The 117,939-nt window shown below is 34.7% G+C and overlaps 3 protein-coding genes and 1 long non-coding RNA gene across 8 annotated transcripts; 2 read left to right on the forward strand and 2 right to left on the reverse strand.

Annotated features, from left to right (window-relative positions):
- Positions 1-2,745: 2,745 nt before the first annotated feature.
- CCDC127 (coiled-coil domain containing 127) lies at positions 2,746-14,557 on the reverse strand. 4 transcript variants are annotated; one of them, XM_031946070.1, is made up of 5 exons: positions 14,345-14,557; positions 10,809-10,911; positions 9,222-9,388; positions 8,665-8,795; positions 2,746-6,188 (listed from the first exon to the last, which is right to left on the reverse strand). In XM_031946070.1, exons 4-5 carry the CDS (start codon positions 8,783-8,785, stop codon positions 5,527-5,529), a joined length of 783 nt encoding a protein of 260 aa, XP_031801930.1. In that variant the 5' UTR covers positions 8,786-8,795; positions 9,222-9,388; positions 10,809-10,911; positions 14,345-14,557; the 3' UTR covers positions 2,746-5,526. The 4 variants fall into 4 exon arrangements, with proteins under 4 accessions (XP_031801930.1, XP_031801931.1, XP_031801932.1 ...); XM_031946071.1 differs by lacking the exon at positions 10,809-10,911; XM_031946072.1 differs by lacking the exon at positions 9,222-9,388.
- Positions 14,558-14,630: 73 nt separating this feature from the next.
- On the forward strand, positions 14,631-60,253 carry SDHA (succinate dehydrogenase complex flavoprotein subunit A). The gene is made up of 15 exons (XM_031946068.1): positions 14,631-14,772; positions 22,446-22,535; positions 23,697-23,858; positions 24,244-24,387; positions 24,777-24,941; positions 30,268-30,416; positions 30,666-30,790; positions 33,630-33,798; positions 35,711-35,906; positions 39,681-39,852; positions 40,865-40,983; positions 43,233-43,344; positions 43,875-44,005; positions 57,897-58,010; positions 59,926-60,253. The coding sequence occupies exons 1-15, from the start codon at positions 14,710-14,712 to the stop codon at positions 60,010-60,012; spliced, it is 1,998 nt and encodes a 665-aa protein (XP_031801928.1). The 5' UTR covers positions 14,631-14,709; the 3' UTR covers positions 60,013-60,253.
- Positions 60,099-63,370, reverse strand: LOC116420533. The gene is made up of 2 exons (XR_004230876.1): positions 63,282-63,370; positions 60,099-62,995 (listed from the first exon to the last, which is right to left on the reverse strand). It is a non-coding gene; the product is annotated as an uncharacterized LOC116420533 (long non-coding RNA).
- Positions 63,371-63,900: 530 nt separating this feature from the next.
- Positions 63,901-91,612, forward strand: PDCD6 (programmed cell death 6). 2 transcript variants are annotated; one of them, XM_003759569.4, is made up of 6 exons: positions 63,901-64,094; positions 65,841-65,902; positions 79,457-79,501; positions 81,127-81,285; positions 85,862-85,971; positions 91,016-91,612. In XM_003759569.4, exons 1-6 carry the CDS (start codon positions 63,988-63,990, stop codon positions 91,112-91,114), a joined length of 582 nt encoding a protein of 193 aa, XP_003759617.2. In that variant the 5' UTR covers positions 63,901-63,987; the 3' UTR covers positions 91,115-91,612. The 2 variants fall into 2 exon arrangements, with proteins under 2 accessions (XP_003759617.2, XP_012396629.2); XM_012541175.3 differs by having other exon boundaries at positions 81,127-81,279.
- Positions 91,613-117,939: the final 26,327 nt, after the last annotated feature.

Here is a 117,939-nt window from a genome sequence, read left to right on the forward strand (position 1 = left end):
ACTTCCCTGAGTTGTTCACAGGCTTAAATCTAACTATCACACAAAACAGTGCCAACTCCATGATTCTGAACTCTGAAATTCTATGATCTCTCTCTCTGCCTCCTAAACATGTTCTATAGTGCCACTTATTCTGGGTCTCCCATATTTTTTACTTTCTTTCCTTTTTCTTGGCTTTTTCAGCAATGGGTTGTTCACCCTTAAATACCTTACTTACTTATCCTACTTTTTAACAAGAAATTTTTATGTGACCCAGTAACAGGCATATAAAATAGGTATACAAATTAAACATTTACTGATAATAACTTTGTGACCCCCATACACACATATGAGGCCCCATATGGAGTAACAAACCATAATTTAAGAAGTTGGACATTTCTGTATCCAATGAGCAAACAAGCCCATTTTTCCTCCCCAGTCCACTCAAGGCAATAAATGAACTTGAAGGGCTTTTATTGTTAAAAGGGGGTAGGGGAAAAAAAAAGAGTAACACAATGACCGTTCCCAATTTCAAAGGTCTTGTGATTAAATATACTATCCAACTGCCAACAGAGATGATTGACATAGACTACAAATTGAGACCGAAAGAAAGAATGAGTTCATTGAAAAAATGAAAATAAGATTTTAAAAAGAGGGTATAGTTTGGAGTTTAAAAGGAAAAGTCAACTAGGAAAACATCTTTGCAATAAGTTTCTCTGATAAAGTCTCAATTCCAAGAGATATATACAGATACAGATATAGAAATATATGGAACTTATTCAAGTTTATAAAAATAAGAGCCATTTCCCAAAAAATAAATTGTCAAAACATGAAAAAGAAGTTTTCAAAGGTAGAAAACTAAACTATCACTAGCAATATGAAAAAAATCCTTCAAAACACTAAGAAAAAGGCAAATTAAAATAATTCCAAGTTTCTACCCCATGTTCCTCAGACTGGCAAAACTGACAAAAAAATAGAATGACAAATGTTAGAAGAATTGTAGGAAAAGAAGTACACTAGGTACACTGATAGTGGAGCTGTGAATTGATCCAACCATGCTGGACAAAAAAAAAAAAAAAAAAAAAAAAAAACTATCCAAAAAGTTATCAAACTATGTCTATCCTCTGACACAGAATACCTCTATTGGGCCTGTGCCTCCAAAACCAAAAGGAACACACGCGTATAAAAATATTTGTAACTGCTTAATATACAGATAAAAAACAGGTATCTGTTAAGGAATGGCTGAACAATTTATAGCATATGAATTAATGGGAAATACTATTTTGCTGAAATTATAAAAATAGTTTCAGAGAAATCTGTGAAAACTTATTGAAACTGATATAGTATGAAGTGAACAGAACCAGAATTTATACAACTTATAAAAATAATACATTATATGTTTATATATATTATAAAGTAATTTACAATAATTTTAACAATATTATAGGCAAAACAATTTTGAAATATTGAAGAATTCTATAATGATCAGTTATAATTATAGCAAATCAGCAAATGAAGAATACTAATCATCTGTTAATGGGAAGTAGACTCAAGATTAAGAGTTAAGCATTTTTATATAACCATTATAAAGTTTTATTTGACTATGCATATTTCTTTCAAAGTTTTCTTAATTGGGGCTGGAGAGAGAAATGTTAAGTTACAATTGTACATATATATGTACACATATATTTTAAAGACTTGAGAAAGTAACTATCATTTATATGGTGCTTTAAGCTTTATAGAGCTTTTCAAACTGCCTCATTTTATTCTCACAATAATCCTTTTTTGTGTGTGGCAATTGGGGTTAATTGACTTGCCCAGGATCTTATAGCTAGGAAGTGTTGCACCTGAGGCTGGATTTCTACCTGCCCTGACAATCCCATTTTATAAATGAAGGAACTGAGACAGGTTAAAAGGCTTGCCCAGGATCACACTGCTAGTAAGTAATAACACAGGTAATCCTGATTCTAGTACCAGTAGCTTCTTAAACTTTTTCTACTTGCGACCCCTTTTTACCCAAGAAATTTTTATGTGACCCAGTAACAGGCATATAAAATAGGTATAAAAATTAAACATTTACTGATAATAACTTTGTGACCGCCATACACACATATGAGGCCCCATATGGAGTAACAAAACATAATTTAAGAAGTTGGACATTTCTGTATCCAATGAGCAAACAAGCCCATTTTTCCTCCCCAGTCCACTCAAGGCAGTAAATGAACTTGAAGGGCTTTTATTGTTAAAAAGTAGGATAAGTAAGTAAGGTATTTAAGGGTGAACAATCCATTGCTGAAAAAGCCAAGAAAAAGGAAAGAAAGTAAAAAATATGGGAGACCCAGAATAAGTGGCACTATAGAACATGTTTAGGAGGCAGAGAGAGAGATCATAGAATTTCAGAGTTCAGAATCATGGAGTTGGCACTGTTTTGTGTGATAGTTAGATTTAAGCCTGTGAACAACTCAGGGAAGTATAGCTAGGATGGAGATTTTTGAATGAGAGCCAGAGTCCAATTTGGAAATTACCACAATAATCTATGTAAGAAGTAATGAGAAACTGAATTATGATAATAGTAGCAGTATCAAGAAGGCAGACTCAGTAAACATTTATCATAGAAGTAAATTTCAAAGCAATGGCAACCAAAATATTTGTAGAGTTGGAAAAAACACTTTCACCTTTATCTTTTCAACTGATTCTTAGTTTACCTTAATAGATTATCTTAGTACTAAGCAATCAAAAAAGCAAACACAAAATGAAAATAACAAAGAATAAAGATAACAGATGTTTTAATTAGCCACTTCTTGAAAAAAAAATACAAGTGCCTTAAGACTATAACAAATGTTCTTATGAATATTTTCCTCTACAATATATGACATCAGAGGCTAAAATATTTGCAGTTGTTCCACTTTTAATGACATTTTCATTTGAATAGTGTATTAACCATTCTTAACCGAAAAGGAATTTAGAAAAAAAAATTCCAAGACAAAAAATTTTATTTGAGAGAAAACATTATATAACTGCACAATTATCTACTTTTATTTTTGCTAACACCCGGAGGTTAGTTCTGGTACTCAGTCCTTTTATATCATAAAATTGGCCTGAATTGGACACTTATATAATGGGGAAAGCTAAAAAACCAGTCTGAACCACAAAGAAACATACCATCACCCTATATTATCCCCAAACCTCTTGACTTAAAAAACTACATGCTGTGTTATTGTTTCTTCTCTCCCATTACCATTAAAGGATATTTTGCATGGTCTTCATTTTGATAATGTATCATCCTATAATCTGTAGCACTCCAGCAAGTCCACCTCAAAAGTTTTGAGTCATCACTGGCTCCATTTTCCTCTCCTGAGCTACAAAAGGGCTTTTTTCTTCTTTTTTTTTTCCTGCTAAATTTTTCTATATTATACTTCCCTGCTCACTGTCTCAACTCTCAGGATCAAATTCAAAGTTTTAAAGGATAGCTCTTCTATTACCACTTGCTATTATTTGATCCACTGTTATATTCTTCCTTACTAATAAAAATGCTCATATCACATGCTTATTTTTAATGGATCATATAAATATCTCCTCATTATAAATGTTCTCTTTGGAGGATAATAAAACATTGCCAGTTCTCAATTAATCATGCTATTAGAGGGCCGACAGGGCAAGGAAAATCCAAGTTATTTCTACCTGACTCTGTAAAACACTTTTGTAGTTATTTTTTGTAGAAGCACACAATCATACTAATTTGTAATTACTGTTATTCTGAATTGTTTTATTTGGGCTCCTATCTAAATTAGTATGCACTCCATTAGCACATAGCTAATTTGGGGAAGAGAATAACTAAATGAAGATGGCATAGGATTAAAAAAAATCATACTGGATCATCTAACAAAGTGATAAGCTAAAAACTGTCTAATTTTTTTTCATTTATTGAAGAAAACTAGATTGAGGACAAATTGATAAAATGGAATGAACTAGATGACTCTAAGGTACCTTCCAACACAAAAAGTGAGATTCTAATTGACTTGTTTCAAGATTAAGACTAGTCAATGGAATTATTAACTAGAAAACCTCAGATACAAAACTTTGGGAATAGAGATTACAACGTGAAATTCTTGGGCACATCTACTTAAAGATATCAGCATTATGCTAAGTGATACAACACAGTAATAAGTAAATGAGATTATGAACACTCAGGAAAACAAAAAACACTAAGTCATTTGAAAAGCTATTATTTTCTAAAGCAAATTTTAATTCAATGCTTACCCAGAGTTCTATATATCATTCTAGAAATGCGCATGGTGAAAAACTTTCATAATGTTATTTCTCGTCCCTTATACTAAAACCTGATGCCCTTTCTAAAAACAAAATAAAGCATGAAATCAGAGGAAGCTGATGATAATGGTTTAATACAGTTTGATACTGAACGAAAGAAAATAACAAGTCAAACCAAGTCATTCTATGATTATGTCACAGTTGTAGAATACCTTAATAGCCTTTTTGTTGCTCTTCAGGGAAGCATTACCCTAAATATGAATTTAAATAATAAAGCACATATTTCTTATAGTTTCTCTTATTTACCACATTTGGATATGAAATATCCAAGTGGAAGAATACCAACCAGATCGCTGGCGTGGCTATTTACTAGCCATGCTATCTGAAATTCAATAACCTTTCAGAGACTATTTCCTCATATATAAATTGAGAATTATATCTGTCCTTATAGAGTTGTTATAACGATATTACATAAATATCAGAAGGATGTTTTATAAAGTATAAAGTGCTCTCTATATAAAGTATGATTAAGATTCTTAAGGAACTATTTTTTGATAGTTCATGCTAGCACTAATTTTCATGTAACACTAATGACAACTAAAATCTGCTTACTGAATACAAACAATTCAAATCTCATTAAACAGTGAATAAATGTGGATACTGGAAGCATTGGAAAGTTTAAGAAACCTGATATAACTGTGTTAATATGACAAATACTACTATTTTGCATTGTCAATTGCAGTATCATTCTACATAAAACCTGACAATTTTTAGATTTCATATTGGGAGAAAATATGCTATGAGAATAAATGGTTTAAGGGAAACCATAATTTTTAAGAGAATGACAAAAATAGACTAACATTATTTATATTTAAAGTAAGGTAGTACTTAAGCACTAACAATTTTATCATTCTTTCCCAAAGCTAATCTGGTGGTAGGATAAAATAATGGTGTTCTATTATTTAATATTATCAATGGCACTGAACAAACTTCAGAGGATCTACAGCTTTTTAACAGCTGAAAGTCAAGTATTTTAGGGAGATAATTTGTTGCCTCCTCAGAAAAGGAAAGGTAAAATCGAACTACCTTAAAAAGTTGGCAACCTTTAGAAGCATGCCAGCTAATCCACAAATACAGAGACATTCTGCTTTAATGGCAGTATATGTGGTAACAGCAGTAGTGAAAAAAGAAAGATATTGGGAAAACCAGAACCCCAGAATTCCAGTCTTGTTTTACACTCCATTCATGGTCAATAAGAAGTCTTCCTTTTCTATGTGTTTTTTATTTTTCTAATATGCATTTCTCCACTCTCTTAAATTTGTTTAATTCAACAGTTAATTCCCAATATTTGAGATAGAGCCACATGAGCCTTCCATTATGACGTTTGTTGGAATTCCACATATCTCCACAATATGTGTCATGCTTAAATATATCTGTTAAACCAGATACCATTTCTAGATCAGCAGCAACTGGATCAATGGATGCTCGAACCAATAGGGTTTTCTCGATTTCTAGGCGCTTGGTCCGAGGAAGGACCAGACTACAGTAGATATTTTGTCGTTCAATGAGTGCTTCTTCAAATTCTTTCAGCAAAAAGGCAGCCCTTTTTTGCCAGTTTTCTTCCTTTTCTAGGCAGTGCTGATAAACACTTTTCAAAGGTTGTAGCTGCTGCTTTTCTTGCATCACCTGTGCACGTTCCTGTTCCAGAAGTTTCCTTTCTTCTACTAATTTTCGACCCTGAGAGATGAGGGCTTCACGATAACTAGTTGTTCTGTTATGTTCCTTTTCAAGCTCCACAGACAAATGAGCTAATGCACGACGGTTTTCTGATATAATATCTCGATATTTAGCTTCAAGTTCCTGTTGGAAAGCAATTGTTTTTTGTTTGTATGCTTTTCTTTCTTTTTCTATTTCTTTTTGAGACTCTCTAGACCAAATCCAACCTAATATTAAAAAAAAAAGACAAAAGCAACAATAAAAAGAAAAATTAGTGCTAAAGCTGCTTTATTTTTCCTTAAATAACATTCATCAAAAAAGCAGAACTTCATGGCATATTTCATCAAAAGCTGAAGATTTTACTCTTTTTTGCTTCAGATTCTACTACCACTTGGTAAACATTGACTCCAACATAAAACAAACAAGATTAAACTATATATATAGCCAGATTATTACCGATTTCTGTTCATGGTCAGCTTATTACTATCTAAATTCAAATTTATCCTATCCCAAGCAACCCAGCTGAGGTCACCAAAGCCAAAGCAAAGTTCTGGATGATTTTACTCTGAGATAAGAATATCTCATAGGATCAGATGGCAATACAGATCAGAATCATCTGGACCTCAGAAACCATCAAGGCCCTAAGAAGTTAACTAACTTGCCCAATGTAACCTAGGTAATTAAAATATCAGAGACAGAATTTGGATCTGGGATTTCAGAGCCACAAACTATCACAAAACATTACTAACATCAAGATACAAATTTCTCTTCATTTCTTCCTTTTATAAATATTATGGCAAGAGGACATAATCCTACCAATTGTCAGCTTTACTAAGTTATGAGAAACAAATTATCATAAAAAAAAAAAAAAAAAAAAAAGCAGCTAGGAGCCCTGATTTAAAATGAAAGAACCCGATTCAAATGTTGATTCTGGTACTATTATCTTTCTACTCAGAAGTCTTGACATGCTATTCCTTCTCTTCATTTATAAGATGAAAGAGACTAAATGACATCAAATGTCCTTCTAGCTCTAAATCTTAGGGACCCTATGATTGTTCAATGTAGGATATATCATTAGTCACACTAATTTCATGATTCTAATTTTGTTCTAAACAGGGGAGACTTGGACTTAATATCCTGAGGAATAAACAGAAATGTAGCTTCTATAAATGCATCCATATGTTGTGCCACAGTTCTCTTTTAATGACCTGACCCAGTTTCCCTAATTGTCCTATTCAGTTACTCTGCCTCAGGTTATAACCCTCTTATGTTAGGATAAAGGTCTTATATCTTAGATCTTAGGCTACAATCATTCCCTCTTAATGTTTGATAGGATAAAGGTCTTTACATCCTCAGCAAATCATTTCCAATGGAGCAGTAATGAACTGAACCAGCTACACCCAAAGAACTCTGGGAGATGACTAAAAACCATTACATTGAATTCCCAATCCCTATATTTATGCCCACCTGCATTTTTGATTTCATTCACAAGCTAACTGTACAATATTTCAGAGTCTGATTCTTTTTGTACAGCAAAATAACGTTTTGGTCATGTATACTTATTGTGTATCTAATTTATATTTTAATGTATTTAACATCTACTGGTCATCCTGCCATCTGGGGGAGGGGGTGGGGGGTAAGAGGTGAAAAATTGGAACAAGAGGTTTGGCAATTATTAACGCTGTAAAGTTACCCATGCATATAACCTGTAAATAAAAGGCTATTAAAAAAAAAAAAGGATAAAGGTCTTTATCTATTTTAAATAATATTAGAACTTCAGGAGCCTCTCCAGTACCTCCCTCCATAAGGTCATCCTAGGTGCCTACTCCCCATTAGGTCATCCCCATCCAGGTACTTCCCCCATTATGTCACTGTTCTTGTTCCCTCTAAAAGAATCTTGTATCTGACATTCACTGCTGGATTCTTTGAGATGATAGCCTAGTTCAGCCCCGGAATGAAACCATGGATCCATTTGGTCCCAGTAAATCTCTCCCATTTAAATAAATTATTAAATACTCTCTAATCTTTGTATTGCTCAGTTTCTCAGGCATTACACACAGAAAACACAAGTCTTACCTATTAGGTAAAAATGCAAGTCATTTTTCCTCTAAAGATCTAAAAAGGATCAGGATTCAAATTTTCAGTACTATGAGATCAGCCTTGCTATCTACAAGTGGCACTTACTATCCTTTGTTATTATTCATTTATCTAGGACATCCCAACTTTTATATTCAAACAGATTCCTCAAACTCAACATGCCCAAAGCTGAACTTGTTCACTTTCTACAAAAAATGACTCCTCTGACTTCACTATCTCTGGGACTGTTACCACCATTCATTTAGTCTACCATATTGGAAAGCTCAAGAGTTCTATTCTTATTCCCTAGTTACTAGTGTCCTCCTCTTGAAAACTATCTTTTGACATATTTTATATTTACTTTTCTGTGCATGTATTTTTCTTCCCAATAGAATGTAAGCTCCTTGAAGAAAGGAACTATTCCATGAAGTTGCTACTCTTTAGCTAGGTCATCAACAGATCAGATTTTACTAAATTCAAAAGTTCATGGTCCATGCATTTCTAGACTTTCAATTTCACTTGCTTTTACATCAGGACTAACGAGGAGCTGAAAAACAAAACAATCTCACTGAAGCAGTGCACAAAACTTTCAGACCAGAAATCCAAAACCTGAAAAATATAACTTACGAAAAGCTGCCAATCCCAGCATAGGAACCAGTAATGCATAATTCCATCTGCTTCCATCACCACCCTCTGCCCTGGAATTAGGCCGGATATTCCAATGTGGAGGGTCATTTAAGTTATTCATGGAGATATACCTTTAAAAAAAAATAACATTATTGTTGCAAGAGAAATTCACAGAATTTCATAGTTAGAAGGGACTTCATTATTATCTTGTTGCCTACAATATCACTCATAAGTGATCATCCAGACTTTGCTTGAATATTTCCAATAATGGGGAATCAATCCTTTCCCTCTTGAAGCATCTATTCTGCTTTTGAAATACTTTTCTAATGGTTGAAGATTTTTTCCCTTTTATCAAATCTAAATTTATTTATGCAATTCCCATCCAATTGTTTCAGTTCTACCTTCTGGGGATAAATCACAAAAATTTAATTCCTTTTTCACATGACAGCACTTCAAATACTTGAAATACTATGTCTTCTTCTCTGGGATAAGCAATTTCTCTTCTGAAAAGTAGCCAGAATGTTTTTTTACTAAAAGGATAACAAAAAAGATAATACCCTTGTCCTGATGCCGTCTGTTAGGAAATTAGATGCTTTGAGGAGTAGCAGAAAGTCCTTTTGGCCAGCACCTTCCTCTTGTTCCCAAGCAAGGAGTTTGGACTAGGCTAGTTTTGACCAGAATAGGAGAACCTGGAAGGTTCTCCTGATGCTTTAGTCTTGCAGATCTAAAGCAAAAAAATCCTTGAAAGTAAGTTGAAATGCAAGAGGACTTCTTACCTGGTATTACTGCCTCAAGTTTCATCTTTTCATCTAGACCATGTGTCCTCCCTTTTCCCACATTCTTCCTATTTCTTCATTTCAAAGAAATTCTTACATTGATTGGAAAGCAGTCCCAGTTGTGAAATTCAATTTCCTGGTAAATATTCATATAATACATTCTTAACTCTAAGCTGAATCTTCTTTAACCTCTATGTGAGGGGTCCCTCTCAGTACAAATTCTGAATACTGGGCAAAGTAATACTGCTCTCCCTGTTCATCTTAGGGTCTCAAACACTTAAGTACTTACTTTGTGGGGTAAATACAAATATAAAAGTGAAAATCTCTTCAAGGACTTTATTTTCTATTGGTGATATGGGGTAGCCAAAGGGAATGGGATAAACCATGTTCACAGATAATATAGGATGTATTTTCCAATTATCCCTCAAATCTAGGGTCTTCACTCTATCAAATATTTTCAATTATCAGTTTGTCTGACGCAACTATCCACTCAGTAATTAAGGCTAGGTAAGAAAGTCCTAATAGTGTATTGCCATATCAAAGTGTATACAGTTTTATAACTCTTTGGGCATGGTTTACAGGTTGCTCTCCAAAAATAGTTGAATCTCACAGTGTATTAGTGTTCCAATTTTTTCATATCCTCTCAAACATGTCATTTTTCTTTTCTATCATTTCATTCAATCTGATAGGTGTGAAATGGTATATAAAAGTTCTTTTAATTTGCATTTCTCTAATCAATAATGATTTATAGCATTTTTTTCATTTGTATATATATCCCTACATATTTGAGATACGAGACCTTTGCCCAAGAAACTATATATAAAGCTATCCCTTCCTCCCCAATTTTTTGCTTTTCTTCTAATCTATGCTGGTTTTATTTCTTCTTCTCCCTGATATCATGGTCCTCTTCAAAAACCAAGGACAAATAACAACAAATTATGATAATTATTTTCAATTTTTCTTTATATAACTTATTTGTCCAGAATGGTTTGGAGGTAATCTCCTTTATTAAGTTGTTGGTTCCCTGACTTTTTAAACTTCCTTTTTATCCCTAGTGTTTGCTTAGCGCAGTGCCTGGCACACATTACAAGCTAAGTAAATATTTATTGACAGACTATATAAAATAAATACAAAGTAATAGAGGGGTGGGGTGGGTAGAGGGAGACCCCAGAAATAATTTGGGGGACTCAAGAAAGGCTTCCCTGAAGGAGGCTGCAACTTGAGCTGAATCTTAAACAGAATTAGGGGTTCCCAAATAGAGATAAGAACATTCAAGTCATGAGAGAAAGCCAATGCAAAAGTACACAGAGAGACTGGAAACAGAATGTCATGTGAAAAACATAAATTAGAGTAGTCTAGACAGAGTACCTGAGGTGTAAAAATGTGTTGAGGTTCTGATGCCATTTGAGGCTTTCTTGGCAATGATATTGATTTGTATTTCCTTCTCCAGATCATTTAATAGATGAGGATGCTGTAGCAAACAAGGAAAAGTGATTTGCCAAAGGGTCAACACAGCTAATAAATGTCTGAGGCCAGAGTGGAATTCAGAAAGTTTTTTTTTTTTTTTTTTTTTGACTCCAAGTCTGGCACTCTATTCACCATGTCACTTAGCTGCCCAGGGACTATTCCGAGTCCTAGGCAACTGATGACCCAATTCATAGATTGGGGACAAAAAAAAATGAAATACTGAAAAAAAGGCTCTTTATTGTTAAATTCTCCTTTACCTTTTTAACTAAAAACAATACTCTAAGATTCCTAAATATAAAATATATCTAGCAGTTCAGCAAACAGTTATATCTTGTTTCTCCACTAATAACAGATCCCTCAAATTATAAGGAATATCCTTATCACATACCAAATATAACTTTTTCTGCATAAAAGGAAAAAGCTGGAAAGTCATCTTAAGTGAGTTGCCCCATGTGTCCCTTCAAATTGCACTGGACAAAAACTTTATGAGTGGCAGTACATCCTGTAGCCTCCATCATCTAAATATTATGAAGAAAATCTTTCATAATTTTACATAAATCTTCTGGGTTTTCTCTTCCCTAGCTAATCTCTTATCTGAAGATGTTATGTGTTAAATACAAAAAGGAAAATGATTGGGAGAGCTTGATCAACTGCTCCTTTGATTACAAGAAAAACTTAGCAAACTCACAGAATAATACTTTAAATTAATGGAGCCTTTTTAATTGAGCCAGGTAATTAACTTGGTATGAGTGGAGAGAAGATGACTGAGAAAGACTTTGAGGATAAAGAACCAATACATTTTGATAACTGACTGAACATGATGGGGCAGAAGGGGAGAGTATGATAAATAAAAGTAAAAAATGAAGGATAACTCCAGAATTGCCAAAGTGAGTGTCAAAAAGAACGGTAGTGTGCTGGAACAGAAATAAGGAAGTTAGGAGAAAGAGTGTATTTGGGGAGAAAAAATAATGAATTGTTTTGGACATTTTGAGTAAGATACTGCTGAAATAATTGAAATGTTGGAAATATAGATTTGGGAGTGATCTGCATAAAAGACAGGTCAAAATATGAAGCTGTGAGATAAAACCAAAAGTATAGAGACAGACACGGAGATGGCCTAGAGCAGAATTTTGGATTATACTTGTGAACTGGAAGATAATAAGGAAGGAAAAAACTATGTATGATGACCCTGTGAAGGGAATTGGAGGGGTTATGAATAGAGAAGCAGAATAGAGCTGTGTCATAAAAACTCAGGATATGAATTCTCCTCTGGCTAAATAAAGAAACATTCACTGTGAAGAATACCATCATTTTTCCAGTCATTAGAGCCAACAATTTTCCTATCATTCCAAATATCCAATCCATTGAAGTCCTTTCTTTGACTTTAACAACCTGGCCCTTTTCAACTTTTCCAATGTTCTTCCACTTTACTCCCTAATACATACTCCAAGATCCAGCTTTATTGGCCACAGTGTCCTCCTGCACATAATGCACTCCATTTTCTGTTTCTGTGCTATTTCACTTGCTGTCTCCCAAGCCTGGAATGTTTTTCCTACTAATCCCTGCCTCTCAGTTTTCCTGGACTCTTTCAACTTAGCTTAAATTTCAACTATTCTATCACAATGCTCCATAGACACCTAAAACTCAAATATTCAAGAGAACTCATTCTCTTCTTCCTACGACTCATCTGTCATTCTGACTTTCCATTACTATTGAGGGTACCACCATGCTGCCATCAAGTCAGATTTGCCCACTTCAACGGCATTACCATTAAAATACAATATCTAACAGTTGCTAAATTTCATTAATTCTATTTCTACTACTTTTTTGTCCATCCTCTTTATATATATATATTTTATATATATATATATAAAATATATATTTATATATAAATATATTATATATATATAAAATATATATTTATATATAAATATATTATATATATAAAATATATATTTATATATAAATATATTATATATAATAATTATATATAATTATTATAATAATTATATATATATATATATTATATATATAAATATATATCATTTATATATAAATATATATTATATATAATATATATATTATTATATATATTTATAAATATATATGTATAAATATATATTATAATATATTTATATATAAATCTATATTTATATATATATAAAATATATACTTATATATATTAAATATATATTTTTTATATATAAGTATATATTTTATATATATATATATATTATATATATTTTTTGTCATCCTATTTATATAGCCCTCATTACTTTCCTACACAAATAGTGTAGGAAACCAATTTCCTACACTATATATAGACTACACTATATATAGACAAATAGTCTCCAGACCAGCCTTTTTGATTTTAATTCATTATCTACATAGCAAAGAACCGACTTAAGTTTTTGACCTTCTTTGTAATCTCAGCAGTACCTGACTTAGTGATTAATAATTTTGTTTACTCACTTTTCCCATAAATTTTCAGCCCTTTCAAATGGCTACAGACCATGGTGTAGGATGAAAGAAAGATTTGGCATGAAAAGGCTCATGTTCAAATCCTAACTGCCACTAAAGTCTCCACAAACTGGCCTCTCTCCAGCAGTCTTTATTTATATGCAGCTGGGTGCCTTTATTTATGGGTCCTCTCTCAGCTTTTCAGCTAGCGGTATTTCTTTGCAGATTTCCTTCAAAGCCCTGACCACGTGCTGCTATGACTTCATTAACACCTCTCGGCCAGGATCAGCGCACTTACAAGCCCAGCCAGAGTGCGCAAGGAGTCAGGCTAACTTCCTGGTCCATTAAAGCTTTGGGCGACGGTAACCCCTGCACACTAAGGAGTTCTGGGCAGGAATTTTTGACAGCTTTAGTTTTGCGCCCTCCAGGAAAAGGATCTTCCTAAAACTCATCACACACCTGTAGGCCAGTAAAAAATACTGAATATACACTCTCCTCCCATGAGTCAGTCTCATAATTATTAACATTGATTAGTGTTCTGCAACCCCAGATGTTCCCTCAGGGCTTCCCGAGCCATGGAAGGAGTAACTTGCCTCGCCTAGAAATGTGATTCACGCGGATGGCACAGATGGCACTCCCCACCGCACCTCCATCTCCGCGAGGGCCCCATAAAATGAGGGTTTAATTGCTTTAAATGGCTGTAGAAATGAACTGGCACCAACGTGAAAATGCTCCGCCTAAAGACAAAAGTGGGAGCAATAAGCCCACTCTTGCTCCGTGTGGATTTTAAGGCGGGGATAGTACTGCTAAAGGTGTCATTTTAATCCCTTCAAATCAGCCCTGGGAGGGCAGCACGTGGCGAGGTCAAAGGGGACGCGAGGGCAAGGCCTAGGCCCGCCGGGCAGCTTTGGGGGTCGGGGCAGCCTGGGCGGAGGGGAAAGGGGGAATGGAGTTGCCCGGGCTGCGGGCGGACTCACCGGGGCAGGAAGAATCCCGGATCGCGACGCCTCGTTCGCCGCCACCGCGGTCGCTCACCCCCCTAAACAAGGTCGCGCGCAAAACCGTCCCCGGTGGGGTCTTGGCGGCTGCTGAGAGGAGGCACGCGAACGACTCTCGCGAGGAGAAGCCGCGAGAGTTTGGGTCCCGTCACTATCTAATCTTCCACCTCCCTCGGCGGCTTTGCTGGCTTACACTTACTTAGTCGCCGAGTTCGGGTGGGTGCTCCCTCGGGGAGGCCCCTCCCTCGCGGAGGCGGAGCCTCGGCGCGCAGGCGCACTGGCGAGTGGTGTTGAGGGGTCGGGAAGCGTTCCACACCGGGTGTTTCGCGTTCCTGAAAGGAGACATGTCGGGGATTAGCGTAGCTGCGCGGCTGCTGTTTGGCCGGCGACTAGCTCAGACCCGAGCGGTGAGTCCGCGGCGAGAGCCCGGGGGACGGAAGGCCACGGGAGAGACCCGGCAGGGCCAAAGGCTCACGGGATCGCCCACCCCCATAGACTAGACTGGGATGGAGCCGGCACCGCCTGCAGGCCCTGATGGGCAGCATCCCGAGGGGAAGCCCGAAGGCCGGCGGGGGAGGGGGTATGAGAGTGCGGAGGGGGCCCAGAGCCGGCCTCTACGGCCCTGCGGGGGAGGCGGTCTGAACTGGGGAGACCCGACGCTGAAGTCGTGGTGAAGGTCAAGGAGGGCAAGCGGGAGGCGCCGCCCCCGTGGAGGTCAGGCCTGCCCCTGGGGCGGGGACAATCGGAGTCCGCGAGGAAAAGCGGAGGTAGAGTTGGGCTGAGCTCTATCTGGCGCCGAGCTCTGGGCCGCGGGGCGCAGAGCCTCCCGGAACACCTGGACATCCCACTTTGACCCCTCCTCATCCGGATCCTGAAGCCTTGGGAAGGAGGGGACCTGCTGCGTCCGTGCAGCAGCCCCGCGGCCATCCCGTACCCAGGCAGCCCGCGGGCGGAGAGCTCTGCTGGCTCTCGAGCCGGCCTTCCTGGCCATTCACGACATTTCTGTGCCCATAGGGAAAATGACAACGCGCATTTATCATTGGGAGAGAAAGCTTCCCTTTGATAATGCTAACAAGGAACCAGATAAAAGATGTCCCAGAAATCTTGGTGCGGTTTTGAGCTTTAATAATCAAAAGTTGCACTGAGGCTTTGGGAATTCTTGTATAGTGAATAAGCACTTATAATTTAAATGTCAGCAATGAAGAGGAAAACTCGATGGTGCGCTGGACCTAAAGTCAGGAACTTCCTGAATTCAATTCTTGACTCACATGCTTAGAGCTGTGTGATCCTAACAAGTCATTTAGCCTTATTTACTTTAGTTTTTCTTCTGTGAAATGAGCTTGAGAAGGAAATGGCAAACTGCTCCAGTATCTTTGTAAGAAAATCCCAAGTTGGGTCAGAAACAGAGTCAGAAACAACTGAACTTTGCCCTCTTACACTTGAACAACTGAACTTAAAATCCAAAGTCTTAATGCAGTTTTAAGCCTAAAGGTGAGCAAGACTTTTGAAGTACTTTGCATAGTCAGTAAGCATTTATTATTCAAGTGTCTGTTACGGGCCAGGAACTCTTAAGCATTGTGGATACAAAGAAAAGCAAGACAAAACAATCTTTATTCAAAAGGATTTCACAATCTAATGGGAATAAATTACAGCGATATATAAATATAAACAAATACATATAAAATAGAAATCTTATTGTGAAAGATCCATCAAACTCAGAAATACTGGTGTTCTTGAAAGAGCTGGTCAGATCTAGATCAAAAATTCCAAGCTAGGTGAATTTAGAATTTATTGAATCACCAAACCTCTAATAACTTGGTAATTATTTGGAAGGAGATTTTTAGTGAAGTGGCCAGGGATCTCTCTTGTGCTGTTTAATATTTTTCTTATGACTTGGAGAAAATGTTGGGAGGAAAAGTTAACATTCTGTAAGGCAGGGTAAGATTTCAAAAAGAGCTTGGCAAACTAGAACTGTAGGTCTAATCTAATAAAATATAATTCGATATTTATGTTGAATTTTTATTGTGGGTTCCAAAAAAAGATCACATTTGAATCTACAAGATTGGGAAATGTAGCTGGCCAGTAATTCATTTGAAAATGATCCAGGTGCTTTGGTGAATTAACATTATGTGACAATATATAATCTTTAATTAAAGTGCATTAAGAGCCATAATTCTAAGTTTAGAGAAATGAACAGGCCCCATTGCAATTAGCTCTACCCTGGTTCAGCCTAATTATCTGAACAGCATATTTTAGAAAGGAGTCTTTCTAAGATAATAATAATTGATATAATATAATGATGAGATAATGAGAATGAGAAAAGACCGCAGACAAACCATGCAGATTACCAATCATCAGGGATTTAACCAAACACAATCCTAGGAATAAAAATAAAAATTTAAGTACCTGGCCTCAAGGAGCTTTCATTCTGTTGCTACAGATACTTTATACATATTTATATGCATACATAAAACATGACTTTTTTAATATTAGCAACTGAGATCAGGAGAGACCTCACATGAGGCAACAATATTTGAGGTGGTGGTGAGAAGGGAATACGTTCAAAAGATGAGTGCTACCTATATAAAAGCTATAACATTTGGGAGGAATGGGAAAGCCAGTTTGGGTGGAAACAGCTGGGTGGAAGTGTATGAAGAGAAGTGATGTATTTTAATGAATATTTAAAGATTGGTTAGAACCAGGTGTTGAAGAACTTTTAAATATCAAACAGTAGTTTGTGTTTGATGCCAAAAATGATGGGGAGCTAATGAAGTTTATTGAACAGTTGTTTGTCCTTCATTTTTGAAGAGGAACATGACATCAGAAAGATGATACCATAACAAGCAAGTGTATTGGATTTAAGTGAGGGATGCCTTTGCAAGGTCACTTTTTTCTTGTAAAGTCATCTGGGTCCAATGGCCAGATCTACATAAGGATGACTAGAGATGATACTGGGTGCACTGGAAGACATTGGCTTTCTAAACTTCTAAAGTCTTTAATAGGTATTGACTGAGCAGAGTAGTGACATCAGGAATATTCTTTTGGTAGCTGGGTGGCAATAAAGGACTTGGAATTCATATCATATAAAGATTGGTTGAAAAAATTATTAATATTTAGCCCAACATAGAGGAGACTTAAAGAGACATTATTGATACCTCTTTCTAAGTCATTGGCTTTCACTTAGAAAAAGATTTAGTAACAAAAATCTGAATTTGGACTAAATCTAAGGAAAAATTTACCAAGAATTATAGCTCTACAATGGCCTACTCATTATACAGGAGATTTTTGTTCAAGTACAGGTTGGGCTAAATGATGCTGAGATTCATTTCTATTTAATAAATAATAAATTTAAGTGCCTACTACATGTCTGGTATTGTATTGAGTAGATTGAGATAGAAACAAGAGAAAGACCATTTCTGCCCATAAGGAACTAGCAGTCTAATGGGAGAAATAATACACAAAAGGAAAAGAAAATGGGCTACCAAGAAATACTCAATCCAGGGGCATTTTGTTCTGCAGAGCTGCATAGATGCAAAGTAGAGTAAATTGAGTGAAGTTCTCTTTAACTCTCAAATATATGGTTCTAAAATAGTTTCTGAAGGTAAAGAATCCTTGGTAGCTACTACACTTTAGGGGAATCTTAGGGTTAAGATGCTATTTTGAAGAAAGATAACAGATGGAAGACAAGAAGATAGTGTCTGTTTCCCTTCCCCTGCCCCCCCCCTCCAATTCAGAACTGTTCTAACAAATTTATCCTTGTTATCACAAAGAGCATATTGCATATGGAACCCACTCTTTCAAGTACGTTCCCACTAAAAAGCCTAAAATTCTTCTCATGATTTAAAAACTCTTCACTAAAATCTACCAAAGTGTTTACTGCCCCACAATTGCTAGCTCTGAGGGCCGCTTACTCAAAGGTCTTTTATCTTCTTGTCCTCAATCTGTTATCTTTCTTCAGAATAGTCAGTTCATGTAAGTCTCGCCAAGCCTCTGTATTCATCCTGCTGGTCATTTCTTACAGAACAATAATATTCCATAACATTCATATACCACAATTTACCCAACCATTCTCCAATTGATGGGCATCCATTCATTTTCCAGTTTCTAGCCACTACAAAAAGGGAAGCCACAAACATTTTGGCACATACAGGTCCCTTTCCCTTCTTTATTTCTCTTTGAGATATAAGCCCCGTAGTAGCACTGCTGGATCAAAGGGTATGCACGAGTTTGATAACTTTTGGGCATAATTCCAGATTGCTCTCCAGAATGGTTGAATTCGTTCATAGCTCCATCAACATTATGCATCAGTGTCCCAGTTTTCCCGCATTCCCTCTAACATTCATCATTTTTTTCCTGTCATGGTTAAATAAATGGTGTTGCATATAATAGAATTTTACTTTGCTAACAACAATGAAAATGAATAAGAAAAATGAAAAGAAGCTTGAAAAAGCTAATGTTAATTGATGCAAAATATAATGGGCAGAACCAGGAAGTAGGTTGGCAAATCTTCAACTTCAACTGCATCTTGTTGTTTTTGCCTCTACAACACTAACCCTACATCTATCCCCTTCTAGCCAATCTCATGGTTCCAGCCCTATTTGAATCTCATATCTTGATATCCCTACATTAGCTTTCTTCCTTCTCACTCCATCTTTCACATAGTATCTGACATGTAATAGGTGCTTAATAAATATTTATTGATTGACACAAATAGCAAAGTGTTTCCTTTCTTAAGTGCAGGTCTTCTTAAAGTGCAGGTCTGACCATTTTTATTTCATATTTCCAATTAAAATTTCTTGTTCATATATTTTATAATGTACATTATAACACTATAATAGTCCAGTAATACATCTATTAATTTATCAAACATGTAAATGTACACATCAAGGTGCTTGATCGCAAAGATTTTATTGGCAAGAGAAGTGGGACCAAAAGAGGCTGCAGGGCCTCTGGCTTCACTTTAAAACAGTACTATTAGGCTCTTTTAAGAAGAGGTGTCAAGCAGTGTGTAGCACATACCTTGGAGTCTGGAAGACCTAAGTTTAAATCTAGTTTCAGAAACTTGATACTGATGAGAGTAAAACTCTGTATGACCTAAGTGAGCTCTGTAAAATCATGTAATTTTACAAATGTAAATTTACAAAAAATGTCTCCTTTGATCTACAAACCCAAATAGTCTTGTGTCCTCTCTGAGCAAAATAAGGTTTCTTGGGGGGAAGTCACAACTCCAGGCAAGATTTCACATTCACCTGAGACTTCCCTTAGACTCATGCATAAAATGGATCTTCAGAATAATTACTCTATGCAGATCACTTCTTTCTTGAGGATGATATTCCCACCAAGAGAATCCCACTTGGTGTTTTTAAAAAATAGTTTACCATAGCCTTTGTGTTTAGCAGCTCCTGAACTCTGGGCCTTAGAGAATGGACCTTACCCATTCCTGCCTAACCTCTACATCTGTACCCTTATCCCTCATTACTAGCTGAATGACCCTGGGCAAGTCAGTTAAAACCTCAATTGTTAGTCACCAAAAAAAAAATACAATGAGGTAAAAAATACAATGGTTACAGATTGAGAAGTGGAAAAGGACTTGAGACCATCTAGTCCAATCTCTTCATTTTACAGATGAGGATATTGAAGGCCAGAGAGTGAGGTACTTTACCTAATTATTAATAATAACAGCAAATAGGTAGTTGAATAGATAATTCAGATCCTGTGATTCCAAATCCATTATCCTTTCCCCTGTGCTGGACGGTTATTTATTATACATGTTATGTATGTATTATACATGTTATGGATTATACATGTTGTGTATGTATTAAATGTTATGTATTAGCATATGCATCAATTGGACACAGAAGCAAGTTAAATTGAGTTTTTGGCCACTTTGGCCACTTTGGCCATTTTAAATGACTTCAAAGTTATAGAAACCCTGCCTATCCTTAACAGGGGAAAGGAATGAGCATTTATTATGTTCCTACTGTCTGCTAGAAACTATGGCCATCAGGGAGATGATGCCATGACATGCAGATATATTAGATTTCAAATGAGGGAGGGCTGTGCAAAATCATTTGCCTCACTTTCTCTTCCCAAGCCATCTGGGCCTAGTGTCTGTCTACAGTGGGAGCCCTTGGCCTTATATAAGGTTATATAAGGTCTTATATAACCCTTCTCTCCCTTTTTCTCAGGCTACTGTATAGTCAGCCAGAGAGAAACACACACACACACACACACACAAGAGAGACAGAGAGAGATTTTTCAAACTTCTTGATATATTCTAAACCTGCAACAGAGGCTTAATTCATATCTTTTGCAAACTTGCTAACTTTTAACAGACACACATGGAGCTCCATTTTACTAATCACAGTTGCAACGGTGTACTTAGAATTTTTTCAACCAACAGAACAAGACAAATCACACAGAACATAGAACACATTTACAACATTAAACATATAACACATACCCAAAGGATATTCCCCAGCATCCCAGAAAATACGTTTCAGAACTTTACCCAGAACAGAACCAGAATAACCAGAACCAGAACCAGATGGGTACGCCAAAAGGCACTCAGACTTACTCTCCCAAATGCCCAATCAGTCTTTGTCCTCTGTAGGCCTGATTGAAGCTGAAGAACCGCTTCCTTCAAGTCAGCGGAGCTAAAGGCTCTCACTTGGGGAAGCTGAAGAAAAGCCATTGAAGCTTTGGGAGGAGGGTCATACAGAATCCTTTTCATTGTTTTTGGAGCCTAATTTGAGCCCAGAATTGGTGTGCTTAAGGGCACCTTTTAAGAAAGAGGCATTGTCCTGAATTACTTTGTTAACATAAAAATCATTAAAGCAATCTCCAACTCTTTTTCACCTTTTCTCATCAATGGTTCCTTCCTGGAACCATGGGCAGACATCTTCTAAAAGCTTAAAAATTTTACAAACTCATTTTTTCTTAACCTTTACTCTACGCGTCCTTAATAAATCCTCGAAATCCTCAACAAATCTATCATATACACTAATTTCTTCTCTCTATTGGTATCGAAACCTCTTACCACACCCAGGTCTCTGTTCTTCGGGGCAGGTGGACCCATGGCGACCTTATTTTCTAAATTCTCCGGGACTGCGCAGTCTTCTTATTGAGAAATTCGATCTAGCAATGGCTACTCCTTTCTCCAAAATCTTCCGGGCCCCACGTATGGGCGCCATTTGCCTCGGCCGATGAGGCAGAGTGTGTGGACTCTGGGAGAAAAGAGAAGGGCAAGTCAAATCCATCTGATCTAGCCTCATTTTAATGGGTGCAATAGTACAGATATATATAGCAGTAGAAAAGAAGGCAGGGTTGTTCAAACACAGTACAGGGTGGGGGTCCTAGACAAAGGGTTGGTATCCCGCCCAAGGATGAGCTGCTCAGATGTTTCTGGTGGCAGGAAGCTCTATGATGTGATTAGGGGATGCCTAGATATCTGCCTATTCAAAGTTAGGATGTGATTAGGAGATTCCTATTCAGGAAGTCTTTGGTATAATGTGATTAGGAGATTCAACCTATTCAAGGTTGGCCTTATGTGGCTGTAGATTAGTGCCGGCTCCCCACAAGAACTTTTCTCAGCAATGGCAAAAGACATTAAGAAATTAGAATTAAGTTACTTGTATTTTTGTTTCTTTGGTCTTTTAAAGTTTTTTTTTGTTTGTTTGTTTGTTTTTTTGCTGAGGCAATTGAAGTTAAGTGACTTGCTCAGGGCCACACAGCTAGGACATGTTAAGTGTCTGAGACCAAATTTGAACTGGGGTCCTCCTGAATTTAGGGCTGGTGCTCTATGCACTGCACTACCTAGCTGCCCCTTGTGCCACCTAACTGCCCCTAAAGTGATTTCAAAGATGAAACCCTGCTACTTCCAAAGTCTCTTACGCATTCAGTTGTAATAGGAAGGATGAAATACTAGAGGAGAATGAGTGAGAAGTGGAAAAGTTATCTAGTTGGCTTAAAGTAGACAATTTAGGATAATTTAGAATCTTTTCTCTGCAGCTTTTAAAATTGTTTATTAACAGTGTCTATGCCTTTTGAACTCTTTAATATTTTCACATTTGTATTTCAGCAATGGCCAGCAACTTTGCAGTCTAGCACACGAAAATTTCACTTTACTGTCAGTGGAGAAAAAAAGTCTTCAGCTAAGATTTCAAATTCAGTAAGTTCACTTATTTTGTATTATTGATGTATTGTAACATTGCTCTGGAATTAGATTTTATCATAGTATTGATAATGTATTCATGGTGCATGTATACATTTGAGGTAATGGATGTTGTATACAGATCAAAACTGAAGTGTCACAGAAATAATTAGCACATGAAGAGTAACAAGTAAAACTGCTTAGAGCTACTTTTACTTTTATAATTCAAATTGCTGCTTGCATTTAATAAGTTTTCAAATGCCACAAAGAATAAGTTATTTAATAGTTATTTTCATAGTTACATGCAAGTATCATTAATTTCTACAATGTGATAATAGATGAATTCAGTTGACTAAAAGTTACTTTTCAATTGTTTGGCAAAATTGATGCCCCAAGGGCTGGTCTTTGGAGATTCTTAAAGATATACTAATATGACTTTAGGGTGAATCGTTTAATAGACTCTAAGATAGGTTGACTATGGTGCAATCTCATTGTACTTCCTTCAAACTGGATTGGGTTTTGTAGTAATCAGAATTTTATAGACTTACAAAAAGAATAGTTTTGTTGATAGTTTTCTTTTGACGAGAAAGGACAGTGGGGGAGTTCATGTAATGATTTTAACAAGTACTAGACAATAGTCCATTAAATTGCTTTAAGTAAATACTTTTAAAAATATTTAATATTTCCCACAAAAATTAAAATCCCAAGATTAAAGTTTTTGTATGCAAATTTTAGATTACTCTAAGGATTTATCTCTCTGCCCCTGAAAAGTTTCCTAGTTCCCTAGAATAGCTCTTTTCCTAATGTGGGAGAGAGGGTAATAGTGTCTTTCTCAGTGGAGTGCTGGGGAGGGGTTGCTAGGGGTGGTGTGGTGGTGGTTATTTTTCATTGCCCAAATACTTATCACATCCATGATAGTACTTTGTTATCCTGAAAGTATTTAGTATGTTTACGGATTTTGTTGATTATTAATAACAACAATTCACATTTTATGTAGCAGTTTTAAGTTTTAGAAAGTTTTGTTCATATCAATCCTGTTGAAGTAGTTTATAAAATTCAGTTTTGCTTTTTTAGTTTCTTAAAGGCTTTTAATACAGATAGTCACTGAAATGCAGTAATAATTAAAACCTCAACACCATAATGAATCTAATACTTAATAAGTTAACTTTTCTTATCTAGATTTCCACAGAATATCCTGTAGTAGACCACGAATTTGATGCAGTGGTAGTGGGCGCTGGAGGGGCAGGTTTACGAGCTGCTTTTGGACTTTCTGAAGCTGGGTTCAATACAGCATGTGTTACAAAGCTTTTCCCCACCAGATCACATACTGTTGCAGCACAGGTAAGGAAAATTAGATAGCTAGATTTTAAAATCTTAATTTAGGAGAATGAATTTTGAACTTAAAAATCATAGATAAAATTACAAGGAAAGATTAAAGCACTGTAACTAGCCAGGTATTCATTTTTTTATGATTACCTGGTATTAAATGTACTTAAACCATGTATTTTTTTGTGTAAACAATATACCATAAGGAGTATTTTGCCATAAACTGGGGGAAAAAAATACTAAGATATGCATGATACCAGGAAGAATATTTTTAAATGTCATAAAGATAAAATTTTAGACTTTGCAAATTAATTATCTGTTGGAAGAATAAAAGAATGTTACAGTAAAATTGCATTTGTAGATATTGTGAATGACTTGAGAAAAATGCCTTTGTTTTCAGGGAGGAATTAATGCTGCTTTGGGAAACATGGAAGAAGACAACTGGAGATGGCATTTCTATGACACTGTAAAAGGTTCTGATTGGTTGGGTGATCAGGACGCAATTCATTACATGACAGAGCAAGCACCTGCTTCAGTAGTTGAGGTAAGACCAAAGTTTATGCTGTTATATTAGTACTGTGTTGTATTCTCATCTAGTATGCTATTAGCTTTCACTGATTTAAAACAGAAGAATATTTGTTAAATATTTAAGATATAAAAAGATGATTAGTCAGGGATGAAATAATGAACTCTCCATTATCTTGACAATTTATTTATTGTCTTACATTGAGTTCTATAAAAGATCTCATTTAAAGCTTTTTAACCTCACTCTCGATATTGACTAAAACGTTAACATTGGAGTGATTTTATCTGTTCTTTTCCTAGATTGCTACTTAAATTGCTTAAATTTGCTTCCATTACAGATTATCTATGGATTTTATTTAATAGTAAAACTGAAGGTAATGTTTTTGGAAATATTCTTACATTTAACAGTTGGAAAATTATGGCATGCCATTTAGTAGAACAGAAGAAGGAAAGATTTATCAGCGAGCATTTGGTGGACAGAGCCTAAAATTTGGGAAAGGGGGACAAGCTCATCGATGCTGTTGTGTGGCAGACAGGACCGGCCATTCTTTATTGCACACTCTGTATGGAAGGGTAAGAGAACCCCTGAAATGAGAGCCAGCCATTCCACAAATGAAAGAGTCCTTAGACTTCACCACACTGCCAGAGGGTTAACAAATGTTAAGAATTCTTGTATTGGAGGCATAAGGCGGCAAGGGTAAAAATTCATGAGTGATTTAGTATAAAATTGCAAAAGTCTATTAGAAACTTAAAATTGAAACATAGTTTACTAATTTTGAAATGATAAAGTGGTTCCCAAGCTTTTCAGTGACATACCTTTTAGAAAAAAATGTTTTGAGCATATATCCTCAGTATATATTTATGAATTAAATACATATAGTATTCTAATATGGACATAACAAAACAGACACAAGAATCAATTTAAAAATTTGCAGATATGTTTTTTCTCACTATAGTACTATTATGGGTTAATTTATTGAGCTCAATGAGATCAAATATGCTTCATTACTTTTTAAAATTTTGGTTTAATACTTTGTGATAGTGATCAAATGGCCTGGTTTTAAGTTCATTTTATTTTGATACTTGATTTTAATGTTTATCAGCTGAGAAAACTGCTTCCATGCTTTCTTTGCCCACTGAAGTATGATACTAATTTCTCAATTCCCTCTACCAATGATGCAATTGAAATGCAGTTATGCAATTGAAAACGTGTGAATTTTCCCTGGTGTTAATTAGGGAAACTTGATGTCAGTAGTTGTTGGAAACTATTCAGAATATATATCTTTAATTTATTTTTTCTTACATTTCTTTGTGAATCATGTTGGGAGAGAAAAATCAAAACAAAAGGGAAAAACCACTAAAGGGAGGGAAAAATAAAAAAATAAAAAAACTAAACATCCTATGTGTTGATTTACATTCAGTCTCCACAAATCTCTTTCTGGATGCAGATAGCATTTTCTATCCAAAGTTTATTGGTATTGCTTTTGATCATTGAACCACTGAGAAAAACAAAGTCTTGGTTGATCATTGCACAATCTTGCTGTTATTATGTACAATCTGTTCCTGGTTCTGTTTGTTGTTATTCATAGCTTTTTATCTTTCAAAATACATGCAATGAAAAGATAGGGTTTTTTTTTTAATCGTAGCAGGTTTATTTATTTTTAATACACATTGCTTTATGAATCATGTTAGGAGAGAAAAATTGGCAAAAGGGAAAAGCCATGGGAGAGATTAAAAAAAAAAAGTGAACAAAGCATCTCATTTATATTTTTTAACAAATGGGTTCAAAACCTACTGAAACTTCATTTGAAAGATGTTTTTTTAAACAGGTTAGAAAATTTTGGTTTTCAGGGTGGGTATCTTTGTATGTGTAGTCTATTCATGCTACATTTTTTTTTTTTTTTACTTTTTTTTGAAAATCTCATCCTAATTCTAACTAATATCTCAAGGGCAAAATTAATCAGTAATAATAATGGATGTAGACCCATATTTCAGAAAATTTTGGTCATTTTGTATTTGTCTGCCTGACTTTTTGTCATATTTGATTAGGTCATAATGATTTTTTTCCTCATAATCCTGTTGAGACCTAATACTAGGAGTAAGAGAAGTATCAGCTTTGCCAGTGCCTACTGTGTATAAATTATAATATATTGGAATATTTATCAGTCACCTGCTATATCCCTGGCAGTCTGCTAATGTAATAAAAGTGGCTAGAATGACATGCAGAATAAGTGAAATAAATCCATGTATTGAAATATTAATATAGTTAGGATTTTTATACAAATATAAATTTAAATTCTAATGTTTTCTTGTCATACTTCAGCTAATACCTTCATATATTTATTTTATCAATTGCCTTTTATTTAATGACATTATATGTAATTTATATGTACTTAAATGTGTATATTTTGTTTCATTTTACACATTGAATTTCTTTGAGAAAAGATTATTTTCATTTTTTTTATCTTTATACCACTAGTACCTAGTATAGTGCTTAGCATATAGTAGAAACTTAATAATGCTTATTGATTGTCTATTATTCCACTTTGGAGACTATTGTTAAAAAGTTCTTATATTATAAAAAGCAACATTCAAGCAATAATATTTTAGTGCTTCATGAATTTTCTTGGCAAAAGATTTTTTTTTTTAAATCAATAAAAATTAAGGTTGAGTAAGGTATTTTAAAATTCTTGTATCTCAACACCTAAAAATGACTTATTTTGTGGTATAAGTTTGTTCAATCTAAAATTAAGATTTATAGATCATGTGGTATACTTAAGAGAACCCCAGAGATTCTGCTAAAAAGTTATTAGAAATAATCCACAACTTTAGCAAAGTTGCTGGTTATAAAATAAACCCACATAAGTCATCAGCATTCTTATATATCACTAACAAAATCCAACAGTCAGAGTTACAAAGAGAAATTCCATTTAAAGTAACTACTGATAATATAAAATATTTAGGAATCTATCTGCCGAGGGAAAATCAGAAACTTTATGAGCAAAATTACAGACCACTTTTCACACAAATTAAGTCTGATCTAACCAATTGGAAAAATATTAAATGCTCTTGGATAGCGAGCAAATATAATAAAGATGACAATATTACCTAAACTAATCTATTTATTTAGCGCTATACCAATCAGACTCCCAAAAAACTATTTTAATGACCTAGAAAAAATAACAACAAAGTTCATATGGAAAAACAAAAGGTCAAGAATTTCAAGGGAATTAATGAAAAAAAAATCAAATGATGGTGGCTTAGCTGTACCAGATCTAAAATTATATTATAGAGCAGCAGTTACCAAAACTATTTGGTATTGGCTAAGGAATAGATTAGTTGATCAGTGGAATAGATTAGGTTCAAGGGATAAAACAGTCAACAAATATAGCAACCTAGTCTTTGACAAACCCAAAGATCCCAGCTTTTGGGATAAGAACTTACTGTTTGATAAAAATTGCTGGGAAAATTGGAAACTAATATGGCAGAAACTAGGCATTGATCCATACTTAACGCCGTACACCAAGATAAGGTCAAAATGGGTTCATGACCTAGGCATAAAGAATGAAATTATTAATAAATTAGAGGAACATAGGATAGTTTACCTCTCAGACCTGTGGAAGGGGAAGGTCTTTATGACCAAAGCAGAACTAGAGATCATTACTGATCACAAAATAGAAAATTTCGATTATACCAAACTGAAAAGTTTTTGTACAAACAAAACTAATGCAGACAAGATTAGAAGGGAAGCAATAAACTGGGAAAATATTTTTACAGTCAAAGGTTCTGATAAAGGCCTCATTTCCAAAATATATAGAGAATTAACTCTAATTTATAAAAAATCAAGCCATTCTCCAATTGAAAAATGGTCAAAGGATATGAACAGACAATTCTCAGATGAAGAAATTGAAACTATTTCTAGTCATATGAAAAGATGCTCCAAGTCATTATTAATCAGAGAAATGCAAATTAAGACAACTCTAAGATACCACTACACACCTGTCAGATTGGCTAAGATGACAGGAAAAAATAATGATGATTGTTGGAGGGGATGCGGGAAAACTGGGACATTGATGCATTGTTGGTGGAGTTGTGAACGAATCCAACCATTTTGGAGAGTAGTTTGGAACTATGCTCAAAAAGTTATCAAACTGTGCATACCCTTTGATCCAGCAGTGTTACTACTGGGATTATATCCCAAAGAGATTATAAAGAAGGGAAAGGGACCTGTATGTGCACGAATGTTTGTGGCAGCCCTTTTTGTAGTGGCTAGAAACTGGAAACTGAATGGATGTCCATCAGTTGGAGAATGGCTGAATAAATTGTGGTATATGAAAATTATGGAATATTACTGTTCTGTAAGAAATGACCAACAGGATGATTTCAGAAAGGCCTGGAGAGACTTACACGAACTGATGCTGAGTGAAATGAGCAGGACCAGGAGATCATTATATACTTCAACAACAATACTAGATGATGACCAGTTCTGATGGATCAGGCCATCCTCAGCAACGAGATCAACCAAATCATTTCTAATGGAGCAGTCATGAACTGAACTAGCTATACCCAGAAAAATAACTCTGGGAGACGACTAAAAACCATTACATTAAATTCCCAATCCCTATATTTATGCACACATGCATTTTTGATTTCCTTCACAAGCTAATTGTACAATAATTCAGAGTCTGATTCTTTTTGTACAGCAAAATAATGTTTTGATCATGTATGCTTATTGTGTATCTAAGTTATATTTTAATATATTTAACATCTACTGGTCATCCTGCCATTTAGGGGAGGGGGTGGGGGGGGTAAGAGGTGAAAAATTGGAACAAGAGGTTTGGCAATTGTTAATGCTGTAAAGTTACCCATGTATATATCCTGTAAATAAAAGGCTATTAAATTAAAAAAACATATATATATATATAAAAGTGATCAAGTGCTAAGGCATACACTATAATACTAGTTTACAATGTAAAAAGGTAAAAAAGGAAATAAAATAAATCTAAATGGAAAAAAAAAAAAGATTTATAGATCATGAAGAACTTGAATCCACTGGGCTCAATTTAATTTTTATCAATCTGCATCTTTTTAAGGGTAAATATGTAGATAAAGGATTTGAAATTTTCAGTTCTTATTAAATGGCAACTACAAATTTCACTCTGCCGCTTGAGTATTTTGGTATTTATTCTTTGATAAATGTCTGTAATGTACTTTCTTGTTATATGCTCTTACCAATCAGGTAAAGGTCTTATGCCAACACTAGGAATCATGACCAAAGGTATTAAGCTAAATTTGTTGTCAGTGACATTTAATTGTATCCAGATTCTGGATCCACTACAATTCTTGTAGTGTTTTGAGGAGTACTTTGAATTCTCTTTCAAATTTTTGGCCCTCCTGAAGGTATGAAAAGGAAGCAATAATAAGGTTGAAGGGGGAAAGGGAGAATGTATGGAAATGTACAGTTGACATAAAAAAGTCTTATAGTAATCTAAAAATACTTCACAAGCAGAGTAAACAGGTGCCTCTTCAATGTAGAAATAATTAACCTTCAGCATTCTTGGAGACTCCAAAGTAATACTCTCTTAAGATATCCCTATAGAATTGAAAATGCACTTTTCTGCTATATAGTATTATTATCATTATTAATGTGCTTTACTCAAGGTTATCTGTATTTTGAAAGAATTCCTACCACTTGTTCCTAATCTATCCATAATATTGTTTCCATGTGTCTTTTTACTAATTCTTGGACTGCCATATTAAAATCATGTTGGAAAAATTCAGCAGATGGGTCTTAATTACTAGCTCAACTGATCCAAATGGATTGTAGGCTAATACCAGTAATGCATTTAATACATTTAAAACACAACTGAAAATATTTTACTAATATTTTCATTTTTAGTCTCTGAGGTATGATACCAGTTATTTTGTGGAATATTTTGCCTTGGATCTCTTAATGGAAGATGGGGAGTGCCGAGGAGTAATTGCATTGTGCATAGAAGATGGGTCCATACATCGTATAAGAGCAAAGAATACAGTTATTGCAACTGGGTAAGAATATGAAAACTATTTTGTATAGAGAAGGAGATTTTATAACTTTGCTTATAAAATCATAGAGCTCAGAAGGACTGTTTAAAAATCATTTGGTTTAACTCTACCTTTATAGGTAAATAAACATTCAAGATCATTTAGCTATGTGCTATTTAAGTTAAGAATCCTCTCTTTTCTTACACTATGAGGAAATGCCAAATATTCTGTATTTTAAGTCTCTACTTAATATCTTCTGAATATGTTTTCCAGGGGTTATGGGCGTACCTATTTCAGCTGTACTTCTGCTCATACAAGCACAGGAGATGGCACAGCTATGGTTACACGAGCAGGCCTTCCTTGTCAAGACTTGGAATTCGTACAGTTCCATCCCACAGGTATGAAACTTGATCAATTGTAGAAGTTAATCACACAATATAAGAACGTTTAATATAGATTAACTTATAAATTAAGAGATTTAAGTCTCAAAAATTTGCAGTTTCGGGGCAGCTAGTTGTTGTAGTGTATAGAACACCAATCCTGAAGTCAGGAGGACTTGATTTCAAATCAAAATAAGCTCAGTCACTTAATATTTCCGGGTTGTGTGACCCTGGGCAAAGTCACTTAATCCTAATTGCCTCAGCCAAAAAAAAAAAAAAAAAAGGAAAAAAATCTGCAGTTTCATAAATACTTTTTTCTAGCAGTTTTTTTTTAAAATATTTTGACATAATTTATCCAACATTCCACATAAGAGAATTTTCAGAATAATGCAAGTTTATCTTATTAAATGTCTAATGGGAAACTAAAATGTTTTATAATTTCCTGTCTTATTAAACGTACTGATCTATGATGAATATATTTGAAATTCTCTTGGATGAGTAAGCGTTATTATGAGTATAAATAATAATTTATACTATTTTAATAGTGATTTAATATTTTATTACTTTAATTTTTTAATACTTTAATACTTCAGTGTATTGAGATATATAAGATATGTAATGCTCCTATGTAACTGGCCTCGGACTAAAATTTTTCTTTCAGATTCTTAGATATTTGCTCAGTTTCCTTCAGTATCTGATTATAATTTTTTGTTGGTATTAGTATGATTTTCTTCCAATGTAATTTTCGTAGCATTTAAAGTTAGAAAGGACCTTAGAGATTATTTATTCCCCCTTCATTTTACAGATGAGAAAAATGAGGCCCAGAGAGATAACCCAAAGCCATACAAGTAATAACTACAAGAGTTGGAATTTGACTCCATGCCATCTAACTTCATAATCTAATTTTTTTCCCTACTCCATACATGAGAGCAGGCACCCCAGCATTTAATACTGAGCTTTTCAAACAGGAATTTAACAAAAATTTGGTGACATGAACTGAATCTAATCAGACAACTCTGATTACTTAACATTGTTAAAAGTAGTATGGGATATATAAGGAGATAAATATATATATTTAAAGTCTTTATCCTCAGAAAATTTTGTAAACTAGTTGTTTCTTGAAGTACACTGATAATCCTTGACCGGCATGTTCCTTCAGTTAGATTTTGTGGTAGTTACCAAAATCTATTTTAAGCATACCCAATTATATTCTCTAGGGCAACAGATGATCTTTTATTTTTAGTTGGACAATAGAGTGGGTAGCAGGGACGTGTGGAGATATTTGTGTGAAATTGATCCATTTGGTTAAATTTCCATGTGCAATAACTGACACTACAAAAATGGTAGGCTTTATTTACAAGAAGACTAATAAAATATTTTTGGACATAACATTTAATGAGCACTTACACTGATGGTCAATAATTATGTAATATAGCTAGTGCTTTAGAAGAATTCATTATGGGCTAGAATAGTGAGGAAGCTTGCTTTAAAATAAGTTTTATCTTGAATATATTGCTAATAGAGCAATATGTAGGTTGAAATAGACATTGATGTAAACACTTGCTATACAGACTACTTTACCTAGAAGAATAGTGCAAGCAAAGGCACTGAGATGTACTATATAAGTGGGTGTGGATGTCTGTGATGTTTAGGGAATAATGAGGATACTAGTCTGATTGGATTAAAAGACATTTAATTTGTGGGAAATTCTGAATTCTCAAACCAAAGTAGGATTAAGATAGGCCCAGATTCTAGAGAGCTTTAAAAGATACACAAAGCCATTTGACCAGTGTAGTGAGTAATTAGAGGATCATTTAGAAGAGCATGATGAAAAGAGTGCTTTTAGAGCCTTATTCTGATTGCATTAAGATGGGAGATTGAAAAACCATATAGAAGACACTTAAAATTTTTTAATCTTGAGGCAAAATAAGCCTATACAGCATGACATCTTTAACCCTGGGAAGTAGGAAAAAATAACAAGCTAAGAAGATGGGTGAGGGCATAGAGATGGGGGCTGCTACACCAGAGATTGCAGAAGAATAGTTAGGATACAGTCCATTAAAGCATTTTTTAAAATGATTAAAAGAACAAAAAGAAATAAGCAGAACAGCTTTCAAAGTTCTAGGTTAAATGCATTATTAACTTAAGGGGAGAGAAACTTATTGTCTGCACTAAGACTTTTGAGACTGTATAATAGATTTGTAGTTTCATCTTAAATCCTTTCTTTTTCTGTTCTACTTTGCATGTGAAAAGGCTCATTTTAATGGGTACTTACTAAGTTCAGAATTTTAAAAATAAATATATTATTGCTATCTGGTTGCCTGATGATGGTTACCTACACTTTATTTTTCCTCTTATTAGGGATAGGAGGCAAAGAGAATATTTTTAATGTAATTTTTACATTTTACATTATATTACATTAAACTTTATATTTTAATGTAATAATTTTAATAACTTCATTGTGTTATATGAAGTCCCTATCTTTAGTTTTATTCCTATCTAAAATAGATTGCACATAAAAGAATGTTGTAAGAAGAAAAATCAATTTCAAGGCATTTTTTAGGCACTGTGACTTAAAAATCTTTAAGCTAAATTTTTAACTAAATATGCCTGCTTTTTCCTCACTACGTAAGTCTGTGGTCACCTAAATTTTTTTCTCCCTGCCAATTTTAGATTTTCTTCCTCTTTTATCTTTTCTCCATTCTTAATTCTGTTTTCGGTCTAATAGTACCTATGTTCTTTTTGTCCTTATTCCTTTCCCAAAAATTGGTTTTAAAGGAGCATATTCAAATTGAATTTCAGAACTTCTGATTCTTTCATTGGAAATGATTCATTAATGTGTTTTGTTGTTTTGTAGGCATATATGGTGCTGGCTGTCTTATCACAGAAGGATGTCGTGGAGAAGGAGGCATTCTTATTAATAGTCAAGGTGAAAGATTTATGGAACGATATGCACCTGTTGCAAAGGATTTGGCTTCCAGGGATGTTGTATCTCGTTCTATGACTGTTGAAATCCGTGAAGGAAGGTTTGTTTAATTTTCAGAGATTTCTGAATTTCTGAATATTTCTGATTATTACTTGAAGTGAGCATTTAATGAATAGAAAGCATGAAATTCATTTTTATATGTAGTATCCCTTAAGTTCATGAAATGGGGCTTTGTTCTTGCCATTATTGTCTATGACCTTAAAAAACAGTCTTCTATTTGGTTCTTCTCTGTCTAATATCTGCTACCTTTCCATATTTATTGTTCTTTGTATGCTCATATTTAGTTGGCATTTTCAGTAAATAAAAATTTTCTACATAAGTGAATTTTCCATACAACCAAAGCCTATTTTTTGAGTACTCAAGTTGTGGAAATTAAATTTGCATAAAAATGGAAATAGTTCTAAACTATATTATATTCAGAGCATATTCAACCTAATACAACATTTTCTATAGGACCCTGTTGTGATACAGCAATGGCCTTGGAGAGATGTATTTGTTCCTTTTATATAAATGGCTTGGGTCTTTGTCATATTTTGATCTATTGTCATTTTTCTTTGAGCTTTGCATCTTCTGCTTCTAATGTACTGCCTTATCTTAACATTTGTTTTTCTGGGTGAAAAATCTAATGTCAGCTTAATATGTGATTGCTGTTCTGCTATCCAGGTTGATATGTATTATTCTACCATGAATTGCCATTATTCCGAAGTGCAAACGTCTGCTTATCCAGCTGTTTTTATTTTAAATCTGATTGGAAAGTGGGGCCTAAGTGCACATTTAATCTGTGGCAGTCTTGCTCCTTATAAAATCACTCCTTACTTTCTTTGTGGTAACCAACACATATAGCATGAGCCAGACACCCGAGTCAGACTGAGTCATAGTCACAGGATCATAGGATGGAGCCTCAAGCCATCAAATACTGGTCCTCACTTTATGGACAATAACATGAAGTTCAGAGACATAGAAGGATTTGTCCATGGTCACAGCACTAGATTTGAACCCAGGCCCTCTGACAAAAGAGCCACTACTTGTTTTGCAGTTCTATGCTGCTGTTTTCCAGGAGGATCTTTAAATCAACCTGTCTTGAACTCCAAAATTTTCAGACAAACCCCAATAGAGGGCGGTATCTTAGTCTTATGGGAATCGTGAAGAATCCTTCTTTTAATAACTGGTCCAACCCAACCATATCTTCCTTTCCTTCAACCTGCTTAGGAGGTCAATAGCACATTTCTAAACCTGACTTGTTTCCAGTTCATATTCTAATATAGCAAAAGAATTTTGGCAATCCCTTAGAATTTGACTGAAATACCAAGTTCATTCATTTAAGTTGTACAGAACACTATTTTTGGCATTGAAAAACAGATAATTTGAATATGACATTGCTCTTATAGTGAATTAGAAAACAAAACATTATTTTGAGATTAGAGAAGAAAGAGAACTATGTAAATAAAAGTATGGTGGCAGGTAGCATGTTTGAAGACAGAAAATACTGATTTGGTTTTTAACTAGAGTACATGGAAAGAGAATAATGTGAAATAAGTCTGGGAAAGTAATGCCAAGGGTTTTAAATGCTAAGCAAATTAATTTTACTTGAAAAGTAGTAGGGAGCCACTGTACATTTTTGCGTGTAGGAAAGACCAAATTTGTGCAAAATGAAGTCATTCTGGTAGGAATATGAAAGGTAAATTGAGTGGAGATACGAAATCTGTTTAAGAGACTTTTGAAAGAGTTGACTTAGCTGTAATGAGACAAGGGGTGGCAGTGGATCTAAAGAAGAGGAAAATGAAAACTATTTATACGGTGAATTAATGGAATAGTAACTTACTAAATGGGGGAAGGGAAGGAAAGGAGGTTGGTTAAAGACAACCCTCAAATTGTAGATTTAGGAGACTGACATGTGTGGTTTTAGAAAATTTTATTTTTATTCTGAAAAATGATTTCTTTCCTTTGTTTAGAGGCTGTGGTCCTGAAAAAGACCATGTCTATCTGCAGTTACACCACCTACCTCCTGAACAGTTAGCATCTCGCCTACCTGGAATATCAGAAACAGCAATGATATTTGCTGGTGTGGATGTCAACAAGGAACCAATTCCTGTACTCCCTACTGTGCATTATAACATGGGAGGCATTCCTACAAACTATAAGGGACAGGTAAGGATTTAAACTTAAGAATTGAACCCTTAAGAAAAAGGATAAAAGTTTTTAAATTGATGATGGTGCAGTCAACTTATAATTTTTTATAAAAATTCTCTAATTTAATTAGATGAATATGGATATTTATTCAACCAACTTTTGTGTGTCCCAGAGATCAGTACTTTAAATTGCTTATTGAAAGCTATAGCTACTTCTTTAGAAATGACTTCTTTTTAAATGTTTATTCTGAGATGTTAGTTTTGAGTGTTTTTTATGATATCACAAGAGCATGATAAAGTTGACCAAGCATATTAATTTTTTAATTTGGGGCCATTGTCAGTACCTTATATCTCAATGGTAATTTGCTTTGGTAAGTAGGTGTAGGGGAAGGGAAATACAATAGAGTATACAAAATGTTTGATATTTTGATACTGTCTGTGTGTGTGTGTATGTAACTATGTAATGTTAAAAGAAACTGAGCAAGACAGAGATTAGAGACCAATTCAGTAGTTTATTAAATGGAGAGAAATACTGGGACCAATGGATCCCCGGGCTAGACAAGACTATGATCTCAAAGGGTCTAGCCAGGACACAAGGACATAATGCAGATACCTAGGTGGGGATAGCCTCATAGATGGAGGTTACTGATATTCTAATGACATTAAGGAATGTCTATAACACCTTTATCTCAACCATTAAGAGGGGATGGTCATAACCTTAAGGCAGAATGCAAAATAGGACAAATGGAGGAACTGATCACCCCATTAAAAGTGACCTTTAACATTACATTCCCTCCTTTTTCTCTTGGAACTATTCAAATCTTTGAATTTGAACAACCCTATGTGAAGTCAATAAAAATCAAAATGAAGCTATACCAATGCAAGGGCAAGTCTCTCCCTGATAACTCCAGAATTAATCAGCTATACACAAAGTTCCTTATTTCAATTATTTCTGACAATCAATTGTCAGAAACTCTGCAGTTGGGGAGCATATGGACAGCTGTGGTCATTTGTGCATGACTCGGCCTCTGCTTACGGAGAGCAGCAGGCTCAAAGCAGTTGTGTTGCCCATTCAGAGGGGCAGCGGGCTCCAGGAGAGAAGGGTGAGGCTTGGAGCAGCTCCACCTGTCCTGCCCAGAGGAACAAACAGGGCTGCTACTAGAATGCAGATTTCTGAGCAGATTATGCAGTTAGACCAAGGCAGGCAAACCCCAAACTTTTTAGAGGCCTCGATATCAACAAGGTCCTTTTAAGTATGCTGAAATTCTAATTAAGGACCTGGGGTAACAGGAGTGGAGAAACAGCTCAGAGAGACTGCCAGTTCCAAGACAGGTATCCAATTTCTGGTTGTTTCTAAGAAATAATCCCAAAAACTGAGTCTGCCAGGGCAATTCCAACAGAATAAAACCTTAAAAAAAACTTGAATATCCAGACACAATATCTGCTAATCAATAGATGACCAGACTAAATACTTATTTGCTCAAGTATTTAGAATATAGTGATTACACATAACCAGATTGGATACAACAAGTTATGACATAATTGAATTAACAATTTCTTATTGACCATTATAGAAATCAGTTACAGGAGGGAAAAAATGCAGCGCATATTAATTACAAACCCAAGATATTTAAAATGTCTGGAACAGTTTAGAGGGGGGAGAATAGAATTCCATCTGACTACCCTTCCCCCAATTCCACAAGGGTGGAGAGGGAAATCACTCCAGGCTAACTAAATGGCTCCTATAGCTGAAGTGGCAGCAGTGGGGAGGGGGGGAAGTTTAAATCTTTACAAAAGATCCCTACCCCACCCAACATTTAAAGTAGCAGAAATCAGTGGGTGGGTGGGGGAATCCCCATAAAACTAAATGTCTAGCTGAGCTGGATTTAAAGCATATAATCCATTTCTATCTCATTTCAAATAATAAAACAACATAGTTTCTTTCTCTCCTTCTGGCCCCTTGTGGCCATTGTTCTCAATGGACTTCTACTAACCCCAGCCTGGCCAGGGATGAAGCTTTCAGAAAAGGCCTTGTTACATACTTAAGGTAAAATTAGAGGCACATGACCTCTTTCAGGCAAGTTAACAGAACTTCTTTAACAAGGTATTGTTCCTTTAAGATTTTATACTTAAGGAAAACCAATTCATTTCCCAAATTTAGAATCATCTTTTAAATTCCTAATCAAATGTTTTCACCAGCTGGAGTTCAGTATTGAAATAATCAATTCCCAAATTTGATCATTGTTCTTAAATTTAACAGAGCTCTTAAGTTACCGAAACAGACAAACAAATTACAAACAATTTCACAAAAATCACATAGAACACAGAGCACAACTAGACTGTCCAATAACATACAAGACATACAGAACACTGATCACACTTAGACTGTCCAATGACATACAAGACATACAGAACACTAATCACATTTAGACTGCACAATAACATACAAGACATACAGAACACTGATCACACTTAGACCATACAATTACAACATTCATTAGGACACTAACATTAAAGCCAAACCAAATGGCGTTTTTTTTTTTTTTTTAAACTTTGTAGATAGCCCCCTAAGCATGCAAAAGCCAGAGGGGCCAGCATTACTCTAACACAGGATGACCCAAACAGGGAAACTGAGTCCCATTTTCAAATGTATATACTTCCCACTTGATGGAAGAAGTGGGAGGACTTCTCTTAGAAATACAAAGGACGGGCCTTTGTCTCTGGAAAAGAGTTGGACAGAAAGAGTTTCCTCAAGCAAAGCATCTGCTCCAGGAAAAGAGTTTTGAGGCGGCGGAGTGTCTAGATTGCAGACAAGTAAAAACTTAGTTTTCCCAACCTTTGCAGCCTCCCTCGTATCTCTTTAGAGATAGAGCCGCAGCAATTCCTAAAGAATTGTGCCAGAGCTCCCAAGAACTCCAAACAACGACTGCAGTCTTGATGACTGCAGTGTCCACCACAAGATAAGAAAAGAAAAAGTCTTTTACCTTGTCCAAAATTCCATCACACTCCAGTAGCAACCCCCTGCGTCCAGTAGGCCACTCATCAACCAAACCAACTGGTACCCCAAGAAAAGGGCACCCCAAACGTGACATCCGCATCCGGTAATTCACTAATCAACCAAACCAACTGGTACCCCAAGAAAAGGGCACCCCAAAAGTGACACCCCCGTCCGTTAATTACAAACTTACTCTCCTGTGGCCAAAATGGGGTTGTCTACCATCAGGCTATTGTGGCTGGGAAACTGCTTTCTTTCCTGGAGGCTCTGGAAAGAAATCCAGGAGGACCTGACCTCTCCAGGCCAAGAGTTCAGATTCGCAGTCACCCCGGTCCAAGGCAGAGGCCCCAAAGTCTCATCTCTTATCCTGCTCATTTTCTAATTATCTCGCTGGGGAGCTCCAAATGTAATGTTAAAAGAAACTGAGCAAGACAGAGATTAGAGACCAATTCAATAGTTTATTAAATGGAGAGAAATACTGGGACCAATGGATCCCCGGCCTAGACAAGACTGTGATCTCAAAGGGTCTAGCCAGGACACAAGGACATAATGCAGATACCTAGGTGGGGATAGCCTCATAGATGGAGGTTACTGATATTCTAATGACATTAAGGAATGTCTATAACACCTTTATCTCAACCATTAAGAGGGGATGGTCATAACCTTAAGGCAGAATGCAAAATAGGACAAATGGAGGAACTGATCACCCCATTAAAAGTGACCTTTAACATTACATGTACATACCCACACACATCTATTAAATAATATTTTAAACCAGTTGTTCTGTTGTTTGAACAGGTTCTTAAACATGTGAATGGTACAGATCAAATTGTACCTGGTCTTTATGCTTGTGGTGAAGCAGCATCTGCATCAGTACATGGTGCTAATCGACTAGGAGCAAACTCTCTTCTGGATTTGGTTGTCTTTGGTCGTGCTTGTGCCCTCAGTATTGCAGAAACATGCAAACCTGGTATGTGTTTTGGCACAATCATAAGCTCATAAATTTAGTGCTGGAAGGCATCTTAGAAGCTATCTCGTCTAGCAGCCTCACTTTTTTACAAATAAGGAGATAAAGGCCCAGACTGGTTATAATGGAAGTGATTATAGAATTTTAGTATGTTAGAATTAGAAGTTATGTTGGAGATTATGTAGTTCAACCTCCTTCATTTTAGGAATGAAGAAATTGTGAAAACTTTTTCTTTTAATATTGCAATCTACCCTCACCTGAAGATTTTAAAAGCAAATTTCAGAACTCCTTAAGTTTTAGAATTTCACCTAATTGAATAACCTTGTAGTTTTATCAAAGTAAACCTTTATTTTTAAAATAATGAAAGTCTCAATACGAATGAAATTATTTCTGTTCAAAAAGACCATTAACATATCAAGAAATGATTAAGAAGCTTTCCATCATACTTAGTATCTTAGGTGTAAAATGAGCACTTGCTGTACTACAAAAACTACCAAGTGTTCTTATCTGTTTCTTTTCTTACCTTCTGTTTGGGTATATGAACATTTCTTAGCATCTTTGCATTTGTGCCTCTGTACCTATATCTTTTATCTTTGTTTTTTGTGTGTCTAGGTCTCTATGTTATGTTATATTATATAGGATTGGGGTGGGTTGTTTTTTTTTAAATCATTAAAAATGACAAACTTTAGTTTTATACTGACTAAATTAGAAAAACAGAATATTTTAGATTTAAAGTCTATTAGTATTTTCTTCCTCTATTTTTTAAACTCTTGTAAGTTCATGTCTTTGAATACAGAAAAGATACTTTATCTTTCTTAAGGCAGGAAGGTAAATCATGTGTTCTTTTGAGATCCCTCTATTTTTATGTTTTCTTTGAATAATAAGAATATAAAGAGGTACTCTTTAAGATGTAAGCTGAGTTTTTTTTCTGCATGCTCGATACTTTAATGCTTTTTTCCTCCAGAATTTATAAATGCCTATTTTCAAAGATTAAAATCAAAAAATTTTTTAATAGGTGATAAAGTCCCTCAAATTAAATCAAATGCTGGGGAAGAATCTGTTGCAAATCTTGACAAATTAAGATTTGCTTCTGGAAATATAAGAACATCAGAACTGAGGCTCAACATGCAAAAGGTAAGGACCTTCATGTTGTGGTAGTTAGCTGCTCATTTATTCCCCAATAAAAGTATTTGTTGAGTACATATTCCCTGCAGTACAATAGAAGTGGAGAAGTATCTTTCATGTACATCATTTGCCCATAATCAATTGATTAACTATATATATATATATATATATATATATATATATATATATGTGTATATATATTCATTATTATGCATAAATATGAAAAATGAAACAGAGGGTTTAAGTGGACTGTCATCCATAAGTGTAGAGAAGAGAATGGAGAGAAGAAAAGATTTAAGACAATCACTTTTGAGGACCGGAAAATAGAATCAGTAATAGAAGTATTCTTGAGCAATAGTGAGAGCTCAAATGATATTATGCCCTCTAAATTGATGGCTGTTTAGATTAGCTCATTTTCTTCATTTCCTGTGATTGCATTCCATTGCCCAAAAGTAGGAGCAGCCAACTCAATGATGGGTGTTACTGAAAAGTGAAGTTTAGCAGACCAAAGAGACGATAAAACAACTTCAGGGAAGAGAGAGAAGGGAATTTAAGATACTGTGTAGTTAACTCTGTTAGGTCAAGATAAGATAAGGCAGTAAATGAAGTATTAGTTAGGAAGAGCTCATGAAACAATAGTGAAAGGTCCCCAAGGGGAGCAAATAACACATTTAATGTGAGTGGGAAACTGATAGAAGTGAAAGGCTAAAAGATTGTGATTGGAGAATTGAATTTTAAAGTTTGGGTTCTGAAAGGTGAGTGTGTATAATTTCAGTGTTAAAAGAGTCATCAACATGAATATTGATAGTGGTGGTGATGGCAAAATACAAGGTATAGAAAAGAGCCACGAAATACTGAAAAAGGTGGAAGAATGAGCTGAAGGTCAGTGGATGATAGTGGCAAACTTGGGGAAAGAATGGTCTGAACATATCTGATAGAGAGATAATAAGGTGGGGGAGAGGAGGAGTAGACAAGATGGAAGAGAAAAGTTCAGTCAGCAATGTCTGAGCTTGAAAAAGGTGAATAAAGAAACAGAAAATATTTAAATATGGTTCATTATCTCAGTATTGAGAATAAATTAAATCTTGTAGCCATGCTGGTACAATGAATTAGAGGAAGAAATGACCACTAGTGGAGAAAGGTATAAGGGATATGGTGTCCACAGGACCAAGCCAGCTTTTAGTTAAAGCAAAAAAGAGTGCTAGACAAAAAACGGTAAGACACTAGTTCTGTCTTGCTAACTGTATTGGCCTTATATGTTTAGCCCTTTCCTCCTTAATTTCTTTCATCTGTAAAATAGAGATTTGATAAGAGAATTAATAATATCTTCGGCATAATAGGCCGTGGAGTAAAAGTTTTAATTTTATTGACAAGTAGAGGTAGAATGCAAAGGGAATGATGGAATGGGCTAGGAGAGAAGTTGTGCAGTTTGGACTGTACTTGGAGAATATTAGGGTTGCTCTGAAGAACATGTAGCTTATATAGCAAGCAAACTTAATCATTTTATTGTTGCTGTTGTTGTGATCAGTGCTTTAAATCCTGGTTAGAACCCTTTGTGACCCATTTGAAATTTTCTTGACAAAGCTACTGGAGTGGTTTGCCATTTCATTCTCCCGCTCATTTTACAAATGAGGAAATTGAAGCAAATAGGGTTAAGTGACTTGCTCAGGGTCACACAGCTAACAAGTGTTGGAGGTCAAATTCAAATTCATGAAGATGTGTCTTCCTTATTCCAAACAGTACTTCCTTCACTGTCTCACTTGTCTGCCTTGTTTGTGTTCTACTAAACACATGTGAAAGTCAGTTTCTAATTTTATAACCATGCAATGTAGATGGGAGGAGAAGGGCTAGCCACACTAATTACCCAGTTATTTGTAAATATTTCAACTTTTACATTTCTCCAATAGCCTCCTTACATACACTCTGGTTCCGGAAAGGCACGAGTCACTGTAAATGATGTGGAGACCATATTTATATGACTTGATGAACATTTAGAAACTTTTCTTGCCCAAAGTATATTTTTTCTTTTTATTGAGAAGACGTACACTTGGGCACCCTGATTGCTTAATACTTTTGTATTTAGTTGAGATAGAGGTATCTATATCAAGAGTTATCTATAACGAGGTAATTATAACCAGAAAACTTCTGATTGAGGGAACCTGTGTGCTGATTTCACATTTGCAGGGCATTTCCTTCATTCCCATTATGGATGTTAAGATATTTTTAGGGTGTTTAATGGTCATTTTCTTTTGGCCCAGTCCATGCAGAATCATGCAGCCGTGTTCCGTGTGGGAAGTGTGTTGCAGGAAGGCTGCCAGAAAATAAGCCAGCTCTACAATGACTTAAAGGATCTGAAGACATTTGACAGAGGTACAAGGTTTTAAATTCCTTTTTCACAAGATTCACACTACTTAGATCTCAAAGACAACGGACTTAATGGATATTATTGTTTACATAATCTTAAAATATTCTAAATGTATTTATATTTAGTACATGAAAAAAATGTGACCGACTCCTGAGTATGTTCATTATAAATGGTACTTCTCCACCTCATTGTAAAGTAAGTGCTGTATGAAGCTACCTTATGGCTGCCCACAAACTACTGAGTCATATTTTTCTTCCAGTACTTGTAGACTATCAAGTATACTAGTACAAATGGTGAAAGAACCATGGTATTTTAAGTGGTATTTATGGTATTTATTTAAATGTGAAATAGATCAACATTTTCTGAAGATAGTACCTTTAGTCTCCTGCGTTATATGGCAAAGTCATTGAGGTCAATGACTGTCTTTTGTCTCTTTTTATATATCCCTAGCTCTTAGCATGTAGTAGGCACTTAATAAACATTTAATAACTGGAGAAAATACAATGTTTTTCTGAAATCCTATTGTGACTTTTAGGAATGGTATGGAATACTGATTTAGTGGAGACCTTGGAATTGCAGAACCTAATGTTGTGTGCTCTGCAAACTATTTATGGTGCTGAGGCCCGTAAAGAATCACGTGGAGCTCATGCAAGAGAAGACTACAAGGTATAATTTCTGTTATTTTAAGTGATCTGCTTATTACATTACATGTATATATTTTTCCTTATTCTATCCCTCTTTCAACATTGTAAAAAGAAGTTCAAACATTTTTCCTTCTAATTACTTGCCATTAACACCTACTGCCATTTTTCCTGCTTTGAAGTAGCAGGGTTTTTTGTTTTTCTAATAAAATCTAGGTTAACTCACTCTTCCCTACTTTACTCTGCCTCCTTTAGAAGAGGCTAAATGGATCTTCTTTTAAAGCCCCTGGACCTGGAATTGGGAAGAACTGTATTCATATCCAGCCTCAGATATTTAATAATTGTGTGAATATAGACAAGTCATTTAAATTTTATTTGTCTCGGTTTCTTTAACTGTAAAATAGGGATAAGAATAGCACCTGTTCCCAAGCTTGTTTTGAGGATTAAATGAGATGATAGTTGTAAAGTGCTTAGCATAGCACATGGAACATAGTAGGCAATAAATACATATTTTCTTGTGCCTTTCCTTCCTACTTTGCCTCTTTCCTTTCTAACCTTTTCTTCCTATGCTAGTAGAAATTAAAAGTACAGCTAGCTTATTTCCCTTTATCCTGGCCAGTAAAGTTCACTAAAGGTGATAATGATCAAAATCCAAATAATCATGTAGTCTCCTCTTTATTAAGTATAAAGTAGAGCACTAAATACCATTGTTATGAGACACAGATGGGCACTGGATTTAAAGATAAAGCATGTGATTTTGAATCCTGGCTCTTTACTATTTTTGTGACTGACGTTGTTGAAGATGCTGAATGCCTCAGGCATCAGTTTACTTCTCTGTAAAAAATGAAGCTATTGGGTCGCACAATATCTAATCTAAGGAATTTAGGGCTACATGGTACCCTGAAACAAAAATTCCAGAGTGCCTGATCCAGTTAAACTTGCAAGATTGTCTATGTCCAGGTGGTGGCAGCAACCCTTAGTACTTCAGTAACTTTCCACCAGTTAAAATGTGTCTTCAACCACAGACTACTTTTATACTCTCTTGAGTTTTATAATGAATATGTTATAATGGGAAATCCTGTTTTGATATAGATTGAGGTAGTTGACCTCTGAAGTGTCTTATCCAACTCTTTAAAATTCAGTGATTTCATATGGTTAAATAGAATTATGTCCTAGCCAACTGTATTGTGAATTGTGTCTTTTCACTTATAACTGTAGTGTACATATGAATTCCTGTCCACTTAAGCAGTCTTGTCTAATATGACTTTTTGATTTAGTAATTATAAATCATAATGTGTTTTTTAAATTTTATATATACATGTACATATATATATATATATATATAACATATATATCTTTTTATTTACAATATAGGCATAGGTAATTTTTCAGCATTGACAGTTGCAAATCCTTTTATTCCAACTTTTTCCCTCCTTCACCCCATCCCTTCCCCCAGATGGCAGGTTGACCAATACATGTTAAAGTATAAGTTAAATAAAATTTATGTATACATGTCCAAACAGTTATTTTGCTGTATAAAAAGTGTCAGACTTTGAAATAGTGTACAATTAGCTTGTGACGGAAATCAAAAATGCAGGCAAACAAAAATAGAGGGATTGGGAATTCTATGTAGTGGTTCATAGTCATCTCCCAGAGTTCTTTCCCTGGGTGTAGCTGATTCAGTTCATTACTGCTCTATTGGAACTGATTTGGTTCATCTCTTTGTTGAAGTGGGCCATGTCCATCAGAATTGATCAACATATAGTATTGTTGTTGAGGTAAATAATGATCTTCTGGTCCTTCTCATTTCACTCAGCATCAGTTCATGTATGTCTCTCCAGGCCTTTCCAAAATCATCCTGCTGGTCATTTCTTACTGAACAATAATATTCCATAATATTCATGTACCACAATTTATTCAGCCATTCTCCAGTTGATGGGCATCCACTTAGTTTCCAGTTTCTGGCCACTACAAAGAGGGCTGCCACAAACATTCTTGCACATACAGGTCCCTTTCCCTTTTTAAAAATCTCTTTGGAATATAAGCTCAATAGTAACACTGCTGGGTCAAAGGGTATGCACAGTTTGATAACTTTTTGAGCATAATTCCAAATTGTCTCCAAAATGGCTGGATATATTCACAATTCCACTAACAATGTATCAGTGTCCCAGTTTTCCCACATCCCCTCCAACATTCTGCATTATCTTTCCCTGTCATTCTAGCCAATCTGACAGGTGTGTAGTGGTATCTCAAAGTTGTCTTAATTTACATTTCTCTGATTAATAATGAATTGGAGCATCTTTTCATATGGCTAGAAATAGTTTCAATTTCTTCATCTGAGGATTGTCTGTTCATATCCTTTGACCATTTATCAATTGGAGAGTGGCTTGATTTCTTATAAATTAAGAGTCAGTTATCTATATATTTTGAAAATGAGGCCTTTATCAGAACCTTTGACTGTAAAAATGTTTTCCCAGTTTATTCTTCTCTGCTAATCTTATTTGCATTACTTTTGTTTGTACAAAAACTTTTCAATATGATATCATCAAATTTTTCTATTTTGTGATTAATAATGATCTCTAGTTCTTCTTTGATCATAAATTCCTTCCTCTTCCACAAGTCTGAAAGATAAACTATCCTATGCTCTTCCAATTTATTTATAATCTCATTCTTTATGCCTAGGTCATGAACCCATTTTGACCTTATCTTAGTGTACGGTGTTAACTGTGGGTCAGTGCCTAGTTTCTGCCCTAGTTTCTGCCATATTAATTTCCAATTTTCCCAGCAATTTTTGTCAAACAGTAAGTTCTTATCCCAAAAGCTGGAGGAGTCTTTGGGTTTGTCAAACACTAGATTATTAAAGTTATTGCTATTTTGTCCTTTGAACCTAACCTATTACATTGATCTACTTCTTAGCCAATACCAAATGGTTTTGGTACTGCTGCTTTATAATATAATTTTAGATCTGGTACAGCTAGGCCACCTTCATTTGAATTATTTTTTCATTTATTCCCTTGAAATTCTTGACCTTTTTGTTTTTTCCACATGAACTTTGTTGTTATTTTTTCTAGGTCATTAAAATAGCTTTTTGGGAGTCTGACTGGTATAGTGTTAAATAAATAGATTAGCTTAGATAGTATTGTCATCTTTATTATATTTGCTCACCCAATCCAAGAATATTTAATATTTTTCCAATTGGTTATAATGTGGTGTTTTTTTTTTAAATACATTACTGATTTGGGAAATTTTATTTGTGTTAGTTGCTTCCTAGCCTTTGATTTCTGTGCTATTTACCATGAATTACTCTAAAGGGGAGAGAAAGGTAGCAAGACTTGAAGCTTATAGATAAGGAAACTAGATTTAATAATTTGTTGGTATCATGTCATTTTTAAGATTCATTTGGAAGCCCTCACTTTCCACTTTTAATATTTTCTGGATACCAGTGCAACATTCAAGCTGCCATATATAATTCCACATTTGTATTTATATTGTATTTCACAGTCATATCTGTCCATCACATTTTTTAAAATGCCATATTTTGCATTTTAATCATTACTGATAACATCCTGGATCCTATTTGAATTCTTCTTGTGGTTTTTTGTTTTGTTTTGTTTTTTCTTTTGAGTATCTACTTCTTCAGAGGTCATAGTTTCTCTTGCAATATATTTTTTTTTTTTAATCTTTAAAACTATAAGCTTTACCTTAAAGAATAGTTTTGTCAGAATAGATGCACTTGGGTACAACTAGGGATCATTGGGAATGCTATATAAATTCCCAAATGCAATTCATTGCATTTTCTTCTCAATTCTATACCAGGTCTTTACCCATCTTTATTGCTGGGCTTAGCCATATGTATTGATGAACCAATTCATTGGCTGTATATCTAAATGTCATAAATTATGCACATTTTTTGTCCCGTATAGATTTTTTTTGAATGGATTTTTAAGCCAATTTCCTTTGGACAAGATTCTTATTGAGGAGGCCTTATAATGTGGAAGCTTGATGCCATCAGCATAAAGTTATATGCAAACAGGATATCGGAGAAAATGGCACCTTCCATCCATGGTAGAAGTATTTTAACTTTTTGTCCTGTCTTAAACCCCTTTGGCTGTCTGGTGAAGCCTACAGACCCCTTTCCCTAAGTAATGTTTTTAAGTGCATTAAATAAATAAGCTTACAATAGTAATCAAAAAAAATTTGTTTAGTCCTTAGACCCCAGATTATGAACCCTCAATCTGTAGGTGTAAAATACATTCTATTTTACTGGTTAACATTTTTGAGTATGTCACCCTATTTTATACCTTGCTTATACTTTGCTTCATAGTAATTGGAGCATCACTGAATATATTACTGCTTTTCACTATCAAAAAATCTTGCTGTTCTTTCATGGGAGATGGTTTACTAGACAACCTTATGTCTTTCTCTACCACAGTAAATTATATGTATATATATTTTTTGACTTGATAATCCACAAAAATTTCACCTCATAAGATCTTGTTGTATTCCTTATATATCTTAGCTGTGACACTGTGAAGATGTTTGATAGGTTTGGTTTTTTAAAATTTCAGTCAGTATAATAGAAAATTAGGAGACATATTAACTTACTATAGAGAATCACATAGCAAAGTTCACATAGCATAGTGTGATGAAATTAAGGAGTGAGAGATAATTGTGCTGAGAAAAAGGGAAAGAGAAAAGTAGAATGGTAAAAATTATCTGCCACAAAACAAGAGATAAGAAAAAGGTTTTACAGTACAGGGAAGAATGGGAGGAGAGAATAGGTGAACCTTAATCTCATCTGAATTGGTTCAAATAGGAAATAACATACATATTCAATATAGAAATGGAATGGGACATGGGAAGGGGGGGGGAGGGTGATAAAAGAGAGGGCATATTGGGGGAGGGAGTGCTCAGTAGCAAAACATTTTTGAGGAGAGATAGAATGAAAGGAGAGAGAAAAAATGGGAAATACAAAAAGGAAAAGTAATTGAAGCAAAATTTTAGAAGCAAGTTTCTCTGATGGAATATTATTGATTTCTGGGAAATGATGACCAGGATGCTTCAGGAAAAAAAAAACAAAAAACTTGGAAAGTCCTCCATGAACAAAGTAAAATAAACTGTAATAACAATGCTCTGGGATGGCAGTTGTAAGTGACTTATTCTCAGTAAGACAATCATACACAATTACTTTGTAGGACTTAGGGTAAAAAAAAAGTCCTATCCATATTCAGAGAAGGAACTGATTATGTCTGAATGCAGATCAAAGCATTCTCTATTTCTCTTTTTTTTTTGAGGGTTTTATTTTCATTAGGGTGGGAAATCTGTTTTCATAATTTGACTTTTTTTGAAATGTTTTACATAATTTCACATGTGGTTTCTTAATTGTGAATGTGGATATAAGAGAGAACTTGCAACTCAAAAATACTTAAAAAACAAATGTAAAAATATTTTTGAATGTAATAGGGAAAATGTTAAGTTGAAAGAGTAAAAAATTATATTTTTTTGTTTTATATATTATTTATATACTTTTTTATATTTTTTTTATATTTTACTTATCTAAGCTTAACATTTAAAAAATGAGCAACTATCTTGATTGTTCATGCTTCCTTCTGTTTTCTGTACATTTAAAAAAATTATTTTAGTGACTTTTAAAGTGTCAGTTTATATTGATCTTTCCCTTCCTCTAAAAATCTTTCCCTGTTAAAACATTGTCTCTTCCCGCACATTGAGTTCATCACCTCTATCAAGAACTGAGTAACATGCTTTATCTTTATCTCCTCTCAGCATATTACTTGCTTTTATTAGTTGTCTCTTAAAATTTTTTCCCCCTTATATAAGTTTATTGTCATTGTATAACTTGTTCTTCTTGTTCTGTTCACTTCACGGTACATCAGTTTGTACTTCCCAGGATTCTTTGTTATTGTCTTTTACCATTTTTAAACATTTCACTACATTCATGGTACAACTTGTTAAGCTGTTAATCTTCGTTATTTCCTTAATTTTCAATTTTTTAAAAAATCTTTTAATCCTTGCTTTGGGAGCAGGAATTTTGTTTTGTTTTCACCCACTTCCTCCCTTCCTCTCTAATCCCCACCTATTTATTAAGTTTTTGATGTATTTTTACATTAAACTCTGTATATGTTTTCAAGCCTCCTGGATTTGGTTCAGATAAGAGTAAAATTCATCTTATGTACATTGCCCCCCCAGCCCTTCCTCCATATTTGTATACTCCCAAGTTATGAGGAAAGCAAATTCCATTCCCTTCCTCCTTTGTATGCATGTTCCTTTTATCCCATCTTTCCCCTCTTAAACCTTTCAGAACCAAACAACTCTTCCAGGGCCCTCTTTCTCTGATTGAACTCTTTCAATATCCTTTGAAGACATTAAAGTTTACTTGTTTCCTCTCTTCCGATTTTAGCAATATCACTATACTGTCTCTCTTAATTGGTCAAATGAATTTACTTTTCTAGTTTTCTCAAGACCTTTTTTTTTTTTATTTTCAATTTTTCAGATCATCACTCCTCATTTAGTAGAATTCACCATTGGTTTTGTCTATAATTTCTTGATATTTGAGCGCCATCTAGATATTTACAGGATTATTTTCTTTGATGTGGAAGCTTCAGATTTTGAATCTTTTTAACGTTCTTGGGATTTTTTTCTTTTGTCTTTTTATCTTAATTTTGTGGTGGTTATACATTAAATCTGGGCAATGACTTCTTTAAACAGTGTTGAGACTTTTTCTTTATCATAGTTATTAAGAAGTTTCATGAATCTTTTATTTTAAAAAAAAGTTTTTCTTGATATTTTTTCTTTCTCATGATTTATCCCACATTATGTCTCCCCTCTTCCCAAAGAACCAGTGCTACACACCAAAAAAAGTTCTTTTACAGAAAAAAGAAACCAACATTTATCAATATTTTAAAAAATCTGAAAATGGAACATCCATGAACCTCCCATCTGAGAACCTGTTTTTGAGAGTCTGGTTTAGGTGTTTTCTTGCACAGCTTTGCTGGTTTTAGAAATGATGTTGCTTATAAAGTACTATCATTTTCTTTTTAATAGCTTTTTATTTACAAGATATATGCATGGGTAATTTTTCAGCATTGATAGTTGCAAAACCTTTTGTTCCAATTTTTCCCCTCCTTCCTCCCACCCCCTCCCCCAGATGGCAGGTAGACCAAAACATGTTAAATATGTTAAAGTATAATATATGTATACATGTCCATACAGTTATTTTGCTACATAAGAAGAATTGGACTTTGAAATAGTAGTACTATCATTTTCTGTAATGTATGACATGTGAGTTTGTATTCTATATCTTGACTTTCATGTTTCTCGACTTGGCAAGAAGATGAGATGAGGGTGTTTTAGGGGATCTCTTTCTCCCTTCTCTTTGTGATAGCTAATTTAATGTGCCAAGTTTCTCAAGGACTTTAAATAGTATTGTAACTCATCTTTATATTATAGTTTTCTTCAAAGCACCCTGTAAGATAATTAACACAAATACTTTTCAGATGAGGAAACTGAAAATTCTGGGTGTTTTAAGTAATTTTCCCATAGTCTCAAAGCTAATGTATAAAACAGTATTTGAATCCATGTCTCCAAATTTGACATCTGTTCATTTATCTTTCAATCAGTATCAGGGAAGGCTTCAGAAAGGAGACATTTTATTTTTTAAAATCTTTTCCATATTTGTCTTTTTTAACGTAAATTGTATTTTTTCCAATTACATATAGTTTTCATCATTCATTTTAAAAAAGATCTTAAATTTCAAATTTTTTCTTCCCACCCCCGTCTCCAAGATGACAAGCCATGTGATATAAGTTGTACATGTATACTTGATATATTACACATGTACAATCATGTTTCCACATTAGTCATGTTGATGACACCTAATCATAGGATGTCTGGTTATAGGATAAGTCTCTAGAGACATACATTTGACCTTAGTCTCTAGGGACTTGAAATGCATGCTCAGTGATTCTTGTATTGCTCCCATTTGCTATCTTTCCTCCCAGAAAACTTCCTATACATGAGCCCATGTGGGCTGAGGCATCTGAATTATCTGCCAGCCTTTGGTCTCTTTTCTTTTCAAACATCTTTCTTTCCAAACATCTTTTCCAAGATGTTTTTCATTGTCCTTCCCTATGCCCATTCATGTTGAAATCACCTAGTATTAAGGAATAAGCTGATTTGATTGGAGGATTTGTTGAATTTTTAGAAATGTCTCTGCTTCTTCAGTTTTTAATACCAGATATTCAGAAGCTGTAGTACCTTTAAGTTGGTCTTTTCTTGCTGTCTGTCATGAGCATAGCAAGGCAAGATGAACAAATATCCCCATGAAATGCAAAATTAGAAAAGCAATTCCATCAGTTCTTTTGTTCATTTCTAAGAGGAATTTATGAGCTGCCTTTCTATTTAACTACAACTTTTTAGTTTTCTGGTTTCCTTTATAATAAAAACATTGGTATTGAAATGATTCGATGTAAATTTGGAATATTCCTGTGGTGTAGGAAATGAGTTGGTGGATTTAGAGAAATGTTTTTACAAAAACATGAAAAGACTTGGTCATATAAAGGATGTATCAGAAAAACAGAAGACAAACAAGTGATGAGTGCAACGATGACTTTATGTTGCTATATATGCAACCACATATATATCCGATCTTAATTGTAGCCTGCTTGGAGTAGATGGTGGGAGGGGGAAGGAGAAAAAAAGGATAACACAAAAAGTGCACAGCAGAGAACAAAAGAAAATCTATTAAATCTATTAGGGAAGCAAAAACAAACATCTTCTTTTAATCTATAGTATTATGTTATCTTTCTTGAAATGGAAATGTATTGTTTCATGTTTTGAATCCTCTTATGTTATATGCATGTAGCAACGTTTTGATTTTTTTTTTTAAGAAATTATTCAGTTTAGTTCTTTTAATCACTGAATATATCTTGCATTTAGAGTACTGATAATTACCCATGAAAACTGATCCTCGGTAATCTCTTCAATTTTTTCCTATCATTCCTCTATTGTCATTATAGAGGCAGAAGGGGGAGACGAAAGAACTTTGAGACATTTTTTATTTTTATCTCCCTCATGCTTTGCTATAATCAGCATTCTGATCTTGAGTGCTTTTATTAGGCTTATTCTTAAAACCCTTGTAGCCTGATAAAATTTGTCAGAGTTTGTCTGGTAACATAGATTTTACTTTTTTTTCCAATATAATTATTTGCCTTTATAACTCTGTGTGTTCTATTTCATTTTTTTTTTTCATTTTTTTTAAACAAAAGCTGTTATTTTCAAAATATATGCAAAAATAGTTTTCATCATTCATCCTTGCAAAACTTTGTTTCCCATTTTTTCTCCCTCCCCTATACAGCAAGTAATCCAATATATGTATGTAGTTCTTATATACATATTTCTATAATTATTATGCACAAGAAAAATCAGATCAAAAAGAGAAAAAGTGAGAAAAAAAACAAGCAAGCAAACAACACAAAAGGTGAAAATACTATGTTGTGATCCGTATTCACTCCCCACGGTCGTCTTTCTGGAGCACAGATTTTAGAATTCATTGGCAACTTCACACACAGTCATGAGACTATACTAGATAACACTTCTCTAAAGAATGTCAGTTTCCTTAAATAGATTAATTGATTTAAAGCATTGTTCCTCCTCTTCATATCTGAACCTCAGCACATTAAACAAGAACAAATGTCAGAAAAGAAACGAAGAAAACAAGGATTTATTAAGTCCCTATTGTATATCAGCACTATACTAAATGCTAGAGATAAATACATGAAGAAACACACCATTTGCCCTCAAGAAACTAATATTTTGTCAAGGGAGGACAAGAAATAAAATTGAGCTGAATAGTGGTAGGACCACAGGAAAACTGGACTCTAAAAAGTAAGGAAAAGGCCTGGAAGAAAATGAAGGCAGTTCAGCCTGGCACCTTACACAAAAAGGGTGTCCTAGAGGAATGCTACAATGCTTTATAGAGAATGAGCAGGGAATAGAAAATTGTAAGCTGAGAAAACAGAAATTAACTGATTGGGTTATATTAAAGGCTTGCCTCAGAAGAGTAAAATTATGAGGTCTTATATGTATTTATACATTTACTTGTCCCCTAGCTATGCCAGTAATAGATGTTTCATCCATTACATTTGTAGTCCTACTATCTAGAAGAGCCTGACAATGTATAGGTGCTTAAAATATGCTGAAAGAGAAAGATGGATCATTATGGAAATATTTTAACCATCAAAACAAATCAATAGTTTCTATTTCATAGCTATTTTTGTTGTCCATTTTGACTGACCTATAAACATATAATAGACAATTATTATAATCTTCCCTACCTCTAATTTCTGTTCCTGTAAAAAAGATTCCCAAAACTTTAATGGTAATACCAAAAGGAAAGAGCCTGCTGGATGCTGTTATTATACTTTCAGTTTTTATTGACCAGCATCAATCTCTGTTGACAGTAGGGATGACGGGATAGGTAAAACGTGATAATTTGGATTGGCTAATAACAATAATAGCATTTATATAGAGCTTTTAAGGTTTCCAAAGAGCTTTACGAATATCTCATTTTCTCCTTAACACTCTAAGGTAGAAACTGTTATTACTCCCCTTTTATAGTGATACTACATATATATTTTTGTTTATATGGAATCTTTCTTTCTTTGACCTTATTGGGTTTTATGCGTAGTTGTGGGATCTTTATAATTCCAAATTGTTTTTAAAAATGAATTGATCATTTTATACTCAACTTAAAAAAAACATATACTCCTTAAAGTTGACTAACTTCACTTTTATCCTCTCCATCTTTTTTCTGAAGTGATATATGTACTGTGGTATGATTTTTTTTTTTTTTATTGCTCTTATTAAAACTGATGAGGAATCTTGAGAAAAATTGGATTGTGGTGTCATATCTGTTAAGTAGAAATTACAATTTCTTATTCTATAATGAAAATTAATTAATTCAGCCACCATTTGCTAGGTGTTATTAATTCCATTTGCTAGGAATTAATGATCATTAGAAAGGGGCTAAATGCCCTCTTTGTAGTGGCCAGAAACTGGAAATGCCCATCAATTGGAGAATGGCTGAATATATATATGTCGTATATGAATATTATGCAATATTATTGTTCGGTAAGAAATGACCAACAGGATGATTTCAGAAAGGCCTAAAGAGACTTAACACAAACTGATGCTGAGTGAGACGAGCAGGGCCAGGAAATCATTATATACTTCAACAACAATATTATATGATGATCAATTCTGATGGACCTGGCTTCTGGATCCATCAATTCTGATGGATCATTTCAGTAATGAGATGAACCAAATCAGTTCCAATGGAGTAGTAATGAACTTAACTAGTTACACCCAGCAAAAGAACTCTGGGAGATGATTAAGAACCATTACATTGAATTCCCAATCCCTATATTTTTGCCTGCCTGCATTTTGGATTTCCTACACAGGGAATTGTACAATATTTAAGGGTCCAGTTCTTTTTATACAGCAAAATAATGGTTTGGTCATGTATGCTTATTTTATATTTAATTTATACTTTAATATATTTAACATCTACTGATCATCCTGCCATCTAGTGGAGGGGATGGGGGGAAGGATGGGAAAAATTAGAACAAAAGGTTTGGCAATTGTCAATGCTGTAAAGTTACCCCTACATATAACCTGTAAATAAAAAGCTAAAAAAAAAGGAAAAGGGGCTAAATGTTAAAAGATGGCTAGTCTAAAATATCTCTTTGCATTCTTTATTTATAAAGAAAAAATGCTCCAGATAGAAACAAGATTGCCAATGGTGTTTTAAAAGTAAGGTTGACCTTTGATTTTGTACAAGTAATAGAAGATTAGGACATAAAATGGCTGAACAATCTAAACTATGTTCTCAGGTTCCCTCATCAATATTTCAAGATTTGCAGTGCAGGATTAAATGAAACTGTTGAAATTCAGTCTTGCTCCCAGAATATACCTTGCCCATCCCTACATTGTACAAACTATAAATATTATAGGAAGAGAGACTCATTATGTCCTAGAGGAAGCATTTATTAGTTTCTTGTGTCATTCAGAATGGCTGTCATACAACCATAAAATTTAAGAGTTGAAAGTCCTTAGGCGTCACCTATTTTATCATTTCTGTAGCATTCTGTAGTCAGCCTCTGTTTGAATACATTAGGTAACCATAAGTTTACCATGTCCATAGACAGTCTATTGTGTTTTTCATTCAGCCAATAGCCATTTATTAATTGCAAAGCACTGTGCTGACTATTGGGGGGAGTAAAGACAGAATCAAGATCTGATTTCTAGATTGAGTGGAGAAAAGGGAGAAACATGGTAAATATTATAAACATTTGTACTCTATTGAAAGCGAACTTGTTCAGTTATTTCAAAAGTAGGACCTTTTCTCCACTCAATCTCTTAAAGCCTTTTTGAAGTTTGACTTTTCCACAGAGCCCTTGCCCATATTTCCCATATCTGAACTCTTAATAGCACCACAGAATTGAACATGATCCAGCTCCCAGTTACATTTACATTGTTTGCTGTTGCCCTTCATCACTGAATAGCTACTAAATGTCATGCCATGCCAAAATGTATACTATGGTAGAAGAACACTAATTTTAGAGTTTCGAATTCTAGTTCTATTTTTAAAAGTAGCAGTGGGAATGACTTCCCAAAGAAAAGCTGAGGAGAGAGGAGAGCTCTAGGCATGGGGATAGCCAGGGAAAAATATTCAGAGTCCAGAGAATGCAGTACATTGTTTAAGAAACAACAAAGCTGCCAGTGTCCCTGGATCACAGACTATTCTCTTTTATAATTGGCTTTCTTATTGATAATGAGATTAAAGGTAAAACCTTTTTGATTTTGATTATTTGAAAATAAGCTGATTAGTTAAGTGTCTCTTGGGAAATGATATGTGTTATATTTTTGGAGTAAAACTTTTTGAATATTCAAGTACAGCTTGCTCCCTAAGTTATACACATCACTTTCTGGATCCTGCCCTCTGGTACTTTGAATACAGATATTAACTGTTTTTAACTATTTAAACAACTATGTTTCAATTTAGTTTTCTTTTGTAATCCTGTACACTTTAGTGTATTCAAAAACAGATGAACTTTATAGGCTTCAAAGTACTCATGGGATCTTTAACAAAAAGCGATGTTTTAATATTTTATGAATACTGTGGCAGCCCTTGGGTGAAATATGTTGTTTCATTCTCACTTAATTTATTATTAGCCATAACAAATTAACACAACTAGAACCTCCTTATACCTACCATCTGTCTTTGCCCTTTGGATCTCCTGCAATTTGGTTCACTGAAAATAATGGTATCCTGTGATTCATAGCAATAGAGGAACATTGAGAGAATATTGGTAGTTAAATTTGGGATCACTCAAAGTAGTTCAATATTTTCCAAATACAAGCCAGAAAGATGATATGGGACGTGTTTATATTTACATGATACCTTAAATGATGATCAACAAGCAATTATTAAGTATCTATTATATGCCATGTACTCTGATAACATGGGGCATTTCATAGTAAATTACATTTTTAAAGTTACCGTGATATATTTTTTACCTTTCAATTCATATAAGTTTTTATTTATTTTTATCATTCCTGTTATCCTTAAAGTTTTCATTATTTTCTTTTCCCCCAAGGATTCCACAATTTCATCTTTACTATCATCCACCAATAGTGAGAACATGATTATAGATTCTCTTGAGGTCTTGTATAAGTCAGATTTTGGAGGAAAACATGACCTCTATATTCAGATAAATATATCAATTGGTTTTGTATGTTACTTTTAGTTTTATCAGGTTAATTTTTTTTTTTCAAAGAAAGAAAAATAGAAAATTGGCTTATAGTGAATGACTTTTCTGGAAATTTTTTATCTTTAGGTAAGGATTGATGAGTATGATTATTCTAAGCCACTTGAGGGGCAACAAAAAAGACCATTTGCAGAACACTGGAGAAAGCACACACTTTCTTATGTGGATATCAAGACTGGAAAGGTATGTGATAATTTACTCTGCTAATGTCCCTTTCCCTTTAGGCCTTTTGAATACTTTTTAATTTATATTCTCTAACATCAATTGTAGGTATCCTAATAAGTATTTATACACAAACACATATACATCAAAGTGGGCAAGGATCTGGAATATAATTCTTGCTCTTTTTTTTAAATTGTTGCCTACTTATCAGTTCTATTTAAGGGAGAAATAAAAATATACTTGTTTCTTTAGAATTGTATTTATAGTCAAGCCGTAAAGAACAAGTGACTTAGTTACAGTTTCCATCAACCCAGTAGCTCTCTAATTAGTTTTCTCTATCTTAGTGAAATACTTGTAACTTTTTGTCAGGTTTGAATTTTTATATGTAAATCACATTTGATTAAATCGACAATATTATTATTATTGGCAGATAATTATGCTATGTGAAGGGAAATAACTATGCTAGCTCTACATGATTGTTATATAATTTATTAACTGTATAGATTAAAATACCTTAAAAATTTTGGGAAAAAAATATTGGAGAATAAATTCCTGATTAAAAAGAGAACTGCTATTCACATTTATCTACACTTTAATGTTTGCCAAATATTTCCTTCCTGATCCATAGGACCCATTGTTATCTGGTGAGAAAACTTAGGCCTACAAAGTTTAACTCACTCATTTGTCTAGGTGGGATTCTGTCCCAAAGCTTATGAATCATTGCTTTTCAGATCCCAATGAGCTAGAGATAACGAAATACTGTTTAAAAATTTACTTGTGGATTTATTGAGTAGTGTGGGATAACAGAACAGACAGCATAGTATTTAAAACTCATGGATTTAAGCCCTGGACCTGCCACTAACCAGTTGTGGGACCTTAATCAGCTCACTTTATCTTTTGAGAATGCCCTTTCTTCACAGCTAGAATGAGAAACTAAATGACCTTAGATCCCTTATAGCATCATTATTCTGAATATTTATTAAGGAAACTTTTAGGTATATTTTCTTATGAATATTGTGATGTATATATATATACACATACACATGTGTAATGAAAATTGTCCTAAGCATCTCTAGTGCCTGCTAACAGTACCTGACACATAATTGGTGCTTAAGAGAGGTTTATTGATTGCATATCATCAACATATATCTCATCCATTAAGCATATATTAAGCTGAATTTTTCTTTCACTGCCAACAATTTAAGGAAGAAGATTAAAAGCACAGTTACATTTCAGTGTGTTTGGGTTTAAGTTGCCAGAATTTAAAATTGATTCAGTACATTACATGTTCTTCATGCAATATCAAAGCTCCTCTAAACCTTAATACAAGGCTTCTGAAGTTTTTTCCACTTTTGACCCCTTTTTACCTGAGAAATTTTTAATACAACTCTGGGTACATAGTTATATAAAATAGAACACACATTTACTGATAATAGTAATAATTTTGCTAGCCCCACATTGTTATGTTTAAGTTTAAAATTTAAGATGCCTTTGCCTTAATAAATGGCCCTCGTGATTTGAGGAAGAAACTCTCCAAAAATTGATGGGTCATTCATGATGCAGGTCCATTGTCTTTTTTTCACAACTCAGGAAAAATAGTGGTAAAAGAATGTTAAGCATTATCATTACTTTAGAGTCCTATAACATACAGTTCAGTTGAATCCAGAAAAAATTGAATGTTGAAGAGTAGTTTTGTGGGGAAAATCATATTAACAATCTGCGAAAGCTGAATGGAATTGCTGGTCGTTATTGGTCAATCAGCAGATACATTTTTTGTGTTCCACGTAACTGAGAATTCTGTTAATGCTTATAATGAAAGTAAAAATTACTTGAGGATTAGTAACTGAAAGATCTCTTTTTAGAAAATTAAAAAAAATTGTAATGAAATCATTATGATTTGAAGCATAAGCTAATGTCTCACTTGTTCTTTTTTTAGGTTTCTTTGGAATATAGACCTGTAATTGACAAAACTTTAAATGAAGCTGACTGTGCCACAGTTCCGCCTGCTATTCGCTCTTATTAACTTTCTAGATTAGTTTGTGTAATTTATGTATAATAATGCCTCAAAGTATCTGGTATATTTGTGTAGCATAATCTTTTTAAAAATTCTGTTATTTGTAAGGGGTAAAAAACAGTATTCATGTGATTGACTCGAATTATCATCTAATAGCTAGAGACTCACTTGTAAACTGAAACTAGGGAAAAACCTTCCTATGCTTTATTTTTTGAAGCAATAAAACCAGGCATGTTTCTTACATAAAATATATTAAGTGTCCTTGCATTTGTTAATCTTTCAGAGACTGTTCAAAATAATCTTGCATGCCTCCTATTAGCATATTTTTCTGTTCAATATATAGTGACGGTATGGTAATATTATATATTGCAAATCTTATATTAAATTCAGAATATGCAGCCATGTTAAATTTTAAATAAAAATGACTCTTCCTGCAACACTCATTACTTTTTTATACTAAGTAAATTGTTTTGTTAAAGATAAAGACAAATGTCCCAAGTCAATAAGCTTTAGTACTTGAAACTGCCAGCCTTTGATACTTGGGCTCAAAGAATTATTTCTATGATTGCCTTCTTTCACAAACTACTACTTTAATCATTCCTCACAGGATCCAACTAAATCCCTCTGAGAAAACTAACAGACAATACACAAACTTTTCTCACTTTTGCATTTTTTTTTCTCCAATTCAAAGGAGGTAACTTTCCACTTTTAAGGAAAAGAAAAAACGTATCCTTTGCCAATACATTTTTCCAGCCATACCTTCTGGCTAGATAAATTACTTGAAATTTAAAGAGCTGGGGTTTCTCAACTTAATGTCAACAAAGCTTGGGATTTACTTGGGTGTGTTGGGCTAGAGTAGGAAACATGACAAAGGCAGAAGAAACACTAAGCTCCAGGATGGCAGGATATGTTGACAATCATAGAGAAGGGAATGGAATGCTTGCTTGCAAGTGTTTCCCAAAGATTTATCCAGATCCCATTAACTTGAAACAGTATCCACCAACTACAGTTTTAAGAGTCCTAAATTGTAACAGGAGATTGTTTTACTTCATGTTAGTACTTAAAAGAGCCCTGGATTTGGAGAGGATCTCCGAGTCTTGACTTCTTTACTATAAATCCCTTGGCAAGTCACTAAATATTCAGCCCTTGTTTGTTTTCTTCTAATATTAATCTAACAACAAAGTTGGGAGGAAAGTGCTTTGTAAATACACTTTTTTTGTGTATTTTCAAGTGGCACAAAGATTTAAAGTATCTTCTCTATCAAATACCTGAGAAGGTTTATATTGTAATACTCAACATTAAAAGTCCGGGATACAGCTAATCTTTCAGCATAGTAATTGTACTTGCGTAACAATTCCCTTGGCTAAGACATCTGCAAAGGAGAGATGTCATCTGAGCACTCTGGGAGAACATAGTGAAGGTAACAAAAATTTACTTTTGAAGAGCTCAAAAACAGCTTATGATGAGAAACACCAATATTGACCAGCTTGCCATGCCATAATCAGCTAATGGTCATGGTTCATTTTTGGCAAAATTATTAGGCAGCCTGTATGAAAAGTTATAAATGTCAAGTAGAGAGTGACTATAAACAGAAAGTATAGTTACTTCACAATGTGGGGAACATTGTTGCTCTTACAAGACATACCCACACACAATCAATAAGCACTTTTGAGTGTCATCTGCAAATGTAAAAGACATTTTTAGGAAGAAGTCCATTTGAAAAATTGCATATTTGGTCCTCTTAAGGAAAACAAGAACAAAAAAATATACTCACTTTTACAATCTATTTAATTCTTAAAAGTCAAAATTCTAGAGAGATCTTGCATAACTAGTCATTTTTGCAATGCACTTTTTTCCCTAAGTTAACTAACTCTTGCCTAGATTTTAGTTAAAAGCTAACCTAGGTATTAAAAGGTTGAGATTTTTTTTTCAATTTCCTAAGCATCAGCTTTTGAACTAGGATGAACAATGGTGAGGTGTGATACCCACTAAGAGAAAGGCATTCCTCTGTGATGGAAGCCCCTGCTTTCAGTAACTTCAATATCACTCCTCTTTTGGCACTAATAACCATGAGTTAATATGCTATCTGGCAAAAAAAAAAAGGGAGGGGGGGCCCAGGGAATTGAGCATTGGTCTAATGATAAAAGTGCTGGATACCATTGGGTGGAGTTTGAATCTTAGATCTCCCATTTAACTCCCTTCTGTGATGCTGGAAAATTTGGGAAGATCAGATTAGATGGGCACTACAAATTTTCTCCAGCACAGAATTCTGTGACCCTATGAGCATGGGGATTTCAATTAGTGTGACATTTCCATATTGTTTGTTCTGCATTTGTACAGTCCTTCAAGCATTCTCCCTCCTTCATTTTCAACTTTTATCTTGCAGAAGCTCCTAAAAAAATTATTTTGATGTCCACTATTAGGGATCTTTGAAATTTGACACTTTTAAATTTTTTAATCTTTATAACTTTGTATTTACATCACCTTTATTTCCCTACCCTTTCCCTCGCAAGCTGTGCCATAAGGCAATAAGAAATAAAAGGTTCATTAAAACTAGCCCACAGATCAATGACACTACATGTAGTCTTCCAACACTTATTTTCTTAATTCTCCAAAGTTAGGAAGGCAGTGTTTAATAAAACATTCACCAGTCAGGTCAGATAATTTGAAATTGCTGTGCAGTAAAATGGAATAAGAGACAAGATTACATTAACATTGCACTTTAACGTTTACAACTTATATTCATCCAATTTGATGCAACATCTGCATTTTTAGGGATAGGAATTTCATTGAATAAAATTTTGCTATGTGAGGAAATTTCCTAAGTTGATTTCTCTGCAACTTCCAGTCTTGGCTTCTGAGAACATTACGAGGTCAAGCTTTTTCAGTAAAGGTCAAAGGCATGACTTCCATAAGTAACTGTAAATAACTGGTCTCTAGGCGTTAGTCATAAGACTGCCAGTAAACTCGGTCACTTGATCAATCCGCCAGCCTGCTTAAGGACCAAAACAAATAACCCAATTAGAAATGCTTACCTAGTAAAGCCCCTCCTTCAGTGTTACGTCACCTTAGCGCCAGAGTGGCTACCCCACCCAGGAGGGGGGTTGGGGCTCACCGGAAGAGCCTCCTCGCCCGCTAGTAACACTTGCTTCAAGCCCTTTAAACGCCCCTTTTCCATTACCCTGGGAGATGAGGGTTTCTGAAAGTGAGGGCTTTGCTAAACTTGGGGGCAGGCGAAGGTATGGGCTGTCAAGGGGCTTAGAGATCAATTAACCCACCCCGTTTCGGTGACAGACGAGGAAACGGAGGCCCAGGGAAGGGAAAGGCACCTGGGCATGCGTGTGCGTGTGTGTGTGTGACAGACTAGCAAACAGGCTCGGGGAGACACCTTGACTTCGATAAAAGAAAATGAGAACCGGGGAAGCAAAGGCCACTCCTGCCCTCGGTAACAAACGAGAAAACTGAGGCCCCGGGAGGAAAAAGGCCATCTTGACTCCTGTAACACGCCGAGGGAAGGAAAGACCACCCTGCCTTCATTAACTGACGAGAAAACTGAGGAAGGGAAGGAAAAAGTCAACGATGCAGGGGCATCTGGCTCCAAGAGTCCCGTGACAAGTTAAAAAGCGGTCTTTCATAGAGCAAAGCCCCGCCCTGCCGCGCCCGCTGAGGACATCTCCACCCCCGTCCTCCCAGGGCTCCGGAGGCGTAGCATCCTCTGAGGGCCTCCTTCCACCTGGATCCGGCGGCTTCCCTAGCCAAGCGCCCTTTCGTTGCCAGGCAACGCGACCCTCGCGCGGAGACTGGCGGCTCTCAGCCACGTGACGCCCCAGCCGCCTTCCCGGAGGTGGCTATTTGCCCGGAAGTGACCTTCTTTTCTTCCAGCTCTTCCGCCCCCACTGCAGAAAGCGGAAGTGAAGCAACCCGTTGAGCCATTCTCGCCTATTCGTGCTCAGCCTCTTGTCTTACTGTTCTTTCGACCGGCCCATGGCCACCTACCATTACCGGACGGGTACCGCGGGCAGCGCTGGCCCAGGGCCTGGCGCTGCCGCGTCCCTCCCGGACCAGAGCTTCCTGTGGAACGTCTTCCAGCGGTAAGAATGCGCTGCTCCCAGCCCCGCGCTTCACCTTTTCTCTGGAACGCCGGGGAGGGTCGGCCCCCACCCCCATCCCGGACTGGACGCCGACGCGGCTTCAGGCTGGGGTCATGCCTCAGGCCTGGCCTCCTCCGAGTCCCTTCCCCAGCACCCACCGCCGGCACGGGATCCCCACGGGCGAACCCTCCTATGCTATTATACCTGTACTGCCTGTGTTACAGCCACGGAGGCTCGAGCCCCATTGCACCCGGCTGCGTTCGTCCCGACTTTTGTGGCTCACCCATCCCCCAGAGCGTGTAATACATGCTCGCTGAATGAGTGTAACCAAGGAGCGAGCAGAAACCTCGGTTCCTTCCGCATTGTATCTTTCCCCGTTCTCAGCCCGACACGTCTCCCTTCCCCTGAAAAGCTCATCCACGGCCCCTGGGCCATCTTGTCATAGGTCAAAACATGGAAGTGACCTTTTAAGCCATGTGACCCAGCTCTCGTATTTTACAATCGAGGAAGCTCAAGCCCAAAGAGTGCTTTGCTCTAGGTCACTAAAGTAAGATGTTGCCTGTTTTAATTCAGCACCCTTGCCCCCAAATCTTGTGCTATTGTATTTCCAGGTTATAGAGCTGGAATACCACTTAGAGATGATCTAATCTGACAACCCTTAATTTGATAGATCAGGAATCTAAACTTCATCGACCTAAGGTCACAAAGATAGCAAAAGGCAGGGTCAGGATTTACTCGGGATTCTTGAGCTTTAGATTTTTCCACTGTACCAGGCTCTTTTCAGTTATGTGTGACTTGAGTGAGAGCAGGACTTAAAGAATTCAACATTTAGAAGAGGAAAATCTTGCTATTTTTGTATGATTAAGATCCAGGAAAAAGAAATAATGAAACAAGTTAGGTTGGTGACTTCATAACCATTTTTTTTTCTATTTTCTTGGTTTGGTGAATGGAATCGTTCCTCTTGTCTTCTGGGGAAAGTTGTCACTGAAAGAATTCATGTCTAAAAGTGAGGTTTTGTTTTGTTTTTTAAACTAATGAGGGTTTGGAAAAAGATTTAGTTGATGTGAAATCTTCTACAAAGAAGCAGATAAAAAGGAACAAAGAAAGTAATCAGCATGGGCAGAATGAAGGGTGAAAGCCAGAGGAAAAGTTCAAATCACTGAGCATGATTCACAACCCATTGGTGAGAATCTAAAATTGTGATTTAGAAAGTGTGGTAACTAGAAGCCAATAAAAGAGCTTCCCTTCCCCCCCACCCTCACCCCTTTGTCTCCCTTTCTTGCCTACGCCTCTTATTAATGACATCTGATCTGCTTAGTCCATTACACCTCAGAACTCCTAAGTTTTTAGATATAATGCCTCTTTGTAGCTGGGATTTAGAGGGCCTACTCCACTACATCAGACTGAAATTTTTATTTATGTATGTGTATATAAATATACAGATATAGTTATATATTTTTTCTTCATAAGTAGCCAAGGAGAATGTGATCTTCTTTTTAGAAATATATTAGCTGAAACCAGGACAGAATAGAAAAGATGGGAGATGGTAGTCTGAAAAATAATTTGAAGCAGGAAACCTAAATAAACTTTAGTAGGAATGTGTCCACAATTAAAGGTCTTGAACGTATATTCTGAAGAAAAACTAACTTTGATAATTTAAGAGCTTAATTGCCTAGCACTATAAAGCAATTCTGTTAAATTTCTTTTAATTTTTAATCATTGTAATATATTTCATTTATTTCATAGGGTTGATAAAGACAGAAGTGGAGTAATATCTGACAGTGAACTGCAACAAGCATTATCCAATGGTAAGTGTGACTTAGTGATTAAGTGAGATATTAAACTGCAAGCTTAACTTCCTCTGATTTGTTTTTTCCTTAATTTTGCTTTCTAAGTACAAAGGAGTTAAGAAAACTAAAGTATATGATGCAATCCTTGGATTAATTAGAGTTGGTATATGGTATGATAGAAACAAATTTTTGCTCATTTTATTTTTTTTTCAGACAGCTTCCTGATTATGTTCTCCATTTTGAGATACTTTAGTTGTGTTGTTCACATAGTACATGTAGGTATTGTCTTCCACAATAAAGAGTGAGCTATTCAAGAACAGTGATTTTATTATTTTTCTGTGCCTTCCTCGATTTTCAACGCAGTGTTTGCTTGACACATAGCAAACTTGATAAATGCAGTTGTAATCTATTTACTTAGATAAGTACTAGGTGTTCAAAAATTGAGAATTATTTGGAAAATTTGTTATTATATTAGAATATTATAGATGAAAATAAAAGAGTAATTCCAGCAACAAAGTCTTAGAGCCAAGAAGACTATCTTTAAGGATTTTTAGAGATCCTGAAAGGTCACAAAAGGAACCAATGGGATACTCAAATAACATTGATGGAACAAGTTGTTGAAGATTTTGGAGGATGTCCATGTGGTTTCTGTAAAAGAACTCGGCTGCTATAGAAACTGCTCAAACTACAAGGTTAAGTTGCTACAGAAATGATTGGGTATAACAGATGACATTGATAATAACACTTTACTATAAAGTTGGGATTTTTGAGAACTATTGTTGATCTAAGATAAAATGAATGAAAGTACTGTTGAAGTTTCCATGTTTAATTCATTCTCCAGTTTTATTTTGTTTCCTTTTATTTTCATTATGAGATTTCAACTTCTCATTCTGATCCTCTTCAAGAATAGTGGTTGTTAATCAGGTGGTAGACTCTCTCTTAGACATGCATTTCAAACTATTCGCTCTTATGGAAATTTTTGATTTGAAGATATGCCAAGATCAAGATAGCTTTGATTCAGTTTGAAATTTAGAAGAGTTGAAAAACTTTTTCCTTTCATGACAAGTAACTGACAACTTACTTTAACATAGATCCATCCACTATACTGTGGTGCTCCTCATAAAATTTTTATTTGTATTAAAGTTAGGAGAACTATATGATGTCTTAGTTTTAAAATATACAGATAACCTATTGTTTTTACATCACTTTTATTTCCAAATATATTTTTTTTCTTCTCTATCCCGAAAACTATTCCTTGTTGCAAAAAGAAAAAAGACAGTTCACCAAAATTAACCAAAGTATCAATCTATATTCATTATTACCCACTCTTAGTCTTCTACCTCTGCAGAAACAAAGAATCATCTTTTCTTCAGTGTTAGTTATATATAGTCATATGTAATTACACAATATTCTTTTTTTGTTTTTTCTTTCCATATACTTTGTTTTTACAGTTCTACATACTTGTCTTCATTCTTTAAATTCCTTGTTAGCCCCTCAATATTCTGTTGTATTCATGCACCACTGTTTATTTAGTCATTCCCCTATTAGTAGACTTCTGCTTTTGATTTCAAAGTAGCTAGATAGCACAGTAGGTAGTATATTAAATCTAGATCTTCATGAATTCAACAATAGCTATATGACCCTGGACAAAGTAATTTAATCCTGTTTACCTTAATTCCCTCATCTGTAAAATCAGCTGGAGCTAAAAAAAAATAAAATAAAATAAAAAAAATAAAAAAGGCAAACCAGCTCTACTATGTTTGCCAAAAAAACCCCAAGATGAGGTCATGAAGAGTTAGTTGAACAACATAATACTTTGATTGCTATTTTTTGCTACTATAGAAAATGCTACTATGATTATTTTGGTGTATATTAGATTCTTTCTATCATTTACTTACTTGAAGGTTATGAGTAGTAGCATTTTTGAATCAAAAGATATGGGTATATTTGAATATAATTCCAAATTGTTTGCCAAAATGAATGATTAGATTAATTTATACTTCTACCTACATTTGCTCCTGTAATATATATGAAAAAATTAAGGGGAAAAGTATTTGTTTAGGACTTAGCATGTACCAGGCATCATATTACACACTTGGGAATACAAATACAAGCAACCAATACAGCCCTCATCTTTAAGAAACTTGCAATCTAATGGAGCAATAGAATTAGAAAGGGGAAAGGAAGAATAAAGGATGGCCTGAGTGGAGATAGGAACAAGACAGCATAATCTAGAAATGGCCTAAAAAGAGACTTGGAGGTCTGATTATCATTTTTGTATGTTTACTGGGTACAGTTATTTTGATTTTCATATCTCTGGTGCATTAATGATATGGAACTATATTTCATCTGGCTGTTATTTTGAGTTTTATCTTTTGGGAACTATTTATTCATATCCCTTGACCATTTATCTTTTGGGGAATGACTGTTGGTTTTATATATTCATGTCAGTTCTTAGAAAATCTACTTGTGCATAACTTGTGCCTGCAAAAGTTTTTTGCCTAGGACATTTTCAAGTTCAAATTCCATCACTTGATTTCTTCTTATAAGAACCTACTTATTATTAATTTCTAGTACATTTTGCTTATAGTTAATAAAAGGAAAAGTAAGTGACAATGAGGGCTCAAAAAAATGTTGATATTTCTGTATTTTGGAAATGATCTTTACCGTTAGCTAAAGTCCTGAGCAGCAGGGAATAATTTTTCACTATCATCTGGTGGATGTTTGGTAAAATGTCAAGCTAGCCCTAGACTTGCATGTAGTAAATACCTATACAAAGATTTTGTTACTAGAGACTTGTGTACTGAGAGACTGCTAATATTTGTGATTATTTTGGGTTGATTAGTTGATACTCTTTCATTAGGTCTCAATTGACAATGAATTCTTCCTAATATGAGACTAGACCAGAAGAGCTTAAGTCACATTAAGTTAGACATTTTGAACCAATAGTGGTCCAATAGCCACACAAATACCGTTCTGTTCTCATACTTTTCATGTCACATTCTCTTCTCTTCCATCTTTATATTAAATGTGATTACAATGCTATTCACTTAGGACTGAGCTCCCATCATTATACCCAAACGTAATAGTACATTTTCAATACAATTGACTTATGTTGATGATTCCTTGTTGATGCAGTGGAAACCTGTAGTTTTAAAAGTAGCATAACCCACTTATGCTCTCCTACTGTTATTAAATGTGTGGGACTGCATGTATTTCCTTGTTAAATCTGGTTACAGCAATCCTGAATAATTTATGTGGACTCATACTAATACACACTGGGTCTTTTGTAAGACTTTCCATAGAAAAGTTTATTAAAAATAAACTGAGGGAAGATGAGGTCATTCAGTATACTGACAGACAAAAGAAGACTGTTCACTTGCTTTCCATTAAAAAAAAAAATTACGGCATGCTATTCTAAGAACTTAAGAATTTTTACTTAACCCTGTTTAAAATTCAATTTCTTTTCTCTGTATTTAACATTATTTCTGAAGATAATGAGGAAGAAATATTCTCTTAAACTGATTTTTTTTCCCCTGATCGTCTTATAGTTTTTCATAATAATAAACAAGGCATATAATTTTAGGAGGCATTTTGTTTTGTTTGCTGCCTTCATTTTTTTAAATTGGTATTGTTTTTATCAGTTATTTGTGGATATGTACATAGTACTTTTTATTAAGAGATAGTTTCTTCCCCCTCTGGAAGTCCCATTGTTAAAAAAAAGAAAAGAAAAGAAGAATCCTGGTACATATATAGATCTCTCCTCTTTATCCCCCTTTCTTTCTTTTTTTGGGGGTGGGGTATGGGGGGAGGCAGGCAGTTGGTGCAAGAAATTTGACCAGAGTCACACAGCAAGTGTTAGGTTCTGAGGCTGTCTTTGAACTCGGCTCTATCCATTACACTACACACCTGCCCCTCAGTATATTCAGATTTCATAAATTACCTATGAATTATAGTTGATTATCTTCTTCCATTTGAAAAGTTTCAATGCCACCTTCAGACTGTGATTACCTTAACTTAATTGCTAATGGATTTAAGCTCCTATTCTGCTCTGACACGTGCTCTGTGTGAAATTGTTCTTAGAAGCTCTGCCAGAAGATCCTAAGCCCTGGCTGGATCCAAGAAATTGGACCAGTTTTCAGTGTGGACCTCTCAGAATTTGTTTTCTAGGACCAGCCTACAATTATGTTCAGAGAGGATCTTCACTAGGAGTTTAGGCACTTAACAATAGAAAGTTTTAGCCACAATAATTTGTGAAAAACAGTCATGTACTAAAAATGCAGAGAAAATTTGTGATTTACGAAACTTTCCTCTTTAGTCAATCTGTCTTGCCTCCATAGAATGGGGGATTAAATAGTTTTAAAATCTGGAATCCCAGCTGATATTAGAAAATGCAACAAAGTCTATTGATTAGAGGGATAGGGAGCTCTATGAGCTGAGCCATGTCTGAGGATTGCTTGGGGGAGGGGGGGGTATTAACATACCAAATTCCTGACTTTGAATTAGATTGTTTATCTGACTGAAGGAAGGAGAAGTAAAGCAGCTAAATTAAAGGTAATGCCCTTGAGATTAGTTTCCATTTCTGGAAAGGAAAACATTCACTGTCACCATTTCTCCAGTGAAATATTTTTGCTGTAGTTGAGGGGCACATCATGACCAGGCAAGTCTCATTTAAAAAAAACAAAAATGAAATGCTACAAAAGTTGAATGTTTCTTTGAAATCCATTTATTACAGTATAATGGAATCTTCAGCAACAAACATAGAAATTTCCAGCATATGAGGATATTTATATGAAAGTCACCTCTAATAAGAAAAATATTTAACACTTGCCAATCTTCAGGGTTTTTCTCCTTTGAAAATGAAGTATACAGCAAGGACTTATTTTAGGTAAGAATTAAAATAAGTTTTTAAAAAAATTCTAGTTAAAAGATAGGTAAATATTGACTAGATGAAATTTTTCTTTTTCCCCAATCACATGTAAATAATTTTTAACAATTTTTTTTAAATGTTGAGTTCTAAATTTTCTCCTTCACCTCTCACCTCCCTGAGATGGTAAGCAGTTGTATGTTGCAGGTTATACATGTGCAATCCTGAAAAACATTTTCATATTAGTCATGTTGTTGTTAAAAAAAAAAAAAAAAAAAACAGACCAAAAGGAAAAAATCATGGGGGGGGGAAGGAATCACAAAAGTGAAATGTTTTGCTCTGCATTCAGACTCCATAGCTGAAATTTTTCAAAGAAGGACTGCATGGACTTGAAGTCATCGTCGTGTCTATAGGCCAAAAAAAGTCTTCTCAGCCCAGCAATTTTAGAAAAATACCTTATTTATATTCAAGGAATGCTACTTTAAAAAAAAAAAATTTATTAGGGCCCCTTGGGGTGACATTGAGACTAATTTGAAGAAATTGATTTATATATATTATCTAGTCACTAGTTATGCTCATTTATATGGTATTTATTTTGCCTAGTAACAAGGTTACAAATGATGTTTATTTCCCCACTTTGTCCTGTAAAAGGCATTTATACTGTAGCAGAAATTTATACATTTTCAATGAAAAATGATAGAAAACAATACTATGCAAATGTACTTTTTTTTTTTTTTTTAACTATCTTATGGGTAGCTGACATTTGTTGAAGAGGATGTGGAAAAAAATTTTATAAAATAATTTATCTGAAATCAACATATTTGATGGCTTCAGTGCAAATGTGTCATAGAAAAGGATGTTAAAAATATGTTGGAAAATATGATGTGATTAAGACATTTTAAAAAGCTAAATGTTTGTGCACTAGACAAATTCCTCACATTTACATAACATGAATACTTTTGTCAGGAAGAAAGTGAAAAATGCAGACCAGTGACAAACACAATAAACAAAAAAAATGAAGATAATCATGTCTGTGTCAACAATAAACAGTTGACAGTCTGGCAGTTATCAATTGTGACTATACCATCAAGCCATCCAACTTGTTTAAGTATAGTTCAAAATATTTGTTAAATTTGAAAAAAAATTAATATGATATTAGGAAAAAATATAATACTGAGTATAAAATACTTGAAGGAGAGAGAACTAGATAGTGAAGAAGCAGCTGCTTGTATATGACAGGTGCTTACAAGTATGAAATCATCACCTAAGGGTCAGAAGAAACAAAGATGAGTAATAATGGTTAGTGAATCCCCTGCTGAGTATAGGAACACACCAATTTGTTAGCCTCATAAGAATGATACAGGGTTCTGCTGTCTTCCTGGTTATCTATACAAGATGTTCAAGAGAACTTCTCAGGGCTGTCAAACCAGATGTTGCCATCCTGTTATTGCAAATTACATTAAAGAAGAAGACATGTTACCACCTGCTTTGACACTGTATCCTGGCAACCAGAGTTCTTTTCCATTGACTTGTAGCTGAAACCTTTCCTATGTGTTACCATTAGAAAGTGAGCTCCTTGGGAGCAGGGATTGTAGTTGTTTTTTTATTTTTTCAAATACATAAAAAGCATTCACCTTTGCAAAACCTTGTGTTCCAATTTTTTCTCCCTCTTCCCCTTCCAAGATAGCAAGCAATTCAATATAGATTAAACATATGCAATTTTTCTAAACATAATTCCATATTTGTAATGCTGTGCAAAAAAAATCATATCAAAATGGGGGGGAAAGCAAACAAACAAAAACAGGAAAAAAGATGAAAATACTATGCTTTGATCCACATTCAATCTCCATAATTCTTTCCCTGGATGAAGATGGTACTTTCCTTCACAAGTCTATTGGAATTGCAGGGACTTCTTTGTCTCTAATGTATCAAGAATATTTTTTGGTACATCAGAAGCACTTTAAAAATATTTTCTTTCTTCCTTCATACTGACTTACGCTGAGAACAAGTGCTGTCAAAAAGAACCTGGACAGCATTGCTAAAGATTAGAAACTGAAGAACCCTTGGAATATAAGTGGTATTTTTATTACTGCTCCCAAATGAAGAAGGTTTTCAGGAGGGAGAAGAAATATGAGAAGTAATCAGTTGGATAAAAAGATTTTTTTTTTTTTTTGAGAATTAGCTTTGTTATGTCTAAACTATGACTTATACTTATGAATTATGTATTCCCTTGTTAGGGATAGAGGGTACCTTATCAAGGCTGGGAAGGATGGATTTGCCTGGAATCTTTCAAATGTAGCCAAAACTGAAAAGTAGACAGGAAGAGAAATGGAAAATTAGCACCAAGAGTACCATATATTTAAATAATAGTGTAGATTCCCAAAAGTTAACAGAAAACAAAACAGAAAAAAGGAATCAGTAATAAAAACTGATGGCTTAAAGTATTGATATACAAATGCAAGAAATATGGTCAAATTAAATATCTCAACCAAAGCAAATATGATGTCATAGGTATTGGAATTGGTGGGCTGAAATCTCTGTCTAGAATTTGGCTCTAGAAGTTATACATTTATATTCAAAAGAAAGAAGGATCTGTAAAAAAGAACAGATTAGCATTGTAAGTTGGGAAGAAGAAAAATATAGATAAGGGAATTCAAAAGCCATCACGTGGGGAAAGTCATTTAGGTGTGATGATCCCTGGGGGTAGAAAGAATAAAGTCTTTGGAGCATACTATAGACCAATTAAACAGAAAAAAGAAATAAATGAGTTTGAAAATCAGATCACAAACTTAATAGTGTACCATGCTATGGTAACCGTGGAGGATTTCCTATTTTCTAGACCTCTTTTAGAGTAGATGCAAATAATAATTTCCCTTAATGATAATAACTTTCAAAGGCAGAAAAATCAACTAGAGGAAAGTTATGTTCTGGATCTAAGAGGGAAACAATCTGATACTCATTTTTAAATTTTGAGAGAGCAGATTTTAAAACATTTAGGTAAGATTGCATTGATTAAAAGGAATGAAAAGTATTCCAGTAGTGAAATTCTCAAGACAAAATTCCAAAGGAAAAAAGGGGGGGGGAACTGTCTTAAGTTTTATTGGGGAAATATAAAAGAAACTCTGCAACCAATTTAAAGTCATTTTTTAAAAATACCCATTCCTTCAACAAACCTTTATTAAGAATGGACCAGAGCATCATAGCTTATAGCTGGACAAGAAGTTTTTTAAATCTGGAGAAAATTATCAAAGAAGGAATCAGACTGCTACTTGGGATAGATAGGAATGTGATAAAGGATAAAGAAACAGCTTGGATGTTGAAGTTTTTTTTTTAATTGCTTCATTTTTTCCCTGCAAAAAAAGAATTATCGTGGGACTGGGGAAAGAAGAACTGTAACTTCAGATAAAGAGTTGAAATCCAAGATGAGTAGAGATAAAATAAGGTGCTTTTTGGTAGGCTCAACTTACCAGACCCAAAAGAACTATAGCTTCATGTACTAAAAATAACTACCCATTTTTATTCCTAAATCACTGTCAATCTCTTTGAAAGATTGTGAACAGGATTTTTATATAAAGTGCAGAATTTTAGTTCATTTTCATTCTGATAGGTGTGTGATATGAAATAATTAGTGATTTGGAACATTTTTTTCCCATCTGTTATTTAACTGTTAGCCTTACAATTTTATGCAAAAGCTTTTAAAGTTTTGTCATTGTAACTGTCCATTTTACTTTTTCTGATGATCTCTCTCTCTCTCTCTCTCCAGTTTGGTCTTGAACTTTAGCTATGAAAGGTAGTTTTTTCCTTGTTCCTCCAATTTTGTTGTCTATGGGCTTAGTCATGTATCTGAGTTAAGACAAAAGAAATGAATTTTTAAAAGCCTGGAAAGAATTATGAATTAGTTAAATGAACATTTTTTTGGTATATGATTTCAGATATTGATTAATAACCTTTTTTTCTGCCAAATTGCTTTTCTTTGTTTTTTATCAAATAGTGAGTTCTTATTCCTATAATTGTCCTCTTTGAATTTACCAAACTAGATATTCTTTGTCTTTGCTTGTTTTAATTACTTTTTCTTATTTTATTCCTGTAATTGGCATTTCTAGTACTTATTAAATAATAGTACTCATAAGGGAGCTCCATGTTTGCCCACTAGTCTAATTTATCCCTTTTGCATATAGTGCTGACATTTGGTTTTAGATAGGTATTACTTAGGAAACTTAAGGAAAAGATCTTTCATCCTTATGTTTTCAGGTATTTGGTTTGTTTTTGTTTTGTGTGTATCTGTGTGTTTTAAACAGAAATGGGTGTTATATTTTGCCAAAAAAAAATTTGTATCCACTGAAATAATGTTATCATGGTTATATTTATAGTTTTCCAAATGTCAAATGAAGGCTGTATCATATGTAAAGCATGATTTTATTTTGCCTTAGATGAATTTTTAAAAGATGTGGCAGTCATGAATTCAGACATGGTGACAATAAATGTAGACTATAAAGTATTAAATTTATTCAAAAACTCATTTTCCCAATTGCAAGTTGAGTAGAGACAAAAGAATGCAGGTCATAATAAGATTTGGAGACTTTAAAGTCAGCGATTCAATGATGTGATCTAGCCAAGAAAGTGAATTCAATCTTTTGACTACTACATTGAAAAGTATTGTCAAGGAAAAACCTACTGTACTTAGGTCAGACTACATTTTGGTGTCTTGTGTTCACTTCTAGGCATATAATCTTAAATCTTTAAGTAATTGATTGTCTTTAAGTCTTTTTCTTTAAGTAATTGAAAGACCTTCTTGTGGAAGGGGGATGAGTCTTGCTTTATTTGGCCTTAAACCACACCTGGAAGCAGAAGATCACAAAAGAGTTAAAATCAGACTTAGTATAAGAAAAATTTCCTAAGAATCAATTATACTGAAGTAAATTTGCATACTCTTCAGGCTACCAAGATGTCTGCCTTTTGGGGTGCACTCCCACACACACGCACACCACATGCACGCGCACTCACACACACACATATATACACTCCCCTAATAGAGTGTAAACTCCTTATGAGCAAAAACTGCTTGCTTTTTGTCTTTATATTCTTTTTGCCAAGCAATGATTGTTGATTAGTTGATCAAAACAAATTTTCACCATTTCTTAAGGAAGTTGAATGGAATTAAATCAGTTGCCATAATTAACAATTCCAAAGAGTCTATAAATCCTCTTAGCCAGGAAGTTCTTGTTTCTCCCAAGCAGAAACATATGGCAACCAAGACTGCTAGTTTAAAATATAAACTTTTCTTTTTCTTTAAAATGTTTTGGAGGAAAACAGTAGGAATTAATAGCAGTGTTATTTCATAAAACAGTTAAAAGTAATAAAAGGTAAAACCGTTTTATAAAGATTGAAGGCAAATCACTCAGACTAAGTTAAATGATGCTAGAAAGACCAGGAAGTAGAAAATTTGCCAATATTGTTTTTAAGGAATTTTTTTCCTCTATCTGTGATAGTTAAGCTACTAATTTGGACTCTCATATCATAGTACCTCATGTTATATGAAGAAGTAAGATGGCACTAAGGAAAAAAAGCAGGAAGAGCAGTGGGATTAGACCAAGTTTAAAACCAAGCCAGAAGAGTTATATCCTGGAAGTGATTTAAAAAAAAAAATTGAGTATCTTGATTGAGTAGTTGTAAAGATAGCCAAGAAAGAAGAAGGGTGTAAAACTCTTAGGGAAAATTATAAAAAGGATATCCACTGCAAAGTACTAAGAGAGCTGTGGATTGGTTAGAGAAATGCCAATTAAAACAACTTGAGATACTATGTCACACCTATTAGTAGGTGTATGCTAATATGACAGTAGCTAATATGACAAAAAAGGAAAATGATGAATGTAAGAAAACAAGGGACACCTATACTCTGTTGGTTGGAGTTGTGAACTGATCTAGCTATTTTGGAGAACAATCTGAAATTATACCTAAAGGGCTATAAAACTTTGTACTTTGATCCAGCATTACCATTACTAGGTCTATATTCCAGAAACATCTTGGAGAATGGGGGGCTATTTGTGACAAAAAATATTTATAGCACCTTTTTTTTGTGATGGCTAAGAACTAGAAATTGAAAGGGATATTCACCAATTAGGGAATGGCTAAACAAATTGTGATACATGATTGTGATAGAAATATTATTTTTTTATTTTTTATTTTTTTTTTGTTTGTTTTTATTTTATTTATTTATTTATTTATTTTTTGTGATAGAAATATTATTGTGGTATAAGAAATGACAAGCAGGATGATTTCAGAAAAACCTTCAAAGACCTACACGACCTGATGCTAAGTGAACAGAATAGAATGTTTTACACAGTAACAGCAATATTGTTTGATAGATTGTTAAATGATTTACCTCTTATCAGTAGCAGTGCAATGATTCAAGACAATCTCAAAGAACTAATGATAATGCATACTATGTGCCTGCACAGAAATAACTGATACTGTTTGATTACAGACTGAAGCATACTATTTTTCACTTTTATTCTTTTTTCTTTTATTTACATTTTTTCTTATAAAAAATTACTAACATGGAAATATTTTACATGATTGCACATACATAATCTATATCTACTTGCTTGACATCTAAAGGGCAGAGAGAAAGGGAAGAATATAATTAGAACTCAAAACTTAAAAAATCAAGTGTTTAAAGATTGTTTATCATATAATTAGGAGGGGAATAAAAATACATGTTTTTAAATTTTTAAAGAAATAAAAAGCTTAAAAAAAAAACCCACAGAGGAGTGAATGCCTGAATGTCTTTAAATGATTCTTCTGAATGAGATCCATTATCACTTTTAAAGGAACTTGACTGAATTATCCACTGTGGAAAAGCTAAACAGATTAAAAATGTTGATTGTTCAGATCACATTGTGTAGGTGGCCAGATAGCCCTTAAAACTGATCAGTCAGCACATGGTCCTTGGACAGTGAGGTAATGATCTGGGCCGAAAATTGATTCAGAAAGATGATTGCTTGAATTGTTTTGGAGAAATTGTATGGTGTTTTTTAGTAAGCTTTTTAAAGCTTACTAAAGTAAAGTTTCTAAAAGTAAGCTTTTAGAATTCCCCCCACCGAAAAAAAAAAAGCCCATCTTTTTAAATAGTATTTTTCCAAAGTTGACATTTGGCTTCAAATCAAGAAATTAGAGTTTATATGGATTTATATGTCAAACTAAAAAAAAAAAAAATTGGAGAGATGGAATGTGAGTATGAAATAGGCTGTGAGGATATTTCCAAAAATAAAAAAATGAATTGTATACCAGAAGTGGTATAAAAGAAATCACAGAAATGTCCAAGCAGAAACAGATGGGTCAATCAATGCGAGAGCAGTGGATGAGATGAAGGAGTTTATTTATATATTCTTTTGACTTAATGTCAAGAAAATGATTGTCACTCCACCCTTAGCATGTTGTGAAGCAGTTAAGGAAGATATGGGTAAGACCTGATTGAATGAGAAAGTGTAGATGAATTATGATTTGTAACACTGGATGAAGTATACATTACAGATTTATTTCAGAAGGGACAACACATGGAAACTAGGTAACACAGAAAAACTCCTGCTGTTCTCAAAAAAGTTAGGATTGAGGAGGGCTCAGTTTTAAAGCTGATAAATATTAAAGTATAAAGGCTTTTTGATAGTAAAACTTTTGCAGGACAGTAAATTTTTTTAATTTTATTTTTAATTTTTTAATAGCTTTTTATTTAGAAGTTATGTGCATGTGTAATTTTATAGCATTGACAATTGCCAAACCTTTTGTTCCAATTTTTCCCCTTCTTCCCTCCCACCCCCATTCCTTCCCCCAGATGTCAGGTTGACTAATACATGTTAAATATGTTAAGTATAAATTAAATATAAAATAAGTATACATGTCCAAACAGTTATTTTGCTGTACAAAAAGAATCAGACTTTGAAATAGTGGACAAAAATAGAGCGATTGGGAATTCTATATAATGGTTCTTAGTCATCTCCCAGAGTTTTTTCTCTGGGCGTAGCTGGTTCAATTCATTACTGCCCCATTGGAACTGATTTAGTTCATCTCAGCACTGAAGATGGCCAGGTCCATCAGAATTGATCATCATATAGTATTGTTGTTGAAGTATATAATGATCTCCTGGTCCTGCTCGTTTCACTCAGCATCAGTTCATGTAAGTCTTTCTAGGCCTTTCTGAAATCATCCTGTTGGTCATTTCTTACCAAACAATAATATTCCATAATATTCATATACCACAATTTATTCAGGATAGTAAATTTGTGAAAAACTGGAAATGAGGAGATAATGACCTTAGATGATTTTATCTCGTATACCTTCCTAAAGTACCCTGAGGGGTACAAGCAAATCAAATAATTTCCTGAAGCAGTTTTATATAGATTTGCACATAAATATAACTATAGGAATCTCTCTCCTTGTTCTTTAAAAAATGTTTTTGTTTTTAGTTGGTGTAAAAATACACAGGGATACAATAAACAAACTAGTCTTGGTGGTAAATGGTTTACATATATTGAGAAGATTGCACAGTCTAACTTAATAAATTGTCCTGTCATCTTATTTTAAGCTCAGAAGTTAATGAAGTCATGTTTCAGATATTAATAAGTTGTAGTTGAGTTGGCCAGTAATTTACCTGTTAATTGTAAAAATGATTTTTCATTGTATGTAATCCAAATTGTTTTTGGTTTTAGGCACCTGGACTCCGTTTAATCCTGTAACAGTCAGATCAATCATATGTAAGTAAAAATTGTGCCTCATCATGCATGGAACCATTCATTTGTATACCAGTTCGGCTTTCTGCCATATCCCTAAGACATCTAAGCATGTCTAAAACTTAACTCATCTTTTCTTCTTATGTCAATTTTTCTTGATGTCACTATTTCTGCTAACAGTATGGAGAGATAGCCTTGACTCCTTCCCTTCACCTCCCCATATCTGGTCAATTGCTGTGGTTATTTCCTTTATCCTTGCCCTTATGTAGACTGTCCCCCATCCAGGAGTGCTCACCTTTACTGTCCCCTATATATACACTGAAGTTTGTATCCCCAGCTCTTTGAGATTCCCCTTAGGTCACCTCTTCAAAAGACCTTTACTGAGATTTTCAGTTGTGAAGATCTTTTCCCCATTCATAAGTCTATATTTGTGAATTTTTTATCTCCCCTAAGTAAAAAAAAGTCTATTCCATGAGGGCAAAGAGCTGTTTGACAGGGCTGATTGTTCTATGTGCACATTTTGTAATCATATCTTTTGATTATCATGTCTTTTATCTGCATCTGTCCTTCTGTTTTACAGATGAGAAAACAGAAAGCAAATAATCTGACAGATCTCACAGTTATAAAGCCAGGACTAGAATCTGATTGTCCCAGCATACTGTCTGATATTTTTTCCATTGTACCATGAGGCAGAAATACAATAGTGTATCTATGAGATCAACAAAATCAAAAAGATAACTTGCTGGATTTTGAGTCAAAACATCTGTGTTCAGCCTCTAGCTTTGCCACATTATGGACGGATGACTCAGATGACGGAGCCTCTGTTTTCTTTTCTGTAAAGTGGACATGGAATTTGTTTTCTGTCATCCTCCCATAATTATGATTCTCCAATAAGACAACATTGCACAGGAATGCTATATATGTGAACATATTACTTAGGATAGCAACTATCTGTGTGGTTTTGTATCATTTTATAATTGTCTTCACACAAGGCCATAGAGACTAGATAAAGATGGTATCTATTTCAGAATATCTCTGGGAGAATATTTGCAGCACCTACTTAGGAGCAGAAGAAGCGCTTCTTTCTAAGAAAAACTATATCCCACATTTGAGTTTGACAGTATTAACCCTTCTTCTAGGAGGATGTGAACACCGAATCACTCAGCAAATATTTATTAAGTGCTTACCATGTGCCAGGCACTATCATAAGCAGAAAGGATGCAAAAAGAAAAAAGAAAAGAAAAGAAAAACGTTCCCTAGGGGAGCTCTTTCAAGTAGTTGAAAAGTACTATGTGTATCCTGAGGCATGTTTGTTCATTCACGTATTTATTCTTATGATTAACCTTACATATTTATAACTGATAGAATTTTAGAGCTATAGCCAAGGAACGCAATTTTTCTTCTATGTAAAGTTATCCAGCTTATCTAGGAATTGGACACATAAGCTCAACCTCTTAAATATCATGTTCTGCTAGCAGAAGAAAGACATGGTCACTTTAGAACATCTCTCTGTCCCTTAAAGATTGATCTTAGAAAGGGGAAATTGTTGGTAATCATGAAATTTTCCTTTTAGACTGACTTTGTAACATTGCAGGATGAACACATTCTGGTGGTATGTTTATTAACATGTTGTTTCCGTTTTGGTTTAGCGATGTTTGACCGAGAGAACAAAGCAGGAGTGAACTTTAGTGAATTCACTGGAGTTTGGAAGTATATCACAGATTGGCAGAATGTCTTCCGGACGTATGATAGAGACAACTCTGGAATGATCGACAAAAATGAACTAAAGCTAGCGTTATCAGGTTTCGGTAATTCATTTACTCTTATTGTATAGCATATTTCATTTTGGAATCTGTTTAGCTTTTATTATTATTATTATTATTATTATTTTGGTTGACTTTGGGGCTTTAATTTCAAATTCATTTAAAATTTTTGGGTTTTTTTTGCAATTCAGACATTATCTTGAAATATGAGACATAAATTATTGTGATATAATTTTATCCAAAATGAGATAAGGGCTATGCAAGGTTTTCATTTGAAAAGTTGAGTGATTTAATGAAATTGAGAATGGTGAGTTTGTAAACAATTTGAAATGAAGGCATGAGAAGAAAAAACTGCAGGCAACTAATTTGAGATGAATTTGTAATCTAGTTTTATGGTGCCATTTAAAATATATACTGGAAAAGTAGGTAAAACTTTCCTCAATTGTCAGGATTTTTTATGAATAAAATTACTTTTAAATTAAAAATAGTAAGGAACTTGTGTTCTTTCCCATTCTCAAAAATAGCTCATACATACATACATATGTGTATATATGTATGTCCACTTTGAGTGTCTTAAAAGAATTTTGGTTTGCAATTCCTTTTGAGAAAAATATTTACATAGTACCTTTCCTGGATGATTCAAAGTGCTTTATAAGCTTTAAGCAATTCTCATACATAGGTAGGGAAGAAATGGAGTTTTTTGGATGAAGAAAATGAGATGTTAGAAAAGCCAGCAAGAGAGTACATAGTATATCTCAGTTTGTTTTTAATGAGTGTAAAAAAAAATTTACCGGGATGCAATTTGTAATCTTATTTTAGTTCATCATGTTCTGTTGGGAAAAACTTATTGCTTAAAAGCTATCTCACAAATGTCTAGAAAAATAATAAAGATGAATTCAATTAAAATTAAATATTTTAGCCACTGGGTATTAAGTACAGCCTTAATACTCTTTATTAGTTTATACAAAGCTGAAATATGCTATAGACTAGATGATTCTAGGTTCTGGTGCTTTTGTCCCTATTTTCTTTACATTCACTCAAGTTTCTCATTTCTTCTTCACTTCTTTTATTTCTTTTTATTTGCCCATTGAAACAAAGTGGTTAATAGAGGTTAGGATAAGAGGGCGAAGGCCTTTGCCCTAAACTGGCCTAGCATTTTTCATATCATTCTGAGGAATTCAGCCACATCATTTATACATCAGAGTCAGGGGCCTTAAAATTGAACTAGCTTTATCTGGTGGGCACTAGAAGAGAATCAGAGTATTTGGAAGTGTTTGGCCAGTCTGCAATGACCAACAAAAAAAGATAGAGTCTTTGAACACAAGCTCTCTGAGGGCATATCCACATTCAACATTGTGCCTCAAATCATAGCAAGACAGTGGGAATCTGTCTCTGTGAGGCCTCCACAAAGTCCTTCACAGCCTGGCCCCATCTTCTTTTACTGGGGAGAAAAGTGCTAGGCTAGCTGTCCTTAATGTGAGCATTACTTGAGAAGGCACCTCCATACTAAAGTCTTATCTGGATTATTAATGCACCATGTCATTCATTCTTGCCTACCCCCTAGCCACACTGCCTGCATGCCAGAAAGCTAGAAATATTTTTGAAATTTTATGTATAAGTGACTAATCAGAAAGAATGTACTTGTTAAATTAGAGTTCTTTTGGTCACCAGGTGTCAGGTGGTCTGGTTCATGTTGTGGGAATCTTGAAGGGGGGTAGTTTTCACTGAAACCTAAATTACGTTTAAAAACAAAATTTTACTTGAACTATTCTTTGGCCTCTTCTCCCTATTTCTATTTCTTCCCCCCAAATAAAGAAAATGTTTTTAGAAACCAAAATTTCAGAATTTTCTCCCCATTTAAAAAAGGAGAATTCCTGATACTTATTTTACCTTTCACACTTCGACTCTTTAAAAAGTATTTTTTCAAATTAAAAATGGAAATTCTAACTTAATTATAAGCATTTTTATCCAACTTTGACCTCTGAGAAAAATTATTTTCTCTGATAATAAAGAAAACTGCTCACATGTTTGATTTTATAGCTAAAAATCTAAAATAAGGATTAGTCACCAAGCATTATTAAGCACCTACTATCTGTCAGGCATTGTGCTTATATACTAGGTAGAAAATGCAAATTTCATTATCCCCATTCAAGGAAGCTGAGCAAGCACCAACTTCACCTTCATCATCTCTCCTTGGTATAAGTCAAAGGAAGGGACTTGACTATGAAGCCAACACTGAAATAAATATAGCAGGCTGATCTCATGATAGAATTCTCAAAGTGTACAAATGTTTGAGATTTCTGTCATTAGTTGTTATATAATTAAATTCTGTGAATTTCCTCAGTAGCGTATATTTGTCTTCCTAATTCATTTTCTCGATTTCTAGTTTGAAAAGAATCTTTCTCAGCTATTCATACTGTAAGAGGAATAAAGGGGGAGCACAATCAGAGATATTTGAATAGAACTGAGCTCTATATCCCACTATCCCTGAACCATTCCAGTGCCTTTTTCTCCCTTGTCCAGGATAAAGCATAAATATATAGAAACTTGGGGACTGGGAGAGAAACTTACAATGTAAGTAAGTAGGATATTGATCCTGAGATGATCATTGAAGAAATTTGGAGATTCTAAAAGGTGAAGATGAAAAACTAGAGTGGGAGACAGCCTGGTCCAAGGTTTGGAAGCAAGATGTAGCTTATGTATGAAGAACAGAATGTAGGCCCATCTTACAAGAATAATTGTAAGAGAAATATTTTGAAATCAATTTAGAAAGATAAGTGGGAGCAAGATTGTAAAGGACTTTATATCTTAGAATTCTTTTATCTAGAATTGCTTCTTGAGTGTAGGAATAGCTGTTCTTTAGTCGTATATATTTGGCATCTGTAAGATGTTGGGTTGGAAAGGGATCTTAATTTCTGCAAGTAAGCAAATGGTACAACATGAAAATGGATAGTAGTTAGGAAAATAAATATGGGGAGGCTGATCTCTCTGTTGGATAAGCATAGGAAGAATTGGTTTCAAATCTTCTGCTCCTGCCACATTTATGTGGTTTATGTGCCACATTTTTTTGTATTTGTATTCTGATTTTGAAAGTACAGCATTAATATCTCTACCCAGAAAAATGGGCAGGCTTCAAGGTAGTTATCAGTCAGCAAATGTTCATTGAGTTCATATTATGTACTAGACAGTAAGCTAGATGTGCTACAGGAAATAGTAAAGTGCTTTGCATTCCTCGGGAGGTATTATAGAAATATTTTTCTTTGCATGTTTAACTCCTTATCAGTAAAGTGATTAAGCTAATTATATAGGTAATTAACTGTGAAATTCACTCAGACAATAGGTATAACTTATCCTTGCAAAGATTCCAACGAACCTGAAAGTCAAATGCAAATATTTTGGCATCTGGAGCTTGTCTTCTGAATAAGTAAGAGTACAACGGTAATGTACATAGTGGTAATAAAATTTTTTTTAAAAGGGAAAAATAGATAAGATCTTTTACTTTCTTAAAAATGCAGCTCTTAGGCCTTTATCCAAGATATAGCTGCAAGTGTCCATTCCTTGATTGTTTTGAGAGCTGATTTTGTAATATAAGAAGGTACTCTCAGTGCATCTTAGCTTGTATTCTAGACTTCAGCCATAGCTATGACTGGTGACTTATCAAATCATGATTCTAAAAATTGGCAACAAAATTGGTGATTCTGGAACTTTTTATTTGTCACTGACAATTTTTGAAGTACATGAAGCATTTTGATTAGACTTCCTTATTCCTAAAGTTTGTTAATTTTAATTTATTTTACTTTTTTGGAGGGGGAGAGGGTTGGAGAGTTATGTTTAATTTTTTAAGAAATTTTATTTTGTTGATATTTGGTTTAGGCTTCATAAATTTTCAGAGCCCATCTTTAGAGTCATAATTATATTAGGAAAACCTTTGATTTGGTAGCTACTTATATAAGCATTTGTGTCTGGAGAATAATCAGTATTTTGTGGGGGTGTATATTAAATAGAAGCAATTTTGTTATATTGGTTTCTTCCCATATTTACTTTCCAGTTTAGTTACCACAAGTATGCTTGGCACTTTTTTTTTTTTAGCATACAATAGCACCATCTAGTGCTTGCAATAAGCAAACCAAAATCAACTGTGTAAGTGGAGGTATTCCTATTGACTTTCTATAAAGAATAATTCTGATTCATTTTTATTTCTTTGAAAAGATTTTTTTTTTTAAGTTCAAACCTTTCCAGTATTTGAATCTGTCAAAAAATTACAGATTTGAAAAATAAGAGAAATAGCTTCAAAACCACAAAGAGTTTGTAATTGCCAGTCTCAGGATATCACAGGTTGATGATTTCATTCATTTGTCTACCTTTCTTCCCCCACACCCTATTTTACATACCTAAAAACAGTATTATCCTCTACCGAACTCAATAAAAATTGTGTGTTTGTTTAATGTGGGGGTATAGAGATTGATTTGGTTGTGGGGTTTTTTGGATTGCTTTGAAGGGTGGATTATTTTTCTTTGGGGATTTTTTTATGTATAAAAGATTAAAGAATTTTAGAAAAGATTTGCATATCTAATTTAAACTTCCCCTGACACTCCATTTATTTTATTTTCTGTTCTTTAAGGTTATCGGTTATCTGACCAGTTTCATGACATCCTTATCCGAAAATTTGACAGACAAGGAAGAGGACAGATTGCTTTTGATGATTTCATTCAAGGCTGCATTGTCTTACAGGTAATTAAGGAGAAATTTTACACAGGCATACACATAACACATACTTTAATACATATATGTACAAATAAATTGTAGTTAGCCTTTATACAACTATTAAATTCATAAGTGAGGAAAAGTAAAATGCTTTTTTGCAAAACATTTTATTGATTACTTACTATTGAATGTAAAGTATTTTTTTTTATTATAACTTTTTATATACAAAACAAATATGGGTAATTTTTCAACATTGACTCTTGCAAAAACTTCTGTTTCAACTTTTCCCCTCCTTCCCTCCATCTCCTTCCTTAGATGGCAGGTATCCCCATTCATGTTAAATATGTTAAAGTATATGTTAAATACAATATATGTATACATATTTATACAGTTATCTTGTTGCACAAGAAAGATCAGATTTGGAAAGAGGGTAAAAATAATCTGAGAAGAAAAAACAACAATGCAAGCAAACAATAACAAAAAAAGTAGAAATGTTATGTTGTATTCCATACTCATTTCCCAGTGTTCTTTCTCTGGATGTAGCTAGTTCTATTCATTCCAAATCAATTGGAACTGATTTGGATCCTCTCATTGTTGAAGAGAGCCACATCAATCAGAATTGATCATCATATAATATTGTTGTTGCTATGTATAATGATCTTCTGGTTCTGCTCATTTCACTTAGCATCAGTTCATGTAAGTTTCTCCAAGCCTCTCTGTATTCCTCCTGCTGGTCATTTCTTATAGAACAATAACATTCCATAACATTGGATATAAACTATTAAAACTTTGCCTTTAAGGCTGGTTTTGTTAATAACTTTTTAATCTGTCTTTTACTCCTTTGGTAATCTGTTGAAGCCTATGGATCTTTTCCTAGAATATATTTTGTTTTTAATAATTGTTTGAAGGAAATACTAAATTTCATTTAGAGGTTAATGAAAATAAAGATATAAATTTTTTTCCTATCCCAAATTCATGGGCCCCTGAAATCTTTCATGACCATTTGGGAGTTAATGAATCTCGGCTTAAAACCTCTCCCCTAAGGTGAAAAAGTTTAACTTCCTTCATATCCTAGACTCTGGTTTGAGAAGTAACCAGAAGTTGAGAACTGATTACTTCAAACTTCCTTAGATAACACAATACATATGCACTGAATTATTCTTAAATATGACCTCATTATTTGTTTTGTTTTGTTTTCCTGGCTTACATTTTAGATTTTTTTGATAGACATTTCTCTTTTTACAAAATAATATAAGATAATATCTTCTCAATACTTGGAAATGATCACAGTGGTATAATGAAAAAAAAAAATCCCAAATTAAAAGTCCTGTTTATAACATCTGTGATCATGAGCTATTCTTGGCCTCGGGTTTCTTCATTTCTGAATTGAAGGCATTAGACTCATTAATCTTTGAACTAAAATAATTCTTAGGTTCCTTCCATCTCATAAATTCTTAAATTGGAGCCAGATTTTGAAGGCCATTGAATGCCAGGCTTAAGAATTTGGATTTTATCCTAAAAATACTAAAAAGTTTTAAAGGTATTTGAGAAAGAAGAGGTTTTAAAAGGGTTTTGAAAAAGGAAATGACATAAATCTGAAGCCATGGTACCAAATAAATTGGAATGGAGAAACTAGAAAGCTGTTGAAATAACCAGACATGCATAGGTCCTGAACCCTGTATTTCTATCAGGCCAGCTTTTCCGCCCCCTATGCTTTCACCTAGCCAAGATATTATTCGTCCTATCCTGAAGTATTCCCTAGCAGAAAGAAATGAGGGGGGGAAACTCCAGCAATCTTCTCTTCTTTTCCCCAAAGAACTTTTGACACAACATTTCCTTAAGCCATTTGTCAGTCCTTGGAAAGAAATACCAAAACCCAAATGAAGATAATTACTCTGAAACTATTGAATCTACTGTAGGTAATAATGGGATTATAATGAACCCCTTCCCTAAGAAAATAAAGTGTTGGATGAGAATCAAGACAAATAAATATGGGATCTGTTACAATAAAACATTGGTATGATCTGTGAGAATTAATATTGATAGATTCAGAGATTATTAATAATGGAAAAAAATAAGTACATTGAAGACTTGATTTCATACTGGGATACTTGAAATTTAGGAATGAAATGTGGGGATAAAAGCCAGTCTTGGGATTTGAACTTCAGGAGGAAAAATTCATGGGAAAAGTCTGTCTTACAGAAATCCATTCTACTTCTTTGTGAATATTCAGTTCTACAAATTACATTAAAAGTACACAGCAAAAGCAGACTAGTACTATGCTCTTCTCCTTCAAGATCAAATCGTAAACTAATAGAAGATGAGGTTTCTTAATGTATTTTTCAGTTAGTTGCATGGTCCCACCTGAAATTGTAGGTTATTAAAACTGAGTGTATATCAACACATATATACATATATATATTGAAATAATTATGCTCACCACAAATATCAAATTATTGAATACTGACCTACTCCTTCCAAAGGAAGCAGTGGATTAAATTCCTGTGAGCCTCTGGTTACACCAAGTTGGTTAACTATCTCTGAAGTGGCCTTAGAGACAGATAGTGAATTTCCTGTCTTTTTTGGTATGTACTGTATTGTTGATTCATTAACTCTGAGGTTACAGCCAACATAGGTCTTGTAAGGCACATCAAAGCCTTTTTGTGCTTGGGAGACAGTTGTGGTCTTTTGTGTTCTTGGAGCTACATATCTCCAAGACTGTTTATAATATAAGACATGAATCAAGAAGACAGGACACTGTACTTGTTTCACCTCAGTGAGGCAATTTAAATTTAATATGTCCATAAGTAACTGAAAGCGCTTACAGAATTGATTTTGAGGTTATAAAAAAATTTTAGCACGTGGATGAATTTGCAAGCATAGAATCCATGAATAATGAAAATTCTATAATCCAACTACTTTGTTTTGAGTTGGTTTTTTGCAAGGCAATTAGGCTTAAGTGACTTGTCCAGGGGTCACACTGCTACTAACTAGCAGCAAAAATAAATGTTTGAGGCCAGGTTTGAACTTAGGTCCTCCTTACTTCACAGCCTGTACTCTATCCACTATGCCATATACCCATCTACTTTATTAAATGAAGTAATATTTATAAAACTTCATACTTGGTTGGTGCTTAATAAATGCTCATTATCTATCTCCCCTTGCTACTAAATGTTAACATATAAAGGGGATATATATATATATATATATTTTTTTCCCCCCCCCTGAGGCAATTGGTGTTAAATGACTTGCCCAGGATCACACAGCTAGAAAGTGTTAAGTGTCTAAGGCCAGAATTGAACTCGGATCCTCCTGACTTCAGGGCTGGTGCTCTATCCACTGCACCACCTAGCTGCCCCATGGAATATATACCCTTTTTTAAAAAACATCCTTTGGGCTACTTTAAAAGCTACCAGTGACTTGTGATAGAATTGGATTTTTTATTTTTTTATCTGCAAAATTAAAAGGATATAATTTTGAGATGTGCTATAAAATGTCAGCAAAAGGTTAAATTGTTTTAAAAAAAATGTGTTATACTTTTAAGTTCCTCTTGAGCACCTGACCCATGTCCTTCGACAGCTTATCTACTCATTTTTCACAGATGTTGCTCAATGAGGATGCTTATAACCACTTAAGAGACCTACTCTACCAATCTGGAATCCCAAGAGGGACTCCTAAAGCTACTTGTATCTGCTCTATTGGATTCAGGCCAAGTTAACTTAGCTAAGACTTCTCAGATTCCAAAGTGTTTTCCTTGCCACCAGTTCATCTAGAACCTTGCTAATCCTTTCCTGGAAGAATCTACAAGGGCAGGAGGAATGTATCCAAAATAGAAGACATCTTTCAGTTATAAAATCATAGAAAATTTAATTTAATTAATCGACCTAACAAATATATATATTTTTATGGCCTGGTTAAAAAGAAAGAGGAGGAAATTAAGAGGGAAGAAGAAAGAAAAGGGGGGGGGGGAAGCCCATAAATATTTAGAGAAAAAATTTTGTGGCTTAATGGGTTGCTTCTGAAGCCCATTTATTCTTAACTACCTTTAGTAAGTAGAGATTGTTTTCTAATGGCGTTCCTTCCACTAATAAAAAACTTGTCAAGATTGAAGCTCTTCTATATCTTCTTGTCCATAGACAGCATCAGAACAAGAGACTTTTCTCTATTTCCTTCGGTATTGTTGCTATTCAGCAAACTTATCTCCTTTGCCATGTTCATGAAGATATGTACTTCATGTCAGCAGTTTAAAAACTTTTTTGAGCTCAGGATCTTTTTGCTTCTTTAAATATCAAGGATTCTCACACTATGCATCCCCCTTTCCCCCCAAACTCCGAAAGAGCTTTTGTTCATGTGTTATGTCCATTTATGTTTACCATATTAGAAATTAAAACATGTTAGTATTATGAAAATACTTTTTGATCTTGGGGCCCCTGGACCACACTTTTGAGACCTGTTGCCATATATTACTAATTCCCCAGTAATCCTCATTGGCAATAAATACACTTAATTGAGCCGTAGCAGGTATGTTTCCATGATTTTTTGGGTTACTTAGAATTCTTTTGAAACCCTTGTTTCATAATTTACAGGTATACTCTGATTATACACTATCATTACAGTGGACATAAAATGAGAACATTTTAATTCCTACTCTTCTGGATAAAATTGTTAAAGGCCAGAGATTTCTTGACCCTTAGTTAGAAGATCCCTAACTAGGTGGGTTGATTTCCAAACCTCTCATGGGTTCTACATGGACTCAGGTATGTCACAGTAGCAGTAGTGGATGCTTAGGCCTACAATAAGTGCTTAGTGAATGCTTTTCATTCTTTTCAGGCTTTATGGATTCATTGTTTTATTTGATTTCCATTATAAACCTATGAGGCAAATAATACAAGTATTCTTTTTAATTTTTACTAAAGAAACTAGAACTTAAATTGAGAAGTGCCTAAGCTAGCAGATTCCTTCTTTGTATTGGAGTCTTCTGATGCCCAAGGCCATAGCTCTTTTCAGTGTGCCAAGCTTTCCTCATTGGATTAATAAATACCAGGATCTCATTATCTGTTTTCTCTTTCAGAGGTTGACAGATATATTTCGGCGCTACGATACCGATCAGGATGGCTGGATTCAAGTATCTTATGAACAGTATCTTTCCATGGTCTTCAGTATTGTATAACACTCACCACTGGAGGTTATCAATGGGACTGTTATGGAAAAAAGACTGGAAATGCCAAATCCCTTATCTTGTCACGTCATGAAAAAGAACACTCATGCATCTCAAGATTGTCTTCCTCCCAAATTTTATACAATTGATATGTTTTATGGTTCCAAATCCTAACTGTATATATGTGTAAAAGCTAATTATTATTTTACCATAGTAACTATAGCCACATAGCTCTCCAGATGCAAAATGGATTTAGTTTGTGGATGTTTGTGCCATGATGTAGAATATGTGTAACTTTGCTTCAGGTATCCCGCATGAAAAATGCATCTTCTCTTTTGTAGCTGTCTCCACTCTTGTCAGAATGCTTCTTCTAATTAATCAGAATTTTTAAATAGTATGGAACTTGCACATAAGGCTTTTCATGTGCCTTACTTTTTTTAAAGAGGGTGAGGGGGTTATTGTATCCATTTTAATATTATGTAATGTAAGCAATAAAGGAAATGATACAGACTAGTGTTTTACCACTATTTGCATACCTTTTGAATCATAGAAAAAATGAAACTAATGGATAGGCAGGCCCTCTCTGCCATATTCAGTGACATCACCACTTCAAAGAAGCTATTATGAACTGTTCAATAGCAGAGCTTTGCTTGGACAGTTTTCCTAGCAGGCTTGGGTGAGGGCTGTTTACTCCTACTGTCAAGTCAATCAATGATAAAAGCTGAGAGAGTAGAGATGTAGAACACTAGTATGATATGGAGCATCAGGCTCTGTAAATTCTGTTTGTAACCAGCACAGCTGTTTTGTAAAAATGATGCTTTCCTATTTTTATCTTGACTGTGAAATAAAATGAGTATATGCTATTGTTGACATGTGATTAAGGAGCCCTATCCACAAAGATAGCATTAGCTGTATTCTGAATCCAAGTTCTAAGGAGGGAAGGAGGTGGAAAGGGAGTGCATGGCAATCTCTGATTCATGACCTAAATCTTCTCATTTCCAAAATTCACAAAATTTGAAAATACAGGTTGAAATTTTTTTTTAAGTTTTATTGATGCCTTTTGTTTTAACAACAGATATTTGTAGTTAACACCCCACTTAGTAGAAGTTAGGTGGCCCAGTGGATAGAGTGTGGGCCCTGCAGTCAGATCTATAATCAAATTCAGCTTTAGATACCTAGTAGCTCTCTGAACCTTGACAAGTCACTTAACTTCTGTCTGCCCGCCTTTGTTTCCTCAATTGTAAAATGGAGATAATAATAGCAATCCCAGAGTTATTGTGAAGATCAAATGTGATATTAAATGCAAAGCACCTAGCACCAAAAAAAATTGAAAACGACTAAACAAAATACATTCTTTTGTCCATTCCCCAACTCCCAGTTTTTAACAAAGAAAAACTGCTTAGCAAAACTAGCTACAATAGTGACCCCAGGAGCCAATGTCTGCAATATTCTCCCTCCAACAAAGGGAAGGAACTTACATTTTATTATTTGTTCCCCAAAACCCATGTTGATTCTTCTAATTTTTTATATCAGTTTATGCACATCTATATGCATTTTCTGTAGTTCTCTTATTTGTCATTTGTCAGTTCTCACATTTGTCAATATTAACTTTCCAGAGGATGTTCAGTTGTGTCCCTCTCAGTAAACTGTTGTCTTCATTTTTTTTTTTTTTTTTTTTTTTTAAATGCTAAAAGTATTATGAACATTTTAGGATATGTGGGGCTTTTTAAGAACTATAACTTTTCAGATAGCGCTTGATTTCATGTTCATTCATACTCAGCTTATTCAGATTGTACACATTTAATGGAATCTTTAGGCAGAAACTAAAATTAGAAGGCTTTTACTCCAACCTTATACCCAGATCATATCCCCTTTACAAAATCCCCAGCGAACCCCTGATTACTTAGAAATTATGAGAACACTTGAATTAAAAGAGAACTTGCTAATGAGATATCCCTTTTCATTGTTGAATATATCTGCTCATTGGAAAGTTCTCAAATTGAGCTAAAATATGTCTTATAACATGTATTTGACCTAGTTCAACCCTTTGGAGCTGCTTTCACAGAGCCCCACAGTTGGAAAGGAACATAGGATGATGGTTTGTCCCCTGACAAAAATGCTCAACATATTTGCCAGAGCAGCCCATTCCATTTTGGACAATTCTGATGGTTAGAAAATTTTTCCTCATGTCAAATCTATGTTGGCCTATATTTCTTAACTACTGTTTGGGGCCAACCATAACAAATCTAATCTTTCAGACTTCCCTTCATATATTTACAAGACGTCTACAATTGTCAAGTCTTCTCCCTTCAAGCTAAATGTATCCAGTTCATTTAATCAATGTTTATTTTCCATGAACTCCAGGGTCCTTACCAGCTTCATTACCTGTCTCTGTGGATACTCTCCAGTTTATCCATGCTCCAAAATGTATCTAGAACTAAACACATACTTCAGGCATGGTCTAAGGTAGCATATTGCCAGATTGTCCTTTCTCTTAGTCCTGATCACTATTTCTTTTAATTGAATCTATTACCTCCTTAACTTTTCTACCAGCCATTATCACACCATTGGCACATGGAGCATGGTGACACTGATGTCACCAAGACCTTTGAGACTATCATCACCCTACTGTTGAGAAAATTTTTTAAAGATTCCAAATGTATGACTTGTGTGTATGTGCCTGTGTATGTATGTATTTTTTATTCATTTATTTTCAGATTCAAGCCAAGGTTGAAAGCCTATCAATTCTTTTAAATTCTAATTAGGTCATCACATTTGTTTACTGTAATGTGCTTCTCTGCTTCTTAAGAGTTGAATGTTACATCAATCAATTTTGTTCAGACCTATTATCCCATCCCATCTTTAGAAGTTGATTCTGTCATCTAGTACCTTAGTAATTTGGTCAAGAATTGTCCTCCATTATCTTGTTATGGGTAATTGATCTCCTTTCTAAAAATATTGAGGGAAAAGAATTCCCAAAAAAGACCCTTTCCAAAAAAATGGTGTTTTTGTGGATAGAAGAGGAACTCTGTCCTGTAGCCAAAAAAAAAATTAAAACCAAAAACCTTTTCACTTACTATCTTGTATGTAAAGAATGGATGACAATTTTTTTTTGGCTTACTCCATTTTCTTTGAGAGGGGAACCCTATTTTACTGAAGTAATTGGCTTAAAACTACTATAAGGGTGAAATCTTTTCCTCTTTTTAATGCATCTTTTCATTTTATTTTTTTATTAAAGCTTTTTATTTGCAAAACATGCATGAGTAATTTTTCCAACATTGACCCTTGTAAAACCTTTTGTTCCAAATTTTCCTGCTTCTCCCACCTCCTCCCCTAGAATTGCAAGCAATCCAATATATGTTAAATATGTTAAAATACATGTTAAATCCAATATATGTAAATATATTTATACAGTTATCTTGCTGCACAAGAAAAATCAGATCAAGAAGGGAGAAAAAAGCTGAGAAAAACAAAACAATGCAAGCAAATAACAGAGAGTGAGAATGCTATGATGTGTTCCACCCTCTGTTCCCATGGTTCTCTGGATATAGATAGCTCTCTTCATCACTGAACAAGTGAAACTGCTTTGAATCAACTCATTGCTGAAGAGAGTCACATCCATCAGAATTGATCATCATATAGTATTGTTGTTGAAGTATATAATGATCTCCTGGTTCTGCTCATTTCACTAAGCATCAGTTCATGGAAGTCTCTCCAAGTCTTTCTAAAATCATCCTGCTGCTTGTTTCTTATAGAACAACAGTACTCCATAGTATTCACATACCTCGATTTATTCAGCCATTCTCCAATTGATGAGCTTCTACTCGGTTTCCAGTTTCTGGCCACTACAAAAAGGTCTGCCACAGTTTTATACATGTGGATCCCTTTCCCTCCTTTTAAGATCTCTTTGGTATATAGGCCCAGAAATAACACTGCTGGGTCAAAAGGTGTGCACAGATAATTTTTTGAGCATAGTTTCAAAATGTTCTCCAGAATAGTTGGATCCATTCACAGTTTCACCAACAATGTATCCATGTCCCAGTTTTCTCACATCCCCTTCAACATTAGTCATTAACTTTTATTGTTCATCTTGGCCACTCTGACAAGTGTGGTATCTCAAGAGTTGTCTTAATTTGCATTTCTCTGATCAATAGTGAATTGCAGCACCTTTTCATATGACTAGAAATATTTTCAATTTCTTGATCTGAAAATTGTCTGTTTATAGCCTTTGACCATTTATCAATTGGAGAATGGCTTGAACTATTATAAATTGGAGTCAATTATATATTTTAGAAATGAGGCCTTTATTAGAACCTTTGAATGTAAAAATATTTTCCCAGTTTATTGTTTCCCTTTTAATCTTGTCTGAATTAGTTTTGTTTGTACAAAAACTTTTTAAGTTAATATAATCAAAATTTTCTATTTTGTGACCAATAATGATCTCTAATTCTTATTTGGTCACAAATTCCTTCTTCCTCCATAAGTCTGAGAGGTAAACTATCCTAAGTTCTTCTAATTTGTTTATAATATCATTCTTTAACTATTTCTAGCCATATGAAAAAATGCTCCAAGTCATTATTAATCAGAGAAATGCACATTAAGACAACTCTGAGATACCACTACACACCTGTCAGATTGGCTAGAATCACAGGGAAAGATAATGCAGAATGTTGGCAGGGATGTGGGAAAACAAGGACACTAATACATTGTTGGTGGAATTGTGAATACATGCAACTATTCTGGAGAGAATTTGTAATTATACCCCCAAAAAATTATCAAACTGCGTACCCTTTGATCCAGCAGCGTTACTACTGGGCTTATATCCCAAAGAGATTTTAAAGAAGGGAAAGGGACCTGTATGTGCAAGAATGTTTGTGGCAGGTCTCTTTGTAGTGGCCAGAAACTGGAAACTGAGTGGATGCCCATCAGTTGGAGAATGGCTGAATAAATTGTGGTATATGAATATTATGGAATATTACTGTTCTGTAAGAAATGACCAACAGGATGATTTCAGAAAGGCCTGGAGAGACTTACACGAACTGATGCTGAGTGAAATGAGCAGAACCAGGAGATCATTATATACTTCAACAACAATACTATATGATGACCAGTTCTGATGGACCTGGCCATCCTCAGCATTGAGATCAACCAAATAATTTCCAATGGAGCAGTAATGAACTGAACCAGCTACGCCCAGAGAAAGAACTCTGGGAGATGACTAAAAACCATTACATTGAATTCCCAATCCCTATATTTATGCACACCTGCATTTTTGATTTCCTTCACAAGCTAAATGTACAATATTTCAGAGTCTGATTCTTTTTGTACAGCAAAATAACGGTTTGGTCATGTATACTTATTGTGTATCTAATTTATATTTTAATATATTTAACATTTACTGGTCATCCTGCCATCTGGGGGAGGGGGTGGGGGGTAAGAGGTGAAAAATTGGAACAAGAGGTTTGGCAATTGTTAATGCTGTAAAGTTACCCATGCATATAACCTGTAAATAAAAGGCTATTAAAAAAAAAAAAAAAAAAAAAGAATTTAGATGCTACACCACTTGGTGCATATATGTTTAATATTGATATTGCTTCATTATCTATGCTACCCTTTAGCAAGATATAGTGCTCTTCCTTATCTCTTTTAATTAGATTAATTTTTGCTTTTGCTTGATCTGAGATGAGGATGGCTACCCCTACTTTTTTTGACTTCACCTGAAGCATAGTAGATTCTGCTCTAACCTTTTACCTTTAGTCTGTATGTATCTCCCTGCTCCAGGTGTGTTTCATGTAAACCAACATATTGTAGGATTCTGACTTTTAATACATTCTGCTAACTGCTTCCTCTTTATGGGGGAGTTTACCCCATTCACATTTGTGATTAAAATGACCAATTCTGTATTACTTGCCATCGTTAACCCCTGTTTATGCTTTTCTCCCTTTCTTCCCCCTTACTTCCCTCCCCTATATTAAACTTATGAGTACCACTTGCTTCTCACAGCCCTCCCTTTTTAGTATCCCTCCTCCCAAGTTAGAATTCCTCCCCCTATCTTACTCCTATTCCTCACAGTTTCCATATTCCCTTCCGCTTAGCTTATTCCTTCCCTTTTCACTTTTCCCCTCCCACTTTTCAATGAGGTGTGGGAGAAGTTTTACCATAAATCGAATATGTCTAAAATTTTCCTCTTTAAGCCAATTCTGATGGCAGTAAGATACACACTATGTTCATCCCCCTCCATTCTTTCTCTCAGATATAATAGGTTTCCTTTGCCTCTTCATGAGATGTAGTATCCCCACTTTACCCTTTTCTGGGTACAATTTCCTTTCCACCTCTAGTTTTTAGAACAAGGTATATTATATATCTTTATAGCAAAAATATAGTTCCCAAGATTTCTTTTTACCTTTTTAGGTTTTTCTTGAGTTCTATATTTGTAGATCAAACTTTTTGTTAAGTTGGTTTTTTTCATCAAAAATAGGTGAAATTCACTTATTTTGTTAAATGTCCATCTTCTTCCCTGGAAAAAGATGCTCATTCTGGCTGGGTAAGTTATTTTTGGTTGCATACCAAGTTCCTTAGCCTTTCGGAATATCATATTCCAGGCCCTTCGATCCTTTAATGTGGACACTGCTAGGTCTTGAGTAATCCTTATTGTGGCTCCTCTATATTTGAATTGATTTTTTCTAGCAGCTTGTAGTATTTTTTCCTTCGCCTGATATTTCTGGACTTTGGCCACTATATTTCTTGATGGTTTTATTTTAGAGTCCCTTGCAGTAGGTGATCAATGAATTCTTTCAATTTCTATTTTACCCTCTGTTTCTATAACTTCTGGGCAGTTCTCTTTGATGATTTCCTGCAAAATAGTGTCCAGGCTCTTTTTTTTCATCATATTTTTCATTGAGTCCAATAATTCTCAGATTGTTTCTCCTAGATCTATTTTCCAGGTCTATTGTTTTCCCAAGAAGATATTTGACATTTTTTCCAATGTTTCATTTTTTTTGGTTTTGCTTGACTGACTCTTGGTGTCTCCTTGAGTCATTCAATTCCATTTGTTCAATTCTGATTTTCAATGAAGTGTTTTCTTCACTCACTTTTTTTTTTTTTTTTTTATCTTTTTCTAATTGTCCAATTGACTTTTTAAGTGAGATGTTTTATTCTATGGAATTTTTTTCCATTTAGCCAATTTTATTTTTTAGAGTTCTATTTTCTGTTTCCAGTTCACTAATTCTGTTTTTCAAGGATTTGATTTCTTTATCTACTCTATCTTTAAATGAGTGGGATGACTTCTCCAGACTCTCTTGCCAACCTTCCCTTTCCTTTTGCCATTTTTCTTCTAGCTCTCTTGTGAGAGCCTTTTTAATTTCTTCTATGAGATTGATCTGTGTTGAGAACCTAATCATACCCTCCTTTGAAGATTTATCTGGAGACAATCTGTTTTTAGTCTCCTCAGGGTTTAAAGTCTGCTCTCTATTGATATAAAAGCTATCAATGGTTAAGGTCTGTTTAAATTTTTTGCTCATTTTGTCAGAGAAGAATCAAAGTTTGTCTTACTAGCAAAAAAACCAAAAACAAACCCAAATGCAATCTGCTTTTTTTTTTTTTTTTGGCAGGGGAGGGGGAGAGGGAGGCACCTGGATGGTGTTACCAACCTTCCTCTATAGACTGGGAGGGGAGGGGGCAGCAGCAAGGCACTAGCAGGACAGCGATGGCTGTGCTGCGCCTGCACTCTGAGACTCCAAGAGCATGCTGAGACACTGTGGGTGGGTGTGGCCAGGTCCTGAGAGACACTAGCTGTTTAGGGTTGTATTCTTAACCCCCTGTGTTTTTAGCTTCTCTGCTTGTCTACTGAATTGCTGCCAGGGCAAAGTATCCAATACTGTGGTAAAGCTCTCCCCACAGAGATGGCTGAAATCACACTCCACCCGCCTTAGTCTACTCAGCTGTGAGCTGCCTGCTGTGCTCTTGCTGCTGCTGCTGCTGCTGCCTGTCCTCAGCCTGCACCTAATCTAAAACTGTCCCCACCCTTGATCAAAGCCAGACCTTTTCTGGCGAATTTCAAGGATGTCTTCTGGGTAATTATTTGTGGGGTTTTTTTTCAGTCAAGCATTAATTCAGAGGCTTATCATGAATTAAATTCTGAGAGAAAATGCAGAGCTTAAGTAGATGTGTGTGTCCTCTCCACCATCTTGGCCAGAAGTCCCTACTTTAACATATTTAACATGTATTGATCAACCTGCCATCTGGGGGAGAAAGTGGGGGAAAGAGGGGAAAAATTGGAACAAAATGTTTGGCAATTGTCAATGCTATAAAATTACCCATGCGCATAACATGTAAATAAAAAGCTATAAAAGAAAAAAAAAAAAAGAAAAAAAACTTGTGGATTCTGCCATTCCAGAACTAATTCAGAGGCTGGATTTGCTAAATTAGTCTGAAGGTTATAGGAGAAGGTCAGAAAGAAATATGTGTCCTTTCTGCCATCTTGTCTTCAACCTTAGAAGTCTCCCATAAGGGTGAAATCTTAAGTAGATATAAGATGCTATTTTATTTTATTTTATTTATTTACAAAGCATATGCATGGGTAATTTTTTCAACACTGACCCTCGCAAAACTTTTTGTTCCAAATTTTCCCCTCCTTCCTCTCTCCCCCTCTCTGTCTAATACATGTTAAATATGTTGAAATACATGTTAAATCCAATATATGTATACATATTTACACAGTTATCTTGTTACACAAGAAAAATCAGATCAAGAAGGAAGAAAAAGAAAAACTGAGAAAGAAAACATAATGCAAGCAAATAACAATAGAAAAAGTGAGAATGCCATGTTGTGTTCCATATTCAGTTTCCACTGTCCTCTCTTTGGGTGTAGATGACTTTCTTCATCACTGAACAGTTGGAATTGATTTGGATCATCTCACTGTTGAAGAGAGTCACATCCATCAGAATTGATTGTCATATGTTCTTGTTGTTGCTGTGTATAATGATCTCCTGGTTCTGCTCATTTCACTCAGCATCAATTTATGTAAGTCTCTCCAGGCCTTTCTGAAATCATCCTGCTGGCAGTTTCTTACAGAACAATAATATTCCATAGCATTAATATACCACAATTTCAGCCATTCTCCAACTGATGGGCATCCACTCAGTTTACAATTTCTTGTCACTACATAGAGGGCTGCCACAAACATTCTTGCACATGTGGATCCCTGTCCCTCCTTTAAGATTTCTTTGGGATATAGGCCCAGTAGAAACACTGGTGGTTCAAAGGTTTTGCACAGTTTGATAACTTTTTGGGCATAGTTGCAAATTGTTCTCCAGAATGGTTGAATTTGTTCACAACTCCATCAACAATGTATCAGTGTCCCAGTTTTCCCACATCTCCTTCAACTTTCATCATTGTCTTCTCCTGTTATCTTAGCCTATCTGAGGGGTGTACCTCAGAATTACCTTAATTTGCATTTCTCTGATCAATAGTGATTTAGAACATCTTTTCATATGACTCTAAATTGTTTCAATTTCTTCATCTGAAAAGTTGTGAACTGATCCAACCATTCTGGAGAGCAATCTGGAACTATGCCCAATCTGGAACTGTGCATACGATTTTATCCAGCAGTATTTTTTCTGAGCTTATACCTCAGAGAGATCATAAAGAAGGGAAAAAGACCCACATGTGCAAAAATGTTTGTGGCAGTCCTTTTGATAGTGGCAAGAAACTGGAAACTGAGTGGATGCTCATCAGTTGGAGAATGGCTGAGCAAGTTATGGTATATGAATGTTATGGAATATTATTGTTCTGTAAGAAATGATCAGCAGGATGATTTCAGAAAGGCCTGGAGAAACTTAGATGAATTGATGCTGCGTGAAATGAACAGGACCAGGAGATCATTATATACTCCAACAACAATACTAAATGATGATCAATTCTGATGGACCTGGCCATCTTCAACAATGAGATGATTCAGAACAATTCCAATAGATTTGTGATGGAGCGAACCATCTGCACCCAGACAGAGGATTGTAGGAACTGAAAGTGTATCACTACATAGTATTTTCACCTTTTTATTATTGTTTTCTTGCTTGCTTTTTTCTTTCTCATTTTTACCCCTTTTGATCTGATTTTTCTTGTGCAGCATAAATGTGAAAATATGTATAGAAGAATTGCATATGTTTAATATATATTGGATTACTTGCTGAGTAGAGGAGAGAGGAGTAGAAGGAAGGGAAAGAGAAAAAATGTGGAACACAAGGCTTTGGTGGGGTGAATATTGAAAACTATCTTTGCATATATTTTGAAAATAAGAAGCTATTAAAAAAATAACCTCTACTCAAAACTGAATTCTCAACCTGGGAACCATTTATAGTTTTTGTGTGTCTATGTTTTTTTAAAATCCTATTTTGTGCATTTAAAGAAATTCTGAGAAGAGGTCTGTAGGTTTCATCAGACTGTCAAAAGGATCTATGACACAAGTTAAGAACCCCTGCTCTAGACAGAATATGTAGATTTCATTAATGATTTAAGAAATATTAATATCATATTCTTGGGGCCAAGTTGAAAAAAAATATGGTAATTAAATGTATTTGGAACTAGTTGAATGACTAAACCCTATGGGTCAATCAATCAGCAAGCACTTAATATGCATTTATAAGTAGATGTAGCTTTGGTCAGTGAGGTGATCCAAATGTATAGAGTATCAGGCCTCAAGTCATAAAGATTCATCTTCTTGAATTCAAATCTGATCTCAGACACTTACTAGTTATGTGACCCTTGGCAAGTTATTCACCAGTTTACCTCAGTTTCCTCCCCTGTAAAATGAGCTAGAGGCAGAAATGGCAAACTATTCCAGCTCCTTTGCCAAGAAACTTGTCATAAAGAGTCAGACATGACTGAACAACAACAAACATTCCTCTTAGGCCATAAAAGTTAAAATAAAAACAATCCTATGCTTCCTTCAAAGTCATAAAAGTTAAACAAACTTAGTTAAGCAAAGTCAAAATCTCATACATCCCCTAAGGAAACAAACTTAGTTATAGCAGACTATATAAGTAAGCTAAGTCAAATTACAGATTAAACAGAGTTTGAAAAATCCTATACTTAACAAAAATACAAGACTACATTTTAAAGAGATCATAATGGGCTGAGAGGAAAGAACATTTTGAAGATTGGCATCAGGCAAATATTTCTATAAATAAAATATATTTGGGAGCTTTTTAAAGATGCCATGTTCCTTCTTCCGCCCATTTGGTTTCTTGTTTTGGGAATGTCAAAATTATTCTCTTAACATTATGATTACATGATGAGTCTTGTTTTGGTTAGATAAGATTAATATTAAGAGAAGACAGGATTTTAGTTAACCAAAAGTTGCAGAGGAATGGACCTGAGTTCCAGATAATAAAGATTAATTAAAAGAAATAATAAAAAATTCCCAGTACATATTTTTGAAGTTTCTTAACTCTTCACATTTTCTTGCTTTATAGCAAGAAATTTTTGGGAAAACAAATGCCAGAGGTTTTCTACTTCCCAACTCCTTAAATTGTAAGTGGTGACCCCATATGGGATCTCATAACTGAATAATGTGAGAGTCACAAAAATTTTGATTTATTATCAGTAAATGTTCAATTTGTAACCTATTTCATATATTTATATGCCTGGGGTCATGTAAAAATTTCTTGGGCATAAAGGGGTCATGAATAGAAAATGTTTTAAGAAGCCCTGTTCTACAACTCTAAGATACCACTACACACCTGTCAGATTGGCTAAGATGACAGGAAAAAATAATTATGATTGTTGGAGGGGATGTGGGAAAACTGGGACACTGATGCATTGTTGGTGGAGTTGTGAACAAATCCAACCATTTTGGAGAGTAGTTTGGAACTATGCTCAAAAAATTATCAAACTGTGCATACCCTTTGATCCAGCAGTGTTACTACTGGGCTTATATCCCAAAGAGATTATAAAGAAGGGAAAGGGACCTGTATGTGCACGAATGTTTGTGGCAGCCCTTTTTGTAGTGGCTAGAAACTGGAAACTGAATGGATGTCCATCAGTTGGAGAATGGCTGAATAAATTGTGGTATATGAATATTATGGAATATTACTGTTCTGTAAGAAATGACCAACAGGATGATTTCAGAAAGGCCTGGAGAGACTTACACGAACTGATGCTGAGTGAAATGAGCAGGACCAGGAGATCATTATATACTTCAACAACAATACTATATGATGACCAGTTCTGATGGACCAGGCCATCCTCAGCAACGAGATAACCAAATCATATCCAATGAAGCAGTAATGAACTGAACCAGCTACGCCCAGAGAAAGAACTCTGGGAGATGACTAAAAACCATTACATTGAATTCCCAATCCCTCTATTTTTGCCCACCTGCATTTTTGATTTCCTTCACAAGCTAATTGTACAATATCTCAGAGTCTGATTCTTTTTGTACAGCAAAATGACGTTTTGGTCATGTATACTTATTGTGTATCTAATTTATATTTTAATGTATTTAACATCTACTGGTCATCCTGCCATCTAGGGGAGGAGGTGGGGGGATAAGAGGTGAAAAATTGCAACAAGAGGTTTGGCAATTGTTAATGCTGTAAAGTTACCCATGCATATAACCTGTAAATAAAAGGCTATTAAAAAAAAAAAAAAAAAAAAAGAAGCCCTGATCTACTTCATATAAATGAATGTAAGGGAAATACATTTTTTCATTGACTGGTCAGAATGTAGCCCCCAAAATTCCCTTTCTTTTTGACCACTCTTCCTAGGCTAGAGATCAAACCCTTATGTTGGAGAGAACTACTTAATTTATAGTCTATCTATCACTTTTATCTCCTCCTAAAATCTTTTGGAACTTGACTACAAATGAATTTAAACCTGGACAAAAGGTAATATAAGGAAGAAAAGTCATTGTTTGCCACTCACCTGCCTAGACTTCATTTAATATACTTGTTAGCAAGAAAGCTTGATTGATTTGTTTCTTTAGGAGATGTATAAGATTATGATTTCACTTAACTAAGTTTGTTTAACTTTTATGACATGGAAGGAAGATTATTAATCTGCCTTTTAAAAGAAACTTATGAATTGAAGAGAATGTATGAGATGACAATTTGTAAAATCGTTTCTTCTGTCACTTTGATATAATTTTATCTATAAGAAGTCTTATTAGAATCCTAATTAAGGTTCAGAGATTATTTTTCTACCTCTTTGAATCTGAATTTAGGTATTTTTTCCTTTGCAATTTCTGCATTATGATAGAAATATTTCAGAAACCCTAACCCTACCACATGAATACAAAAAAAGAGATATTTCTCTCATAAAAATTGTAAATATCTAGAGGACTAAAACTCATTAATCTTTTGCTTGCTTTAAACTTTGTATAGTGTCTTGCACATAGTTTGTGCTTAATAAAAATTTATTATTGAATTGAATGAAACTTTGTATAGTGTCTTGCACATAGTTTGTGCTTAATAAAAATTTGTTTATTATTGAATTTAATGGAATTGAATCCTTGACTTGAAAAGAACTTCACTCTTTCTTCCAAGTCACTTTTTTCCCCCTGAGGCAATTAGGGTTAAGTGACTTGTCCAGGGTCACACAGCTAGGAAATGTTAAGTGTATGAGATCAAATTTGAATTCAGATCTTCCTGACTTTAGGGCGGGTGCTCTATCCTCTGAGCCACCTAGCTGCCCCTTCCAAATCACTTTTTAAACAAGAAATAATTTGCACTATTCAACCCCACTTGAAGTGATAAGCTATATAAAATACCATAGTAATAAAATATTAAATATAGTAATAAAATCAACTTTCTGTTTGATCTCTTCTATTGAGAAAGATAATGCTATATTGAAGGATAATGCTACAAGGACGCATGTAGAAATTTTGTATTGAGAGGTGAATGAGAACACAAAAATTGTGGCAGTTGGATGGGAGGGAAATAGGGGTAACAGCTTCTAGCTGAGGTCTATAAAGAGGTAAAGACGACAAATGCCCCACTCTTGAGTCAGCACTGTTATCACCTTTCTGGCTGTAACCTAGTACAGAATTCAAGCCAGTGGCTAGGGTTGCTTAAGGAAAACCTAGGCAGAAGCTGTTAATTAATTAAACTATCATTGCATGCCGGTGACAACACAGAACTCCAACTGGGGGAAAAAAGAATACCAACAAAGAGCTGCTCTGCTCCTTGGCTGCTGACAGATCATGTAAGCAAAAGTCAAAATATAGAAAAAGCTTCTCCCTGGTTAGGACAAAGCAGACAAAGGATATGTATGACGAAAAGGTGTTTTCCTCCCTTATGAATGAGGATAAGATAAAATATTTTATTTTTTTATTAAAGCTTTTTATTTTCAAAACATATGCATGGATAATTTTTGAGCATTGGCCCTTGCAAAACTTTGCATTCCAATTTTAAAATAAAATATTTTAGAAGGAAACTAGAGGGAAAAGCAGAAGCCTTTCCACAAAGGTAGAATTGCTTCTTTTGCTTTGATTATCTTAAATGGTCTGTAGCTACAGCAGATTGGGTTATAACAGCCATTATACTGATTCTCATAGAAATCAAATGGCTTTTAACTCTGATGTCCCTTTCATTCATTCCAGGACAACATAAATTTTGGTTATGACCATTAGCTTGCAATGTATCCAATGTGCCGGACAAGAAACTAAGAAAGACAAATTTCAGACATTTGTACTTTCTTGCCCATTTCTAGGGAATTATATAACAGAAATTAGACTGGTTTTGTTTGGCTGAAGAGAGAAAAGTTAGGATCAATGGATGGAAATAGCAAAGGGAGTGAGGGTGGGAAAGATGAGGGGAGAGAGAGAGATTTCAGCTTGATGTAAGTATATTTAGGGGTCAGATGATGGCAAGGCAAAGAGTTACATTTCTCATAAAGTCCTAAATTCCAAGAGATTATCCCGATTATAGGGAGATTAAAATTTTTAATTCCTAAATTTGCATCTGGGAAGGGCATTAGATGACAAGAAGGGCTGGAAGAAGGGAAAGAGAAAGAGAGATATATGACCTTGAAGTGGAAGGTGGGACTTTGCTGGTGAAGCCTTCCCTCAGCTAGCTGCCAAGAAACAGAAAAAACGGATAGAGAAAGAGTCCCATCTTGAGACCAAGATGATAGAAAGCAACTGATGCTGCAGACTGTGAATTAAAGAGAGAATCATCTTCCTACCATTCTGGAGACGTTGTCCAGCTCTTTCTCCCCTACACCAAATCACAAATCATTCCAAAGATTCCCCAGGTCCCCCACTTTTTTCCTATTATTCATTTAGGTATTAGACCCAAACCTCTAAAGTATATGTTTGGATTGTTTTCCTGTTTCTTTGCTAATTATTTTGGTTCTGATTATCTCTTTTAGTTTTAAAATGCATATATTCTTTGTATTATCTGCTAGCAAGGGACAAATCATAGATGATTTTAGAGGTTCCTGGCTGAGTTGGAGAACTGAGGCACACACTTCCAAAATGTTGCAATAGTGGTTAATGAAAAGCTAGAATTGAGCTCTCATAGGAGCCTTTCCCCTTACTCCTCCCCTTTCCCACTAATTGAATTTGTCTTTAAAAGTCAGTTTAAGACAGGGGGTACTTACCTTGGAGTGCCTTTTAGGGTCTTTGCCCCAGATGCTATTCTTGCTAGTTACAGATCTGAAATCTATAATCAGATAATCATTTTGAGCTTTCAAGTCATTATCTCATTGATGTTCTCCCTCTATCTTCTCCTTAGAGAGTTAGGGTTTGCAGGATAATGTAGAGACTGAGAATGTTCGTTGTACATCTCAAGAAACTTTGTTGTCTGTTTCAGTACCACAAATCTGAGGGAGGCAGTTTGCATGACTGTACCTTCTGCTTTTCTGTCTAACAAGTTCTTTTATAATTCTATTTGTTCTATGATCCAGAAATTCAAATTAGTGCCTTGTCAAGGAACTGGAAATTGAGTGGATGCCCTTCAGATTCAGCCTTCAGGAATGGCTGAATAAGTTATAGTATATGAATGTAATGGAATATTATTGTTCTATAAGAAATGATGAACTGGATGATTTCAGAAAATCCTGGAAAGACTTACATGAACTGATGCTAAATGAAGTGAGCAGAACTAAGAGAACATTGTACATAGCACCAAGATTATGTGATGATCAACTGTGATGGACTTGACTCTTTTCAAGGATAAGATGATTCAGGGCAATTCCAATAAACTTGTGATGAAAAGTACCATCCGCATCAAGAGAGAGGACTATGGAGATTGAATGGGGATCAAAGCATAGAATTTTCACCGTTTTGTTGTTGTTGTTTCTTTGCCTATATTTTTTTAACTTTCATTTTTTTTACTTTTGATCTAAATTTTTTTTTTGGTGCAGCATGACGAATATAAAAATGTGTTTAGAAGAATGACACACATTTAACCTATATCAGATTGCTTTGATGTCTTAGGGAGGGAGGAAAGGGGAAAGAGGAGAAAAATTTGGAGCACAAGATTTTGCAAAGCTGAATGTTGAAAACTATCTTTGCATGTATTTGGAAAAATAAAATACAATAAGAAATAAAATAGAGATGTTAAAAAAAGTGAAAAATAATTTAGTGCTTTATAATGCTTCTCTCACACTAGCAAAAACCCACTAACTTTTAAGGGCTACTTTTAACTGTTCCTTTTCCAATTCATGTGAGTTAGCTCACAAAATTTATTTAAGGTATATCTATCTGGAAAATAACCAGATAACCAATCAATCACAAGGATATTTATCCTGAATATAGCTTGCTTTCTAGACATTTGTTTGCATATTGTCTCCTCTTTTATTAGATTGTAAGTTCCTAGAGGGCAGAAGCTGTCTTTTTCCTCTTTTTGTAAGCCTAGCACTCAGCACAGAGCCTGGGATGTAATAGTTCCTTAACAAATGTTTATTGATTGATTGATATTTTAAGTGCCTACTACATGCTAGGCCACTACATGGAGACACAAAGACATAAAGTGGAACAATCCTGACCTCAAGGAACTAAAGTTCTCTTGGGTTAGGAATCCATATGCAAGCATATGCCTAAGAAATGTAGAATAAATGAAAAAAAGGCACTGATACCTGTGGAGAGGGACATCAGGCAGGGATAGGATGGAATTTGGAAATGAGAGATTCTCTGAGGCAGAGAGGAAGAAAAGTATGAGCTAACCCACTACTTTGCTGAGACTCCTATGGCACATAACAATCAAAATCTGTCAATGTTGTTTTATCTTTTTTTTAGTCATGTCCAACTTTTCATGATCCCATTTGGAGTTTTCTTGGCAAAGATACTGAATTGTTTTTACCATTTTTCTTCTCCGACTTCTTTTGCAGATGAGAAACTGAAGCAAACAAGATTAAATAACTTGCCCAGGGTCACACAGCTAGTAGATATTTGAAGCTCAATTTGAAATCAGGTCTTATCTTCTTGACAAGGGCCCAGCACTCTATTCATTATCACTACCAGGCTGCCTAACATTTATATTCAGATATCTTATCTCCCACCTCAATTATATGTTCTACACTTTTCTGTGTATTTTTTTTGGTATTTCATAGTTTTTATCACTTTATCAGTGATTTGAATAAAAGAATAGATGTGATTATAGAAGAAAAACTTTAGTATTTTGCATTTTGGGTTTAAAAACTCAGATTTTTCTTGTGCAGCATGTTAAATGTGGGAATATATATATATAGAAGAATTGCACATGTTTAACCTTTATTGGATTACTTGCTGTCCAGGAGAGGGGGTGGAGGAAAGGAAGGGAGAAAAAATAGGAACACAAGGTTTTGCAAAGGTGAATGTTGAAAACTATCTTTGCATGTATATTGAGAATAAAAAAATATTATTTTAAAAAACTGACATGTTAATACTTTTTTAACTGTTTTTAGAATTGTTCATTCCTATCCTTTGGTTCTTCTTTGGGGAAATGACTTTTATTCATATATATATATATATAATGTATATGCAAATGAATACATGCAAATGAATAAAAGTCATTTTATATATATATATATATATATCTATATATCTGCTAACTGTTAATACAATGTGTTCTAAAAAGTCCTAGGGCACTTTTTAAAAAGACCATTATGTATTGCTTAGATATCAGAATCTTACCAGAGACAAACTTTTGAAATAAACTTTTTTTTTCCATGCTCCTGCTTCCATGATTTTCAGTTATATTATTTGCACATAAAATTTTTAATTGCATGCAAAAAAAACTGTGAAATACACACATTCACATATATGTCTCAAAAAGTCTAAGCATACTTTTGAGTTTGAATAGCTTACATAGCTTAACACTTATAAACATGTTTACTTAAGATATACATACATTTCTGTATATATATATATATATATATGTAGTAATCATCATAATAATAGAGCTTACTATATACCGAGAGGGCAGCAAGGTGGTAAAGTAAATAGAATCCTGGAGTTAGGAAAACTCTTCTTGAGTTTGAATCTGTCCCAGACACTAGTTTTGTGATCCTGGGCAAGTCACTTAAGTCTTTTTGCCTCAGTTTCCTTAAATGTACAATGACCAGAGAAGGTATCTTTGCAGAGTCTTTGCCAAGAAACCCCAAATAATAGGGTTGTGAAGAAATGCACATGACTGAAAAACATCAACAATGTGCCAGGAACTATGCTAGACTCTTTATATTTATTATCTCATTTGGTCCCTCCACAACTACTCTGTCAGCTAGCTGCTATCATTATCTTCATTTTCCAGTTGAGAAAACTGAGCAAACAGAATTTAAGTGATTTTACCCAGGATCATGCAGCTAGTAAATATTTGAGAATTCAGATATTTCTTGACTCTATACTGCCCACTGTGCCACCTATATGTTCTTATACTATATATCAGTGAGCATTTGTTGAGCATCTATGTGCCAGCCATAGTGCTAAACACTGGAATTAAAAAGAAAAAAAAAAAATACAGTGTCTGCTTTCATGGTGTTCTCAGTCTAAATATTCATGACATCTCTGCATAGAAGGAAATGCAATAGTAATTACGCTTTGCTAATTTAATCTCTCCAGGAAAGATTTCCCCCTATTTTATAGTATTCTGAAACATGCGGAGTAAGTGTTCAGAATTTAGGTTACAAACTTTGATTTATGAAATGAAATAATTATAGCAACTTAAAATACTGGCACACCTTGAAGAATATTTTTTCTTGCTGGGTCAAGATTTAAGAAAGAGGAAGGAGAATAACTCTTCTTTGGATGATTCAAAGAGCTTTCCCCCTTGTTTGGTTTGCACCCTAATTCTGTCTTTAGGAGTATCTGAGTTCTCTGAACTTTCACTCAGTTTCTCTTTAAAAGCTGGGTAAGCCTTTGAAAAGGATGTTAAAAGATTTCAGGCTAAAATACTCATTTCCTGGCAGTTAATTAAGTAATAATAATAAAAGGTTGTTGCATTCAGGTAACTCCAAAAGAGTCATACTAGAATAATAAGAACATTGATTTTTTAATTATTTCTAAGAGAGGGAATGAATAGAGGGCACTGAGTATGCTTCTTCTACAATGTGGTAGTCAGATTTTCAGATCACACAAACCTGAATGGGAAAGTGGGAAAAATAATACTAGATATTAGAGTTAGGATCCAAAAGGATCTCAATAGACTAAAGTGCTGGGATGAATCTAGAAGACATTTAGTGTAATCCCTCCAGACTGGTCTCACTGCCCCTTTTATCCCTCCTATATATTGCTGACAGAGAATTCCTAACATGTTCCTTTCTAAACATCAATTCTTTCTAAAAACAAAAACAAAACAAAACAGAAACTTAAGTGATTCTAAGACATTACCACCTCAGCAAAGTCCAAATTCTTTATCCAGCTATTAAAAGCCATTGACCCCAAAGTGCCTTTCTGGTTTTATCTCTCCCTACTCACTGGGTCAATAAATATTTATGAAGCACTTACAGAGGCCTATGACATTCTATCCACTGTGCCATCTGTCCTTATACCTTATGTTCCCCTACAATCAGTGACAAGAGCATCCTTGCTATTTCTTAAATAAGACCCCCTATCTCTCAATGAAAGGTTTTTTTTTTTTTACTCTTCCCCCTTTCTCTCTCCTGTGCTGAGGCATGATTTCTAGCTAGTTAATAATTTTATTAATAGTGCTAGTATTTTTAGTAATTAAAAAGTCAGTGACACTCTTGAATACAAAAGACTATTCATAGTGGTGGCTCACAGTTTATATGTCCTATATTGTTCCAAAGGGAATCAACTCTGATAACAAATAATTAGAGAGAGAATGAATGTTAGAATGGGAGGTGGAGCTATTCTAATGAAGGGATAGGGAAAATAACTTTGGTCTAGTCATTTGCTTCCAAATCACCCCCGGTCTTGGGGAAATCTAGATCAGGAATCTATGTCTTCCCACCTCACCCTCACCCCAAGTCTGAGCAAAAGACAATGGGCTGGGAATTTCACTTTAGATTAAATTCCTTGTATGATTGGGTGGGGTAACAATATATAGATAGAGGAGAATGTTTGATCTATTTGTATTATCAGTTCTGTCCTTCACATGCTGAACTTAGAAATGAGAATGTTAGGAAAGGGGAAATCTGTATCTCTCCAAATCATTGTTATCAATAATCCCTGGGGATACAAAGAAAGGCAAATAATTTCTTTCAAGGAGTTCAAGGTCTGATGGGGAAATAACATGAAAACATCTATGTACAAACTAATTATGTATGGGATAAACTGGAGAAAATCAACAACAACAAAGGAATTGAGAGGGACTGAAAAAGGCTTCTTACAGAAAGTGGTTTTTTTTTTTTTTATTACATTTTAAGTTCAAAACAGTCCCTCTCCTTCCATACTTCAAACTAGAAGTCACCATTTGATATGTGTGTGTGTGTGTGTGTGTGTGTGTGTATGTGTGTACTTCTATTTTTCAGATCTTTCTCCGGAGGAAAATAACATCTTTCCTCATTTTTTTTTTTCTGTAGTTGATGAAAGGATTTATAATACTCAGGATAGTCATTCACAGTTATTTTTTGAATAATATTCTCTTACTGTTTACAATATTCTCTTGGTTCTACTTACTTCATTATTTCATGCAAGTCTTTCCATTTTTTCTAAAATCAGAAAGTGGGATTTTAGCAGGGAAGACAGGGGAGCTAAGAGGCAGAGATGGAAAGGGAGAAAGTTCCAGGAACAGGGACCAGTAAAAATGCTGGTAATTGGAATATGAAGTGTCTTATTCAAGAAACAGTAAGGATGCCAATGTCATTGATTGTAGATTATGTAGGGACATATAAGGTGTGTAAGGACAGTCAGTGAAAAAATAGAGTGTCAGTCCTGGAGTCAAGAGGACCTGAGTTCAAATCTGAAATCAGATACTAGCTATATGACCTTGAACAAATCACTTAACCCTATTTACCTCAATTTCCTTATCTGTAAAAATGAGCCAGAGAAGGAAATGGCAAACTACTTTAATACCTTTTCCAAGAAAATCAAATGGGGTCACAAAGAGTTGAACATGACTAATCAACTAAACAATAAAAATGGTATAAAATCTAATACTAAAAGGGTGGGAGAGGTTAGGGGGCAGGTTATAAGCTCTAAAGAGAGAATTTATATTTGTTTCTGTAGGTAATAGGAAGCCAATTAATTATTGAGTAAAGTAGGTGACATGGACAGATCTACTTTTACAAAGATAATTTTGACATTTTAAGATGAACTGGGATGGGGAGAGAATTGTGGTAGGAAAACCAGTTGGCAAAGCTATTGAAACAGTCTAGATGTAAGGAAATATAGACCAGTACCAAGCATGTTAGAAAAAAGAAGGAGGCAAGAATGAAAAATGTTATGAAGTTTAAATTTGCAGACCCTGACAACAGATTGGATGTGGAGTGGTGGAAGTGAGAATATGAAGAGCTGATAATACTGAGATTGTTAACCTAGGGTCCCTGAGAGATAGCAATGAGGAAAGAAAGTAAATTCATTTTGTATTTGTTGAGTTTTAAGATGCTGATGGGACATCTTGGGGATGTGAAACTTGAAGTCAGAAGAGAATTCAGGGCTGGATTAGCAAATCTAAGAGTCATCAATTTGGAGATGTAATTAAATCCATTGGAATTGTTGAGATCACCAAGTGAGGTAGTATAGAGGGAGAAGAGAAGGCTCAGGATATCTATTGTTAGAGGTAAGGTTAGGATGAGGATCCAGCAGTAGCAGAGCCAGGAGAAAGTGTCCTGAAAATCTAGAGAAAAGAGAAGATCAAAGAGAAGTGGTTGTAGAGAGGTTGAAAATGAACAGTAGAGATATGGCAATTAGGAGATGGATGAGATTGGAAGCCAAAGTGTAGAGTGAAGAAAAGACACAAAGAAAAGAAAATGGAAGGAAATTAGTCATAAAAGGGAGAAGAGATGGGATAATAGTTGGCAGGATAAGCAGATCAAATAAGGGTGTTTTATGAACTGGGGAGACATTAGCATATTTATAAACAGGGAAGCAAGCAGTAGATAGGAAAAAATTCTCTGACTTCTCCACCATTTGTCAGGAAGCTCATTATTGGGAAAACCTTATTATCCTACAGGATGGAATCGATTTTGGTACTCATACTGAGAGAAAAGATTATTTCTCTCTTATATTAATAACTTAATTATTGAATCACTACCCTTTTCTACTTTTTCATCCAAGAATCAACCAGTGTGAGAAATCTTGGGCAAAGACTCAACCAGGCTGAGGGAATTCGTGTTCAGCTCATTGTGTTTGGTCAGACAGGTCTGGAATAGAAGAAGTGGGTTCCTTCTTTGATGTGTTTATTGATAAGTTTCTTTGACCAAGAATTGGGGGATTCAAGTCACATAACTCCAAGACTCTTTAGGATGAGCCCACACCTCATTATAATATTCATTTTCTCATTAATTGTTAACCAACTAGAGTTGATTGCCACCCTCAGGAACACTCACTCTTCCAAGGGCATATAAGTTGTTGAACCCACCACCATGAGGAGTCTTTGGTATTCAAGAATGCCAATGATCTCTTTTATTAATAACATGATAGCCTTATTATTATTTTTTCTTTAGAGATTTTTTTTATTAAAGTTTTGTATTTTCAAAACATATGCAAGGATAATTTTTTAACACTGACCCTTGCAAAACCTTGTGTTCCTATTTTCCCCTTTTTGTCACCCCCTCCCATAGATGGCAAGTAATCCAATATGTTAAACATGGTAAAATATATGTAAATTGAATAGATATTAAAATAATCAAATTACTCAGAAATTATGTCTCTCAAACTTCATTATTACCTTTTACTTTTCTGTTTAGAGGGTGGAATCTTGAATATTAAAAACTCTGTTGAAAGATGGGGGCTCAGGATTTCCCACTTGGCTGTACTACTTTTGGATTTCTCTGATTATTCCCCTATACTCCCTATACTCACACATTGAGTCCTTTCTCCACCCTTCCTTCAATTTCTTTTCTGTGTATTATCTTATCCCATTAGATTGTAAGCTCCTTAAAGATAGGAATTGTCTTTATATTTATATTCTCAGTATGTAGTACATTATCTGAAACATAATTGCTACTTAATCCGTGTTTATTGATTTTATTATTGAGATTGAAGATAAGTGAGGAAATAAGGATAATAGAGGGAGAAATCCAAAAGAGAAGACAGGATATAATAGTATCACTGTACATGGAGAGGGTTTTTTTCTTAATAGTCTTCATGTCAGATAGCGATAAAGGTGGCAACAGTGGAAGATAACATTTGGGGAATGTGAGATTAGAAGGAGTGGAAAAGAGGCAACTCATGATAAATGGCCTTTTTTTTTCAGTGAAATATGAGACAAGTTTCTCAGCTAAGAGGATGGTATAAAGGGGAGTATTTGAGTCTGAAATGAGGATGAAAAGGTTTAGAAAAGCCTCTGTGGTGAATGGGATAATTAATTATTTTTTAATTAGAAAGGGGCAAAAAAATTGCCTTACCACAGTGAGGGACCAGTTGATATTATGTAATGTAATTTTTTCTTGCTGAGGCAATTGGGGTTAAGTGACTTGCCCAGGGTCACACAGCTGGGAACTGTTAAGTGTCTTGAGACCAGATTCTAACTCAGATCTTCCTGACTTCAGGGCTGGTGCTCAATCCACTGGGCCACCTCGTTGCCCCCATGTAATATAAATATAAAGTAGACTCAGCACAGTTTTAGGATTTTTCCAACTTGTTTTTGATGTGGTATAGTTCCTAGGAAAGATGCAGCAATAACCCAGGGTTACCTGGCCTTAACCCTAAGATCACCTGGCCTTGAGAATGTTGTAGTTCCACAAGCAACTCTGAATATCAGATAACAATCTGTTGGTCAGTAATAACAAAGTTTCTAAGGCAATAATTATGTGAATGCCAGAAAGCCACAGACTTCAATACTAGGACCACTCTTCAATTCCATAAAATAAGTATATCAGTGACATGAAGCATCTGATCTCTCTCTCTCTTTTTTTTTTTTCTATAAATGTATCTTCTTGCTCCTGGTTCTTTGCTAAATTCTTTTGGAACTTATCCTGCTTTAATTGATATTACAATTATAATAAACTTTGCTCCTTGACTTGAAGATGAGCCCAAGTGTGCATATTCTTTTGAGACACCTCAGGACACTGATCTGGAATCCCAACCTTTTTGGGGTCTCCTTTGAACCTCAGTACTTTCGCTATTCCCCTTCATATATACCATACTTAAGCCATGTGGTATTATTTGCCATTCCCTGTACTTTTCTGCCTTGGTACCTTTGCTGATGTCATTTTTTAACAACCCATCCCTATTTGTTTAAATCAGGTACACACTGCTAAGAAAGTCATTTATTTTCAAGATTTAGATTAAAGGAAAGTCCCCATATGTACTGATGTGATTTATGATGTGGGATTGGCGTCAAAAGTTGGGGGTTCTGTCATGTAAAGAATTCACAATGGCCATTCTCTTTGGCAAAAGATAGGTTTATTTAGGGAAGAGATTACAGATAAAATGAAGAGATACAATAGACACCGGGAACAGCAAATATGAAATAGAGTGGGAAAGTATGTGAAAGGCAAGTTTCTCAGTGAAACTCACAATTACCCAGTAGAAAGGAACGCCCCATGAGACTGGGGCTTGCCCTTTATTGTCAGCTAAATCCTGAAAGGGATTTAGCGCCCCAAAAGAGTTAGTTAGTTGTGAGGTTGGGAGTTAGGGGAGATACCACGTGGCCTAGGAACATGACCGGGATTTTTGACAGGAAAATCTTGTCAAAAGTGAGACTGTTGGAGAGGCTACGGAGGGTGGTTCTCAGGGATTTGACATCATTTTGATTTCTGTTGGATAACCTGCCCAGAGGCTGGGACTGAAGAGCTAAAGTGATTTCTATCAAGGGCCTTCTTCCTGCTTGCCTCAGGGATCAATTTTTTTTTTACAATCTTGAAAAAAAAAACTTTTATTAATATGTTCCATTTTTATATCACAAATCTCCCTATTCCATGGGTGGTCTCTTATAATCAAATAAAATAATCAATCAGGTTTCACCTAGTAGTGTATGCAATATCTTTTGTCTACAGAATTTCCTGATTCTCATCCTCTCCATTTTAAAAATATTAAAAGCAATTTATTCTCTTTTCTACTCCCCACTTCAGTGTGGGAAGAAAAGAAAAATAAATTTCTTGCAACAAATATTCCATCAAACAACATTTCCACTGGTTGTATGCAAAAATACAAACACTTTATTCTGTACCCTAAACTTTTCTTTTTTATTATAGCATGTTATATCATAAATCCTTCAAAATCACAGCTGGTTACTGTAGCAATAATAATTCTTGCAACTTTCCTTCTTTTCTTTCTTTAAAGTAATAGCTGCTTATTTAAAAAATACACGCAAAGATAATTTTCAACATTTGCCTTTGCAAAACCTTGTATTCCAAATTTTTCTCTCTTCCTTTCCTGCATCCTCCTACTGTAGGTAGCAAGCAATCCAATATATGCCAAACATGTACAATTCTTCCACACATACCTCCCATGCTGTACAAGAAAAATCAGACCAGAGAGGAAAAAAAAAGAGAAAGAAAAAAAAGCAAACAATTAAAAAGGTGAAAATACTATGTTATGATCCACATTCAGCCCCAACAATCCTTCCTCTGGGATGCAGATGGCTCTCTCCATCACAAGTCTGCCAGAATTGGCTTGAATCACCTCATTTTTGAAAAGAGCTGCATCCATCACACTTGATCATTACATAATATTGTTTCTGTGTACAATAATCTCCTGGTCCTGCTCATTTCATTTAACATCAGATGATGTAAATCTCTCCAGGCCTCTCTAAAATCCATTCCATATACCACAATTTATTCAGCCATTCTCCAATTGATGGGCATTCATTCAGTTTCCAGTTTCTGGTCACTACAAAAAGGGCTGCCACAAACATTCGTGCACATGTGAATCCCTTTTCCCTTCTTTAAGATCTCTTTGGAATATAAGTCCAGTAGAAACACAGCTGGATCAAAGGGCATGCACAGTTTGATAGTCCTTTGGGCATAGTTCCATATTTCTCTCCAGAATTGTTGGATCCGTTCAAACTTCAGGGATTAATTCTTTAGTTTCTCTCTGTTCAACACATCAGAAGTTGTTGTTTGTCCTTCATTCTCAAAGAGGACCATGTCAAGTAAATTGCATTTAAGTATGGGGGAGCTGTGCAGGGTCACCTGCCTCACTTTCCCCTCTAGAGCCACATGTGGGCTTTTGAAAAAGACAAGGCATAATTTACATAACTGATTAAAACTCATAACTCACACTCCCAGTGAGCTTTTCCTTTTACTAGATCTATGAACCTTCATAGTCCTAAAACCTTTCCTGTTAGGGCTGC

Source organism: Sarcophilus harrisii, chromosome 1, assembly GCF_902635505.1.
Source record: "Sarcophilus harrisii chromosome 1, mSarHar1.11, whole genome shotgun sequence".
Taxonomy (NCBI): Eukaryota; Metazoa; Chordata; class Mammalia; order Dasyuromorphia; family Dasyuridae; genus Sarcophilus; species Sarcophilus harrisii.

What these genes read in the sequence shown, in the direction of transcription:
- CCDC127 (XM_031946071.1), bottom strand. Translation starts at nt 8,785, where the DNA reads ATGAATAACTTAAATGACCCTCCACATTGGAATATCCGGCCTAATTCC. An exon ending in GCTGGGATTGGCAGCTTTTC is followed by an intron (nt 6,189 to 8,664) that starts GTAAGTTATATT and finishes TTTTAATATTAG; the next exon opens with GTTGGATTTGGTCTAGAGAG.
- SDHA (XM_031946068.1), top strand. Translation starts at nt 14,710, where the DNA reads ATGTCGGGGATTAGCGTAGCTGCGCGGCTGCTGTTTGGCCGGCGACTA. An exon ending in AATACAGTTATTGCAACTGG is followed by an intron (nt 30,417 to 30,665) that starts GTAAGAATATGA and finishes TATGTTTTCCAG; the next exon opens with GGGTTATGGGCGTACCTATT. An exon ending in TGCAGAAACATGCAAACCTG is followed by an intron (nt 39,853 to 40,864) that starts GTATGTGTTTTG and finishes ATTTTTTAATAG; the next exon opens with GTGATAAAGTCCCTCAAATT.
- PDCD6 (XM_003759569.4), top strand. Translation starts at nt 63,988, where the DNA reads ATGGCCACCTACCATTACCGGACGGGTACCGCGGGCAGCGCTGGCCCA. An exon ending in GCAACAAGCATTATCCAATG is followed by an intron (nt 65,903 to 79,456) that starts GTAAGTGTGACT and finishes TTTTGGTTTTAG; the next exon opens with GCACCTGGACTCCGTTTAAT. An exon ending in AAGGCTGCATTGTCTTACAG is followed by an intron (nt 85,972 to 91,015) that starts GTAATTAAGGAG and finishes TTTCTCTTTCAG; the next exon opens with AGGTTGACAGATATATTTCG.